Source organism: Gymnoscopelus microlampas, assembly GCF_963454915.1.
Source record: "Gymnoscopelus microlampas genome assembly, chromosome: 22".
Classification (NCBI taxonomy): Eukaryota; Metazoa; Chordata; class Actinopteri; order Myctophiformes; family Myctophidae; genus Gymnoscopelus; species Gymnoscopelus microlampas.
The window spans coordinates 10,426,139-10,570,317 of NC_139959.1; the positions used below are offsets into that span (position 1 = coordinate 10,426,139).

The 144,179-nt window shown below is 42.4% G+C and overlaps 3 protein-coding genes across 8 annotated transcripts in view; 1 reads left to right on the forward strand and 2 right to left on the reverse strand.

Moving 5' to 3' along the window:
- Positions 1 to 50,421: 50,421 nt before the first annotated feature.
- On the reverse strand, positions 50,422 to 112,001 carry fam49bb (family with sequence similarity 49 member Bb). Of its 2 annotated transcripts, none has more exons than XM_084048834.1 (12): positions 111,883 to 112,001; positions 99,045 to 99,134; positions 83,398 to 83,480; positions 82,229 to 82,350; positions 79,449 to 79,554; positions 66,897 to 67,036; positions 61,836 to 61,913; positions 58,380 to 58,496; positions 58,165 to 58,244; positions 57,025 to 57,151; positions 54,933 to 55,003; positions 50,422 to 51,314 (listed from the first exon to the last, which is right to left on the reverse strand). In XM_084048834.1, exons 3-12 carry the CDS (start codon positions 83,468 to 83,470, stop codon positions 51,251 to 51,253), a joined length of 978 nt encoding a protein of 325 aa, XP_083904960.1. In that variant the 5' UTR covers positions 83,471 to 83,480; positions 99,045 to 99,134; positions 111,883 to 112,001; the 3' UTR covers positions 50,422 to 51,250. The 2 variants fall into 2 exon arrangements, with proteins under 2 accessions (XP_083904960.1, XP_083904961.1); XM_084048835.1 differs by lacking the exon at positions 111,883 to 112,001 and adding an exon at positions 109,791 to 109,947.
- Positions 112,002 to 115,019: 3,018 nt separating this feature from the next.
- eef1a1l3 (eukaryotic translation elongation factor 1 alpha 1, like 3) lies at positions 115,020 to 118,012 on the forward strand (the record flags this gene model as incomplete). Its single annotated transcript, XM_084048833.1, has 7 exons — positions 115,020 to 115,163; positions 115,525 to 115,704; positions 116,218 to 116,514; positions 116,611 to 116,764; positions 116,947 to 117,203; positions 117,474 to 117,708; positions 117,909 to 118,012. 7 exons carry the CDS (start codon positions 115,020 to 115,022, stop codon positions 118,010 to 118,012), a joined length of 1,371 nt encoding a protein of 456 aa, XP_083904959.1.
- A 1,283-nt stretch (positions 118,013 to 119,295) lies between these two features.
- The window catches only part of asap1b (ArfGAP with SH3 domain, ankyrin repeat and PH domain 1b), an 82,726-nt gene continuing 57,842 nt past the window's right edge, over positions 119,296 to 144,179 (reverse strand). For 2 of the 5 annotated variants that reach the window (XM_084048817.1, XM_084048815.1), the window contains exons 14-29: positions 141,878 to 142,044; positions 136,692 to 136,825; positions 135,669 to 135,754; positions 135,364 to 135,550; positions 131,811 to 131,896; positions 129,153 to 129,268; positions 128,806 to 128,873; positions 127,083 to 127,190; positions 126,747 to 126,975; positions 124,938 to 125,006; positions 123,258 to 123,407; positions 122,654 to 122,732; positions 122,346 to 122,410; positions 121,653 to 122,197; positions 121,321 to 121,443; positions 119,296 to 120,757 (exon numbers count right to left, since the gene is read on the reverse strand). In XM_084048817.1, coding sequence (XP_083904943.1) covers positions 120,683 to 120,757; positions 121,321 to 121,443; positions 121,653 to 122,197; positions 122,346 to 122,410; positions 122,654 to 122,732; positions 123,258 to 123,407; positions 124,938 to 125,006; positions 126,747 to 126,975; positions 127,083 to 127,190; positions 128,806 to 128,873; positions 129,153 to 129,268; positions 131,811 to 131,896; positions 135,364 to 135,550; positions 135,669 to 135,754; positions 136,692 to 136,825; positions 141,878 to 142,044 — 2,287 coding nt within the window. In that variant the 3' untranslated portion in view covers positions 119,296 to 120,682. The remainder of the gene's footprint in view (positions 120,758 to 121,320; positions 121,444 to 121,652; positions 122,198 to 122,345; positions 122,411 to 122,653; positions 122,733 to 123,257; positions 123,408 to 124,937; positions 125,007 to 126,746; positions 126,976 to 127,082; positions 127,191 to 128,805; positions 128,874 to 129,152; positions 129,269 to 131,810; positions 131,897 to 135,363; positions 135,551 to 135,668; positions 135,755 to 136,691; positions 136,826 to 141,877; positions 142,045 to 144,179) is intronic. The other 3 variants (XM_084048819.1, XM_084048816.1, XM_084048818.1) reach the window with 2 other exon arrangements.

Sequence of the window (144,179 nt, forward strand, 5' to 3'; positions counted from 1 at the left end):
GAGGTGCTGGCAGGTCAACTTCACTTAGGGGAACTTTCAAACCACAACTGAAATTTTGGGTGAAATTTCAATTGGGAGATTGTCTTTGGAGGGAAAAGTGCTTTCATCCCCCCGAACAAGAAGAGGAGTTCAAATCATCAGTGACGGTCCGTGACAGTAGCGTTCAATAGCTGCAGTCACCAGAATTCCTCCCTGCACATCCAGGCATGGTCATGGACGCTGCCTGTTCATGTATGGGAATGGTGAGTTTAGTTTGAACAGCGGTGCTGTGGGAGTCCTGTGTGTGTGTGTGTGTGTGTGTGTGTGTGTGTGTGTGTGTGTGTGTGTGTGTGTGTGTGTGTGTGTGTGTGTGTGTGTGTGTGTGTGTGTGTGTGTGTGTCGGTGTGTGTGTGTGTGTGTGTGTGTGTGTGTGTGTGTGTGTGTGTGTGTGTGTGTGTGTGTGTGTGTGTGTGTGTGTGTGTGTGTGTGTGCGCACGCGTGCATGCGTGCGTATGTGTGCGCAGTGATGGAAAGTAACTAAGTACAAGGCAACTATGTACTATGTACTTTTACTCAACTACAATTATTTGCAAACTTGCGGACAAAGTAACTAGTAAGTAGTTGCAGATTTGTATTATTATTACAAAACATACATTAACCACTTCAGCCTTACATGTACTTTGACTATTTGAAAATAGACGATCTACAAGCTCACACTTATAGATCTACTATTTTCAAAGGATTTTCATCCATAAAAAAACAAAACTGCATAATGAGTACTTTTACTTTTGGTACTTTAACTGTATTTTGATGCCAATACGTTAGTACTTTCACTCACTTTTACTTGTAACAGAGTATTTCTACATGACGGTATTGATACTTTTACTTAAGTAAAAACGCGTGTGTGTGTGTGTGTGTGTGTGTGTGTGTGTGTGTGTGTGTGTGTGTGTGTGTGTGTGTGTGTGTGTGCGCGCGAGCGAGCGAGCGAGCGCGTGCGTGCGTGCGTGCGTATGTGTATTGACAGCTGATTTCCCTATGGTTTAATCTTGTTAGGGATTTTCAAAAGTGCTGCGTCCACTCAGATTTGGAGATAGAGGGCCACATGACCTTTTGTGTGCAAAATTCCAATGCTCCCAAAAAGGGGAGACAAAGGCCCCCCCGCCTCCCGGTGATGTCATTCCCCTGTCAGCAAGCGAGCAGGACAGGACACACTGTGACCGTCCCCTGCTGTACACAGCCCCTTCTGGCCCCCCGCCCCGGTATTACACTCTGAGAATCCATGACAATTTAAACATTTTACCATTTTGTGTGAAGCGCAAGCTGGTCTATATTCAGTCGCTGTGCTAGTCATCACTTTCTCATCACTTTCTCCTCATTGGCTGTCCTCTAAGCCAATGGGGAGTCCACAATGCCTTCCCATACTCTGAACGGGTGTAAGAGCTACAGAATTCGATGCATAATCACCTAACATTATGACCGAATCAGTCAGCACCATAGATATAGAAACCTAGATACCTCATTGGCCTCTGCAGTACATTGGAGCAACCTGTATCGCAATACTTGTATCACTTCTGCCCTTGGTCCACTCATAGTGACTACTGGCCAATCACAGCGCTCACAGCGCTTTGACTACTGGCCAATCACAGTGCGTCTTTTCCGGGACTTGTCAGTGCAATGGTTCTCTGCCTCTGATTGGCCTACCGAACGTCCCCTTCTGTGACGCACGAGACTAAGGCAAGGAAGTTTTTGAAAGGAAAGGACAGAGTCCGTCCGTTCTCTAGATATATGACGTGACACTCACGGGTGGCAAAATCGCACCGGAAGTTCGATGAATAACATTGCAGTGGATGGAGCCGGCTGGAGCAGCTCATGAACAAACATTATTTGTGAATGATTGAGACCATTGTGAAATAATCGCTTCAGGAAAATAAAAGAAAACATATCACACATTTCTTCCTGCTGTCTTGTTTTTCCATTTACACTCTACATCATTTTATGTAGGTATCCAAAGAGCAGAGAGAGAGTAATCTCTCATAGAACAAACAGCAGAGGTCGCTGTTTTTCATTTTCAGTTGGGTCTGGCTACGCGAGACTACAGAGAGAGTAAAATTCTCACTGGGCAGCTCCCAACACAATTACCAATAGGACAACTTACTTTGTTGCTTGTGAAACTCCTACTCTCCTACTGAAATTACATAAACTCCTACTGAAAATGTATTAGCTGTGATTAGGTGTTGACTGATTGATTGGCAGACAGCTGTCAATCAATGCCTGTCAATCAATCTATGAACACCTGGGAGTTGGGAGCTGCCCAGTGAGAATTTTACTCTCTCAGTCTGTAGTCTCGCGTAGCCAGACCCAACTGAAAATGAAAAACAGCGACCTCTGCTGTTTGTTCTATGAGAGATTACTCTCTCTCTGCTCTTTGGATACCTACATAAAATGATGTAGAGTGTAAATGGAAAAACAAGACAGCAGGAAGAAATGTGTGATATGTTTTCTTTTATTTTCCTGAAGCGATTATTTCACAATGGTCTCAATCATTCACAAATAATGTTTGTTCATGAGCTGCTCCAGCCGGCTCCATCCACTGCAATGTTATTCATCGAACTTCCGGTGCGATTTTGCCACCCGTGAGTGTCACGTCATATATCTAGAGAACGGACGGACTCTGTCCTTTCCTTTCAAAAACTTCCTTGGACTAAGGGCGGAAGCTGGTGCGCGCCCGAGATACAGACGCCTCAGAGCCCAAGCCCCCAGAACCCAGTGTTTGCATTGAAGCGAAATGGACATGCTGGCCATTCGTAGGTACTGCAGCTTAAAACGGATGGGGCCACTGCAAATGTACGAGCAAAAACGGTTTCGACCAATGGGCTTGACTCACGAGCTTGCGCACAAGCTTGCGCACAGGGACGCGCATCTCTGTGACGTAAAACGCGTCACTTCTGTGACGCAGAACGGATCACAGTGGCCCCAAATAGGCTACGCCCATCACACTTTACAACCCGGAAGAAGGGGTGAATTCGCTTCATGCGCTCGGTGAGCAACTCAATGCAAGTGGACGGGAGGCGATATCCGGTGCCCTCTCTATTATTTTTAACTCTATGCTCAGAGCCGAAGGAGGCGTCTACCTTTATATGTCTATGGTCAGCACAACACGTTCACCCGAACGTCCTCTCAGGCTGTGGCATCACAACTGCCGGCGCTACATGAAGAGGGAAATGTGCATCAGTTGGTTTAATAATATAAACATGTTTTATTTGATCGATGAATGGCCCAAATAACACAGTTTAAAGAGAGCACCCCTCCCCCATTTGACAACGTTGTCAGCGGTGTGTCTGATACAATAGCCTATAAATGATTAGATCATTAGTAACTGTGCAGCTGCAATGATCGGCGTCAGGATCGGCGTCATTTACTATATATATATATTTATTTATTTTTTGGTAATGTTTAGTATATAAGATGCAAGAGTTAAGAGTCCCACTTTTCAAGGGTTTTAGCTTGCTACAAGCTGGTGTCATTTCTTGGTTTTTTTTTTAGGACAAACAGCAGATCTACAAGCCCAGCGACTATACAGTGGTTTGTTGTGAGCTTGTAAATCGTCTATTTTCGCTATTTGTATGATGACGTAGCCTATAGGGCTTTAAGTGTTGAAGATCAAGGCTGAAAGTTGAGTTGGAGTGGCATAAACCTAAACTGTTTTCAAGGCAAGCATATAGAATCAGAATCAAAATCAGAATCAACTTTATTGTCACAGTTTTACAGGTGTAAAATAGTGGGTGAAATTGTTTTTTTGTTATTTCCATAAGAGAAAAAGAAGAATAAGAAGGGGGGGCAAGGGGGAAGAGAGATCAATACAAACAAATTATCCACATATTTACACATAATACCGGATATCTATATATGGTGCTAAAATTTGTCAATTATATGCAGCACAAAAGGATGCAACAAATGTCATGTTTTCCATACTGTAGTGAGTGTGACACTCCGGCATAACTTCCAATCCTATTGAATTACCATCAGTGCAATGAAAGAGCAGCTGCCCATGTGGACATATGACTGGAAGTCCTATATTTATCAGAGAGAGCAGCACTGTGTATTCAAGTGACTGTACCATCCACATCTTCCACATTCCTACGGGGACCTAGCATAGCACATAGTGTAAAGTAACTACAGTAAGTACATTTACTCAAGTACTGTACTTAAGTAGGCTACAAAATGTGAGTATTTTTTCCACCACTGCATAGCAGCACAACACGTCAGCGTACCGACAGCCAATTGAAGTGCTTGACCTTCTGACCCCACGTACACACCACCAGTCATGTAGCACACATTATGGTAATATGAAACGTTTTTTCCAAATTTGGTATTCTGATCATCAATAGCAAATGTCGGGTCTAACAGAGAGTAAAAATATATGCTTATGTTAAATGTATATTTTGATTTGTGAGGCTGTCTAATTTTTTCATTTTTATTTCACAGAATATCCTTGATGAAATATATTAGGTAGATTCTGATTGATTGATTGAATACTTTATAAACAGTTTGCAAAAAGTACAGAGGTACAGTTATACAATAATGCTAAAAGGATAACACTAAAAGCCCTGAGAGCTTGTTTCCATTGTGGTCCTGTGTACTCAATTCATCAAGACATATAAAAGACATGCAATACTATACAAGAAATCATCAATATAGGAGCAGTAAAAATATATTTACAGAAAAAACGGAGGGGGGTAATTTATTTTGGCAAGCTAGAAGACTTGTCTAGGTCCAGTTGTAAATCGCAGACAGGTTCTGTTTTATGACAGTTTTGAAGGCGGGTAGGGAGTCACACTTTTTGATGTCTGTTGGTACAGTAGAATTAATTCATCCCCATGTTTGTGCCGAATCTGGGGGGAATGAGATCAGCGGAGCTCCCTCTGGTGTTGTACAACTCACTTTCTGCGCTGCTCTGCGCTCATGTTCACATGCCGTTCTGTTTACTTTTCCCAAACCTCTTAAACCTACTGACCCACTGTTCAAGATATGACACAAAATATGTTTTGGAACTCTTGATATTTTTGGGATGTTATGTAAGATGCAACATGAGAGTTGTGTACGTAAAATTATTGAGACAGCTTCACATTCCACAAAAACAGCTACATAAATCTCTACTACTACTGTGTGTGTGTGTGTGTGTGTGTGTGTGTGTGTGTGTGTGTGTGTGTGTGTGTGTGTGTGTGTGTGTGTGTGTGTGTGTGTGCGTGCGTGCGTGCGTGCGTGCGTGCGTGCGTGCGTGCGTGCGTGCGTGCGTGCGTGCGTGTGTGTGCGTGCGCGCACGCACAGTGGAGGAAAGTAACTGAGTACATGTACTCAAGTACTGTACTTACAGTAGTACAAGTATCAGTATTGATACTTAAGTACAAAGTTTTAGTACTTTTTCCACCACTGTGTATGTGCACACGTGTGCGCACACACACAAGTGCACGTGCACGCATGTGCGTGTGTGTGTGTGTGTGTGTGTGTGTGTGTGTGTGTGTGTGTGTGTGTGTGTGTGTGTGTGAGAACACGGACAGATGTGTCCTAACTTAGCAAACTACGTACGCCACACGGCAACGGGTGTTTCCAAGAAACCCCCATTTTTAGGGAGTGAACCTGGTAACCTGCCCTTGGCTAGGGTTACGGTACATATTACTTTCAACACACACATACACACACACACACACACACACACACACACACACACACACACACACACACACACACACACACACACACACACACACAGTGACAAACATAGATTCACTCTGGGCACATGATAGATATATCAGAACCCCATGGACATTCATGGGACATACCTACAGTACCTACCTACCTTATATGTTCAGAACATGTTTTATATATATTTGGGGGTTCTAAGTACATTTACTCAAGTACTGTACTTTAAGTTCAATTTTGAGGCATTTTTACTTTACTGGAGTATTTACAATTTTCAGTACTTTTACATCTACTCCACTACATCTCAGAGGCATATATTATACTTTTACTCCACTACAATTACTTCAAAGCTTTAGTTACTAGTTACTTTGTAGATTTTGATTATTATCACAAAACATACATCCACTTCAGCCCTATACACATTTCGGCCATTTGAAAATAGTTGCGATGCGTCGAAAATAGTCGCGAATGCGTCGCATTGTAAGCTGGTAGTTTCAAGCATGTACTGTAGATCTTTTCAAAAGTTTTTACTACATTTTATACATTTGAAAAGTTGTGAAATGGGATATTCTGCATAATGAGTATTTTCTAATTTTGGTACTTTTTTGAGTGGTGCCAACCACTCCTACATTTGACTTTGTCCGTGTGTCCGTATGTCCGTCCGTCCGTCCGTCCGTATGTCCGTCCGTATGATTGGTCAAGCTTCACGTGACAACATATTGTTGCTGATTGCAACACAAGGATGCAACCAGTTAAACTTTCAAAGGCACCACTCTCTTCACACTGGGTGTGATTTTTTATTTTAGTACATTTTGATACCAATACTTTTGTACTTTTATTCAAGTCAATTTTGAATTCCGGACTTTCTATCTATATTTCTATCTATCTATCTATCTATCTATCTATCTATCTATCTATCTATCTAACTATCTCTATCTTTCTATCTATCTATCTATCTATCTATCTCCCACTCTAGTCTCTCCCTCACACACAACACACCCTGACGGCCACACATATTGCTCTTCCCTCACGTGTCAACCCCTGTGGTGTCCTGCTTATAGGCAGAGCACTTCCTGACTAACTGTAAATCATTAGCACGTCCTCTGCCATTAAGGGGATCCCACCCAGTGCCTGACTACAACCACCAGCAACAGGGAGCCTCACTGAGCAGACACTTATTATGGCTGATGTATACTTTGTCTGTGGGACAAAAATGGAAAACCTTTTGGTAAGACTTTATATATTAACCACTTTAACCAGTCAGCATCCGTATTGAGGGGAAGGCTTTCGCTGAAAATAGCAGATCGACAAGCTTGTGTTGTGATGCCTTATAAGCGGATTACAATGCATTATTTTAATTATAATGCATTATAGACACGCCCTTAAAGTCAAAACTTTTTTTTGTTTTGAGAATACAGAGTTTTTTGTCATACAGTTGTTCGACAAAGTATGAATTGGCCTTTAGACCAGGGGTCTTCAACAGGTCCTCAGAGTTACTACAGGGGGTCCACCAAATATTTGTGTGATATGATTTCTTTTTTTACATTAACCACTTGAACTCTAGCTTCCCTTTTTCTGAGGAGCACTTTAGACAAAAATAGCAGATCTACAAGCTCACAACGCCTCGCGCTGCGAGGCGTTGTGAGCTTGTAGATCTGCTATTTTTGGCAAAGAGGTATAGGTGTAGAGGGAAAAAAGAGCAGACCAAGTAAACCAAAAAAAAGTTTAATCTAAAACACAATTTTATACACTATAGAGGGGGTCCCTGCTTCATCTCTCTCTCAGCTAGGGGGTCCTTGGCCTGAAAAGGTTGAAGACCCCTGCTTTAGACAATTGGTTCTCAAAGTGGGGTCCGGGGACTCCCAGGGGTCCTTGGGGGGTACCAGGGGGTCCCCGGTAAAATGTGTTAATACAGCATCAGAATCATTTCAACCACTTTATCCATGCTTTACACGTTGGCTATTCATCTGCTATTTTTGTTCTTCTTTTCTGGGGGTCCCTGGCTTAAAACATTTCTGATGGGGGGTCCACGACCAAATTCATCTCATTTTGGGTGGTCCTTGGCATGAAAACGTTTGAGAACTACTGATTTAGACATGACAAAAACAAGTAGCCGCTGTCAGCGCTGTGAAGATATGAGTTCTGACGGATGAAAGACAAACATCCCCTTGGGGGCCGCTGGGGGGCTCGGGCTGTGAACAGTGTTGCCAAATTCTGTGAGAGAAATAAGCAACCAGGTCTATGAAAACAAGCCCAAAAGAAGCGACTATACGGTAAGCCATAAGCACTGTAAACCTATATGCATCGGCTATTTAAAAATGAGCAGATCTAAAAGTTCACAACTGTCGCATAGTGCCTCGTTGTGAGCTTGTAGATCTGCTATTTTCAAAATATTCTTGGAATATAGTCTTGAAAAAAAAAGTTAAACATTTTTGAATATTTTTTTATAATATTTTAACAACACAAATCTGGTACGGGGGGTCACAACATACGTTTAGATGGAGGGGGGGGGGGGGGGTCCGGACAAACACATATTCATTCGGGGGTCCTTGACAAAATGTTTGAGAACCACAAACAACATGTAGGAAACAAGCCCAAATAAGCAACTACTGTACACTTTCGAAACAAGCCCAAAAAAACGCAAACCCACTACAATATTTACAAGCAACACAGAAAAACAAGCCTGCAAAGTTGCTTATAATAAGCAGACATGGCAACACTGGCTGTGAATGACTATGGCATGTACAACAGGAGGCCTCTTCCTGGACAGATGACCCCCCACTGACCCCCCCAGCTTGGGCGCTGTTACACAGGTTTCTGTTTCTGCAGTATAGCGTGTCCAAATACAACACATTTTACCACTCAATTGCTGTAATGATTTATGCCTGAGCGTCTAATTGCAGTGCATTAGGGCATTTTTCACTACCTAAGGAGATTATGATTGATTGATTGAATAATGACCCATGTTGTTTATTATCATTCAGATCAATTACTGTCATATTACAGGTGTTCAAAGGAGCATATTTACTCATGCAATCAAAATTCATGGCATATCTTGTAAGCTGTGCCAAAAGCTCTGAAAAGGTTTTTCTCCAAATCCACCAACAGCTCCCAAGTGGGACGAGAACTCCATGTTGCATGGTGTGAAGTGATAAACTGTTAAACCCCTGCTTTTTAAATTTGACATATTTAAGACTTTAAAAACATTTTCACTATACCTCATCTTTTCAAGTATAAGTAGCTGAAGACAAACTGCTGGTGTGTGGGCACAAGTAGGTGACTTGACAGCTACAGGAAGTGTAAATGCGCTTCATAAGGACCCCCAGGGGGTCCCCAGAGGATTTGCTTAATGTGTTCTCACTCAACAGTAAACAAACCAACATACAGTGTAAGTGTATACAGGGTATCTGCACATTTCTAAAGTGATCATTTAAGGACTTTTAAGAACGTTTTAATACTGCAAAAAAATATATATCATTACGATCTATTCTCTAATCTAATCTAATCTATTACCGCAACAAACTATACTATAAAATGAGTCAAATATTAACTGAGAAAGAGGCAAACATTTTGAAAATAGCCAATCTACAAGCTCACTACACTACAACTACACTACGCCTCACAGCTTGTGAGCTTATCGGCTATTTTTGCAATATTTATCAGTGCAACCGAGTCAAACTAAATGTGCCTCAACTCCTATACAGTTCCAAGTGCTTGTCAGGGTTGGGGGTCCCAAGTTCAAATATGATTATTTTGGGGGGTTGCAGCCTGAAAAGGTTGAGAGACCAGTGAGCTATTGCCTGTCACCTGGCCCTGACCCAGGCCAGGTCGGCTGGAAATCTGTCTGAATGTAGCAGAGGCGTCTGCTGCTTGAGCAAATAAAACATGAACTCCCAGAATTGTCTGGTTCCCAGACTGTAGGACATTAAAGCTACACAAACAAACAAATAGCCCCACACCACGGCTGCTGCCGCTGCCAAGCGACGCTCTGACCACCTGTAACAGGGTGTTGACAGAAGACTCCTCAGAGGAGAGACCATGTGAAATCCATTGACGGCAAAACCACAGAAATGCTGCTCTGGCTACAAATGAAAGCTTGCTCACATCCTGAGACCAAGGTTGTAAAAATGGAGTGATGTGTCAGAGAGAGCCTCTCATTCAGATCATTATTTAGCCAGCAGAGAGGAGAAGCATCTTCCCAGGGATAAAATACCAGGGAAGTGATGACGATGTGTGCGTGCGTGCGTGCGTGCATGTTATGTGTGTGTGTTGTGTGTGTGGGCTCTTAGATTTGGGTCACCGGTGAATCTTTGTTACTAATAAATTAATAATATAACGTGGTTGATATACGGTGTGATAATATGTTCCCCCATATGTTCATCTTATCCACTTGCATTGTGGTGGGCAGATGAGATAGAGAGTATATCGTCTCTGTCGGGTGGAAAACTCATGTCCAAAACTGTTACTTTTCAGGATTCAAATAAAAAAAGAAAAACAGCAAAAGTAGCAAATCTACAAGTGCCGTATTTCGAGCTTGCGGATCTGCTACTTTTTATGCTTTTGTGTGAGCATGAGCATGAGCAAGGCGTTAATTAAGGCGTTAATTTACAGAAAAAAACAAAAAGTTAGAATATGGAGATACAGTAAGAGGTTTCTGTCGGACAGCGATGATATTCAGACGTGAATATGATTGTTTATAGCTCAATCCAGACTGCATGGGGTGTGCAAAATACCCTCGTCTATTACAGTAATACAGCCAATGTAGCAGCACCCCTGATTCAGCTTTACAAATGTTTGTGTAAAATAATACTGCAATTCTATATTTCATTCATGCAACAGCCAGAAAACATTTTTTCCATTGCAATGTCCACTTTTCAGAGTTTTCCTTTTCTTTTTTTAAATGAAAAGTTCTGATATCCTCAAGCATCTGGATTGAATGATGACATACCAGTTCAAGTTAAGTCCTTTATTGACTGCAATGTGACAGATGTATTGAGACAACCATAATGCAGAGACTTCTGTTTGCAATAATGGCCCCGACTTTCTCATTTATACGGGCACCAGTGGCTTTGAAGTGGAAGGAGCACCACCTCCACAATGCCTTCATAAAAACGGAAGGTTATTATGCTTGTTTCAGCTGAAAGTTCATCATCCGGGTGGATTGAGTCAGAGCAAACCTTAAGCAGAACCCCTGCATTGCACATTCAAGCCTTCAACAAAGCACCGCCATCCTTCTAAATGGGGGCAAAACGCATGCGTTTCCTCATAAACAGCTGAATTTGGCCAGTTAATGATGCCTGTTCAAATGGCCCCCAACCAAAGTAAATAGCCTCGATTGCCGGCTAATTTATTGGAGACAAGCGCCGTGCTGAGTTCAAACGGCGCTGTGCTACGCTCATAGCACCTTCAGTGCAATGAATTTGCTGACCCCACAGCCCTCTGCATATTTCTATAAGGGGCATGAGAGGCCGGAAACAGAGTAGCCTGCAGGAGAAAAGAAGGGGGTTAACTCACATGAGGTTTGGGTTTGTATGATGCTCATAAAGGACAATAAATCACAACGCTGGGAAACCTGCATGCATGCTAGCACACGGTGGCTGAGAACAGGACAGCCACAAAGCCACGGATTCGGCATTCGTCGTATGACGGTGTTGTGCACCGAAAAAGTAGCCAACCTATACGAGCTATACCACCACGATGCAGTGCAAGCGCACCGCTGGCTGCTGTACAACAGAGCATGACTTGGCAAAACAGATACCATAGAGCAGTGGTTCTTTGTGTTTTTCGTGTCAAAGACCCCCAAATTGATATGTATTTGGCCGTGGAACCCCCATCTGAAAATGTTTAGTGCCAGGGACCCCCAGAAGAGATTTCTTTGTATTATTCAAAATCTTCCAAACATTTTTGATATTTTTCAAAAATGTCCAAAAATAGCAGAAGTACAAGCTCACGCTGTATTTACTTTAATTAATCAAATATTGGAATAATCGATCAGGATGGCGACAAAATCAAAAAGGTCTCCATGAATTCAAGGCTTCATGGGGTAAGTACAGTAAATGATAGAAAAAGGTAATTTTGGTGGTGAACTACCCCTTTATCCGTCCTTCCTTGCATTGTATGAATGTATTCATGCAATATGTGTGTATAATCTAGAAATCAAGACATTTATGCAGGTATACAGTGCATGTACGCACGTGCACACACACACACACACACACACACACTCAAGACTAAGAGCATGGCACTTCCTAACGCAGGCCTGTGTGTCTTTTAGTAGGACTACCTGACCGGGGAGGTTGAGAGGTTTGGGTTTCATTACGGGAACAACTTTAATGGCCAGGTTATGGGCTTTGGAATTCCCACCACAACGTGAACGCATAAGGAGGATTTAGCTCGGCTCTTTTGTTCCTGACATGAAACAGCAGATTGTTAACCACAGCCTCGGGGTGGTAGACTGCAGCAGGTTAGGATCAGGGGGGATACTATTTGTTCTGCTTATTTGACATAGCGGGCAGAGCATTCAATTTAGGTGAGACTTCATTGAAACCCCATTCACATGCTAACCCACTCTATATGAGTCCGATGGCATTTTGAGTCCAGTCCACTCCAGTCCAATATTACAAAAAGAAAAGAAACAAGAAATGATTTTGAATAAATCATATGCCACAGGCTTCTCTGCCTTTTCTATACAGTATGTGAACACATGTAGAGGAAATTCCGCCGAATGGAACAAATCAGCCTGTAGCCTATTCCAGGTGTGCGTGTTGCTTTCCCCATTCTTTACCACGACGAATTCAAGAAAACCAGTTGATGCTACATTATTTGATCAGCAAACTAGAGTAAGATATTGTATCTAAGACCAGTAAACGTTCATCTGATATCTTTTACTAAGCATATTCCGGTTCAAATAAATATCCGTTCCTCCATGGAGTACTCTGAAGCTGGAGTAGAGTGTTTACAAGACGCCATTGTACAACTGAGGAAGGGGAAAGAAGGCTGAACGAACACTCCGAGAGACAGAAAATAGTGGGAGAGAATGAGCATTTAGTCAAATATCTCCCCACCTCCTCCAGTGACTTTATGGCAATGAAGTGATTTTCCCTAGAAATGCTCTGAACGGCCTGTTCGAGCGAGTGTCAGGTTCTTGATCCGACCAGAGCTTTTTAGAGGACTTGTGAAAGGCATGCGAGTGTTGTGCCGAATGTGGTGACCTATCGGTTTCTGTTCCGCCCGCTGGCTGCAGCCGTGTTCCAGCGGACGAGTTTTCTAGCAGTCGAGGTCACGTGCTGTCAATCGGCCAATCATCAAAAGTTCGCGCAAACGTCACTTTTCCTTCCCGTCTATGTATTAGGCCTCGGCTGTTACACAGCCTGTGGCAAAAGAGGATTCTTGTCTTCAACAACGCTCTCTTTGGTCTCAGCGTTGCAGTGCATGTTGGTATCTAATGTATTCTTTGGACGGCAGAGGATCTGTTAGATGCTGGTACTGTACAGTGTGTTGTAAATTATCCTCCTCTATGAAGCTTTCATTCAATAAAAATTCTTCCCCGGCAGATGCTGTGATGTGGACATTAATCTGAGTTCGCCATATGTGGAGAATCTGGTGAATCATATGTAGACAGACAAACACACTCCACAGAGCACAAATAACTATTGTTTGATGATGCTCTTGTGTTTATTGCATATTTTGTAAACTATGCCAAAGGTTTCTATAACTCGCATCACATCAGTTTTGTAAAAACAAAGAATTACAGTGTCTAGCTTAATTTCAATAAATGCCCATACTGTAGTAGCGTGGACATGACGTGGACCCACATCAAATGCTGTGTGCATCGCTCAGCCTCTCTGCTGTCTCAATAAAGAGCTAATGACACAGTTGATTTGTCATCTTTAGAATAAACAAGAAACACAAGTCTTCTTTCTGTATAAACAAAGGCAACATCTGTACGAAGAAAGGGAGTCTACTGGCAAGCCTGAGCCAAACATAGGCAAGCCTGCTGCATGACAGGAGCAGGACAACCCAGCAGAATGTAGAGAAGACACTGGAGCAATTGAAAACTCTTATATTAAAGGAGTAGTTCACCCAAAACAATAACTTATTTTCTATCAATTACACACCCCATGAAGCCTTGAATTCATAGAGATTTATTTGTATTTTTGTTGCATCCCTAAGGCAATAATTGATGATCGGTGGAGACTCAAAGAGTCTCCTACTGAGTCTCCTGTTGACCAATGACCCGGTCATCAAATTATTTGCTCAGGAATGGGACAAAAACAAACACATCTCCATGAATTCAAGGCTTACATGGGGTGTGTAATTGATAGAAAATAAGTAATCATTTGGGTGAACTACTCCTTTAAGGTGCTAAGTACAAAGAGAAGGCTGGCGTTTCGATGCTACTGCATCTTCCTCAGAGTCATGAATGGCAGGGGCTTGGAAGGCATTCCTGTATACAGAGGTAGCAAGGGCAGTGCTCTCAATATGACAATGGTACTCTATAGTTAGCTCTCTGTAATAAGGTAAGTACTCTGTTCTGCACGTGGCAGTCTCTGGAATGTATCAATCAATCAACTGACATAGAGTAGGATCTAGTACGTACATGGACATGTGAGCAATTACAAACAGTTAGAAATCAAGGTAGACTTTGGTCTGTGAACAAATTTAGTCCTCCATATACATACTGTACCATACAAAAGAGACACGTGTATGTTTGTTGGTGGTATTTGTCTGCAGTATTTTTCCTGTGGGTGAGTGTGCCATCAGGGGCATCAGTCAGGAGGTCTGCACCCTGCTGACTTCAGACCCTAACCTCCTATAATTTGACAAACCTCTGTAGTGCGTTGTGTAGTGCATGGTGTACTGGTGTAGTGGTTAGGCCAAAATTGGTTCTACCCGTTTCTCCTCAGTGGCTGGAGCAATTGATCTGAATTTGCACACAGCCATTGACCATTACTATGTGCACCTAACAGCGAAGCCCGTTTTCCGATTACACAAAATCTCAGCTGTTTATTAGCATTTTTGTGTTCGCTGGCTCCCGGGTTGCCAGATCATGTGCGAATATCCCCCCACGGGTATGGTTTAGTATTGTTAACAGAGGACATGCCATACCATGGTGGTCCAAATACTGAACCTTAACCTACAGTAACATTTGCAAAGCAAAAGTAGCAACAATGCAATTAGATGTGGGATGAGACTAATTCAGTCATTTGACCAAATAACTGTAGAGCTCTATTGCCAGATCGTGACATTCAGATTTTACTCAAGTTAAGTTTTTTTTTTGATTGATTGATTGATTGATTGATTGAATCATTTATTAACAGTTTGCAAAAAGTACAGTGGTACGATTATACTGTACAATGATGATAAACGGATAACATAAAAGGCCATTATGGTCCTACTGTATGTATTCAATTCATCAAGACATTTAAAGACATACAATAACATACAATAAATCATCAACACTGGTAGCAATAAAAGTATATGCACAGAAAGCATGAGGGGGGGAAATTTCTGGTGTCAAGCATAGAAGACTTGTCTAGGACGAGTTGCAAACAGGTGCCCTTTTATGGCGGTTTTGAAGGAGGGTAAGGAGTCACACTTTGGATGGCTGGCAGGGCATTCCACAGTTTGGTGGCATAACAGTAGAACAAATTTAACCCCATGTTTGTGCTGGGTTGAACAAGTTCAGCTTCAAGTACAGTAGGCACTCAGGTGTTACAGGAAAGTAAAGGTATTAAGTGAAAGCCAAAGCCCAGCAAACTTCACAGTTCTGCCTGAAAATAAATTAACACAACCATGGGACTTATTTAAAAGGCTCTATATTTAACTAGCAGCATGCATGTCTCTATCAACAAAGCTAAACTCAGTTTTCCTGCCTTCCTCCATGCTATGTCGGGTAAGACTCAGTGTTGCCATGTCTGCTTAATATAAGTGACTTTTGATTTGAGTTTTTCTGTAAAGTTGCTTGTAAATATTAGTAGCTTCAGGTTGGGTTTGTTTTGGGCTTGTTTCTAAAGGTTCTAAAATGTTCATGTCAAGGACCCCCAAATATACTGTATTTGTCCACGGACCCGCATCTCATCACAAATATCTTGTGCCAGGGAACCCCCCCCCCCAAACACGGGCCAATTGTGTTTGTGTAGACACTCAACAAAGCCGGATGCACCACTGTGGATTCGAACCCACAACCTCGATGCGATGGAGGGCAGGCACTTTACCACTGCGCCACCTGAGCGCCTTGCTTTCCTATAATGCAGTGCAGAGCAACAGGAACAACGGAGGAAAGAGGGCGACGTGCGGCGATACATTACAGGTCATACTCAGTGCCAGGTGCAAATCCACCACGATGGCTGCCCCCCAAAACACACACACACACACACACACACACACACACACACTGTACATACTGTACATAAATTATCCGTATCCCTATCCTCATCACCATCATTTATTTAGTGAACCAAGAGCACCACTAGATCCTTGGAGTGACCTCTGTGGCACCCATGGAATGTGGACATGCGTGCCAGGTAAGGCGAAAGGAGAAGGGGGGATATATGAATCCTACATATCGTCTTTGCCGGGTGGAAACCTCATATGTCCAAAACGTACTTTATTTTCAGGATTCAAATTCAAAAGTAGCAAAAGTAGAAGATCGACAAGCTCGAAACGCGTCGCGGAGCTTGTGGGTCTGCTACCTTCGATGCTTTTGTGTGATGCTGTAGTATGATCAAGTAGGGCATTAATTTACAAAAAAAAACACAAAAAGTTAGAATATGGAGATAGGAGGTTTCTGCCCGACAGCAACGATATACAATATAGTATGGTATATAGGGCGATGACTGCTGCCAGTGGCTGTGCCAGCTAGCACTTGGTATAAAGCCAGAAAATTCCAAAGCAGTGATATTATTAAAGGGTACAAATGTGCAGCCATTATATGTAAGCTGAAACAGGCCCCTTATAGATCGCTGCAATCAACAACCGTACTTTTGCTGCACTAGGCTGTTGATAATGTCCCTGATGATCAGACCCAGACTGGAAAGCAAAGAATGGATGAAAGGGTTTTAAACTATTTGACAGCGTTTGGTTGGTTATATCTGCACCAGATGGATATTGTTTCAGGACAATTCAGATTCTCACAATTGTTTGGCACTGGTTCCCAAACTTTTTAGCTCAAGACATAAAAGAATTAAACGTTTGCCCGGGACCCAAACTAGTGAAAATAGCAGATCAACATGCTCACAACGTGTAGCTTCACGCTGTGTTGTGAGCTAGTGGTTTATTTTTTTGTGGGAATTTATTTTTATTTTTGAGTTTTTTATTTTATTTATGAAAGACTTTTGAAAAAATGCTGGAATTGTTTTTAACTGATTATCTGTTGATGATCTTTTGAAATAAAAATTGGTCCGCGACCCAAAGATGGGTCCCGACTCCCGAACACTGGTAATTATTTTCAAATACTACATGACCAGTGATGGGATTCAAGGTACTGTATTGCGTTTGATTGCTACATGCTAAGCTAACAGAGGGTCCCTGCTGACCGCCAAAGTGAGATTGATTGTGACATCAGTGCGAAGCCACCAGGGTATACAGTATGCTCTCTAACTCTAATGGAAATGCAGTTTAGTATGGTACAAGTCAAGGTTAAAAGGCTTGTGCAGATCAGGGATGGGGGTTGGTCCTTGACAGTCAGTCTCCTCAGACAACAGACGCCATGTTTGACATTGCTGATCTGTCATTCACATTTACATATTACCCCAGAGGCTCAAACCATAAATGGAATATCAGCCAGATTTTGGAGGGCACCATCTGAAGCTCTAATACATACCTGTGCTTTATTAAATCTACAATCCATAACTTTTCTTTAGTGAAAACAAATATTTATTTTTAACAAATCTGGATGGAAGAGTATGATAATACAATAGGCTATAACTATTGGTAATAACACTGTGGTCAGTGGTGGCTTATCCAACGGGCTTGAGGTGCTGAAGCACAGGGCACCAACCTTGGGGGGGCACCAAACGGCGTGAAAAAAAAAAAAAAAATTAGAAGCAGGGCGGGCTCCTGGGAGTTCACATCACTGAGAAGCTCACCTGCACTTGCCCAAGCCTTGACGACATTGCTTATTTCGGTTCATTTAGACCTGGCATTCTATAGTTTGTATAGTTTCAATTTACATATTATTTATTTTTGGATATTATACTGTTTAGACTGATGATGGTTCCTGGTTTACTTATGATCCTAGATTACAATTTTTATGCATTTTATGTATTACCTTGTGTTTTCCTTGCTGACTGTAAATCGCTCTGGATTAAGAGCGTCTGCTAAATGCCTAAATTGTAAATTGTATGTACACAACACTGAACGGGCGCTGAAGAAATCCCAACAACACCTCTACTTTCTCAGGTGATTGAAGAAGAGCCCTAATGGTCCCACGGACCTTCTAAGCTTCTACAGAGGTACCTCCTGACTGGCTGCATCACTGTCTGGTATATGGAAACTGACCTAAAACCGCAAGGCAATGCAAAGGGTAGTGCAAAGAGCAGAACGCAATGCATCAGCTGATGTGATCCTCCCGCCGTCCCAAGCCTTTCATGCTGCACGATGAATGCTGTGTCAGCAAAGCTCACAGAATCATCAGCAGTCACCCCCCCCCCAACCATGGACTGTTTCAGATGATGATGCCACACATGTAAAGTGGCTCCGCAGACATAAGGTCACTGGCAGTAGATTGTTAAAGAGCTTCTCCCCTCCGGGACAATGAGACACATGAACGAGCTATAGCCAATTAAAGGACAATAAGCTCGGGAAACATTTACAGCCCCAGCCTATATCACTCGCTGCTGCTGAGACGCTCGTTCATGCCTTCATCACATCCAGACTTGACTACTGCAATAGGCTCCTACAGTGGCGTGCACAGACATTTTGAGGGGCAGGTGCTCAAGTAAATTATGCTTTTTTTGTTGACTTGGTCTGCTCTTTTTTCCCTCTACACCTATACCTCTTTGTACCACCTATACCTCTACAAGCCCACCTTGTAGATCGGCTATTTTTGGCTAAAGTTCTCCTCAGAAAAGGGATGCTAGGTTTCGAGTGGTTATGGTAAAAAGAAAAATCATATCACATAAAGAATTGGTGGACCCCCTGTAGTAACTCTGAGGACCCCCTGTTGAAGACCCCTGCTGTAAACTAAAAAAATCACACCCTGTGTGAAGGTAGCGGCGCCTTTGAATACATTTTGTCATCGATATGTGTTTATAATGTGTTTATAGCCATGTGTCATGTGAAGCTTGACCAATCACTTTGTTGACGGGTCTGACCAATCAGAGCGTCGACGACAGATAAAGTTAAATTAAGGATCTAACTTTAAATAACTTACCTAGAAGGAGACTTTAGCCAAATAAAAATATATACAAAAAAAAACATGAGGAAATAAAAAATAAACCTTGACATCATAGTGATGTCATGAATAGTCCCCTTGCCTGACAAATCACAACCTTGACGGGCCTGACCAATCAGAACCTTGACGGGCCTGACCAATCAGAACCTTGACGGGCCTGACCAATCAGAACCTTAACGGACTCTTGGATTCTCGATCGTCTCTATCAAACCATTCTGTCATAACGGATGACTGGGTCCCGAACTCAGACTTTCTATACATTCACCCTTCATCTGTTCTTGTATCTCTCTCTTTCTATTCGTCATATTAACTTTAAATAACTTACCTAGACGGAGACTTTAGCCAAATGAATAATAAGATGAAGTCATTGTCATCGTTTATATAGACATCGAATTCTATATTCATGACATCATAGTGATGTCATGAATAGTGACCAATCACAACTTTGGCGCACCTGACCAATCAGAACGTTGACGCACCTGACCAATCAGAACGTTGACGCACCTGACCAATCAGAACGTTGGCGCACCTGACCAATCAGAACGTTGACGCAAAAGCCAGGCATAGAGGGCTAATATCCGCTCTATACCTAAAGGTATAGAGCGGCTAGCGCCGCTAAAAAAGAAGAGAAAAAAACGTTTTCAAAAGGGCACTTCTGGTCAAGAGGGCAAAGGGCAGGTGCTGTAGCACCACCTCGAGTCTATCTGTGCACGTCCCTGTCCAGACTCGACTACTGCAATAGCCTCCTATACGGTGTCACCACCACTGTTCTCAAGAAACCACAGTACTGTATGTACAAAACTCTGCCGCCCAACAGCTCAACAGAACCCGATCCAGGGACCACATCACACCGGTCCTCTGTGACCTTCACTGGCTCCCAGTCAAGCAAAGAATAGATTTCAAGATACTGATCACCACCTACAGTACAAGACCCTCAACAACCAGGCCCCCGCTACCTCTGAACTCCTCCAACAGAGAGCCCCCTCCCGCTCCCTCAGGTCCGGTGATGCCAACCTCCTGGACATCCCCAGGACAAAGTAACAAACCTGGGACCGGTGACAGGGCTTTCTCAGTTGCCGCCCCCACCCTATGGAACTCACTCCCAGCTCATATCAAAGCTGCCCCCACCCTTGCTACGTTCATGACCACACACACATCTTTTATTTCTATAACATTTTCTTTTCTGTTATTAGTTTTTAAACCTTTTAACTCGTTTTTTCCTAATAAAGTTGTTTTTATTTTGTTTCTGTAAAGCAACTTTGAGTATCTAGAAAAGCACTATTGTGCATACTAATTGTATGTATTATTATTACATCAAATATGTGATTGTGATAACTTGTGAGAAATACCTGTATGAATTAATGCTTGGTTTGTCTCTTACGATGATCACATCTTGGGGTTATAATCAGCAGTGATATCATTGCAGGGCTCATGCTCAAAGACACACTGCTCTACTCAGCACCCCACCCCCACCCCAACCTCCAGACCATTATAGTGCAAGGCCCCAGAGAGGAGAGGCATACATATTGAATGAAAGCAGACTGAGACATCATGTTCATGTCCTTCGTGCTCCATACCTTCCTCTACCAACCTTTCCACTCTCCATCACCACTGCCCCCCCCTCCTCTCACCCCTATTGTGCATCATAACAACCAAAAAAGAAATTATAATAGGGGCTCTGTTACCCCCCACACACACACAGACACACACACACACAAAACGATGACGTTAGGGATACAAATTGGCAGCAGCATCTACGCCACAAGTCAAAGGCAGCATACACCTACTGCACTCACTATATCCTAATTATCCTGTGCCATGCCCCAGGCGTACACATCAAACGGATAGAGCGAGTGATTTCTGCATTCCCAGCAGTCTCTCACTGTACTTTCTCCCCATCTGACTGACTAGCCTCTTAAACGGAGCTGCCCATTGACCCGAGTAGGTTTGTAAATCAATGTGATGATGGCTTCCACACAGGAGTCTCTGTAAGGTAAACGGCGAGCAAACAGTTTTTTCGTTTTGTTTTTGTTCTGGTTATTGATTGCAGATCACAGCCTAAAAAAAAGGAATGCTCACGGATCTTGCCAGCATCTGCGACTGGATGAAAAAGAAGGCCCGGGTAGTAAATCAAATTACAGGCTTTTGGGTTAACAGCCTGACGTGTTCTTAAGTGTTTGACAACGCCGTTCAATTACTCGGAACTTGTAAAGGAAATTATACCACACTCTTATGGAGGATAGCGCTGAATTACAGTGAAGAGAAAAGATAACTTTGAAAATTGCTATAAAAACTAAATGATTTACTGGCACCAACTGGTAGCACGCGTATACTATAGTTAAGGGTGTTTTATCTGTTATCACCAGCTCCATTGCCACATGTTCATGTACACACGGTTGTCATTGCGTTCATACAGATCATTTACAAAGGTAACAATTGGATCCTTTAAAAACATTATAGTCATGTATACAGTAAGCTTAACATGCTGGTACAACCCTCTCTTTCAAACAAAGACTACACAGTATATTACACAAGACAACAAAATATAAAAGGAATTGAAATAATTGCACATTAACAAATAAATATTGGTGAGATAAAAACGTATCACCCGTAAACAGACGTTCCTTCAACCAGACGTACATAAAATATCACCCAAACTGTTTCAACCAACGCACCTGGTGACCAGTACCTGCAAAAATATACGCGACAGCTTGAGTGAAACGAAAGCATGACTTATCAGCACACTAATAATACATGCAATTTATACAGCGCTTTTCTAAATACTCAAAGTAGCAGTCCATCTGGTTGCATCCTCCTGGCAACGTGACCCTTAACAAGCCAGAAGGAGATCATTTTAGAGCATCTACTCCATGCCATCAGTTACAACACCAGTGCCCATAATATACCCACGGTGGCTGGCAGCAGCAGCAGCAATACTTCATGGGGTCACGACCTCTTGAAGAGGCCATGCGTGTAAAAAAAGAAGGGGAAAAAAACGCCTGTACTGAGAGCCTAACAACCCACACGGCACAATTAACACTCTGCAGCTCTGCAGGGCATTGCAGGGACGTGGTGGGGGTGTTTATTGGCTGTGGCTCTCTCTCTCTCTCTCTCTCTCTCTCTCTCTCTCTCTCTTTTTTCTTTGGCAGACAGGCCATGCCGTGGTGTCCAGCTGACCGTCTTCTAGCCCGGAGCCTCCTGGGGGAGGTCCAGTCAGTCTAGCACGTGCACCGACCACAACATAGTGGATGCAGCCCAAGCAGACACAGACGGAGCCTCACACACGTAGCCTGTAGCACAGCCATTACCAACCAGTGGGCCGCCATGGCACTCAAAGCATAGACTGTAAAAGAAATATGGCCGAAGGCAGACCCATCGGTTTACATGCTGTGCATGCTGTTTACATTTCTGACTAATAAAGCATTCAATAAATCAATCAATCAAACAAACACAAATCACCTTTGATGTACCCTGATGTGGCAGTGATTTTGTGACAAAATTCTACACTGCACAATCCTTAGTGTTATTTTAACACTGAGACAGTACAAAATCAAACCAAATGGACACATATAGGACCCGCTACTAATGTCATACAAAAATTCTTGCACATGTGCTGCACTTGTGCCAGTGTCAAGTTATAGTTTCCTTTCATAATCGTAAGTGCAGTATAAATTCCTTTAACGCTTCTAGGGTCAAAGCAGGCAGCAGCTGGGGCCCCGACACACTGCCAGACATCAAGGCAAGCAGAGATTCTCCTAATACCTTATAAACCCTGGGGTTGTAATCACATATACAGTACTTTGCATTTATCCTGTCACATCTCAGCCCACATGCCTCTATGGTAGCCATCTTTAAAGACGCCCCTCATTGCACTCATTCAGAATGGATCCTGCACTGCAGTGGTCTCTAGGGGGCATATTATTATCATGTTATCATCATTTTATTGTCCAAAATGTTTTCTTGTCACATTTGATGGGCACAATGTAGAACAATACTCATCTCAAAGCGACACGATTTGAGCTTGTTGATCTACTGCTTTTGCTGTTTTTGAATTTGAATCCTGAAAAGTAACTGTTTTAGACATAAAAGATGAGGTTTCCACTCGACAGAGACGATATAAAAGACAATGGAAGTGTATTTTGTGCTTTGGAACAACAGGCTGAAATGGTCTCTGGTACTCTTTGGAACAACAGGCTGAAATGGTCTCTGGTACTCTTTGGAACAACAGGCTGAAACGGTCTCTGGTACTCTTTGGAACAACAGGCTGAAACGGTCTCTGGTACTCTTTGGAACAACAGGTGGAACAGTCTCTGGTACTCTTTGGAACAACAGGTGGAACAGTCTCTGGTACTCTTTGGAACAACAAGCTGAAATGGTCTCTGGTACTCTTTGGAACAACAAGCTGAAATGGTCTCTGGTACTCTTTGGAACAACGGTCGCTGGTAATGTTGCAGACAAGATGCAGTCTAATAACGACGTGGTTTCATGTGGATCTCGGACTTCATGTTTTTTTTATGTTTTGAAACATTTTTAACAACACCAATCTTGTATGAGGGTACCTCCCTGGCATAACATTATTTTCAGATGGGGGTACGCAGACAAATAATAATTTGAGGGTCCTTACATGAAAATGTTAGAGGACCACTGGTTTGAACAGCATTAGGAGCAAGCCCAAATAAGCAACTACACTACAGAAACAAGCCCAAACAAAAGCCACTATGAATATTTACAAGCGACTTTACAGGAAAACAAGCCCAAAGTCGCTTATAATGCGCACAACAATGTGCCGTCGGCCGACAAATTGCAATAATACTTTTTGACACCTGAATAGCCGACATTATCCGACGCCGGACCCGACTGCCAGTCTGTAGTAGTCTGAAGTAGTTTGTTTGGTGGAGAGCCACCTTTACATATAGTCTCTGTCGGGTGGAAATGTCCAAAACTGTTACTTTTAAGGATTCAAATTCAAATGTAGCAAAAGTATCAGATCTACAATCTCAAATTGAGCTTGCAGATCTGCTACTTTTGATGCTTTTGTGTGACACTGTAGTATGATCAAGTTGGGCGATAATTTCCCCCAAAAATATGGAGATAAGAGGTTTCTGCCCGACAGAGATATATTTCAAAATATATAAAACATTACGAGAAAAACTAAAATGTGTGGAGGTACTTCCTTGACCTACTTCTTTGCAGCACCGATCTGTACAGTAGCCCCAGACACACGCACGCACACGCACACACACACACACACACACACACACACACACACACACACACACACACACACACACACACACACACACACACACACACACACACACACACACAGACACACACAGACAGACCCTCTTCTAGATGGCTCAGCCTCCTACGATTATCATTATTCAATCAGGAGACAAAGAGTGCTAATAAGAGTCGAAATGATTTATCCAAAAATATCTTCAGAGCAATTTCTTTCCCTCTAATGTTGTCATCTAGTTCACCAAAGCCCTGTGACGCAGGTGCACCAAGCCAGATTTTTAGACCCACACACTGTCTCCTAGCAACAGCAGCACCAGTAGAGATGTAGTCCCACCAGTTAGAAGGGCCGCTGGTATTTACCAGTCTCCTCCTCTGGCTCTGTTTGGCTGCTGAGTGGAAAGTAGGACACCAGTTAGGCCTATACTGTACTGTACTCTACTGAACTGGCTGAGAGACAGAGAGAGAGAGAGGGGGGGGGACTGAGACAGGAAGAGAGTGTGTGTGAGAGAGCAAGAGAGAGAGAGACAGTAAGTCAGACTGGCAGATTGATAAGCAGACAGTCAGACTGACAGAGACAGACAGACAGACAGACAGACAGACAGACAGACAGATAGACAGACAGACAGTCGTGGTCAGATGGGTGGGCTGCAAAGTTTGCTTTCAAGATTTCCGAGCGGGCCCTGATCCAGAGAAGGTGGGGGGGGACGCGCTGATGTAGCTCATTATGCAGCATCACACATGCTACTGCGGTGAGGTCACCATACAGTAGCATTTGTTTTTCTCACTTCTCTGGCTGTTTTGATCCCCTTTCATGCTATTTTTGGAACTCTAGTGCAGACGGTAGTAAACACAAAAAACTAAAACCATTAAAGCAGTGGTTCTCAAACTTTTTCATGTTAAGGACCCCCAAATGTATTTGGCTGAGGACCTCCATCTGAAAAGATTTTGTACGAAGAGAAAAAAAAATCCAACATTTTCGATATTTTCCAGAAACTTTCAAGGAATTTCAGATATTATCCATCCAGTCTTATATTGTGCCAATCAGAGCAATGGTCACCGAATTATGGCCATTTGAAATGGTGTACCTGTGGCCCCCAGGGGCCCTAACGTGGCCCCTGGTGAGACTACTGTCATGGCAGACCCCGGACCAGTGTTTGTGTCAAGTTTGATGTGGATTGGAGCAACGGTGAGCCTCGCAAGTCTGCATGTTACGTTTGTGATGTCCACCGTCGACCCATCCTCTAAGCATTTTGATATAGGATGTTCAAAAATAGCAGATGTACAAGATCGTAACGCAGCACAAAGTGACGTGCTGTGAGCTTGTAGATCCGCGATTTTAGAATAGCCAACGTATAAAATATGAATAAAGTGATTAAAATGAGTGCGATGCTTTTCCTGGGGACGCATAGAACCCCCCCCATGGACCCCACTTTGTGAACAACTGCATTACCAAAATGCTTCAATGGCACGCAATTACTTATGCATAATGTACATACTGTACGTACAGTACTATCTGTACTAGTCATCATTTTAGGTCGAAGAATGTGTGATCTTTTATTTTATTTCTATTTTCATCAAAGAATATCCTCAGATAAAAGTACTATACAAATTAAAGTTGAGACCCCAGTATTGTCAATATAAAATAACGACGGTAACCAAATCATACGCAATGCTTAGAAAATGCTTTGAATGTAGCCGCACATTTCTATCTGGCATATATACCATGGAACCCCTCTGTTAAAACCATGAAATGGTAAGCCATTGTCATTGTACTATTATCATTGTAGATGCTGGTGCTTGATAGTAAAAGTGTTGGCCTCCCTTTCTCATTGGGGGGCTGGTGGTACACAGGCAGAGATTAGGGGCCTTGGGGCTGGTGAATGAGAGGCAGTCCTCTTTTTCTTTTCTCTTTTTTTTTCTCGGCCTCTAGACGCTTTCACTCGTTCATGAATGAAGCGTAATTCTGGGAAATGTAGCCCCCGTGAACAGCCAGAGGAAGCCCCCTAAATCCAGCAGCAGAGCTCCTGGGGCGGGGGTCTTTGACAAACGACTTCCCCCCCAACCAGGGGGAAAGGAGCCTGCTGGATCAGTGAGAGAGAGAACGGGGCTGTAATAAAGGGTGGTGAAGGCGTTCTCTTATCCACTGGCATCAGGAAGCTTTCACATACTGGCCCTTTGGCTCCTGCCTGCTTCTTTGCTTGCTTTCCATCTGAAAAGGCTCTGGCTCTGTGAGAACGCTGGGGCTGCACTGCAATTTTATTATACGTATGCTGGAATGTAACGGCTACATAAATGTAAAAAAAAAAGAGAGAAATGTCCAAAAATAACAAAGAGAAATACTGTATGATACTGTATGAAATACCTACCCTCCTTCAAAACCGCCATAAAAGAGCACCTGTCTGCAATTTGCAACTGGACCTAGACAAGTCTTCTAGTTTGCCAAAAGAAATTACCCCCCCGCTGTTTTTCTGTAAATATACTTTTACTGCTCCTAGTATTGATGATGTCTTGTATAGTATTGCATGCCTTTATACGTCTTGGTGAATTGAATACACAGGACCACAATGGAAACAAGCCCTCAGGGCTTTTTGTGTTATCCTTTTAGCATCATTGTGTAACTGTACCTCTGTACTTTTTGCAAACTGTTAGTATTCAATCAATCAATGATGATGTTCAAGTCTTATTTTTGGAGACCCTTGATTGGTCAAGTCGTTAGACAGACAGCTTGTCAGCCAGTGTACCTGCGATCCTTGATACATAGTAGCACCTCCTTATTGGTTGACTGAAGGCTGATTCATTCTTCGTCACATGATGGTGCTGTGCGTAAAAAAATACTGCCGACCTACAAGCTCACAGTGTGTGGTGGATGTGACGCGCTGTGAGGTTATAGGTCTGCTATTTTCGACGCGCAACACTGTTGTGCGATGAAGCATACATGATAGGCTTAAAGGTCAAAGGTCATTCTGCTTACTCCGATCTTGCATCTTATCAAACCTTTTCATGTCAAGGACCCCCAAATTGATATGTATTTGGCCACGGCGGACCCCCATCTGAAAATGAGTTTGTGCCAGGGACCCCCCAGAAGAGAAGATCTGTGAAAAATTATTCAAAATGTTGATATTTTTTTAAATAAATCTAAAATGGCAGATGAACAAGCTCGCTTGTAGATGTGCTATTTTTAATGCCAACATGGATAAAATGATTGTGATGCTATATTAACTACTTTTTCTGGGGAAAAGTAGTTAACCACACTTTGAGAACCACTGTTCGATGTAATCTTATAAGTTGCCCTGGATAGCATCTGGTTAAATGCCTGAATTGTCACTGTGGATAACAACAATTGTCACTAAAGAAGAATCAGTATCGGTTGACACAGCAAGTCATACTCATAATAGTGACAAACCCATAAGCTATTTAACGACCATGTCAAAATGTTTGCACAGCAGCTAATAACGTCCGAAACAAACCCTGTTTACAGTCCAAGCAAAAGCCTGATGATGCCTGACCCTGACCCCTCTCGAAAGGTCAAAACATCAAAAGCCAAGGGAACAGAGTGACAGTGGCAGATGCTGCACATGCTAGCGGAGAGAGGGCTTACAATGCCATTTAGTGAGTGGGGTTGTGGACAGTGTTGCCAGATGAGAGAAATAAGCAACTAGGTCTATGAAAACAAGGCCAAAAGAAGCAACTACGCTACATGAGCACTTTAAACCTACAGAGTATACGTTGGATATTTGAAAATAGCAGTTCCACCCGCTCACAACACGTCGCATTGAGCTTGTAGATCGGCTATTTTCAAAAGAAATCTTGGGGGAAAAAGTGAAATATTTTGAATATTTCTTGGAAACATTTTAACAACACCAATCTGCTACGGGAGTCCCTGGCACAAAATATTTTTAGATGGGGGGGGGGCCCAATTAAATACATTAATTGGGGTCCTTGACGTGAAAATGTTTGAGAACCACTGGTTTAAACAACATTAGGAAACAAGCCCAATTAAGCAACTACATTTTACAAACACGCCCAAAAACCTGCAACCCGTAACTACCAAAAATGTACAAGCAACTTTACAGAAAAACAAGCCGTAAGTCGCTTATAATAAGCAGACATGGCAATGCTGCTTACCATGCCATTTAGTGAGTGGGGTTGTGGAGAGAGAGAGAGGCGCTCAGGACATGTACAGACAGCTGAGCGGCCTGATGTTCTCCTGGGGTCTAAAAAACAGCTGAGAAGCAGGCTCCCGGGGCTGGGGAGCACCGCTGGCCGGGAGCAGGGCTTTGATGGGGAGAGGATGCAGTCTGACTCGGAGCAGTTCCTTAACCCGCTCAAACCGGGAAAGCATCTGTGTCATTTTAGATTTTAGCTTTATATCGTTGTTGTTGTTGCTGTCAGGCAGAGTTTTTTTCGTAAATTAACGCCCTACTTGATTATACTACAGCGTCGCACAAAAGTAGCAGATCCGCAAGCTCGAAACGCGTCGCTTGCGGATCTGCCACTTTTGATGCCTTCGAATTTGAATCCTGAAAAGTAACCGTTTTGGAGATATGAGGTTTACACCCGACATAGACGATATATAGCAACGTACGTTTTTCAGAAAACTGTTAGGATTTAGACGGCATTTGTAGAATCGGCCTCGGGTGTTATTGGGTTAAGCCAAGCGGAAGCCATTACCTAAATCTCTGCAGAATTAACATAGCACTCAGAGCGAAATAAATTGGCTTGCAGTCTTGAATAATATGTGTCCAACAGGTTGTAGAGCCAGCCACTGGCACTCGATTAATCATGTTCCAAGACAGCTGTCGCTAGAATAGAAGTAGCACAGTGATACTTTTACACAGAGGGAGCGTGTATCTGAAGGAACACAATGCAAAACAGCTGCCTGGAATTGACACAGTTGAGCTCTTTGCCATGTTTTCTTTTCTTTTTTTTTTGCAGTACCCTGGAAATACACAGGAAGTAGAGGAGGGTGGTGATTGGGGGATGAAATGTATCCCAGGTGATGAGCCATGTGCCTACATAGTTGAGGTGATGAGCCATATGCCTACATACTGTAGTGGATCTGAGTCCCCCAAGGCGCTATGCTAGATCCTGTAGTATTTCCCTCTACATCAAATCTCTTCGGTGAAAATAGCCGATTTACATTATATAAGCTCACAGCGCATCGCAACCATAGACTGTACAAAATATGGACGTGACCCATTGGTTTCTACAGACCCGTTTTGAAGCCACTTTTTCGCCGATTTTAAATCCACTATCTTGGAACTTCCGTCGTGAAAAGCAACCGGAAATGGTTGCTATTGGCTGTAACTGCAGTGAGGGTGGGTCTTCACTCGGTAGAAGCTAGAAACATACCCTACTTTATCATTAATTTTAATTGAAAAAATACTTGAGGCCAAAACCTCATTCACTTCAATGGAGTAGAAATGCTTCTGCAGCCAGCACGAGGGGAAATAGCAACATCTGCTGGGCTATTATTTAGAACTGCATGCTGATAATGACGTCCTATTTCGCCTCAAATCCAAAACGGAGCTTTCTTGCCTCCTAATCGCAGCGTGATGCGTTGTGAGCTTATATATCTGCTATTTTGGCCGAATGGTTGTCAACATGGTGCACTTTGCCACCTAATTCATCACGACTGACAACTGTTTGCAGAACTGCCCAACGTGTCCAGGGTGACCACTGATCTTCACAGCAATAAGTGTGGCGAGATCAAAACAGGGCTTTGCCGTGCTGCGGGTACCTGACTGTGCTTTCTGGTTCAGCAGTCTAACAACATACATCCAATTGAGAAAAAGCGTCCACCGTGAGGACCTCATGCACTCCTGTGTTTGTCGGTCGAAAGAAAAGAAAAGAGAAAAGAAATAGAAAACCTTTTTGACTCAATTCCAGAGTCAGGAATTCGCTAAAAGCACTAGGACATACTTCATGGTTGAGCTTCAAAGGGTCGCCGGGGGTACTTGAATGGTCAATGCTTTCATCTCCAGTCTGCTAGTTAAGTCAGCCTTGAGTGAATGATGGGGAACGCTTCACACAGGGAAAAGAGTTTAATGTACAGCAGATCCATATGTTATGACAGTGGTTCTCAGACTTTCTCATGTCAAAGACCCCCAAATTAATATGTGTTTGGCCCCTGTCTGAAAATATTTTTCCTAGAAAGACACAGGAAGTAGAGGGTGGTGATTGAGGATGAAATGTAACCCAGGTGAGGAGACATATTTGAACCCATTTGAACCACTTAAACCCTACTTAGTTGACCTGAGTGCCCCACTGCACTATACTAAATCCTGTAGTATTTACCTCTACATCAAATCTCTTCGGTGAAAATAGCCAATATATATCTATAATTGGCTATAGATCATACATACGTCTGAAAATATTTTCAGACGGGGGAAGATTTGTGTTGTTAAAATGTTTTTTTTTTTTAATCAAGATTGTTTGAAAATAGCAAATCTGAAAATCTGTTGCATCTGGACATGTTGTGAGCTTGCAGATCAGCTATTTACAAATAGCCTACGTATATAGGGTTAATGTGGTTAAACAGATTTTTATGCTACTAGAAGATCGGGCCTCACACCTATGTCGCATGCACCACCGATCTGACCAATATGTCTGAGTTATAGTGATGGGAGCTTTGTCAGAGTACCCGTTGTAGAAACAAAAACGAGCACACTCAGTCTATATAAATGCAATTTGCCGGGTGCACGGCTCACGAAGACTCAATATACAATACACAATATAAGAAATGAATATGCGGCGGCGGGCACCACACTCCCGTGAGTCCTTCCTTGCCGATGCTCGCGCCAAGTTTTAAGTTGGTCGGTCCCATATATGCTCATGACCATATATACATATGTATGTATACATACTGTATACATATGTGACGGGTCCTACAGTATATACAGTATGGCCGTATCGGGTTTGTTTATGGTTATGAGTCATAATGACGAGGCGGTGGTCCGCCGGCCGGTCCTCCCATTAGCCAATTTTAAACTCATTTGGCTGAGGACCCCCTGCAACAACCTGAAGGACCCCTGGGGGTCCCTGGACTCCACTCTGAGAACCACTGTGTTATGATATTGTCAAGGGAAGGGGGCGAGGGGGGATCATAAGAAATTTTAAAATTATAATTCTCTAACGCTTCTCCTGGATAATGTTGTCCCTTAGTTGGATACAGTGTTTCAATGTTCAGTGACTCTATCCAGTGTTACAGGGGAATGTAATGGTGCTGTCCATCCAGTACTGTGGCTGGGGTGACAGGTAGAGGTGAGAGGACTTGGCCAACTAGCTGTAGACAAAGATCATTTAACTCAGTGGTTCACAACTTTTCTTCCTTTGGAGAGAAGGGGGGCCTCTTGCTACATCTGAGATGATCTGACACGCACACGCGCGCGCACGCACGCACACGCACACGCACACACACACACGCACACACACACACACACACACACACACACACACACACACACACACACACACACACACACACACACACACACACACACACACACACACACACACACACGGGTCCAGCTGAGCAGTGGATGTGTTCACTTCACACATTCTCCCGTCACAGGACAACATGAAGCCAGATTTTACCCATCACGCCCTCTGCCCTTCCTCTTGATTGCTATCTGAGCAGCAGCATGAATCGGCTTTCAGTCTGTATTTACTAAACTCCCGCCCCCCCCCCCCCCCCACCCCCCAACTGTCTATTACACAGACAGCTGCTGAAACTCCCCAGAGCCTCTTTGTCCGGGTCACAGGGGCACCTCAACACCCACATGCCATAAAGTGAAGCGTTTTGGATGTAAAAGAACGGAAATGTTCGGACGGAAATGAGTATGTTAGGCGTTTCATGGTATATCTACATACACTATGTGTAGTTTTGAATCACCTAAAGGAAACAGACATGGCTGACCTTTAAGGTATACAGGTATACAAACAAACACAGCTATCAGAAACCATACGTCAATGATGTAAGCACATCACGTCTGACAAATTTCTTGTTATCAGCAACAACCCATCTTTAGAAAACTTACTCCAGCGTAGGCCAACATGCCTGGAAGCCTTTGTTGCAATACAAAACAAAGAATTACCTGTATGTGGGCCACAGATGCCTCCTTTGTATCCGGGACAGATTTAAAATAAGAGAAAATATGAACGGAAATATTCCAGTAAGCCCAATGACACTCACTTTGGCCATCAGTGAGCTGTAAACATGTTAAACAGGTAAATTCAATAAAAGGAAACAAGTTTTATGTAGAATCCATCAAAGCGCTTTTTGTCCTTAAACTGAACCAAACATAGAAACTAAACAAGAAATGTCTCTTGGGGTAAAAGGCATGATAGCTCTTGATTTTGATGAAACAAGTCCCCAGGACTTTTTTGTGTTGTCCTTTTAGCCTTAATGTCTGACGGTACCATGTGCTGTTTACATTTCTGACTGATAGTATTTATTCAATCAATCAATCAATCAATCAATCAATATGTTTTTTCAAATAAGGCAGTACAGAAAAAAAGAACTGATTTTAACATATAGCTACACTAAGATATACTAGCGTAGGATGAAAATCAGTTCTAGTCATTGTGAAGTTAACACACAACTGCATTTGTTGAATGCATGGTGTGAATACTAAATCAAGTGAGTCCAGGGCGGGTGGTGGTGGCGGGAGAACATTTTACGTTTCAGCGAAGGAAACAAAATGTATCAACAAAGTGTTGTCATCACCAATGACGTGTCTTCTACAGAGGGACAGTAGGGCATGACCAAGGCCCCTCGCCTCGCTGACAGGCCCATAGGATAATGAGTGGTGCTGTTTGGGAGGCCAGATAAGAGAGAGTGCACAACAAGTCTGATATGGCAACACAAGTCGGTTAGAGGAAGGGAAGCGTGTTATTTTCAAAACAGAAGCGTAGGTTCTGGTGTTCGGTTATACACGCGCGTTCAAATGATACACAAAACAGATGGGTTTGAGGCGCGCCGGCCGACCTTCCTGATTCCCCCAGCTGACATACGCTAAGCATACATCATCACATCGCTGCTGCTGCTGCTTGTTCACGTCTAATTTGTGGGGCTACAGGCAGAGTTGCCATGTTTGCTTATTATAAGCGACTTTGGGCTTGTTCTTCTTCTGTAAAGTCGCTTGAAAATATTGGTAGTTGCGGGTTGTGGTTTTTTGGTGCTTCTTTCTAAAGTGTAGTTGCTTATTTGGGCTTGCTTCCTAATGTTGTTTAAACCCAGTGGTTCTCAAACATTTTCATGTCAAGGACCCCCACATTAATATGTATTGATATATAAAATATTTTGTAGCAGATTTCAAGATTTGTTTAGAATTTGAAAATATCTGATCTATAGCAGATCTGCTATTTTCAAATAGCCAATATAGATAGGTTTAATTGCTGATGTGGCCCTATAGTCGCTTCTTTTGGGCTTGTTTTCATAAACCTGGTTGCTTATTTCTCTAGCAGAATCTGGCAACACTGGCAACAGGCCCGCCAAAAAAAAGAATAACGCTGTTCACCTTGAAAGTGTCAAGGAAACGACAACGGTGGTTTAAATGGAATGGAAAAATGCAGAAGTGAATCCAGAGCGTTTATATTTTTTTACCGTGGGACTTTGACAGTGGCTCCACGGCGGAATGCAAATATTTACTTTCAATTCCTTCGCTCCCGGTGAAAGTAAAGAATCTTTCCTTGTTCTCCTCTAATACATATATAATAGGGATGGGCAGGTCAAGAGGGAACCACGGATCAGCGTTGCCAGATTTTGTGAGAGAAACAAAGCAACCAGGTCTATGAAAACAATCCCAAAAGAAGCGACTATGGCTACAAAAGCCCTTTAAACCTATATACATCGGCTATTTGAAAATAGCCGATCTGCAAGGCGTTGTGAGCTTGTAGATCCCTGGCATAAAATATTTCCAGATGGGGGTCTGCAGACATATTCATTTGACAAGAAAATGTTTGAGAATCACTGGTTTAAGCAACATTACACAGCAAGACCAAAATAAGAAAAAAACTGCAACCCGCAACTACCAAGCGACTTTACAGAAACACAAGCCCAAAGTTGATTATAATAAGTGGACATGGCAACACTGACCAGGACCCGGTATAATGAAGCTGAGCCAGTGTTGCTGGATTTTGCGAGAGAAAACAAAGCAGCCGGGTCTATGAAAACAAACCCAAAAGACTATAATAGGTCACATGAGCACACACAGCATCGATATCAGTTTAACCACTTTAGTTAAACCTATTTACATCGGCTAATTAGCTGATAATTAGACGATTCTTTTTAAAATAGCAGATCTACAAGCTCACAACACGTCGCAACGCGACGTGTTGTGAGATTGTAGATCTGCTATTTTCCCTCCAAAAAATGTTAACATTTTAGCAACACATCTTGTTCCAGGCACAACATATTTTTTATTTTGAACCCGCAACCACCAATAACTTAAAGCGACTTAACAGGAAAACAAGCCAAAAAGTCGCTTAGAAATAAGCAGACATGGCAACACTGGGAACCAACATGACCGGTAGATTGGTGCCTTTGAGGGCCGGCCGGCAGTGCCGGTGGCTCACAGACAGACAGACAGAGGGTGGGAGATCGGTGCACGTCTGACTCCCCCCGGCGTGAATAAAACATGCCGTGGCATGTCGGTGTGGTGACGACCGAGGAGTGGACGCCTGCTACATTATTCATGTGGAGTAGCGGGCGAGGAGGTGGGGATGGTGGGTGGGGTGGAGGAGTGGAGTGGTGGGGGGCAATGCGGCGGGATGTGGAGGCGCAAGGGTGTGGTCACAGGGTCGTAAAAGAGCAGAGGAAGGGCCACCTCCCAGCAACAGTGGATGAGACTGACCAGTCGTCACGCTCCTCGGTTGGAGGCAACGCTAACAACGTGTGGCATCCGCTTAAGGATGAGTCATTCTCTGGGAATGGTGCGGTCAGAGACAATTACATATCGTTGCTGTCGGGCAGAACCCTCTTATCTCTCCATGTTTAAACTTTTTGTGTTTTTTCATAAATTAATGCCCCTACTTGATCATCAGCGTCACACAAAAGCATCAAAAGTAGCAGATCCACAAGCTCGAAACTCAACGCAAACTCGACACATTATATCGCCAGAGACGATATAATACATTCGATGAACTGCGACGGTCAAAGTGAAGATCCTCGACAAGAGGGAAATTATTGCAAATATATAATAAAAGCACAAGTCACATAAAATCTTAACTTTCAGTCTGAATATATAGGTTTTTTTTGGCTTGCTTGAGAAGCTGCAGAAGAAAAAGAATCCTCCCCATTTCCATCAGCAGCTGCCTTTAAAGATTGTGTACGACAGATTAATAGGTCTAGCCTTGTTTAACAGAAAATCAATGCCTTTAATGGATTAAAATCCTCCGCCTTTTAAATTCTTATGTTGGCCCACGGTGCAGTAGTGTGTTACGGAGAGTGATGAGGAGGACCAGGACTGGGGTGTGCGCTGCTGTCTCTCTCTCTGTGTGTGTGTGTGTGTGTGTGTGTGTGTGTGTGTGTGTGTGTGTGTGTGTGTGTGTGTGTGTGTGTGTGTGTGTGTGTGTGTGTGTGTGTGTGTGTGTGTGTGTGTGTGTGTGTGTGTGTGTGTGTGTGTGTGTGTGTGTGTGTGTGTGTGCGTGTGTGTCTTCAGCAGTGGTAGTAGTGGTGTTCGGTTGGCCTCGGTAACCCCCCAGAGAGGAGGGGGGGGGGGGCTCTCCCATAAGAGCTGAATCAGGGTTTTCTCCAGCGTGCAGCGGAGAGGAGAGGAGATGGGAGGAGATGAGAGGAGGAGAAGAGAGAGGAGGAGATGAGAGGAAAGGAGTAGAGGAAGAGAGGAAGAGCAGTAGTAGAGGAGAGGTGAGAGGAGAGAACAGGAGAGGAAAGGAGAGGAAGAGAGCAGAGGAGAGGAGAGGAGAGGAGAGGAGAGGAGAGGAGAGGAGAGGAGAGGAGAGGAGAGGAGAGGAGAGGAGAAGCAGTGAGGAGAGGAGAGCAGAGTAGAGGTGTGCAGAGGGGGGGAGGAGAGGAGCAGTGAGGAGAGGAGAGGTGAGAGGAGAGAACAGGAGAGGAGAGGAGAGGAGAGGAGAGGAGAGGAGAGGAGAGGAGAGGAGAGGAGAGGAGAGGAGAGGAGAGGAACAGCAGCCAGCAGGGAAATATGTTCCAGTCAGCAGCAACTCCCTCTTCTCTCCTCTTCCAGTCAGGGACTATAGGGAGAGGCCAGCAGACAGACACACAGAGGCTGCAGAACATACACTGCAGCCATAGTTGATGCTACTGCTCCACCTGCAGGGCCCGTGCCAAGATCGTGTGTGTGTGTGTGTGTGTGTGTGTGTGTGTGTGTGTGTGTGTGTGTGTGTGTGTGTGTGTGTGTGTGTGTGTGTGTGTGTGTGCGTGCGCGAACATGTGCAAACATGTGTGTACTACTGTGAGTGTTCCGCTGTAGGTACTGTATAAATGACTGAAAAGCATCTGGTTATTGGAATGCTCTGTTATACCGGGCAAATGTAATCATCAATCAAACGGATGTTACCCATGAGTGTCAATAAAATTAACATACAAAAGCGCAGCGGAATATAACCTTGTAGGAGGTGACTGTTTGCGTCAGGGAGGATACTGCCCAGCGGGTGCAGAAGACGTATATATACCATACTGTATACACACTTATAGGACCACAATGGAAACAAGTCCCCAGGACCTTTTCTCTGTTATCCTTTTAGCCTAAATGTCTGACTGTACCTCGCACATTTCGGACTAATAAAGTAGTCAATAAATCAATCAAAACCATCATACATGTATCCCATTAACCACTTAAACCCCATATACTGTACTGTATGGTTGAGCGGAGTCCCTCAGGGCTCTGTGCTAGTGCCTTTTCTGTTATTGTGGGGAAAGCTTTTGCTTTATAGCGAAATTATATATTATACTATACTTTATAGCTTTCCCCACAATATACGGATGCTGGGGTTCAAGTGGTTAAAGGGCATCTGTGATGATGGCTTATCTTTACAACATGCCAACTGAAAATATTCATGTATTTGCACATAATGACAGTAGATTGCAAACAGTGATGGGGAAGGGGGACAAAAAAAGCAAACAGTAGCTGGTACAATGCAGTAAACTCGTTTCCTCGACAGCGTAAAAGCGAATGGTGTATTGAGTGACACGCCCTGCAGAGGAGATCAGGAGGGATTCGCAGTCCAGGGGAAAGCTAGCTTCCCCTCCTCCTCCTCCGTTCTTTCTCACTGTGTGTGTAAGATGAGTCTAAAAGGCAGAGAACCATGGCATTAAGGCTGGATGTGGAGAGGCACCGCATCGATGGTGCTAGATTACAACTGCCAGGGGCTTGATTACAGTAATGTGAACGCTCAGTGAGCAGCTGGGGTGCCCAGCTCAGCTAAACTCAGCGCCACCACGGCCCTGGATGACTGGCACACAAGACAGAGAGAGAGAGAGACCACCTCCCCTGCCCCTCCCCTCCGCCACGGCGGGCTACACATGCTGCATGCGCTCAGATTCTATGCTGAGATAACTGCGCTGTTATAGCTGCCCTTGAGGGGGGAACGAATGCTAATGTAGAATTGATGGTTTAAAAGCAAAATAGAATCTCATGACTGAAAACTTTTGTTTAGGCCCAAATGAGTCCCAAATCTGTGCTTTGTGAGTGTTTCCTAAACAGTTGATGAAGCCCTGCATGGGCGAAACGTTGTTGTTTGGTTAAAATGATAAAGAAAAGACGGGAGAGCAACATATCGTGTGCGGACATTTTCTTTTTCTTCATTTGTTTCGTAAAAAGTTAGCACAATATGTAGAATTATGGTGTTTTGTTCATATTTTTCTAAACCTATATGTTTTACATTCCAGGTGAAGAAATCGCAGATTGAGGCTTTAACCTTTGCTTTTATGAAATATCCGAGACCATCAGGGTTTTGTGGAAGATGCTTCTGCATGCATTCTATAGCTAGTTTGACCAATCCAAATGCTATTTAAAATAATCGATTCGCACAAATACTGTTCAGGGGTCTGCCATCACAATAGCCAGACCAGGGGGCTCATGTGGCCCCACCAGGGGCCAAGCTAGGGGCCCCCGGGTGCCACACACGCACCGTTGCTCCGATCAGCACCAAACTTGGCACAAATACTGTTCAGGGGCCTGCCATCAGAATAGTCATACAAGGGAACCCATGTGGCCCCTGGGCGCACCGTTGCTCCGATCAGCACCAAACTTGGCACATACACTGCTCAGGGGTCTGCCATCAGAATAGCCATACCAGGGGCTCCATGTGGCCCCCAGGGGCCCCAGGGGCCCCAGGCGCACTTCCGCACTAAACTTGGCACAAACACTGTTCAGGGGTCTGACATCAAAATTGCACTTCAGTGTTTAACACTTCAAATGGCCATAACTCGTGACCATTGCTCTGATCAGCGCAATATAGGGCATACAGTTTTTTTTCAAATGGGGTTCCGCGGCCAAATACATTTCAATTTGGGGGTCCTTGGCACGAAAAGGTTTGAGAACTATTGATTTATAGAAGGATTTAACGCTTTGCATACACTTTTTTTTTGGCACAGGTGGTTTCAGTAGGAATTGAGACTTTATATTGAATTGAACTGAACCACCACAAAGTTCACAAAGTACACTTGTCCTTAAGCCGAGCGCCATAATGGTCTTCAGCACTTCCACTTTGTGGTATTCACGACTTCTCTATTTCTTGTTTCCAAAAAAAAAGAAAAGAAACTGTTGCTGTTTCGCCACCTTTTGTTAACAGGGGCGACCGCTGAAACGGAAAAACCTTCTGAAAAATAATCATATCGAGCCGGCCGCAGAGGCAGTGTTGCCATGTGTGCTTCTTATAAGCGACTTTGGGCTTGTTTTTTCTGTAATGTTGCTTGTAAATTATTGGTAGTTACGGGTTATTGCAGGTTTTTGGGCTTGTTTGTAAAATGTAGTTGCTTATTTGGGCTTGTTTAAACTTTTTTTCAAATAGCCAATGCATAGGGTTAAAGGTAAGTGTAAGTGATATTTCTTTGTTAAAATAAGTGTTAAATTGTTTAATATTCTGATAGTACTCATAGAGTGTTTGTTCAGTAACAGGGGTCCCCCCATCCGTCCAGCTCTTGATTAAACAGAAAATGCATTTTCAGGTCGGGATACTAATATTATTTTCAAATATACGATGCACGTACTGCAGGTCTAAAGTGCTCATGTGGCCTATAATAGTTGCTTCTTTTGGGCTTTTTTTTCATAGACCTGGTTGCTTATTTCTCTCGCAAAATCTGGCAACACTGCCGCGGAGGCCACACCAACACCAGCACATTTCATACATGGTTGGTGACAGACTTCTCATAAGGGATGTTCCTCTGTTCTGTCGGACATGACTCAGTAATAGGGGCCGCTAAAGAAGAGAAACCCCCCCCCCCCCTCAGCTCTGGAAGCTATAACCTATAAGTCATCAGCACTCAGGCCCCCATGATTTATGGTTCCTTCAGACAGACAGAAAACGGCTGTCTCCTGTTCCGAGGAAGGAGCCCTCAGAGGAAATTGCAATAGACAGGGTCTGTCAAAACTGCAAGTTGAAGGGTTATGTGGGCACGATAGTTTATTAGAGTTTAATATGTAATCGGGAAAAATTCCGGTTGTATTGTATAGCGTAGAGACTTGCGCTTTCCTGTCAAATGAACAAATACAAGAACGCTCGCCCCAAAACACGCTCGCCCGGGTCAAATCCGGCGACCTTGGAACGGTCGACACCAGGTATTCCTAAACGTAACCACAGTAAAACTGTGCCTAAACCTAACCTTATTCCTAACCTTAACCTCAGTAAAACTATGCCTAAACCTAACCTTATTCCTTAACGTATTCTCAGTAAAACTATGCCTAAACCTAACCTTATTCCTAACCTTAACCTAGGTCAAATACAAGAACCGCTGGAGGCGAGCGGTCAGCGGAAAAAATGGGGGCAAGTGTGTTTTGGGGCGAGCGTTACGGTTTCCAAATGACATCCACTTAAACAATGATTTAGTCTTGCTGGACCCCAGCACAGCATTTGACACTGTGGATCATAGTATTTTGTTTGATTGGCTTAGGGGAACTATGTATGTTGGAATAAATGGCATAGCTCTTGGGTGCATTTGGGTAATTCAATTTTCTCCTCTACTAAACTGATGTGTTGTATGTGTACACCGAGGCTCAGTTTCTGGGTCACATTCTATTCCCAGTATACTGTACATGTTCCCTATGGCCAAATCTGAAGCATGGAGGTCCCGACCTCCAGTTTGGGAAACAGTACAGAAGTGTACAGTAGTGTACTCTACTCCTACAGTTTAGGAGTAGAGTTTCTGCGTCTACATTATGAACTACCGCAGTGTGCAAGCCTGTGAGTCGAGCCTATTGGTCGAAACCCTTTTCAATAGGTGACAAAATCGATGTTTAAAACAGCTCTATTTACATTGAATGCAATTGTATACACAAGACTAGAATTCAAAACACACACACACACACACACACACACACACACACACACACACACACACACACACACACACACACACACACACAGCTACTTGATATTGAGTGAAAAAGCTAATTAATAGTTTGACGTACAGTACGATGCGATACGTGCTTCAGGGGAAAAACGTATTTTCGACATGTGCCTGTCATACGACTGTCACACATTATAAGTATACATTAGGCTTATACGTGTCTTTCTCAAGGACACTTCAACGGCACAGAGGCACAGAAGGACACTTTAGAATAGATGATGTGAGGATTGAATCTGTGCCTTTCATGATCCAGCATGATCTCTCTGCCAACTAGCTACTGCTACCGACAGCTTTGGTCATTAATAAAAAATCAAGCCTGTCAAAACACATTTTCCTACGGTCGCTCGCTGGGCATTACTGTTGAACGTTTTGTGGCATATGGTTGTTTTTTTATCTGATTATGCAAAGGTCAAATAATTCACAGAATATCAATATGTCTGTCTAGATTTACAACTCTCTCTGGACTCAAAAGTGAGATGTTCAGAAAGGGTCATGTGCAAAGAGCACTTTTAAAAGAAGATACTGGATCCAGATTTCTATTTACATGTTATAAAAGGTATTTTTTTGGTCAAGAAACACCAAAAGAAAATAAGCCAGGCTGTCTGTCCGTCCTTCCTTCCGTTTGTCTGTGAACAGCTAATCTCCGGCACCACTGAACCGATCGACTTTGCACACAGTAGACCAAGGAAGAACCTCTTTTCAAATCGGCCTTATGGTGGCGCTGCAACAGGCCACACACGTTTTGGCCTATAACTCTTGAACCATACGGGTGTTTATTTTACTGGATTACTTGGATCCTGATGCAACTCCCCATATAGGCCACGCCCATTTCTGCCTGTCAAGATTTTCCTGCATTCTGCCTTTTTAGCAAAACACACTTTTTTGTTTTACCCTAAAAGATTTTGTAAAAAAAAAACGCAAATCGGTACATATTATCGCTGGACTCTGGACTCATGTGATCAAGATGTATCTGTCACATTTTTCAGATTCCATTTGGCTACGATTGGCTTCCAAAATTCGCGGAAGGCGCCCATTTTGCACAGTGTGCCACAAATCCTGAAACACAGCGTCCGATTGCCGTGAAACTTTGCACGCACACTAGTAGGCAAAGGAAGAACCACCACCCCACATTTTTTAAATTGGCCTCATGATGGCGCTATCAAAGGTCGCTTCATGTTTTGGCTTTTAACTCTTGAATCTAACTTTTCCCCCCTGGATTCCTTGGATCATGACGCAACTCCTCATATAGGTCCCACCCATTTGTGTCAGACCATTTGTGTGGGCCCCGGGTAGCCAACCCGGCCTGGTGGAGACCTGCGCACATTTTCTAGTCGTCATTGTATTTCAGAGGAACATTTGGCACTTTCTCTCTGCAGTGTGGTAATAATTTCACTCCGCTTCTTTGAGTTCCAGATAAGGCACTGATGCCTTTTTACAGCCAGAAAGTGCTTTCCAACTGTCCAACGGACCAAGATTACAGCACCCATGGTTCAGTTTCTTCTGCCATGAAATGCGATATCCTCAATGAGCCGTTAATGTTTTGACACAACTGATTAACTAAGACTCCCCGATTAAAGCAACGTGCAGGAGGAAGTGGGATTTAGGGGAGAGGCCATTGGGGGGGCGGCGGGGGGGTTTCTGTGCGAATGTGCATGAATGAGAGAAGGGGTGGTGGTGGTGTGAAGAGGGTGTTTGGTGGGTCTCAGAGGATAGCCGTTTGTCTTTCTTAGAAAAGTGAAATCGTGTCAACCCCCCAAGAGGCAGATGAGCAATGTGTTAGGGTCTTGTGGTTGTCAAGGACAGAGTTCTCAGGCTGCTGGGGTGGTTTTGACAAATGAGAAGAAAAAAGGCCTGTTTTCTTGGAACTGACAGTTGTGCCAGTTCAGTTTAAATATTACAGTGTCAAGCGACACGTATAAGACAATATTTTCAGCAGTGGTGTAAAAAGTACTCAAAGTTTTTTACTTAAGTAAAAGTATCAATACCAGGTAAAACTTTGGTATTTACTTGAGTAAAAGTACAACAGTATTGGCATAAAAAAAAAGTACTCATTGTGCAGAATGTCCCATTTCACTAGTTTTCAAAATGCATTAAAAGTTTCGAAAATAGCAGATCTACAAGCACACAACGTGTCGCGATGTGGCGAATTGTGGGCTTGTAGATCGGCTATTTTCAAATACTGTAGCTGAAGTATAGCCTATATTAAGGCTGAAGTGGTTAATGTGTGTTTTGTAATAAGAATACAAGTATTGTAGCATGTACAATCAAATGTAATAGAGTAGAAGTAAAAGTATTTAAATTGTAAATACTCCAGTAAAGTAAAACTGCCTCAAAAGTGTACTTAAGTACAGTACTTGTACTTAGTTACTTTCCACCACTGGTTTTTGAGCAAAACCAAGATAACACCAAGACACGTTTGAAGTTTTGAAAGTCGAAGTTCAAGATCAATATTACTTTGGGGATATTTTGATACAGTGCAGCTGCACTGGCATTAAACACACATAAATCTATATTCCACTCAAAGTGAAGTCATAATGGCAGAATATAAGTCATGAGAGAAATATTATCTGGAGTATAGTTATCTTTATATAGGGATTTTCTTTTTAGCTAAACAACATAATTGATCACTTCTTGCCAGGTTAAGATTTCTTACTGACTAATTATTTCCCAAACAACAATAGTAACTTCAAACCAGGATGTGTAGACCATAACCAACATGTGGTCTGCCACCTGACGTGAAATAGAGACAAGACAAGACAAGACAAATATGGTCCAAGATCGACGTACAACCTCAGTGAGGGGACATGCATCCCGTTCAGGGGTTATCACCAGGCTGGCTTGTGGTGGTCATTTTTGTCAAAATTAAATTTTTGCCTTGGACATACAAAATGAGCTGGCAATAATATTACTGGAAACACATAAAGAGCCTTAAATGTATTAGTGCAGTCGTTCTCAAAGTGGGTCGAGGCACCTTCCTTGAGGGGTTTCCAAATGGACCCTTACAGGTCTGTAACTCTTGAGAGTGTACACATGGAACCAAACACATGGAACCAAACTACTTTGATAACCACTGCACTAGTGGACTCCTAATGTGCCATAGTGTCATAGTAAATCAGTGTTGATCCCGTTCCAAAACAAGGCCCTGCATAGCCTCCAAAACCCATGCCTTTCTGACTCTGAATGTTGAAACCAACAGCACAGATCACACAGTGAACGCTTCCTTGTGCATTGCGTGAACCTTCATGTTCATGTTGACCTCAGTTTGTCCCTGTCAACATGTTCTTGTGTGTGTGTCTGTGTTTTTATCACACTGAAATATGGTCCACGGCAGCTGGATCAGATCCCCTCTCTCCCAGGCTGTGACAATGCATGCCGCCAGGTGACAGCCTCCCAAGGCCCCTGTGAGCGATCGGGGGTCATGAGAAAAAGAGATGTTCTGAGGCTACCAAGTGTGACCAACGGCATAATTTACTTCCTCTCAGAAACCTTCGACCACTGGGAAGGACTGTGAGTACAGTGTGTGTGTGTGTGTGTGTGCGTGCATGTGCGTGTGTGTGTGTGTGTGTGTGTGTGTGTGTGTGTGTGAGAGAGCAGATCCTGGACTGGGCTGTGATGCCTACGCTCCCCAGGCCCAATCCCCTATAGGTAAGGAGAGTCCCAAGAACTAAAGGTTAAACCCGGCTTGTTAACCATTTTAGTAGGCCTATACAGTTTGCTGAACTCGCATTGTCTTCTTTAATAGCACCCTGGTTTCCCATTTTTACAGTTAGCTATACGCTCACACCTGGGAGCAGAACGATGCGACCACAGACACGTGCTGCTGAGCAACTCCACAGGAGCGGTATGGCATGCTTTGCTCAAGGACACAAGGTCATGTTTGATTGATTCATTCATTGAATACCTTATTAATCAGAAATGTAAACAGCACAAGGAACAGTCAGACATTAAGGCTAAAAGGATAACTGGGGAATGGTTTCCTTTTAATGTACATTGTTTATTCTGTTGATAATGTGTCGTTCTATTGCTTGGTTGTTTGCCGTTTGTAACATGTCTGTAAAGCACTTTGTAACTTTGTTTAGAAAAGCGCTATACAAATAAATTCATTATCATTGTCATTGTGGTCCAATGTATTCAATTCATCAACATACTGTAGCAAGATGTAGCAAGAGAGGTAAAAGTGTAAAGCAGAATAAGTCCAGTTGTTGGAGAAACAATCCCATAATAACCAAAAGGTTGTATTAAAGTTTTAGATTGATTCCAGCAACAATATCCTTCCTTCCTTTACATGCTCTTGCGGGGTGTCTTTGAACAAAAAAGATCCCTGCCTGCTCACTCATTGCAAATCATCTTCAGTGTCAGTCCCTCCCAAGTGCTTAAAAACGTAAATGACAGCTTTCCTCGTTCACTTGCCTTGCTCAGACCCCCCAACCCCCCTCCCCCCCCCATTTCCTTTGTGGATTCAAACCCGTACTTCACCTACTGTTACAGTGAGTGGTGGAAAAAGTATCACCACAATGTAGAAATTCTGTTACAAGTAAAAGTCTGGTGTTCAAAATTTACCTGAGTAAGAGTACAAATGTTTTGGCATCAAAATATACTTAAAGTACCAAAAGAAAAAGTACTCATTATGTAATATGTCCCATTTCACAAGTTCGTCATGTGTAAAAATCTTTTGAAAATAGCAGATCTACAAGCTCAAAGCGACGCGTTGTGAGCCTGCAGATCTGCTATTTTCAAATAGCAAATATATAGAGTAGTAGTGGTTAATGTATGTTTTGTAATACTATTAAAATCTTCAAAATAACTAGTAACTAAAGTCATCAAATAATTGTAGTGGGGTAAAAAGTACAATATTTGTCTCTGAGATGCAGTGGAGTAGAAGTAAAAAATACAGAAAATTGGATATACTCCAGCAAAGTAAAAAAAATATCTCAAAATTGTACTTAAGAACAGTACTTGAGTAAATGTACTTTCCACCACTGCCTACTGTTACAGTGGGGTCGAGAACTGCGAGGCGGTTAATGTGGCATTAGCTTTAATGTGATCTCCCTCGAAAAAGAGGACGTGTTCATGCAGATATAATTCCCCTTCTATCTTCCCCCGGCCGCCAAAGCAAGCTGTGAGTAAAAGATGAGTTGAGCGAGAGAGCCCCTGCGTCGAGGGTCACAGCAGGGGGGCAGTGCCAGCCTGCCCCTGCCCACAGAGAAGGTTGTTAGGGTTACGGACCGCTATTCTATCATCACAGTGTTGCCAGCAGTCATACATTTTGCAGCTGAACCGACCGCACTCTCTTTCAGAAGAAAGGATTTGGCTACACAGTCAAAAATCTGGAGTGTTAACCCATTCAATACGGGAAAGCATCTGACTGAGTCATTTTAGATTTTACTTGTGTATATCGTTGCTGTCGGGCAGAAACCTTGTGTCTTTATGTTTCAACTTTGTAATGTTTTTTTTCGTAAATTAAATGCCCCACTTCAAACAAGAGTGTCGCACAAAAGTAGTGAAAATAGCAGATCTACAAGCTCACAAATGTTTAAAAAAAGGTAATAAAAAAGGGAATGGTTTTGGACATACAAGGTTTCCTCTCGACAACAAAGATATACTGTATTGCAACTTAAGTTTTTCCGAAAACTGTTTCTAGAATGGGCCTCAGGTCTAAATGGGTTAAAAGCCAACAACGAAAGTGTAAAAACCGACCCTTTACAGGTTCAGAGTAAAATCAACACTCCAGATTTTACAGTACAGGGGGCTGCAAAATCCATTTTTCAACACACACACCCCTCTTCTCCTTCCTTTCTCCCCTTCAAGCACTTAAGAAACCCACCCAAGACCAGTGTTGCCAGATTTTACGAGAAAATTAAGCAACCAGGTCTATGAAAACAAGCCCAAAAGACGCGACTAATACATGAGCACTTCAAACCTACAGTATACTGTATACATCGGCTATTTGAAAGTACACGATCTAAAAGCTCACGTGTCGCATCTGCTATTTTCAATCTTGGGAAAAAAACTGAAGAAACTGAAACATTTTTTGAAATATTTTTAACACAAATCTGGTACGGGGCTCCTGGCACAACATGCTTTCAGATGGGGAAACGCGGGCAATTAGGCTACATATAAATTTGGGGGTCCTTGACATGAAAATGTTTGAGAACCATTGGTTTAAACAACATTTAGGAAGCAAGCCCAAATGAACAACTCCACCGTAGAATCAAGCCCAAATAAACAACTACGCTTTAGAAACAAGCCCAAAAAAAACGCGCAACTATTTACAAGCAACTTTACAGAAAAAGAAGCCCAAAGTCGCTTTTAATAAGCAGACATGGCAACACTGCCCAAGACGAGCCCCCACTGCTTCTTCAGCAACCCCTCTCTCCCTCTTCATCCCATCCCTCCTCTCTCCATGCGTCTTTTAGTGCAGAGATGCTGCAGAGAGGAGCGGCATGGGACACACCCTTCTCCTCTCTCTCTCTCTCTCTGACCCTGGAAGTTCTCTCAACACACTGCAGATAGTGCTGCAGTGCCCACCCACCCATAGCCCATGTCTCACTCGTTTCCCATTTCTGTGAAGCAGTGGTTCTAAAACATTTTCACATCAAGGACCCCAAAAATGATATGCGGACCCCTATCTGATTTTTTTTGTGCCAGGGACCCCCAGTAGAGGCGATTTGTGTAAAAAAAAAAACATTTTCCAAACACTTTCAAGATTTTTCAAAAATGTTCCGTGCTGTGAGCTTATATAGAGCGTGCCAACGACTCGTCACCACGGGGGGTGTGGCATAGTAGCCGCAGACATACTTGAGGGGGGCAATGTTAAGTCAACCTGGTTTTTACCCCTCAAAGATGTCCGCCGCTACCAAAAGACACTTGTTGACGCCCCCTTCAGGATTTTTGGCACGCTCTATATCTTCTATTTTTTAATAGCCAGTGTGTTAAATTATGGATAAAGTGGTTAAAATGAGCGTGATGCTGTATTAACCAATTTCGCTGCAGACCCCCAGGAACACTATGTAACTTTGTCCAATCTGTATGGTAGAGTATGTTAATACAATAGAACTTATACAATTGGGGTGGTTGTATTTTGTCTCCCTGCTCTTCTATTGAGACATTTTGATAGTGTTACAGGTCATGTCTCACGTAGACACAGGATCTGACACAAATGTATTAGCTCAATGGTAAACATTTCAGCACTTAGGTCACGGTCACACCAAAATATGGTTGCCCACTGTTAAACTCAGGTTGTGCGCGGCCAAATTTTTTTTGCAGCCAGCGCATTCTAAAAAAAGAGTAGCTTGCAGAGCGTTCTGTCCCAATAAACACTGACGCATCCGACACTCACTTTCAGGACCCTCCCATGCAACAGCTACAACCAGTTGTCGCTACCATAGAGTTAAAAATAATAGAGAGGGCACCGGATATCCCCTCCCATCCACTTGCATTGAGTTGCTCACCCAGCGCATGAGGTGAATTCACCCCTTCTTCCGGGTTGGAAACGTATTGGAAAATGTGATGGGCGAGGCCTATTTGGGGTTTCTGTGCGTCACAGAGGCCCCAAATAGGCCTCGCCCATCACGGTGGGCTCGTTCATATACAGTGGCCCCACCTGCAATATCTCAAATGGCCAGCATGTCCATTCCGCTTCAATGCAACCACTGGGTTCTGGGGGCTTGGTCGCTACAACCACCATGTCGCTTCCTGAGTCTTGGGACGGTCCGCCTTCGACTCACCCGATTGGACAGAGGGGCAAAAGCAGCATAGAGCGCATAAACGCAAGCTGTGCGCGACACGCGGAAAGATGCGCAAGACCATCAAACCACGCGATTCTCATTGTAAAGGCATTGGCAGATTCCACCACATACTGTAGGTAGAACAAAAGTGCGGTGTGACCGTGCCCTTAAGCAGAAAACCAGGTTCAAATCCGGGGTAGAAGAGGAAAGTTACATAGTGCTGCTTTAATAAAAGACACTTTTAGAGCATATCCATGGTCATCATAAGGGCATACTTAACAATAGATACCCTAGCATTTAAAAAAAACCTATTTGTGTATTTTTATATCAAAAGTCCCTAAAAAGCCAATCTTAATTACTTCCTGTAAACGAAAACGTACTGCGTGATGACATAGATGACTTACATGAATATAAATGAATCTTGATTTTGTTCACCTGTGTTATTCCCATACTGTAGCTGCACGTTCCTCCAAACACAGCTGATTAATTGGCATAACGACAAAATTGGGGAGAAGAATGTATTGACAACTCTAAATTCTAAAACATATCTACAATATCAAAGCGCAGCGCATCGTGACCCGCTGTGAGCTTGTAGATCGGCTATTTTCATTTATATTATGTTGTACGTCAAAGTATGCAGGGCCTCTAAGTGGTTAATGTCAAGGGAGGTTCCCGAGAAAAGAGTAATGGATATTGAAAAGGCTCTTAACAAGGAGACAAGACAATGTTTGTGATTTTAATAATGCCCTAATGATTCCTAATGATCCATTAACAAGAATAGGCCGCTAAAAAAACTAAAGAGGGAGTGATTCGAAGGCGCCTGCGCTTTCTATCTATAAAAACTTCCAGGGGGTCCCCAGCCACTTTAATCCATGTATACGTTGGCTATTGAAAAATAGCAGATGTACAAGCTCACAGCGCGAGCTTGTACGTCTATTTTTTATTTTTTTATTTCTCTTCTGGGGGTCCCTGGCAGTGCACAAAACATTTTCAGACAGGGGTCGAATCAAAAGTTGATTGATATTGTTGTTGTGGTTTATTTTACTCATATTTAAGAGGAAAAGGGAAATAAAATAAAAAATCATTGCGAGAAAGCTTGCTGATGCATGCTTAGTTCTCGTCAGTGCTTCTGTATTTAGATGTAGTACTCTGAAGAAGCACACAGATCCTAAGTAAACATTTTGGTATCATAAATGAGAAAATGTTACCCCCATCATTGCATTTTCATAACAAGAACTCCTGCCAGTGAAGAAGCTGAGCTGCCTTTATTGAATCAAGTCGCAGAGACTAAAGAAAGGGTGACCTCTTCTGGCCCTCGCTGCTGCCAGCCTGAATGCTGCTGCATGAGAGGGTGTGTCTATCACATCCTCATTGATCAAAGCAAAAATGTAATCTAACCACTGAAAATGTGGTTAGAATCTAATGTGCGATTTGTGAAACATTATGAAAGGAGGCCCCCACCCCACACTAGTGCTGATTCCTAAACAATTAACACAATATGTAAAATTATGTTTTAGTAACATTGTTCCTGCTGTTCTACATACTTTCTACTGCTTTTATATGAAATATCCTAGACTTTTAAGATTTCAAGGAAGAGGTTTCTGAAAATTCAGTTTGACCACTTCAAATGCTCTACTCTTAAAATAATAAACCGAAAATAGCCTATCTACAAGATAGGCTGTATATAGGCTATTTTCACAGCGCAACATGCTTCGATAGATGACATGCTGGCTTCTGTGGAATCCGGCGACTGAGAACTTTAATCCATGCATCCTGCACAGCAACTCAAAAACACTCTGCCGAGGACACTGAAACCAATTCAACTTGAAAACAGTTGTAGAAAACAAGAGTTCTCTCTTTTTTATTGTTTCCAGCCACATCATATTGTCCATTTACTGTACAGACTCCCAACTTTATAGTTTGATTTGCACACATCACAGTTTTTAAAATTTCTTTGAAATGAAAAATTACAACACAACTATGGAAAAGAACATTATGCACAAAATCAGAACCTATAAAAAATATAAAACAAACAGTACTCTTCTAATCTCAAATTTGACAAAGTACCATTTCAATAACAAAAAAAAACATTTAATGCACAAATTGAGCAGACAAATGAAACTTAACCAATAAGGTTTTTTCTTTTTTTTTCTTTTAAATAGGAGGAAAATACATTTTTTATCATGCAGATGTGTAGTATTAAATAATGAATCAAACAAAAATAATATATATTTCTCTCTATATATCTTTTTAAAACTTTTCAAGTCAAAGCACTCTGATCCCTTATACAGAAAAATAAAAAAACAAAAACGTAAAAAAAAAAACACCAGAGAAGAATCCACAATGCTTTCATAGCTGCCATTGTCGTATGGCCTTGTATGGAAAACATATACATCTCAGCAACATCTTTTTGGCACAGAAAAATACATTTATAACGGCAGTAGCATTTTGCATTTAATATATATATATATATATATATATATATATATATATATATATATATATATATATATATATATATATATATATGAGGTGAGCTGCCGCTCTTATTCCAAAGAAAGATCATAATAATAATAGAAAGGAAAACATTCTGTGCACTGACATCATTCAAGAGGATTGGCGTTCTGCCCATCAGGGGCATGAGTGAGGCGAGCAGCCCTACTGCAGCATGCTTTTGATAGTCTTGTTGGTCGACTCGTCATTCAGATGTTTGGTTGTGTACCTGCCCCGTGGGGAAGAGAAGACATCATTCTCTACCCGTACCCAAAATACAATCATTTGCAATCAATTGTCTGAGCCAAGCAATGCTATTTTGTGCCGTTGTGTGTGTTGTTGTTTTTTTTTCTCTTTCTGTCTTTTTGTGTTTTTTTTTCGTAAATTAACTCCCTACTTGATCATACTACAGCATCACACAAAAACATCAAGTGTAGCAGATCTACAAGCAACGCGTTTCGAGCTTGTAGATCTGCTACTTTTGCCATATTTGAATTTGAATCCTGAAAAGTAACAGTTTTGGACATACAAGGTTTCCACCCAGACAGAGACGATATGCAGTTTAAGAGAGAAGATTAGGAGGTGTGAGAGCATTTGAAATGCGAGTGAGCCTCACGCAATTGGGAGTATTAAGATTGCAATTAACACAGGATTTAAAATATGAAGTTGCTCTTTCTCCATTTTTCATCTGCCAGCACAGTATGTATCATACCCCTGGTATCACACTCCCAAAGTGTGATACCGATGCGAGGTTGCCATGGGAATGGCCATGTCAGATTGATTAGCTCTATGAGTAAAAAGCCACTTAAATTTGGGAGATGGTAGTTGGGGGCGGGGGTCACGCGTCGGATGTAATCACCGATTTCATAAGACAAAGGATTTCAATGTTTTTCAGGTCAAGGATCCCTTAGCTGAGAGAGAGATGAAGGAGGGACCCCCCACTACATATTGCATAAAATTGTGTTGCAGATTCAACTTTTTCATAGATGGCTTTATAGACTTGTTTGACAGCACTGTCATCAATGTTGTGTTGGATTCATATTAATGTGTATTTTCAGACATTTAACCAGTTATAAACCTTCAATACTGAAGTAAATATGACCTGTCACTTTATACTTGGTCTGCTCTTTTTCCCCCTCTACCCCCAAGGGATCCCTGTTGAAGACCCCCGTTCTAAGAAAAGGTTTCAGCAGCAACCTAGATTAGAGATGGAGGGCTAAACATAAAACACACACTAAAATAGTTACCTACTGTATTTGTGTTAATACTAAGGAGTCGGTGTGAGGAATTAGCAGGGATATTGGTTGCAAATGAACCAAGAGAAATGCTCCAAACCCAGCTTTACTCCACTACAGCTAACATTTTGACCTTTGACCCCGATGAACACTTGAACAGTCAAAAAGTTAAAGCTGCACTATGTAACCTTCCTCTTCTACCCCGGATTTGAACCCGGTTTCCTGCGCAAGTTCTGACATTTTTACCACTGAGCTAATAGAGCCGACCTGCTTGCTTAAGGGACGCATTTTATCTGCAACATTCGTGTCAGATCCTGTGTACTGTATATAGGTGAGACATGACCTTTGACATGATTTAAATGTCTCAATAGAAGAGCAGGGAGACTAAATACAACCACCCCACTGGTATAAGTTATATTGTATTAACACACTATACCATACAGATTGGACAAAATAAAATTGTATTCATGCCGCTTGAACTGTGTGCTAGAATACAAATGAGCTTGGAGCAAGTTTGCGAGTCTTGTTTTCCCATTTACAATAGGCTTGTCATTTTTGTCTCTGCATGTTAAAAAGCTTTTATTTGGTGTGTGCCAGTGTCTTGGACACCACATTCACAACTGCTACCATAAACCAACTAACTCCTAACGCCTCTGAAGTTAGAATCAATAAGTGAAAGCGGGATTATTCAGCCCAATAACCTCCCCTTTCTATAAGAGGATCAGTCTGTGTGGCTGCGTGTGTGTCTGTCTGTGTGTTCGCAGATGGCTAGCCTTCTATTAAGGGGTCTGTGTGTCCAGAGCTAGCAAACCACTGGACCAATCAGTGTCAAATTCCACAGATGTTTTATACTTTTTAAAATATTGAACTTTCATTTTATGTGTACATCAAAGGGCTATGATCAGCTGATCATCCGTAATCTGGAGTCATACGTAACGTCATAGACATGTCATAGACAGCTGACGTCACAGATGATTGACGTCACAGGCTAGAGACACATGCAGTCCGAGATCCACATTAGAGCTACTCCGTTATAGAGCATCACAGTTCCGCCACTTCCTGGTGCCGGAAGTAAATACTCGATGCATTTTTCCCATTGACTTTTCCAAAAATATTTATATCAATCAATTTAAGCCTAGAATCAAGCTATCCAGGATAGCGGTGAATCATGACCATAAAACCTTTTTTTCTGTGATTTTTTTTTATTTTATATTTAATGATATGATATACTAAACTGCTCAAAAAAAGTTCGGAAACTTAACTTCGGTCAATTATATCTCCACTTTAATAAAACCAATTGGTATTGTGTTTTATATCATTTTTATCGTTGATTAGTCACCTTTACAAGGAGGTACAGCTTGTAAGGATCGGGCATTCGTGGAATGAGCAACACAGCTAAACGTGTGGGTAGCGCCTCCAAAAAATGTGCCAAAATCACCCAATATGCTTCTGTTGGTAATCGCTCTTGTTTTGAGCAACCTGCCAGCACACGCCTGCTGAGAGGTGTGTGCCAGTAGTCACAGGTGTGTGACTGCCTCACAGGTGAGTGACTGGCACCTGAACATGGGTTTTGCAACTTTGTTAAGTTGGAGTGTGTATGCTCCAAGCAGCCACACTGCCCCCATGGAAAGATGCCACGTTTGTACCTTCAGGATGAGGCCTGTGCAATAGGGCAAGTGAATCAGAGTGACAGCATTATTTGGTGTCAGCCCTGGTACCATTTGCAAACTTAGGACCAAGTTCTGTGAGACTGGTGAAGTCAACAAGGAAGACAACAACCCAAGACCCCTTGCTTAACTGAGGAACCATAGATTTACAGGCCAGATTTGCACAACGGAACCAAAGACAGACGTCAAAGTTGCATGACCCATGCTCAGGTGCCAGTCACACCTGTGACTGGCACACACCTGCCTGCAAATGGTACCAGGGCTGACATCAAATAATGCGTAATCTGCGTAACAGAACAGGCCTTATCCTGAAGGGACAAACGTGGCATCTTTCCATGGGGGCAGTGTTGCTGCTTGGAGCATACACACTCCAACTCAACAAAGTTGCAGAACCCATGTTCAGGTGCCAGTCACTCACCTGTGAGGCAGTCACACACCTGTGACTACTGGCACACACCTCTCAGCAGGTGTGTGCTTGCAGGTTGCTCAAAACAAGAGCGATTACCAACAGAAGCATATTGGGTGATTTTGGCACATTTTTTGGAGGCGCTACCCTCACGTTTAGCTGTGTTGCTCATTCCACGAATGCCCGATCCTTACAAGCTGTACCTCCTTGTAAAGGTGACTAATCAACGATAAAAATGATATAAAACACAATACCAATTGGTATTATTAAAGGGGAGATATAATTGGCCGAAGTTAAGTTTCCGAACTTTTTTTGAGCAGTTTATATTTAATAAATACCCTTTGTTTTGCCGTTTTCAAAAAAGTTTTTTCACAGAATCAAACGTTTTATGGTCATGATTCACCGCTAATTTATATAAATATTTTTGTAAAAGTCGATGGGAAAAATGCATTGAGTATTTACTTCCGGCACCAGGAAGTGGGCGGGAACTGCAACGCTCTATACTTGTGTATATTAGAATTCTTTACATAAAGTCTTACCTGAGAGCATTGAGAAGGCCTTCTACAGTGTTAGGAGGCTGGTCTTTTAGGACTTTGATACAGCCTTTCATCTGCAGAACAGAGAGCTGCCGTTAGTCCCCATGTGAACAGCCTGTGATCCGGGGCAGGGCATGTACTGTATGTGTGCGTGTGGCTGTACTGTGTGTGTGTGTGTGTGTGTGTGTGTGTGTGTGTGTGTGTGTGTGTGTGTGTGTGTGTGTGTGTGTGTGTGTGTGTGTGTGTGTGTGTGTGTGTGTGTGTGTGGCTGTACTACTCACGTCTATTTGTACTGTATGTGTGTGTGCGGCTGTAGTACTGAGTCACGTCTATTTGTACTGTATGCGCGTGTGTGTGTGTGTGTGTGTGTGTGTGTGTGTGTGTGTGTGTGTGTGTGTGTGTGTGTGTGTGTGTGTGTGTGTCTGTACTCCTCATGTTTATGTGTACTGTATGTGTTTTAGAATCCCTTGTTAGTTCCCAACTACGTGCATTTCTGAGTGTGCACAACTGTCTACAACCTCAACAATCTGGGTTTAGACCTGGCCATAGCACAGTGACAGCTACAACGCTGGTCACAAACAACATTTTAAATGGTCTGGATAATTACCAGCATTGTGCGGCCATTTTTATTGATCTTTCCAAAGCCTTTGACACCGTGGACCACCATATTTTATTGGAGAAATTATCTTCCATCGGCTTGGATGTCCCTTCCATCCGGTGGTTCTCTAATTTTTTGACGGGGAGAACACAATCTGTCACTGCAGATGGTTTTAAGTCCAGCTCTCTTTTAATTGATAAAGGTGTTCCTCAAGGATCGATTTTAGGTCCTCTTTTATTTACACTCTATATAAATAATATCGTACTTCCCTCCCCGCTCTGTGACGTCCATTTTTATGCGGACGACACAATCTTATGTAGCACTGGCCCAACTGTTGAAGTTGCCACTGCAAATTTGCAGTCTGCCTTTAATAGGTTCCAACTGGCCCTAATCAAGTTAAAGCTGGTCTTAAACTCGGATAAAACAAAGTGCATGATCTTCACAAGGTCCCCAAACACAAATGCCACTACAGGCATCTGTACTCTTAAAGGTGAACTCATTGAACAGGTTAAATATTACAAATATCTGGGCATCTGGCTAGATGAGAAGCTCTCCTTTAAGGTTCATGTAGAGCAATTAACCAAAAAACTAAGAGGACAAATTGGGTTCCTTTACAGTTATTACAGATTGTTCAATCTGTAATAATGTCTGTGTTTGATTATGGGGATGTGATATATATGCATGCTTCAGGGGCCACACTGAAACCTCTTGACGCTGTATACCACAGTGCCTTGCGATTCATTACTGGTGATGGTTATCTCACACATCACTGCCTGCTATATGTGAAAGTGGGTTGGACATCTCTCACAGTTCGTAGAGAGCAACACTGTATTTTATTTATTTATAAGGCCTTATGTGGTAAACTTCCTTTATACTTATCTTCGTTGTTAGATCTGAAAGTCACTGGTCATGCAACACGTGCACAGGCACACATCAGATATACCTGTCCAACTATGAATAGTGAGCAAGGTAAGACTGCATTCGTGCATTATGCTCCACATAAATGGAGAAATTTAAAGTCCTTATTGAGGACACACTACATAGTGACTGTACCTGCTTCGTGTAATGGCTAGTCTTGCATTTATGATCTTCACCGTACTGAGATTCTGTTGCGTGTTGCTGTTGTATTATCTGTATTGTTGTATTATTTATCATTGCTGTATTGTATGTGTTGTGATCAGGGTGTCCTTGAAAAAGAGAGCTTGCTCTCAACGGGCTCCCCTGAATAAATAAAGGAAAAAGAAGAAAGAAAGTGTGTGTGACTGTACAACTCAAGTCTATTTGTACTGTATGTGTGTGTGGCTGTACTACTCACGTCCATGTGTACTGTGTGTGTGTGTGTGTGTGTGTGTGTGTGTGTGTGTGTGTGTGTGTGTGTGTGTGTGTGTGTGTGTGTGTGTGTGTGTGTGTGTGTGTGTGTGTGTGTGTGTGTGTGTGTCTGTCTGTCTGTACTCCTCATGTTTATGTGTACTGTGTGTGTGTGGCTGTACTACTCACGTCTATTTTGGATGACTTGGCGAAAGCTCCTACAGGATGAACGTAGTCATACAGGATGATGACCCCTACCATGACCCGGAGACAGAAGGACACCGTCTCCTCGCTGGCGAAGCGACTGCGGTACTCTCTGGCGAGCAGGGGGAGAACAGTGTTACACATGGGACAGCATTTACCTCTTCAGAGTACAGGACAGTGTTACACTCGTTAGGGTACGGGACAGTGTTACACTCGTTAGGGTACGGGACAGTGTTACACTCGTTAGGGTACGGGACAGTGTTACACTCGTTAGAGCAGTGGTTCCCAAACCTTTTTAGCTCGAGAACCAAAAGAGAAATGTGATGTCTCCCCGGGACCCAAACTAGTGAAAATAGCTGATCTACAAGCTCACAACGCGTCGCAATGTGACACGTTGTGAGCTTGCAGATCTGCTATTTTCATTTTTGATTTTTTTATAGATTTTTTTTTTTTTTATGATTTTATTGAGTTTTAAAATATAAAAGGCATATTTACTTGTGACCCATAAAAATGTATTTGGGAATCACTGCGTTAGAGTTAGGATAAGGGACAGCGTTTCACACTCATTATTGAGTACGGGATAGAATTAATGCCATGGTTGACTCGCTTCTTTCAGTCCTTTCAGGAAACATGTTGCCAGCCATGTGGAGTAAAACATATTGTGTACAAATAATAGAAACGGAAGGCATGGCATAATAGAGCACTCTGCACACACCCACACAAAAGTCAAAAGGTACATTCTTAGCACTCCTCTGCTAACAATGTACCCAGAGACTACAATGTAACACATACTGACCCACATCTGGGCCATATATTAAATACACTAACAATAAGATACAAAATGTCATAAAATATTACACTGTGAAAACTGAAAACACACTTTCAGGAGGTAAAATTATCACTCAGACTTCACTGATCATCTCTGTCGGGTGGAAACCTCCAAAACTGTTCAAATTCAAAAATAGCTAAAGTCACAGATCTACAAGCTCAGTTTCGAGATTGTGGATCTGCTACTTTTGATGCTTTTGTGTGACGCTGTAGTATGATCAAGTAGAGCATTAATTTAAAAAGACAGCAATAGATTACATGTAAAACACATGCTAGATAACATTATACGCAACTTACGGCGTTTCCAGCATGACTTTACACACACTCGCCATTGTGCTTAAGCAGTCCGTCGTGTTCTCAATAGGCAAGTTCTTGTTCTGAAAGCATACAAGCATTCTTTTAACAAAGAGTTTCAAAATAGCCAACACAATGGCAAATATTACTGTGTATATCTACGGTAGATTTTGACAGCAAGTAAGACCAAGGCACCGCCCCCCCCGCACACAATTCACCTCTGATACAAACTTCGTTGTGCCGTCACTCATCGCCTTCAGCATGGGCGTGGCATCGGCGTAGAACAGCGATATCCGATTGGCCAGCTCGTTGTTGACCTCGTTCTCACCTTCTGCCTGGAGGTGATTATAATAATAACAATACATCCAATTTATATAGTGCTCTGCTTGGCACTCAAAGTCGCTTTACAAGAACAAACAAAAATAAATAAATGAATACAAATGTGATTTATTAAGAGAATAACTAGTTAAAATGCTAAAAACTAGGCAAAGAAAACATGAAACAATTCAAGGCAAAGATGGCGATTGGAATTAGGTGGGGAATGAGAGTCTGAAAAGTTGGGTTTTGATGTAGGTTTTGAACAGGGCAAGGGTGTGGGGCGGCTTCATGAGCTGGGAGTGAGTTCCAAAGGGAGGGAGGCGGCAACTGAGAAAGCCCTGTCAGCCCAGGTGCGTTTCTTTGTCTTGGGGATGTCCAGGAGGTTGACATCACCAGACCTGAGGGAACGGGAGAGGACGTGGCGCTGAAGGAGGTCAGAGAGGTAGCGGGGAGCCTGGTTGCTGAGGGCCTTGTCGGAGGTGAGCGGTATTTTGAAATCTATACTGTGTTTAACTGGGAGCCAGGACTGGTGTGATATGGTCCCTGGATCGGGTTCTGGTGAGCAGGCGGGCAGCAGAGTTTTGCACATACTGTAGTTTCTTGAGAACTTTGGAGGTTGCCCCGTATAGGAGGCTATTGCAGTAGTCGAGTCTGGATGTGATAAAGATTGACGATTCAAAGCAAAAGGGTTCAGTGGGAGGATTATAAAGCCAGGGAGGAATTTTGTCTCCTGAACAGCATGTTCTAAAAGCTCATATGCATATTTGCATAATAGAAAGGAAGGGACACTTCTTGCCTCGAGTCTGCTTTTATTTTACGAGGGGAACATCAGGCGAGCGATACGAATAATCGCCCACCAGCGTGTCAAGTCAAATCACACTTGAAGAGGAAGGATCACACATGAACCGAGCGACCATTCGCCACCGCAGAGAGGACACACGTGTTCAACAGAGATCTTCTCAATGATTCAATTGTCTGAGCTGTGACTTCCTTAAAGCACTCCGCTACGAGGAGGAAGGACAGCTGGCTGAGAATCCTTTAATGGTGACAGGTCTAGCTAGATGTCTGGCTCCATTTACCTAATGGCATATTCTGGTGCGGTGTCTGTGTCAAAAACAAGAGGAGTGCATCTTGAGAGCATCAGACATTCTGCAGTTCACCATTTTGACTAAAAAGGCGTATTGAAACATTAAATATTCTCCTACATTGAGTATCACATAAGATACTTATGTGATGTCCCCTCCAGTGACATCAAGAATATACTGTATATCTGGTGAAATGTGCTGCATGGGTTATAGGACAATAACAATGGGGTCCTTGAACTTTTATTCAATATATTTCCAATGAGGATTGTTAAGCAATCTCATTGGAGTGACTTGTAAAGTAGGGGTGACACTAATGATTACATTGATAAATGAGCAATCAGTTGATTATTCTGACAATTAATCTGGTTATTGATTCTTGAATCTGGTGCCTGTTAATGGAAGGTGCATCTTTAAAAGTTACAGCATGAACATGGTGCTGTTGTGTCCTTTTGTGGTGCCCGATAGCCGAGTAGTTAGGGGGCATAACACGTAGGCTCTGATGCCTGACAGTGAGCCCCGGTTCAACTCCCAGTCTGGCCCGGACCATTTGCTGCACGTCACTCCACAACACTCTCTGCTTCTTCCCATCTCTCTCTCTCTACTGTACAATCAATAAAACCAGAAAAGGCCAGAAAAAAATAAATCCATATTTTTTGGCAAAGCGTGTTGGCAAACCTACAGCTTTTCACACAATTCCTCTGCAAAGGTTGTGTGTAAAACAGAATGATGACCTGGGGTGACATCAACCACAGGGGAGCTGCTTGCAGAGAGTGGGGAGTGTAGGGTTTTTTCCTTTTACCGTTACTGTATCCCAGGGGTTGTACTCTGCTGCGGTCCCCAAGATTGACTCCACCTCCCCACCCCACTCCCACTCACCCCCCCCCCCCAAGATCAGATGTCTTTCCAAAGGCGGTTGATATAGAAAGATAGACCATCCCAACTGGAGCCACTAGAGGCAAAATGGTACACAAAGCCTACAAAAGGTCTCCTAAGTGGGCAACGGCAGATCTCGCAAGCGTCCTACGTTTACTGGTGCTACATCCCAAGAGAGTTTGTTGCTGGGACAGAGAAAGGTTGAGTTTTCAGTGAGTCACTCACTGAAAAAAGCTATTTTAGTATGAAAATATTGGGAAGATTGTGCGGCTTGTGACGATCAGGTCCAATATTTAGTTCAGTGACCATGGGGCTATAGAATCGTTCAGAAGCCGTGTTCACATTCACTCTTCCATTGGAAATAATAGACCTGCTTCCGGTCTCCTAAAAAGGCGTCCGCTTACTTCACGCAGATACAGGAAGTAAACCGGAGATGGTATGTCTTTCTTTTTTTGTCTCGAGTCTTCCCCACAGAGACTTACGTCTCTAGAGGAACCGGCGGCCACACGCTACTGATCTGGGCTCACGTCCTGCTGCATGCCGCCATGCACGGCTGCGCTCCACTGAGCAGCGCAGACTCCCTGACACTCCCTGTGGGGGTACGGTGCACAGAGCCTCAGACTTCCTGATGCACGTGTGTCTGCCAGACAAGCACCTCTCTCATGGGGCGTTGCTGGGACACTGTGAAAACTCCATCCATCATCCTTCTTGCCATGCACTGAGGTGCGGGGTGAGGTAATCGGAGGCCAACGCATGGCTTTAATCAACATCAGATTTGGACCGGGTTCGTAATGACGCATTCTGGCAGACGTCTTTGAGGAACGCAGCAATAGTTCTTTGGCAAGTCGGCATTTTTTTCTCCCCCATTAAAACAGGGTCTTCCCCCAACAAGACTGGCAGCACTTGCAAAAGGACACCACGGAAAAAGGGGGGGAAAACAAAAGAAATGTATTTATATGGGACGTGAAGAATGATTGAACACTGCACTTTCCAAATAAATAAAGAAATGTAAAAAAAAATTAAACAGGGGTCTTCAACGGAACCCTTAGCTGAGAGAGAGATGAAGCAGGAACCCCCCCCCCACTACATATTGTATAACATTGTGTTGCAGATTAAACTTTTTCATAGATTTCACAGCTTCATAGACTTGTTTGACAGCACTATCATAATTAATGTTTTGTTTTTAATATGTTGGATTCATGTTAATGTGCATTTTCAGACATTTAACCACTTAAACCATCAATACTTATATCTCCTATCACACTAAGATTTGGTACCCCCCTGTAGTGACTCTGAGGACCCCCTAGGGGTCCCGGACTCCCTGTTGAAGACCCCTGCATTAAAAAAAACCCCCGCCCTATCCTCCCAGAGCCTACACAGTGTGTAGTGTGGACTCACCGGTACGTTATTGATGCGCATGCGGCTCAGAGTTCTCCTGTAGTAGCTGAAGTCATTCTGAATGGCAGGATTTGTCATCTGCAAAGAAAAGCATGTACATCTTAACACATCACCCACCAAGGTATTAAACATCGTTTGTTATCCCCTTGCCAGCGTACTTACCTTCAGCCGATGATCTTTGAAATGCCGTGGAAGCGATTGTGTACAAAAAAAACTAAGAAAATAGTCCCCGCGGGTAGGCGGAGGGATCTGTGTATTCAGAGGAACAACAACATTCCAACCGCGATCTGCCATTTTGGGGCTTTGGCCCGCTGAAAACGGTGGTTTTCAATGCAAAAAACAGCAACTGAGTTAGAGGTGTTTTTCTGAAAATCCCATAGTCAGGGCGGATGGATGTGACGTTTTTTGGAATGATGTCACATCCACATACTTCTTCTCTGAGGGACGATGGATCATCTCAAAGCTGTGTTACGGTGCCTAAAACAGTGTGTCTATTTTTTTTAATAGAACGACTTTATGCGTGTTGGCGGGAAAGTGGACTATTTAATAGAACGACTTTATGCGTGTATGGCATGAAATTAGTTAACAGAATGTCTCGGGGCATGAAAGGCTGGTATGTGTGTGAACACACCACACAACATAAACACAACATGTGTATGTGTGGGTGGTGTGGGAGATGTATGCGAGAGACAGAAAAACAGAAAAGAGCGAGAAGGAGATTCTTTCTCCGTGGTGTTTGTAGGTGGAACAGCCTGGAGCAAGACTTTAAGTTCATGGATCAATTGTACCACCTCCCTCCCTGACGGGATGTTTTAGCAAACGGGGCAGAGCCATAGCTTTGGATGGTGGGAGGGAGCTGACATGAAATGAACACTGATGATACGATTCATTATCTTTATTTTGACAAACATGGTTTTGGAATCCAATGATATTTACGCCCCTTTTTACATCCACCCTGAACCCTCATATAAAATCAGGTCTTTCCAGGAGATGGGAGCAGGCACACGTTTAACCGTGTGCACGGAAATAAATCACTATCAGTTAAAATGGATATTTCACATTCAAACATGTTTGGGGTCATTTTAACGTCTACTATGGCTTTTGTGAGCACACCAGACAGTTTTTAAGTTACTTGATTCAGTATTTAGTTATGTGTTGTTCATTTAATCAGACACGCGCGTTTCCTATACAAACCCATTGTAACTTCAAACTCAATTTGAACCATGTTAGATTCATTGAAAACACCGGTCCTTGGTTCTTCTGGTGACTGATATTATCCTTCTAATGCGTGAGGGGCCGTGTTTTTTAAATTACTTTTTTCATTTATTTTTTATAATTGTTTTGGGAAATGAATAAAATAAAATACAATGAATGTGTTGCGAGGTGTTGTGAGCATGTAGATCCACTATTTTTAAATTCCTTAAAGTCATTAAATTGTCCCTTTAGAAACATGCAGATACCCTGTACACACTAATACTATGTTGGTTTGTTCAAACAATGTTGCACAATTAAGCGAATCATCTGGGGGACACCCCCCCCCCCCCCCATCTCAAAAACAATTATTTGCGGAACCTCAACCTGGGGGTCCGGACCCACAGGCTGAGAACCATTGCAAAACAGAAACTTGCCCATCGTACCCACTCACCCACCCACACCCACCCACTCCCACTTTGCTTATCAACAACAGGGCTCCACCAATCAGTGCCGTTTGTCTGGCTAATTATCCACATTCTTACATGAGCTCATTAAAAGGCCGGGAGAGAGAGAGAGCCATGCTGGCAGCCAGGCAGTGTAATCCTGCCACAATAGACTGGTACTCATTCTGTGTCCACTTAATGCCAACAGGCGAAGACAGGCTGCCCTCGACGAGGGGGGGGGCTGCGAGCCCGCACTGATGCTTTTAACTGGGTCAGTAGACTGTGGAAGTGGCGGTTAAAGATTGATGAATAGGGCCTGGCTGGCATGTCACCTTGTGCCCCCCTACCTTACTGCTTTTATCTTGCCAGCCTGGGTAGTACGGCGGGCATTAATTGGGGGACGCTGCCGAATAAAAACACCTCGGGGCATTAGGGTGCTCTCTTGAGTGTGTGTGTGTGTGTGTGTGTGTGTGTGTGTGTGTGTGTGTGTGTGTGTGTGTGTGTCTACGAAACGGGGAAGGCATTTTGCAGGGATTTAGGGGGGGGAACCGGCTCACCCCCGCTGTCTAACGAGATGAAAGCTCATACAATTGTGGACGTTGACATACAATGCACAGTCGACTGAAATAATCCACATACAGCATTAAGTCCCATGGCCTGTGCGAGATATCGTCTCCGTCGGCTGGAAACCTCAAATGTCCCAAAACTGTTACTTTTCGGGATTCAAATTCAAAAAGTAAAAAGTAGCAGGTCTACAAGCTCAAAACGCGTCGCTTCGCTTCATGGTGATTTCTTTTTTTGTCGCATTCCTAAGACAATAATTTGATGTCTTTGGTAGGAGACTCAATGGACAACAACACAAAAAGTTTGAATATGGAGATAAGAGGTTTCTGCCCGACAGCGACGATACGCAACATTTCACTGCACATACAGTACATGTACGAGCTGATGATTATTTATTTACCCTGCAAAAAAACACTTAACCTATTCTCCTGCGGGCTGCTGTATTAGTAAAATAAGGCTGCCACACAGAACAGGGTCTGGTAGTAAGGTACCAATTAAAAAACAATTATCTGCTCATTGGCTCAAGCTTAAAGAGTTAACGTCTAATTAAAGGGCATCAGCTGCTTGTTAGGCTAGTAAGAGCTTTGCTCGGATCACAAACAAAAGGTACACGGTGTACTACTAAAGACATGGAGTTATGGTAGAAGAGAGGCAGAGTATGTCAGAAAAATAGAGTAGGAATCGGATTCTATTCACGTTTTGGCCATTTAGCTTAGCTCAGTAGTTCTCAAACTGTGGGTCGGGGGGTCCCCAGATGACAATAAAGTGACAATGTAAAAAAAAAAGTAGTAAAGAAAAGAAATGAAATGAAAAAAGACCATTACTGCATCAAAAGTAATCAAAAAACTATTATCAAAACTGGACCAACTACTATCAAAACTGGTCAAACGTTGACCAAATTGTCAAATAATATAAGCAAAAAATAAATAATAGGTGATCTACAAGCTCACAACGCCTCGCAACGTGAGGCGTTGTGAGCTTGAATTAGCCAACGCCCCTTATCCACAGTGATCCACAGTGATCCACTGAATTAGCCGACGCCCCTTATCCACAGTGACCAATGTACCGATCAAGACTCTAGCATCATGGACAGATAGTTTGTATAGTTTCAATGTACATATTATTAATATTTTGATATTATAATGTTTAGACTGATAATAGGTTCTTGGTTTACCTACAGTAGGATCCTAGATTACTGAGGCACTACACTGTCTCTATGCATTTGATGTATTACCTCGTGTTTACCTTGCTTACTGTAAATCGCTCTGGATTAAGAGCATCTGCTAAATGCCTAAATTGTAAATCATGCTTTATAGTGTCTTAATTTAATGCAATCAGACTTCTGATTATCACTGCTTAAAAGGGAATCAATAGGGATATAGAGAGATAAGTCTAATTAATTACTACCTCAATCAGATTATAATTGATTACTACCTTAATCAAGTATTAGTGCCTAGGCCACTGAAGAATTGCTGCTTAAGTGTTTTTTTAATTTCTTATTATTGTGCAATTTTCGGACAGCGGCTCTGCTCTTTTTAATCATTTCAGTTGGTGATATATTTTAATTTGTTGTGCGCAGTGGAAGTACTTCACTGTGTAATGACAATACAATACACTTCTTGTATCTTGTAATTATTTCACCATGCATTGTTGAAATACAATGCAAATGAATATACTGTATCATTCACTGAAATATATTATCCATCATATTGGAGAATTAAGATACATGGATTAAAACAATATAAAATCTCACAACTCACTCATTTATGGCCAAGTCCTAATGTGCGATTTGTGAAACATGATGAAAGGAGCCCTCCCAACACTAGCGCTGATTCCTAAACAACTAAAACAATATGTAAAATGATGATGTTTTAGTAATACTAGTCCATACCTGGTGAAGTGCGCAGGCGAAAGTAGTTGCAAACGTGGGGTTATAGCGCGTCCTGTCGCGGGTCCCGTTGCGCCTCCCCCCCGCGCGTCCCCCCCCCACCGTAAGCATGGCAACATTGTTTGACACAAAAACACTAATAAACAGCTGAGATTAGGTGAAATGGAAAAAAAAACGGGCTTCGCAGTTGCGTTCAGATGGTAAATGTGTGCAAATTCAGATCAATTGCTCCAGCCACTGAGGAGAACCGGGCACACAGTTTTGCTCTCACCACCGTCGGTCGACCGTCGGTGGTGGGTGACCACCCACCACAGAGGTTTGTCAAATTATAGGAGGATTGTTCCTGCTGTTCTACATACTGCCAATCAGGTGAATAAATCACAGATTGAGGATTTCACTTTTGCTTTTATGTCTTTTGACCACTTCAAATGCAATAATCTCAAAATAATAACCGTAAATAGCCTATCTACAAGCTCTCAATGCGTCTGCGATGCATTGCGAGCTTTTAGATAGGCTATTTTAGCTGCGCAACATGCTTCCATAAAAGACACGCTGACTTATAAGGAATCCAAATGACTGAAATCAGTCGTGGCGACTGAAAACTGTAATCCATGTATGATGCTCACGTGTGTGAACTATAATTAATGTATGATGCTCAAGCACCTTTTATATCTTATCTCAGGTACAACTGTATGTGTAAATATGTAGATCATTTGTTAGTTTTCTTTGATTGATCTATTTTACCCCTTGCCCCCCCCCCCCCCTCTTCTTCCCTTTCTTTTTTTCTATGGGAATAATGTGATGGAACTATGCACGAAAACTAACTTCACCCACTTTTTTTACTTCTGAAAACCTGTTATGTGACAATAAAGCCGATTTTGATTCTGATGTCATTGCCCAGCCACCCCAAAAAAGCTAACAATATCAAGGTTTTACAAGAAGGCACCCAAGCCAGAAAGCGCATTATCTTACTTTTAGCTCGTCGAAGCGCAATGTGAAGTGCAGGATCTCTGCAAACTGCTTGGCCAGGGCCTGCTCCCTCTCCAGGTGCTGAGTGGGGTCGTTGTACTTCTCACTGGTTAGAGCTCCCAGGAGGCTGTGCAGTGCTGCCTCTGTCAGAGATACACAGACACACACGCACACACACACACACACACACACACACACACACACACACACACACGCGCGCGCGTAAGAGCGGAGAAAGGCTAATAATGTAAAGCAGGAGTCTTCAACAGGGGGTCCTCAGAGTTACTACTGGGGGGGCCGCCAAATCTTTGTGCGATAGGAACTTTTCTTTTCTTCACATTAACCACTTGAACCCTAGCATCCCTATTGTGGTTGGAACATTCACCGAAAATAGCAGATCTACAAGCTCACAACGCGTTGCAGCACAACGCGTTGTGAGCTTGTAGATCGGCTATTTACGGTTTGTAGATCGGCTATTTACGGCAAAGAGGTTTGGTGCATTGGGGGGAAAAGAGCAGACCAAGTACAGAGCCTATCATTTATTAAGTATTGAGGGTTTATCTCTTGAGTTATGTGTGTCAAGGTAGGGAGCCGGACCTGTGCCATCATGTCAAGAGGAAAAGATGCCTCTAAAAATGAAAAGCATCTCCTAGCATTTTTATCCAAGCTGGCATGTGCTTAAATAACTGCTGTCACAGTCAAACCTAGTATTCAGCCTTCACGTATTTGCAAAGTCGCCTGGACTGATATGGGAAACAACTCTCATCCAAAATGTTTTGAAAACGCTGTCACTCCGTGTCTGCGGTGCAGTCATTCAGAGTACAGGAGCCCATGCTGCTAAAGTCTGTACAGCTCAAATGTCAGTGTTGCCATGTCTGCTTATTAGAAGCGACTTTGGGCTTGTTTTTAGTAACCCGATTAGCGGGGGGGGGGGGGGGTGGGGGGGGTTGCAGTGGACGGACAACGTGGTGGGCGGTGGTGGGCGGTGGCAGATCTACAAGCTCTGCTACTTTCGAATATCCGACGCAGATAGGTTTAAAGTGCTCATGTGGCCTATAATAATAGTCGCTTCTTTTGGGCTTGTTTTCATTGCTCGTTTCTTTCACCAACTCTGGCGACACAGCTCAAACGTGCGGAGCGCTGCACTTCCCACTTCCTCAAAATGTCACCCAGCTGAAGTAGTAGTAACCCGATTAGCGGGGGGGGGGGGGGGGGGGGGCAGTGGACAGACAACATGGTGGTAGTGGTGGGCGGTGGCAGCAGCGTCTTAACTGCCAAGGGCCCAGTGCCAGTCTGGGGGGGGGCTGAGGGAGGAGGAGGGGGGTGGGAAGGGGAGCTGAGAGGGGCTTTCCTACTCAGATGAAGAAGAGACATGAGAGTAATTATTGGCACGAGATAGGGGGGATAGGAGGGCAGTGGGGGTTTCATTCACCCCAGATTATGCTCATTGCTTTGACACTAAGTAAATACAAAGCCTACTGAGTGGCTTGACATGGTATACCTAGTATCATAATTAGCTAAGCGCGGAGGAGATCAGAGATGGGTGATATGATGGGCTGCGTTTCATTTCATACGGCTTTCTCTGAGCATTGTCATTTAATAGCGGCTTCTCTGTAGGAAATCAAGAAAATGTCGTTAACCCCTTAAAACCGGGAAAGCCATTTTAAGATTTTAGCGTTGGCTATTCAATAAATAGCAGATATACAAGCTCACAGCACGTCACTTTGTGCCGCACATTTTAGAAAAATCTTGGAAAGTGTTGGAAAAATGTCGACATTTTTAACACAAATCTTCTCTTTTATGGGGGTTCCTAACACAAAACATTTTCAGATGGGGGGGTCTACGGCGAAAGACATATCATTTTCGGGATTCGTGGCACAAAAACGTTTGAGTACTACCGATTTAGAAGGACTTTGTATTATCTGCCTCAGGTCTTAATGGGTTAATGGCAAATAAAAGGGTTTTTGCACACATGCCACGCAGCAGATCCAAAGTGAACTGTAAGCTGCATTAGATACTGTTGACCTCTAAATCCCAGAGGGGCGGGGTGGAATGTTTTGTTTCAATACACGCTGGCTAGTATTTAGATTTTTGTCTCGACTTGGACGGCAGATTTTAATAATGACATAACCATTTCCAGGGAAGTGTTGAAATGAGCGCCACTGAAGTTAAATTCCAATATGTCAAACCAATTTCAAAGGATTCCTACCGCATTACAGGCGAGGGGGGTGAACAGGGCAATACAAACTGCTGGTCAAAATGGGAAAATTTAAATAAATGACGAAATTCAGAGGACGTTTATTGTTGTTTGGAAGGCGGGCAGAGGGCTGGCAGTGTGGCCGGCACGGTAAATTGAGCACGTTTGCCATTCAGTAATGACCCCCATCTGCTTGGGCATCAGCCTTGGCAGTGAAGCGCCCGATTAAAAATGGGCTTGGTGATGGGGTCGGTCGAAGCACACCCACCCCTCCCCCCCATCAAAACAGAAGTAAAGATAGAGCTGCTTTCGGGACCCTCGGAAACGAGCCACTCTCGTGTTGTTAGTGTGTCTGGGGGGGTCTGCAGGGGAACAGGAGGGCGAGGTGGGGGAGGGGAGGGGGTTGAGAAGGGGGGGTGGGGCGGAGGAGGGGGATGTCTGATCTCATCAAGTCACGGCAGAGCTGGCTGTCGGAATGTGTGGGCACGTAGTGGGCTCCTCTCACAGGGAGGGGAGGTGAGGGGAGTGGTCGGAGCCGTGGCGGGAATCTACTCTCTATGCCAGGGGTCTTCTACAAGGGGGTCCGGGACCCCCTAGGGGGGCCTCCAAATCTTTGTGTCATAGGGACTTTGTTTTTTTTATTTTCACATTAACCACTTGAACCCTAGCATCCCTATTCTGGGGGTAACATTAGCCGAAAATAGCAGACCTACAAGCTTGTAGATCGGCTATTTACGGCGAAGAGGTTTGGTGTACAGAGATAAAAGAGCAGAGTAGTACAGAGACAAAGATCAAGTTTACACAGTATTGAGGGTTTTAAGTCGTTAAATGTCTGAAAATACACATCAACATTAGGGCTGTCACGATTACAAATTTAAGTTGATGATTAATTGTCACACAAATAATTGCGATTAACGATTTAATTGTGTTTTTTTGGCATTGAACATTGGAACATAATACAATTGAAATTTCTGCTTGTTTTTTAATTTGCTTCATAATCACAAATTGCAAAAGGTGTGGCAAATAACTTAAATATACAAAGAAATTACTGACACGTTTAATACAATTTTATACTTTCAATTTTATTTATTTTTTAAATAGCAGAAATAGCTGATCTACAAGCATACAACACATCACGAATGTGACGTGTTGTATGCTAGTGGTACTAGCATGCTATTTCTGCTATTTTGGGAAAATGTTTGAAAATGTATGAACATTTTTCAACATGAAAAAGATTATGCAAAATAGTCGATTAGACACTTATGTAATAATTGTGACAGGCATAGTCAACATGAATCCAATATGTAGTGGGGGGTCCCTGCTTTATCTCTCTCCCCTTGGCCTGAAAAACGTTGAAGGCCCCTGCTCTAGGACCTGCCAACAATGAAGCACAGACTGGACTGACACAGATTTACATTTCTCTCATTGAAGCGTAACAATAATACAAAACACCTTGCGTTCGTACAGTAGCGTCAACTAAAGATGTAAACAATGAGAAGCTCTGGAAGGATAATATGGGTGTATAATCTAGAGAATGGTTCGATAAGTCTCTCAGTGAATCAATAATGACATGAAAACTAATACCCGCTGAGGGGTAAACGACAGATGTTCCATTTCATTCCATATGCTCCATAATACTCCATAAAACTCCAATTACATGAGCTAGCCTCAGCGACATCTCTAATCTTTTATCTAGAGGAAGGTAGTCATGTGCTTTTCAGACAGCTCAAACAGCCTTCAACCTAGGGATGGGACGATAATCGCCATTATCGTTTATCTTGACAAAAAAAAACGTATCGCTGTGATTTTAATTAATCGTGAAATTGTCCTCCGTCATACGCTAGGATTTATTAGCTTTTGTTGAGCTGCAAAATCAGTACCACTTAAACCCTCTATGCTTGATAAAACAGACCTGTAAAGAGCGCACTTGGTACTCTTATTTCACTCTAGACAAATCGAGTCGGCAAAAATAGCAGATCTAGAAGCTCACCACGGCTGTGAGCTTGTAGATTTGGCGAACGTTCCCCCCAGAATAGGGATGCTGGGTGTTCAAGTGGTTAACAAAAGTGGCATTTTAAGTTTTAAGCATATTTTGATAATCCCGATAATGTTGTTAATCGCAAAAAGATTTGCCACAATAATTGTGACATGTTATTTTTATATTGTCCCAGGCCTACTTCAGGCCCTTGCTTATATTGTAGCAGTGCGGGGAGGGTCTTCTGACGCAAACCCTGAAGGAAGCCTCCAGTGAGGGCAGGGCAGCGAAGCGGAGCAGGCGGCTGAGGTTGGCGACGTGACCTACTTCATTACATAACAATCCGTATAGTTGCTAGGCTGGCGCCCGGCGCCATTGACTACCTTCTAACTCCCGCCGCCAAGAGGGATTACAAGGTTAAGGTCGTCGGGTCGGGCGTGTCGAGGCCTCCTCCAGCCTTCCTGGACGCACCGCGGTCACCAGATTATAGGCAACCGCTAAGCTAACACCAAAACCTCGTCCCATCTCCATACTAATGAAGCCTGTTCCACACAGAGGTCAGCGTCGAGTGCAAGGCAAGCAGCAAGGCTGTCTGGGGAGGGTTAAATGTATGGTTGTATAAGGATAAGGGGGGGGTGGGGGCAGTGTTGCCATGTCTGCTTATTATAAGCAACCTTGGGCTTGTTTTTCAGTTAAGTTGCTTGGGGACCCCTTTTGGGATTGTTTGTAAAATGTAGTTGCTTATTTGGGCTTGTTTCCTAATGTTGTTTAAACCCAGTGGTTCTCAAACATTTTCATGTCAAGGACCCCAAAATGAATATGTATTTGTCCACGGACCACAGACCCCCCCCCCCCCCCCCATCTAAAAATATTTTGTGCCAGGGACCCCTGTACCAGATTTGTGTTGTCAAAATGTTTCAAATGTTTTCAAGATTTGTTTGAAAATAGCAGATCTACAAGCTCACAAGATGTGTTGTGAGCTGGTAGATCTGCTATTTTCAAATATCCAATGCATTTCGGTTTAAAGTGCCCATGTGGCCTATAATAGTCGCTTCGTTTGGGCTTGTTTTCATGGTTGCTTATTTCTCTCGCAAAATCTGGCAACACTGGATGGGGGGGGGCATGTGTGTACACGTGTGTGTGTGTGTGTGTGTGTGTGTGTGTGTGTGTGTGTGTGTGTGTGTGTGTGTGTGTGTGTGTGTGTGTGTGTGTGTGTGTGTGTGTGTGTGTGTGTGTGTGTGTATATGGGCATGTGTGTGCTAATTTTTGCAGTTCAGCAGCCAATGTTGCACATGTGCATTCTGATATAATTAAGGTCATGAAAGGAGGGGTTGTGTCTATATGAATCCTCAAGAGGGAAGGGGGCTCTGCTGCCATATGTATACATTAACCTTACACGTGTAGGACGATGGTTCGCAACCTTTGTGGATATATACATTCATTGGCACAAAAAATGCAAAGGCACACACCATGTTGCCAACAGCTGAAAATAAGGTCGTCAGGTTTAGTGACGGTTCGGTGGTTCCGAGGTGCATAATATCACCTACATGCAGCCATCGCCGACTCTTAACCCATTAAGAACTGAGGCAGATTCTACAAAATGTCTTCTAAATGCTAACCTTTTTCTGAAAAACGTATGTTGCTATATCAGTGGTTCTCAAACTTTTTGATGTCAAGGCGGGCCCACTAAAATTCTAGCCCCCATCTCAAAATATTTTGTCCCCCGCCTCAAGAAGCAAAGTTTTGACAAAAAAAAAATCACTTTAAAAAAAAATACTAAATAAATATTCATATAACACAGCGCTACTCAACCCGCAGGCCGCATGCGGCCCCAACGCAGCGTCTCTGCGTCCCCTCATGGTCAACAAAAAAATTAATAAAAAAATGTAAGCACAGGATAAAAATATACATTTCCGTTCAAATATATGGGTTGCTACATTTTTTTTCAAAAACAAACAGACAGACATACATACAGGTGCGTCAATTGTTACAGGTATAATGCATAGTTTTCTATGCATTTCGGGTTTTTTGGGGGGTTTGACCCCCAATTGGATATAGGTGTCCCTTATTTCAATCTCTGGGAGTTGGCAACCCTAACCTTGCATACCTTAGCTTTTGCTGAACTGATGCCACTGGACATACACACAAAATAAACAGGTACAGTGAAAAGAATATGATGTCAAAATGTACATTTTCTTATATCAATAACAATGTGTAGTGTGTGTTACAAAATCGAAAAATCCAAAATAGGACCGTCATTTTTGGATTTTTTTTTTTTTTTTTTTTGCTGAGTGGCCCCTGAGCCATCTTAAGTTGAGTAGCCCTGATATAACAGATCTACAAGCTCGCAGTTCGGCACAAAGTGACGTGCTTTGAACTTGTATATCTGCTATTTGTGAATATCCAACGCTAAAATCTAAAATGACAGATGCTTTTCCGGTTAGAACGGGTTAATCCACTTTGCAAACCTTTGTTGCATATAAACAAACAAATCCCCCCATACAGTACGTACAGTACTTCCCTTTCACAACCTATGTTATGCTGCTGGGTGGAGGACACGCATTACTGTAGAGCCAAAACCAGCATTGATTTCACAGAACTGCTGTGTACGCCAGTACCTCCGTTTGATCGCTTCCAAAAGGCAGGGTAAGCAGCAGTGTTGCCATGTCTGCTTATTATAAGCTACTGTGTTGTTGCAGTTTTGGGCTTGTTTTCTTAATTGTGGTTGCTTATTTGGGCTTGTTTCCTAGGGTCAACAGCTGTCACTGATTCCCCTAGGGAAACTGAATTCCAGTCTTTGTGAGATGTGTTACTATACACCTTTTACAAACACATTGGTGAAGAAATGTCTTGGTAAGGAATTTATTCCCAGTTATTTTTTCTGATTATATTCCCTGACTAATAGACTCCCACGGTCATCAAATTATTGGCTCAGAAATGCACAAAATCAAAAAAATCTCCATGAATTCAAGGCTTAATTGATAGAAAATGTGTAATTTTTTGTGTTAACTACTCTTTAACAACACATTCCCTGCCAGAGTTTTTTTTTTAATTCCCAGCAAGTGCCAGCATTTTAAAAGATTTTTTAACCCTTTTTAACCATTTTTTAAGTAGTCACAAAATATTTTCCGTGATCACCGTCCTCATGGTGATTCCCTCATGTTTCAAATATTTTTATTGTGAAGCACAGGTTGTGTTAGTCATCCTGGGGGTATCAGAAGGGATGAAGAAACTACAACTACCTCAACAACGCCTTCTTTCATATGGCCTCATTACACATACACACGAGTCTCGTAGAATCGTGGGGTTTCTCTTGGTTCTGTGTGGGGGAAAAATATATATTTTTTTTTTTCAAAAAACGGACATGTCCGTCTTTGGCGGTAAATAGGTGCATTTTAAAAGACGGACATATCCGTTTTTGCAATGTGTTAACCTTATGCGGGAAAGAAAATCTAAATTTAATTCTGCTTTAAGTAGCATGTGAGGGGTCAAACTAGGGGTTTTTCATGATTCTGAATCCATTGCAAGTATTTGTTTTGCACCAAAACCACTCCTTGGCAGAACATTGTCCAAGCTCAGCTTTCCGGCTCCAGTTCTCTTTTTTTTTTTCATTTTTCGAGATGGCCACCAAATCAATAAGTGATATATATATTTATTTTTTTGAGCGGTGTAGCCGCTCCTATAAGTGGGTTTGGGACCGTCGTGAAAATGTGTCTTTCGCTGTACTGTGACTGGCTGACTCTATTCACACCCTTTGCTCAGTGCTGTGATTGGCTAGCGAGATGCATGATGAAATTAATAACCTATAAATATCACCACGCACTTCAAAAAAAATACTTTTTTTTAAAGTGAGCTTCCATCACTGTGATGACCACTGTTGTTGCTAAATAACACCGCTCACTTCACACTGGGTGTGATTTTTTTTTTTAAATGTTATGAGTTTTGGAGGGGTTTTGAAACAGTTCTACCATGGGGTGGACAAGAGGATAAATGGGGTAGGTATAATCCTAGGAAGAGTATATCAACAGGTTGAGTTGAAGAGAAGGTCAGACAGAGTGATGAGCATGAGCATATGTCTCCGGGTAGCTCAGTTGGTAGAGCTCTCGCCTGTAGACCATTAAAAAAGGTCATAGGTTCGATCCCGTGCACCGTCAACTCAGCGTATGAGTAGCACGGCTTGAGTCCTGTGTTAAGTACTGAGAGCTGATGTTAGGTGTGAAGATAGAGAAAAAGATGGTGGAAAATGAAGAATGAACAATGCTGTGTGGAGCTCAGGGAGGAGATAAGAAAGGCAGCCAGAGAGATGAAGAAAGTAGGCAGGAGTACAAGGAGATGAGAAGTGCGGTGAAGAGAGGCATGGCAAAGGCTAGGTAAAGAAGATAAGAGGTTGGACAAAATGATCTGCATCGATTATCCAGACGAAGATAATGGGATGGGAAGGATGTGCAACGGGTTAAGGTGATAAAAAAATAGAGATGGAAATGTTCTAGCGAGCGGAGACAGCGTGTTGAGAACATTGAAAGAGTACTTTGCGGGAATGGATGGAGGAAAGTGTCAGGAGTTATTTGTGACAGAAGGGTACCAGTGAGAGGGAAGATGGTAGTGAGACCAGCCATGACGATGTTTAATACCTTGGCGGTTATTGTGTTAAACTCATTGAGTGCCATTAACGTGTTTCACGTGTTTTTACCGCTATGGCGCTGGGTGCCAATGACGTGTTTGACGTGTTTTTGAAAAAATAGTAAAAAAGCAAATAAATGTACAGAACCCAAGATATCATCATCTGAAGATTTGCAGCTCCATCCACTTCTTGTTTAACTTATAACTGAAAAAGGCTGTATCTTGCTTCCTAAGCACTTTTTTTTTACTTTGAAAAAAACTCTGGCACTGGGACAATATATTCCTGTCCCTGAAGGAAATAGAAGAGGGTCTATAATCCAGCAGTGATGAAGATGATGATAACGTGGAAGCAGAAGAGATGTACAGTATGACAGTGACAATGAATACAGACTACCACCAGACAAATTGCCACCCAAGGACCTGTTCCCTCTGTGTCTACTGCCCTATTCTATGTCCATCCTACTTCCCATGCCACACATCCTGCTGCCCCTGGTACACCTCATTCTGGTCGCAGGGGGAGAAGACGGAGAGATGTTCTCTTTTTTTTGCCCTCTCTTTTTAAAATCTTTTTACGGTTTTATTATTATTATTGTTATTATCATTACCTAGGCTGCTGCATTGTCTGAAGGAAGCAAAACAAAAATATGTTTTACTCTTATGAACTGTACACAAGATGTAACAATAAAGCACAACCGTGAATCTTGAACCTTCTTTTGAGAGATTCAATCCCTCTGTCTCCCCGAACCCATGTAGCCTGTTTTGTTTTGTTCTGTTAGTTCATTTGTCCTTCAGTGACCTTTGATTCATTCAGTTAGTTTGTTTGTCCTTCAGTTACTTTGTTTGTCCTTTAAATACTTTGTTTGATCTTCAGTTATCCTTATAGTTAAACCTGTTGCTTTTTTACCCGTATTATTATTATTGAGTTAAGAGTTATTCTGTATATATTTTCCCATTTCATTAATTATTGTATTTATCTGTTCACTCACCTTGTAGGGGTGTTTGGTCTTTTTATTTGGTTTAACCATTTCTTTGTTTGTTTCTGTTTATTCTTTAGTTAGGTAAGTAAGTCTTTCTTTGGTTAGGTTTGGGTTAGGGGGTAATTTTCTGAACGAATGAATGAAAAAAAAGACAAAAAGAGTTTGAAATGTCTGCATAAAAAAAGGAAAATAAAATCAATTCATTTTTGAAAGCGACTTTGTCCTCCATTATTATGTCACCTCCCCTACCCTAGACAGGGGGTCGCAACATAATTTGGGGGCTCTTCCGTTCCAAATTATAGCATAATATCGATCCAAATTATAACATAATTTGGGGACTCGTATCGGTCTAAAGGTTTTACCCCTGAAACGTATTCCTTTTTTGAAAGTAACTTTTTGAGTATTCGTACGATTCGGCTTAATTTGTTTGTTTTAACAGGTTCGTTTGGGTTTCGTTTATTCTGGTGAGTAGTCAAACTTTGTTCCACTTTTTTGTTTTGGTTGGCAGGTTAGGTAGAGTATTTGTGGTTCGTTGTGATGTCCTTGGTAGACATAGATGAGGTTGCATATTCTTTCCCGACTTCTCCCACATTAGATAAGTGCACTAAAACTGAGTTAAATTTGATTGCAAAAGTCTTCAAAATTTCTGTCCCATCGGGTGCCAATAAGGCCGATGTAAGGGCTCATATAGAGGAAAAACGTACTGAAAAAGGGCTCATAGAGCGTATATCCACCGGGTTGGCAGAGAGTACGACTGGGCGACCGGGTGAGGGTGTGGAGGCGGCTGCCAACACAAACTCCCCAGCGCTCACTGAGCATGAGGAAGGAGAGGCCGAGGGATTACTTCATGTCTCAGGTACAGAGCCGCTTATAGCTCGCATCACTGCTGGGGGGGACTCACATAGTCTAGAGCTGGCCCTCCGCCTCTGAGAGGTGGAACTCGAAACAAAAACCAAAGAGGTGGAGCTGATGCAACTCCGCATCAGGGCTGCAGAGCTCGACAGGTCACCTGCCCCTCAGCCCAGAACAAGTGGTTCTGGAACTTCGGGATGCCCTCCAGACTTCAATATCAGTAAGCATATTCCTCTGGTACCACACTTTAAAGAGACAGAACTTGATTCTTACTTTGACACTTTTGAGCGCATTGCAACCACGGTGAAATGGCCTAAGAATATGTGGAGTCTATTACTGCAATGCAAATTAGTAGGAAAAGCTCGGGATGTTTGCGCAGCCTTAACTATTGAAGAGAGCCTCAAGTATGAAGTTGTAAAAGAAACCATACTACGGGCATATGTATGAGTTAGTGCCGGAGGCGTACAGCCAAAGGTTTAGGTCCTGTGAAAAGACTGCCAACCAAACTTATGTGGAATTTGGCAGGGAGAAAAGTGTTTTGTTTGACAAATGGTGCACAGCGACCAAAGTATTGACTATTCACCAGCTTTGTGAATTGGTGTTATTGGAGGAATTTAAATCTTGTCTACCTGAGCGTATTGTTGTCTACTTAAACGAGCAGAAAGTAGATAATGTGGCTAAAGCTGCGGTGTGGCTAAAGCTGCGGTGTGCGCCGATGAGTTTATTTTGACACACCGATCTGCGTTTTCTGCTCCCTCTGCACACCGCAGATGCCCTTTCTCGTGTTTATGCCCCAGCTTAAGAAACTTCTATTTTGGGGGGAGGTTTTCTTTAAGGGGGGGGGGGGGGGTGTTACGGCCCTAGCCGTATGGTTATTTTGTGTGTGGTTATATTCCTGTGCTATGTGTGGCTCGTATTATATTGTTGTTTTTCTGTATTCCATATAAGGTCATGAGTGCTGGTGGAAGCTGTGAGTCTGAGTCTGAGTGTGGTGCTGGTGTGAGTGAGTGGTTGATTGACATCAAGCTGTCCAGATTGACAGGTCCAGCCTCTGGCCCCGTTCCCCTGCTCCCATTCGTCGTCCCTTTGTCTCCGCCCCAGCCAGGGTTGGCTGTTCTCTGGAGCTCACCTACAAAAGCTCATTCTGCCCTGACTATCATAGGGACTGGTCGCTCTCATTTGAACAAGCACGCAGAGATTCAATCCCTCTGTCTCCCCGGACCTGTGTAGCCTGTTTTGTTTTGTTTTTTCATTTGTCCTTCAGTGACCTTTGATTCATTCAGTTACTTTGTTTGTCCTTCAGCTGCTTTGTTTGACCTTTAATTACTTTGTTTGATCTTCAGTTATCCTTATAGTTAAACCTGTTGCTTTTTTACCCTTATTATTATTGAGTTAAGAGTTATTCTGTACATATTTGCCCATTTAATTAATTATTGTATTTATCTGTTCACTCGCCTTGTAGGGGTGTTTGGTCTTTTTATTTGGTTTAACCATTTCTTTGTTTCTGTTTATTCTTTAGTTAGGTAAGTAAGTTTAGCAATTGTATATTTTTCTTTGGTTAGGTTTGGGTTAGGGGGTAATTTTCTTTATTAGTTAGCCTTTTTACAAATGTAAACCGGCACCCTGAAGTTTTTGGCACTTATGAAAAAAAATACAAAAAGAGTTTGAAATCTCTGCATAAAAAAAGGAAAATAAAACCAATTCATTTTTGAAAGCGACTTTGTCCTCCATTATTATGTCACCTCCCCTACCCTAGACAGCGGGTCGTAACAGCGGGTCGTAACATACTGGTTGCTTATTTCTCTGGCAACACTGGAAAGCGCCACAGTCAGCTGCAGTGTGGGGGGGGGGAAATGTAAACTGCATAGAGTGTTAAGCCGCGAGGCATGATGATGAACCAGGGACTCTTCATTTTAAACATATAAGACCCATACCTAATCTCTGGGAGAACTGGTAGAACTTCTTCAGCCTCCCCACCAGGGGGCCTACGGCGGCCCACGCCTGTTCCTGCAGCGCCTCGTCGTTTGGATTCTGGATCGCCTGGAAAAGTCCAGATACAATTCACAATTAAAGGCATTTAGCAGATGCTCATTATGCAGAGCGGCTTACAATAATAAGCGAGGTAAACACAGACATCAAATATAGAGAGCATGGCTTAAAGCAAAATAAAATCTCACGACTGAAAATGTTTGTTTGGCCACTGGCCAAGTCCTAATGTGCGATTTGTGAAACGGTGTGAAAGGAGCCCCCCACCCACACCGTTTCCTTGAGGCTTTAACCTTTGCTTTTATATGAAATATCTATTAAGATTTTATGGAAGATGCTTCTGAACATTTTACCACTTCAAATGCTCTATCTTGGGTAATAACCGAAATAGCCGATTTACTGAGAGCTTGTAGATAGGCTATTTTCCATAGAAGACATGCATGGCTTCTGTGGAATCCAAAAGACTGAAATCGTCGTCGCGACTGAGGACTTTAATCATTGAGAGAGACAGTGTAGCGCTCTCAGTAAACTAGGATCACAGGTAAACCAAGACCCTAGCATCAGTCTAAACAATATAATGTAAAAAAAAATACCCTGTACATTGAAACTCTAGAAACTATAAGATACCTGGTAAACATTGACCCCGATTCACTAAGAAATGTACGACCATATTTTGATCTTACCGGCATTTAAGACAACATTTTGCATTAAGAAAATTGTCTTAAATGCCGGTAAGATCAAAATATGGTCGTAAATTGCTTAGTGAATCGGGGCCAATGAACCTAGCAACTGTCTAAAGAACATAAAATTACATTTTAACCTTTAAGTCTGCAAGGTCGTCAAGGCTAGGTCAAGTGCTACGGGCTAAATAAATAATAAATCATTAAATCAGAGGCCAATAATAATAATATGGTATACATATTTTAAAGACTATCAATGCACAGCATTGATATTACTGTAGGTTGTTTGGAACATCATTCCCTTTGCTGCAAATTGAAAATTGCAGCAGCTAACATCGTACTTTCAATATTTGTATATACTGTGAAGCCACGACACTTCCTACGGTGAAAATGGAAACCGGGTTATATCTGTACACTGGCCAAAGACACTACAGTATATTCACTAGCACAGCGGTCCCGGAGGACCTCAGAGTTACACAAAATCCTTGTGTGATAGGATATTTCTTTTACATTAACCACTTGAACCCTCGCGCTGCTAGGCGTTGTGAGCTTGTAGATCGGCAATTTTTGGCAAAGACGTTTAGTGTAGAGGTAAAAACAAGAAAGAAAATGACTTGAAGTCATATTCTACCAGGTGCTCTGTGTGTGTGTGTGTGTGTGTGTGTGTGTGTGTGTGTGTGTGTGTGTGTGTGTGTGTGTGTGTGTGTGTGTGTGTGTGTGTGTGTGTGTGTTTGTTTTCATAGACCTGATTACTTGTTTTTCGGATTGCTTGTTTCTCTCGCCAAACCTGGCAACAGAATTTGCGACGCTAAACGCTAATAATGTTTTTTATATAAGTGATGGCAACATTTTTAGACACCACACAGGTCTTCCCAACAATAGCGAAGATGGAAGTCAGTGTGAACATGGCCAAATAATAACTTAATAGCCAAACTAGGTCTAATGAAGCACGCTAGCATTTAGGCTAACTGTTCTGCCTGAGGCTGCAATACAACTTGCACTGTCTGCAAACTGCAGTGTGAATGAGGGGAGCGGAAAGCGGAGCGCTGTTAATGTGGGGGGCGGGCCGTCTCCCCATTCGTGTGGCCATTGGCTTAAAGGAGTGAAGGACAGCCAGGACAGCCAATGACGCAAATGTGTCGAAAATGTGTCGAATGCAAATCTGTAATATGTCGACTTCTACTCTGCCTCTTCATAGACTCAGGCGCTCTTCGAGCACCTGGTAAAAAGAGCAGACCAAGTAGTAGTAGTAGTGTGAAAAGTCAAGTTTAAGTATTGACGTTTATGATTAAATATCTGAAAATACACATTGACATGAATCCAACAAATATGAAATCTATGAAAAAGTTTAATTTACAACACAATTTTATTCTAAATGTAGTGCCTGTTTCATCACTCTCAGCTAAGGGGCCCTTTGGCTGGAAAATTCTTGACTGTGACTGCACTAGCACCTTGCGCTATTCGGAAAAGGCCTGACAAGACCCCTTGAGTTATGGCTGTTTACCTGCCAAAGTCGCAGCTAGTGTGAACAAACTTACCAGCTGCAGTTAGCGGATAGTTTTAAGAAGTGGTGTAAAGTAACTAAATACATTTACTCAAGTACTGTAGTTAAGTACAATGTTGTGTACTTACCACTACAATTATTTGAAAACTTTAGTTACTAGTTACTTTGTAGATTTGTATTATTATTCCAAAACATACATTAACCACTCCAGCCCTACAGTATATATACATAGGCTACTTGAAAATATACAAGCTCACAACTCAATTGTGAGCTTGTAGATCGGCTATTTTCAAAAGAGTTTCATACATTTTGAAAACTTGTGAAATGGGACATTCTGCGTAAATGAGTACTTTTATTTTTGGTACTGTAAGTATATTTTGACGCCAGTACTTTTGTACTTTTACTCAAGTACATTTTGAATACAGGACTTTTACACGTAACAGAGTATATTTCTACATCGTTGTATTGCTACTTTTACTCAAGTAAGAAATGTGAGTACTTCTTCCATCACTGGTTTTAAGTTCCCCCTTTCCTTGAACGTTACCTCTCGGATTTCCTTGCCGGCTCCTTTGTAGGCCTGCAGTTCGTCCAGGATCCCCTTGGCATCCTTCAGCACCACGTCCACCTGTTCCCACACCTCACGCTCTGCGTCCGTGGGCTGGGCATCTGGTAGTGGACACAAGGTCATGGAGGTCAGTGGGGTCACATCCGCTGGGATGTCACGTCTCATCCATATTCAGTTGCATAACGCAAAGCAGAGCACTATTCTTACTAAGGAGGTACAATCGACCATCTTGTGTTGATTGGTGTGTAGAAAACTATTGTATTTAAAGGGATATTTCACTTTCAAACATGTTTGGGGTCATTTTAACAACGTCTACTCAGGCTTAATATTCAATTTGATATTCATTTTATCAGACACGCCCCTTTCCTATACAAACCGATTGTAACTTCAAACTTTAACCCCAATAGATTCATTGCAAACATCCGTCCTTGGTTCTGGTGACTGATATTGTATTTTAAATGTACCGTATTTTAAATGTTTCAATTATTTTTTTCATTTATGTTTTATTTATTCTTTTGGAAAATGAAAAAAAAAATGAAGTAATTGAAAAAACACAAGGGGTTATGTTTTCAATGAATCTAACATGGTTAAAATAGAGTTTGAAGTTACAATGGGTTTGCATTGAAAGGGGGCGTGTCAGATAAAATGATTATCAACTATCTAAATACTGAATGAAGCAAATTAAAAAATGTCTGGGGTGCTCACAAAAGCCTGAGTAGACGCAAAAATGACCCCAAACATGTTTTGCAAGTGAAAAATCCATTTAACTCCGAAATCCACTCTGAATATGAGCATCAGCACAATGCTTAATTATAAATGATGCAGTTACTACAGCATGGGTGGGGTCCAGCAGCCCCAGACTGCACCTCTTGGGTGCTCAAATATTTGAGGAGTGGGCGCTGGTGGTGCAACTCTTGTCATGATTGATATTCTGCACATGCATGCACAAGATCAATGGAAAGAACAGAGCAAAGGAGGGCTCTGCTGGTGAATGAGGTTCCTTGGCCTCTGGGAGGAACAGTTGTAAAAAGATGAGTTAGGGTGAGCAGACTTCAAGAGGGAGAGGGAGGCGTAATATTATGGTAAGATATTCGTGTGATCGATATTAACGAGGGGGGGAAGGGGGGGGGGTATTTAAATTAACTCACTTTCAAAATCGAGGAAGAAATTGGGCTCCTGTTCCAGATCTGTGCAAGTCAAAACTTTCAGGAGGTTCCCCATGTTATAATACCTGCAGAGAGAGACAGACAGACAGAGAAGACATGGATCAGAGCAAAATAAAATCTCACGACTGAAAATATTGTATGGCCAAGTCCTAATGTGTGATTAGGAAACGTGTGTGAAAAGGAGCCTCCCCCCTCCACACACACACACTATATGTAAAATGATGATGTTTTAGTAATGTTGTTCCTGCTGTTCTACATACTGCCAACCAGGTGAAAAATCACAGGTAGAGGCTTTAACCTTTGCATTGATGAAATATCCCAGACCATTATCTTCTAAACATATTGCTAGTTTGACCACTTCAAATGCTCTAATCTTCTAAATCTAAAGCACTATCTACAACGCATTGAGAGCTTGTAGATCAGTTACATGCTTCCATAGAAGACATGCTGGCTTCTATGGAATCCAAATGACTGAACTCAGTCGTGGCGCCTGAGAACTTTAATCCATGAGTTCATTGGAGGACAAACACCCCCGACACGGAGCACAGAGAACATATCAAGACTATACTTAGAATCCCAGTGCTGTTCTGCATCATTGCTCGGCTGCCAGTAAGGACCCCAGTGTGGTGGCCCGGTGGCACATGTCTGCCTGATGCCCACAGTGTCTCCAGTGGGCACCGGCCTGAGTTTCCTGTGCCACGCTGTGCTGTTTGCCAGCCAGATGTCAATCCAAAAACAAACTCACCCGCTACTATAAATACATACTGATTTACACCCCTCACTGGAATCCCATAAAATCAGTTTCTACAGTGTGGCTCTGCATGAATCTAGTCTTCTATAAGAGTGTGTGTGTCCGCCTGTCCGGAGATGATCTTGCAAATAACTCAAATTTTATAATGGATGTAAGTCAATGGGGCTGAAACCTTGCCCAAGTCCTTTTACTGTACATCACTGCAGTGTTGACAATTTTCCAAAGCATACCAGAGTTTACATGATGCTTTATTGATCGGACCAAATATTACCTTAAAGCACTCAAATACCCTAGTTTAGTAGCTTGGGCCCCCTTCTCTCTTACGCTCTTTATTAATTTTAGCTGCTGCAATTTGGAAACTGGCAGTTAATAATATTGTGATTTCAATTGATTTTTGATTAATTGTTCAGCCCCCAAAAAAAGAAAAAAGAATCAAGTGGATCTCAGGATCCACATGGGAAAAGCGTGGTTCCAATGTGGATCTTGGATGACGTCTGCCATCTGTGACCTGATATAAGGGTCCCCAAACTTTTCCGGCTGCGAACCCCCCAAAATAATCATATTTGAACTGGGGACCCCACCTGCATCCGGCTTTGTCGAGTTTCTACACTAACACAATTGGCCTGTGTTCGGGGGCGGGAAGACGGGCGGGGAGTGGGACAGAGGCTCTACGTCCGCCCGGTGGGGGCTCCTCACTGGCAGGTGATACAACATAGAAATGTGCGGGGAGGAATCAAATAGCAAAGTTGGGGAGCAAAAAAAACAGTGAACATGACGTGAATCAAATTGAAATGGAATCGCAATATTGGACTGAACATTTTAATTGCAATTAGATTTTGTTCCGAAATCATCTTGAAAGAAAGGGTTGGTGTGCCCCGGTTGTACACATTTTCTTTCTAATCAGCATCTGGCTGTTAAACGTAGCTATACAGTATGCAAACCAATCACTTTTACAAGCTTCCGTAGGGAAATCAGCTGACAATTAATCCATGTTCAACCAATTAGATGGGCCAGTTACTCCCTGCAAAACAGCAGGCCACATCCAATTAATCCTGCATAAAAGAAGTTCCTGGAGACTAGTAGAGTAAGATGGACTGCTTTAGGGAATTATATTCATATTACATAATGTGTGTATTTGCATCAGACATGGGAAGGAAAAATAAAAATAAATAACTCATAAACACAAATCTCTCAGGATCAACATATTCGGTGAGTAGGCGAGTACAATAAATGTGTACACACATGCACGTTGTGCACACACACACACACACACACACACAGACACACACACACACAGTCAGCATCAAGGTTTTTTTAAATCAATTTCCTTTCTACTATTCTATGCATTTTTTGTCATTACTTTGAGTCTGCATGTTGTCAGCTGTCTGTGCTGTGTTCTTGTTTGCTTTGTTGTACGTTTCTTTTGAGGCAAGATGTTTTTTATAACCCCCTTGAGACTTTCTTTTCTTTTTAATCTCACCAGCACAAAGTTGTTTTCTTCTTATCATTTGTACCACTGTATTTATGTTTTAATCTGTGTGCAAATAAACAAGTCTGTCTTATAAGATATAAATAACATAGTAAGATAAGGAGATTTGGTGTAGCAACAAGATCTCACATTCGATGCAGGGGGGCCCAGCATCTTGCTGTGTAGACAACAGACTATTCAGTATCTAAATTAAATAGGCTACATGCCTCAGGTTAAGGAACAGTTAATTCTAGGAAGCCGAGATAAGCCACCTCGCCTCAGAAACCACTGTGAGAACTACACCTGTTCCACTTACACAACACCTTGTTGGTACTGTCACTGTGTGAAGCCCCAGGGACCCACGATGCCACGGAAACACTCACCAGTTAGCAAACCACCACCCCCAGTACAGAGGGTGGGTGTGGGTGTGGGTGTGTGTGTGTGTGTGTGTGTGTGTGTGTGTGTGTGTGTGTGTGTGTGTGTGTGTGTGTGTGTGTGTGTGTGTGTGTGTGTGGGGACCTATTCCTTTTAAATGTGCATACCGGTACATCATCTTTTTTTTTATACCATGCACCTTTCCTCTGCTCTGAAGCAACTCGCTGGTGTACAGCTCAACTTTTTCCTCCCTTTTTTCTTGCTGGTGATAATCTGATGACACACACTAACACAAACAGTCAAACACCCAAACAGAGTCAATACTCTTTGGGTCTAATTACAACCTAAAGAACTCTCCTGGGCTCAGAGTGGTGGTAGGCAACTATGAAGTCACAGCCAGGGAGGCAGTCACATATTTAGGTTGCATTTTAGAAAATAAATTATCGGGAGAGAACATGGCATTGAAGGTCGTGGCAAAAGTAACATTTCTTGCTAGAGTCTCGACTCAGGTACTGTAGATCAAAGAGCCCTGAAAATACTAGCATCAGCACTAGTACAATGTCATTTTGACTATGCCTGCACTTCCTGGTATTCTAGTACCCCTAATATCCTCAAAACAAGACCTCTCAAAACCAAACGATTAGATTAAACCTTAAACCACATCTCAGAACTCATACCATTTTCTTCACCTAGAGTATCTCACATGAAAATGTGTATGGTTCACAGGATTGCGAACAGTGGAATAATGTGGAATGGGCTTCCTAAAAGTCTTAAATCCATGGTCTCAATTAAAGTACAATTTTAAATCTTCACATAAAAGATGATAGCAGGACCTATTCATAACAACGCCCTAATTGCAACATCATCTAGGTATATCACGTTTATATATATTATTGTTCCATCTTTGAAAGGACCACAATGTAAATAAGCCTTCAAGCTTTTCCGTGTTTATCCTTTTGACTAATGTATGCACACACGAATATGTCAATAAAGAAGTCAATCAATCAATATTTAGCTTGGAATTTATGCAACAGCAAGTGACTGTCTATCTGAAGAACACTTTGCTTCAGTGGCCCTCAGACTCCTAGAGAGCATTAAGAGCACGCACTCCTGCTGCAAGAGGCCGAGTTCACCATGAGAGGCCAGAGAGACAGAGAGAGAGAGAGAGAGAGAGCTAGATATATGGATGAGTGGAGAGAGAACTGTGACAGAATCCGTCAGTGGGGACAGGTTGGTTTAACCTTAATGACAGAGTGCAGACAGTGCAGGAAGTATCTTGAAAAGCGGGGAGGGCTGGGGCCGACGGACGGGGCGACACATGAGTGAGAGAGGTGGTGGCATTGGTAAACGTTGGCAGGCAGATGTCTCGCCGGGAGGATGACAGGTGTGGAGTCAGAGAGAGTGGCTTGGTGAGGGAGGGGTTGGTGGCAGCGATGCACCCCTGTAACACGGGTACAGACAGACTGCGGAGTGGCAAGGAGAGGTGCTGCGATGGAGCACAAATGTGCACGTCAATTCAGAAGCTTGATATCGTTTCATCTAGAAGGGTGACACCCAGCAGTGGTCCTGTGTAGCTCCCCAACATGGCCAGGGTTCTGTGTTTTCCTTGGAAAAATAGATGTGCTCGAGAAACCGTAAAGCAAAGGGTTCCCAAACCTTTCCGTGCCAAGGACCCCAAAATAGCCATAGCCTCTAGTTGAGACCTTGAGATCTACAAGTTCATGCGATGAGGCGTATTGCGAGCTAAAATATTTTCAAGTCCCACACTAATGACATGACCCAAAATACTACACACGCCAGGTTGAAAGGGGCAAAATTGGAACAATAATTTATTAATTGAAATATTTTTATATATATATATATGTTTTTTTGTGAAAACAAAAGCAAAAATGAAAACAAACATTTTCCCTACTTTGAGAACCTGTGCCATAAGGCACTCTGGTTAACTCAGAGAGTACAGTGCTGTGTGGTATACTCCATGTCACTGAAAAGCGGCCCCGCCATACATCCATTGGCACGACAACTGCATTTACCACCTGGGCAGCCCCCGCCTGCCTCGCCCCAGCCTCGTCTTATTACATCTTCACTAATGCGACCTGAATGTTGGGCAGTGCCCACCGACGCTGGCACCTCACAGGCTGTCAAAGCATGGCACCTGGGTCCGGCTCAGAGGACGGGGACGGGCGCCAGAGCGACGGGAGCTGTCAGTAACCTCACCCCTTCTCTTCCCCCGGTGGTCCTCTACCGCCGTGGTTCTCAACCTGCGGGTCGGGACCCCCAGGGGGGTCCCAAAAAGATTTTGTGGGGGTCCCCAGATGATTAGCTTAATGTGCAACAATGTGTATACAGGGTGTAATACAAGGTATCTGCACATTTCTAAAGTGACAATTTAAGGACATTTAATACCTTTTTAATACATCCAAGAATATTACTGTAGCAAAAGGTAATGAAAAAAAAGGTGAAAGTTGGCCAAATAGTCAAATATTACTAAAGAAAGAGGCAACATTTTTGAAAATAGCCGATCTACAAGCTGCGAGAAGTTGCTATTTTCACTATTTATCTGTGGAGTCAAACTAAATGTAATTCCTCAACTCCTACTATTCCAAGTGCTTGTCAGGGTTGGGGGGTCCCCTGAAAAGGTTCAGAACCACTGCTCTACTCGGTCACGAGCGCTTGTTGTTTTTTCTTCTCTCTTTTTTTCTCTTTAAGTAGAAACTGTCGTCAGCCCAGAGGTCCCAGCGCTGTTGCCTTGTAGTGTCTGGAAACGAGGTCATTTTAAGGACGTTGGGATGTGTGAGGCAGGCTGCTCATAGTGCGATGCAGTATCCTCCAGCCTTGCCAGGGAAAGAAAAAGGGATGGGCACGGCAGCGGAAAAAAAAAAACAGGTTTCAAAAATAGTTCGATTACACCCCGAGGGTCTTTTATTTTAATTGAAAATGTGGACCCATTAACCCATTAAAGACCTGAGGTCGATTCTACTAGTGCCTTCGAAATCAGTACGGTACTTCACATCACTTTCAAGATTTTTCAAAAATGTTCAAAAATATCAGATGTACAAGCTCGCAGCACGGCACGAAGTGACGTGCTGCGAGCTTGTAGATCTGATATTTTTAAATAGCCAATGCAAAAACAAATCTAAAATGACACAGATGCTTTGCCGGTTTTAATTGGGTTAATGGGTTAAGTGAAAGCTACTTTTAACCCATATGAAGTACATGATAGTAGCATGATTAATACGCATGTTTATTTCTTTGTTTATTGAGGGTCATTTATTTCCTGAAGTGGGGAATAAAAGTGGGTTGTGTAAAAGAAGAGAGAGGCAGTCTGTCTGTGTCTGAAATCAAAAACAGAGGAACAAACCCAAGCACATCTCCCTCTGTGTCTGTCTGTCTGTCTCTCTCTCTGCAGTGCCCAATGGTGCTGGCTGGGTGGGGTGCCAGGGCTAGCATGGGCACCGTGGAGGGGGGTGCGGGCAGCAGCAACACGCATGCATGTTGTTGTTTTGGATGATCCCCCCCACTGAGCAATCGCGTGCTCGCAGTGAGGAGAGGGAGGGGCTGCTTCTAAAAGGGGCTGGGGGGCAGAACTCGACAACTAGGGAACCCGCGCAGCTCTCCCATTGGCTAATCTGCTTTAACCAACCGCACGCTGTATCCATGGAGTCGGAAAAGATTTTTTGGAGCCATTGAAAACAATTCCGACAGCCAATCGGGGCCCGGCATCGGGGAAGAAGAGGAGAGTACAGTAGTAGTAGGGACTTGAAAGCACATGAATATATTAATACTGATGAGGTAATGCGCCAAAACCGGCGGATTAGGAGGAGGAGAGCAAAGGCAATCGGAGACCATGAGGGAATATTTAATTTCACCACTGAAGTACTACTACTATTCACTGATCACTGGAGCCAGTTTCCATATAAGTAAACTAATCTGGCTGTATCAATCAGATTTTTTTATGAAATGAATCAAAAGAAGATCAAACGTAAACCCTGCCTAAAATATCAACAAAATTAAGTATGTTTCAAATAAATTAAATAAATGCTTATGATGAATTTTGGGTCGTCAGCTCCATTTTTGCAACTGGATGAATGCATTAATTTAGCATGCATAAACACACACACACACACACACACACACACACACACACACACATATGTACATACATTCTTTTTTAAAGCAATAGCATAATAATTAAATTTAATAATTTAAATAAATGCTGACAGATAACAACACTGACATCCTCCACAGACGTCTAGAGCATTGGTTCTCAAAGTGGGGTCCGGGGACCCCCAGGGGTCCTTGTAGGGGTTCCAGGGGGTCCCCAGCAAAAGTAGTTAACATAGCATCACAATCATTTTAACCACTTTATATACCATTTACAGTATATGTTGGCTATTCAAAAATAGCAGACCTACAAGCTGGCAGTGTGGCACGAATCTTGAAAGTTTGAACATTTTTTAATTATGTTCAAATCGTCTCTACTGGGGGGTCCCTGGCAAAGATATTTTCAGAAGGGGGTCCTTGACATGAAAAAGTTGGGTGAACCAGATGTACAGCTGAGACAGTGAGGACGAGAGCCACGCCCGCCCATGCAGTGGCATGACCCCTGGATGGCACTGCCCTCTGGTGTCACACACGGAACACTCCCCAACCGCCCCCCTCACCCCTCACCCCCGTGGGGCGCCTTTAGAAGCTTCACTGACTTTAAATGATACAAAACCATTTTAAATAAATGTAATAAAAAATGTAATAAAAAAGAAAACGAGTGCAAGGCAGAATCTGAGCATTGCGGCATCATTCTATAAAAACAGCTTGGGGTGATGTCTGGCTAATGGAGACAGAGCGAGAGAGAGAGAGAGACAGTGTGAGAGACAGAGAGAGAGAGGAAGGATAATGCTGACATTCCACTACTGAGCTGCAGCGTGAGGTTCCACGTGTCCTTGCAGTCTTACTACGAAGAGGGAAAACAAGGCCCCTCCCTTCCTCCTCCTCCTGGCAGACGAGACGCCGACCCGGCATGCGTTGTCACGTGGGCACTGCTGTGGAGAGGCTGAGGCTGGCGCGTTTTGCCTGAGGGCGTGGAGGAGAGGGGAGGGGGGGTGGGGCACAGAAATGTCCGCGGATGTGTGTGTGTGTCTGAGATTTCTTTTTGCAGGATCTCTGGAAAAAAAGCGGCAGGCTCAGGCTCACACTGAGCAATATTTCATATTTAATACATATTAATAAATTGAATTCCTGAAAGCAGTGCTGCGTAAGTGAGTGTGTGTACGTGCGCACTGGGCTTGCGTGCGCCGTGCGCTGAGGTGGCAGATAGATAGTGAAGCAAGCGTCAGACTGCGGCAGGCACAGCTTCACAGCCTGCTTAAAACTTGACCTAGATTCCCCGGGTGACATGCCACATCGCATTAGCCCCACTCGGCCAGCTCCCTGGACCCCACTGGAGCCCGCTGACACTGGCCCGAGTCGACAGGCAGACATTTTTGGGGGGGGTGTTCCCCAAATGGCATGCGCTGCCCCCCCCACCCCCCCACCCCCCTTCCAACCTCTCCACCTTACCCCATTTCCTAGCTTTCCAATCCCTGCACAGCTGATTGAATTGGCTTGGGGTGTAGGTAGGGTGGGGGTTGGGGTGGCTGACTGACTGACTGACGGGAGTGGGAGGGGCTGTGTGTGTGTGTGTTTGTTTGTTTGTTTGTTGGTTGGTGAGGTGAACTTGATTACCCGCTGTGGCCACGCCTCTGTGGAGCAGCGCCACGTAGTAAACATCCCCAACTAATGCCTCCCTCACCCAGATTCCTGCAAATCAAAACAAACCCCTCTAGTCTCCACTGCCCGCACAGGGAAGAAGGGAGTGAGAGAATCATAACAACTGACAGTAATGCTAAAGCTGTGAGACTATCAGCTGTCTTGCTCTAGTCATGTGTCACTGCAGGGGTTACCACAACATCTGTAAATACTGGCAGGATGTCATGCCACTATTTAAAAATGTTGACTTGTACGCGGCGAGAGAGACGTCAACACCAAAATCGTTTCAGTCACGAGGAATCAAAATGATGGAGATGAAACCAAACATTTTCAGTCCACTTAGGAGAAAAGCGTACAGCTAGATAAGAGACTGAGCCTCATCCTCAGTTAAGCTCCCCTCCCTACCGGCCTCCAGGCTGTACCTGATGAAAGCCAGAAACCATGGCAACAGGCACATACACAAGAGTCGGCTAAAACGCAGGCTCCATTGAAAACATCAGCGGCGCTGCGAGGGAGAGACAGACAGTCTCCACTTTCCATCCGTCGCATCAATGACGGCCCATCATCAGAACCCGCCGACCGACGGATACTGATGGCTCGGATATCGAATTCAGCATCGCTGAACTAGGTCAATAACATGCTGCCATTAGGCTACTGGCCATTTTAGATCAACAACACCCAGGACAATTTAATCAAATCAAGCCAAGGGGGCTACTCAGCATGTGAATGAGACAATATAAATATATACTATAGTGTATGTTTATATGTATAAGCAGAGGCAAATTGGGATCTACATTTTCTCCTACTAAATAATTCATTATCTTATAAAAACATGAAGATAAATACTTGATTTAATTAATCGCAAATTTTCACCCCCAATATCAGCTTTCATTATATGCGTGCATACACACATACAGTATATATAGAGATATAGATCTATATCTATATCGAGACACACACACACACACACACACACACACACACACACACACACACACACACACACACACAGTCTTTACATCCATCACAATTCACATCACAAGTGCAGTATTCAGCAAAAACAGCTGCAATCTAATTTATTTGTCAATATCATGCATCCCTGCTCTGCCCTTGAGAATCTACTGACTCTTGACTTTGGGGGTGTCGGGAGGGAAGGGATGAAGGGAGAGTGGAGGGGTGCATGTTTTTGAATTACTGTCACGGGGTCTATTCTATTCGGTATGTCCCTGGGGGGGCAGCTGGATCCCCCATCCCATTCACAGACCCCTGTCCCCCCAATTCCCGACTGTAAAAACACCCCCAAACCATCATTACACGACTAGTGACCTTCTGGCTGAGCATGACTCACCGCCAGCACAGCATCCTTTAGGTCCCCACACTACATCACCAATACATGGAATATAAAGCTAAATAAAATATCAATTCAATGCTGATGTTTATGTATTATCATTGTAAACATGTTGCTGCTGTTCTACATACGGCCGACCAGTTGAAGAAATCACAGATTTGAGGCTTTAACCTTTGCTTTTAGGACATTTCTGAGACTATTTGTGTTTACGGAAGATGCTTCTAAACACGTGTTCTATTGCTAGTTTGACCGCTTCAAATACCCTTTAATCTTAAAACAACGAACTGAAAATAACAGATCTACAAACTCACAACACGTCACAGGGTTGGTGAGCTTGTAGATCTGCTATTTTCGGTGCGCAACATGCTTTCATAGAGGACATGATGGCTTCTATGGAATCCAAATGACTGAAATCAGTCGTGGCGACTGAGAACTTTAATCCATGCGAATACACCACCATATCATTTTTTGTGGTAGTTATTAAGAAACGTCAAAATCTTTTCTTTTTAAGATCACACCGTTACATGGAAAATATAGTGGATTTAAAGCTGATTTTATTATTTCCCTGCTCACTCAGATGCTGTCCTTGCAGGATTTTTTGGGTGGGGCACGATGGAGTGAGTGTTTTTTTGGGGAGGAGGGGATGATGGTGGGTTTTGGTTGAAGAGTAGCAGGTGTTATGTAAACAGAAAGGGAAGAGCGCCATCTGGAGGGAGAAAGACAGAAAGTCATGCCGCTGACAGGGACCACTCCCAAACCCCCCCTCACCACCACATACCATCTTCAGCTATGAAACCAAATTCATATCACACGTGTGACATTTGCACAAAAATAATATTGACCGACTGCTGGAACCAATGGTAATCTCAGAACCATTTTCAATGCTGAATGCTAGTCCAAAGTCATGTCTACAAGTGCAAACAGATGGCTGTATTATTATAATGTTATTTCATTATTTATCCTTAATAATAACAGGGCCGCATGAACACAAATTATCATGTCGCTATTATATTGCAAAAGCCTGCATGTGGCCACACCGTTTACAATTTGTTTTTTTGGTCGAACATAAGAATAAAATGTATTGGTTAAGTATCAATGTCAATGTATACCTGCCTTTTTAAGCCAGGGGTTCTGCACAGAATTGAGGTAATCTGAAACACTAAGTGGTCCATATAGCAAAAGTATTGTGCAGCCAAAAACGTAAAAACATTTTCCTGCTTGCAATTATAATTATTGAGAGCTGGGGCCGTAGGTTAGTGGTGAGAGCCGACTCCCAAAAGCAACCAATACATCACACTTATCTCAACAGATATAAAAGTATTGCACCAAATGAAAACTGACAGAGAAAAGACTACCAATATGTCACAACAACAACAACTCTGCAGAAATTATCTCTCCAACTAATTTTGTTAACACAGCAAGGGGAACTGAGGTCAAACACTGAACTCGTAGTACCACCTAGTGTCCATTTAGCGTCATTTCAAGGGAAGGGAACAGACATTTTTGTAAATAAACTTGCCAATTCAAAATTCAATTAAATGTCCTTGAAATTAAAACATTTGAAAACCAGCGGAATTATAATTATATAGCAGACCGTGAAGCCCACATACCAGCTCTGACAGTGTGATAAACCCTGTTCTGGAAACGCTTCCTAATGTAAAACGGAACCGATTCCGTTTCCGGTCCTCAATGCTGGTTCCGGTTCCGGAATCCCAACCATAAGTCTCTGTGCACTAAAACGATAATTTAGTGTTTGATAAACATCAGGACGCCATTAAGGACGTCTGGTATGTGTGCGTACAACTCGTAAACACAACAGTGACGAGACATCTGGTGATGGGGTACTCAGGGGAAGCCAGGCAGGAAGGTGTACATCATGTCAGCCCTCCAGTGGCATCAATAATACATAGCCAAGGAAAAGGATGGGGGGTGGGGGGAGCTTTTAGCTGACATAACAAACCACTCAGCATATTGCCTCCACTCAGACGTATCATCTCTCATTACCTATTTATAGGGTGTGCCAGGGTCACAGGGTGGGTGCTGCCCACACCGTACATCTGCCACATGCTGAGTCAACCGGAAAGTAGTGGTAGTGGTAGTAAAAGTTGTCAAGTGTTAGTGTTGAATGGTCACCAAGTATCTTAGTACAGTGGTTTGTGTCAAGGACGCCCCAAATTAATATATATGGCCGCGGAACCCCATCTGAAAATGTTTTGTGCCAGGCAGGGAACTCCAGAAGCAAAGATTAAGATTTGAGTTAAAATGTTCGCTAAAAAAAAACATATGTATATATATAAAAATGTCAAGATTAAAAAAAAATAGCAGATCTACAAGATCATAGAGCGTGCCCCGCTATGAGCTTGTATATCTGCTATTTTTGAATAGCCAAAGTAAAATATGGTTAGAGTGGATAAAAGGATTGTGACGCTATATTAACATATTTTGCAGGAGACCCACAGGTAACTTTTTTAATTTCAAGAACCCCCATAACTCTCCAGGCTAATAACTCCATTTGGTACCATTTGCACAGACACTCTCAGAGTTACAGACCTGTAAGGGTCCATTTGGAACCCCTTATAGCGGTGGTTTTCAACCTTTTTCATGCCAGGGACCCCTAAATTGATATACATTTGGCCGCGGACCACAATCTGAAAATGTTTTGTGCCAGGGACCCCCAGAAGCAAAGATTTGAGTTAATGTTCTCTTTGAAAAATTAATATATATATAAAGATTTGCACACATTTTAAAGATTAAAAAAAAAAAAAAAAAAAAAGCGGCACTCGGTGCCACGCTATGAGCTTGTATATCTGCTATTTTTGAATAGCCAAAGCTAAGTGGTTAAAATGACTGAGGCTTTGTTAACTAATTTAGCTGGGGACCCCCTGGTAGCCCCGCCCCCAAGGACCACTGCCTTATAGAAATCGTTAAAGGGAACCGCTAAGGAATCGGATCGTTAAGAGGGAATCGTTTAAGGAACCGGAATCGTCAAAAATCCTAAAGGATCCCCAACCCTACATATAAATGGTTTCTAAATTCACCAAGCCGCCACAAAAAAAAAAGAATTACAGAGTAAAAAGGTACAAAAGAAACACTCAACATCCTCCTCACACAGTCAGCAAAATATGACCCTCCATTCATCAAGTGACAGTGCAATATACATTGAGGTTGTATGGCCAGGTGAGGGCAGCATCGACTCACCCTTCACCACGCTGACAGGAGAGAGGCTGCCTTGCTCAACCTCCTCCCGGCTTTTTACAGACCTTCACACAACTAAAACCCAGCCTCTCGTATAACTCCACAGCGTTCTCCTTTTTAATAATACAATGCTCACACTGTCTTGGGCAAGAGGCTTGCTTGGGTGTTGCTGGAAGCTAAAGCATGCTAAAAAGAGTCTGGCATGCAGGCTAAGCTGTTTGGATTTGAGTCATTAACAGGACGCTATACGGCGGGTTGGCATTAGCCCGTTAGCACGCCACCACCACACCACAGATATATCCTACTACGGAGAGACTTAGCGATTCTATATGTGAAACTTGACTTGAGGCTTATTATGGGTCAGGAGAGCGACGGGCAAACGCTGCGAATTCCAACAGCACGGCTTAGGCCTGGGGATTGATGGCTGCGTTACCATGGTAACAATCTCCAAGGAGACTGAGGAAAATACACAAACAGGGATGGGCAGATATGTCAGCAGAGGACGGATGATGTGTTTTCATATGTCTATAGATGCAGACAGTCTTGTACTAATACAATTATAGTTGCTTTTTTTCACATACAGTAGTGAGGGGTGGTCAAATACATTTGCCTGCTGTGACAAAGGCATTCTTTTTGTTGAAGCATTTTTCTTGTTCCATGTTTTTCTATGGTCCAGGGCTCTAGGCCTACTAGTCCAGGGCCGACACCTCAACAATCCAGGAGAGCCTAATTCCCTTACAACAGTAAACCAGAGTAAAACCCCATTCTGGATAAATCTAGCCTGTACAGGCCGGCCACCCCCACCCACACACACACACACAAAATGAGGAACACTTCAGTCGTGAGAAAAACAAACCAAATCAGCCTACCAACTATGTGAACGATTAATGTAGTCTCAATAAAGGAGATAGATTGCTCAGAGTAAAACTGTGACTCAAAATGAAAAATACAGTATATTCAAAACCAGTGTTGCCAGATTTTGCGAGAGAAATAAGCAACCAGGTCTATGAAAACAAGCCCAAAAGAAGCGACTGTAGGCTGCTACATGAGCACTTTAAACCTAAATTCATATTTTGGCTATTAGAAAAAAGCCGATCTACAAACGGGTCACAATGCGATGCCGTGTGAGCTTGTAGATCTGCTTTTCTTTTGCTCCCTGGCACAAAACATTTTCAGATGGGGGTTAGGACAAATACATAATTCATTTGGGGGAGTCCATGACATGAACTATTTGATAACCACTGGTTTAAATAACAATTAAACTACTCCACTTTAGAAACGAGCCCAAAAAAACACAACCCGCAACTACCAATATTTACAAGCAACTTTACAGAAAAAACAACCCCAAAGTCACTTAGAATAAGCGGACATGGCAACACTGATCAAAACTAATAAAAGCCTGTGTGTTTGCTTTTGTATTCTTGTAAGTTGTGACGTTCCAACCCCCCTGGTGTTGTGAGTTGTGACGTTCCAACCCCCCTGGTGTTGAGACATCGGGCGGTGACCCGGCGCCCGCTCAGCTCATTACATAAACACACTGGCCTTGGGGAACAGGAAGTGGGAGCACCTACATTAGTCAACTGCTTTTTATGGCCCACAATGCACTTCATTTCCTGAGCCGGCCGGCATTACACATGCTGCACACCCACATCAGCAGTGTTGCCATGTCTGCTTATTATAAGCGACTTTCGGCTTGTTTTTCTGTAAAGTTGCTTGTAAATTATTGATAGTTTCGGGTTGCAGGGTTTTTGGGCTTGTCTGTAAAATGTAGTTGCTTATTTGGGCCGTTTCCTGATGCTGTTTAAACCCAGTGGCTCTCACATTTTCATGTCAAATTATTGTATTTGTCCACCGACCCCTCCATCTAAAAATATTTTGTGCCAGGGACCCCCATACCAGATTTTTGTTCCGTTGTTAAAATGTTTAGAAAAATATTCAAAATTCACTTTTTTTCTCCAAGATTTGTTTGAAAATAGCAGATCAACAAGCTTGAAGATTGGCTATTTTGAAATAGCCAATACACATAGGTTTAAAGTGCTCATGTGTCCTATAATAGTCGCTTCTTTTGGGCTTGTTTTCATAGACCCGGTTGCTTATTTCTCTCGCAAAATCTGGCAACAGTGCAGCACAGCATGAGCAAGACAATAATAGTCTCAAAGGTGCACCGCACACAGACACGATTCCAAACTGAAACCATAATTGTAGACCTGCGTCAGTTTGTACCATGGCAACCGCATTGAAATTCAACAGTTGGATGGTTCTAACACCAAGTCATTTAGTGAATACATTTGTAAATGTAACACTCCATTGAATAAATACAACATGTTTTTTTGGCTAATATGCCAACAAGTCTCAACAACTGTAGTCTTCACGATCACTGCAGGTTGTTTTTTCTTTTAGTCAGACCAAGGTCATTCAGAGAATAAAGGAAAGAAAGAGCTCCACACAAAAAGCTTAATGCTCCGTATCTTTGTTACTGTGCAAAGCAGCAAACACGTTTTTCAACCACTGGTCTTACATCATGATAAATAAACAAAAGTACAAATATTTCTGCTCCCAAATGCAATTTACTTAGTAACGTTTCGAAACGTTGCTAAGTAAATTGCATTTGGGAGCAGAAATACTGGTGTGCAGATCTTTATTCTTATACAGCGTTTAACTTTTTTTGATCCAGCACCCAGCCTAGTAGGTCTGCGTGTCTAGTCTTTTAGCCGTTTCTCAAATAAACAAAAAACAACATTTCTTACAAGCAGCGGAGCTGTGCGCCGGTCAGTCAGGAGCAGGGAGACCCGGCCTGGCAGGTGACCCCCGGGCACAATCCTCCAGTGAAGGTCAGCCTGCGAATGAAAACACACATCCACATTAAATCACTGCACGCATGACGGACTCTGTCTTTTCCCGGTGTTTCGCCCAGGTCGACGTGGTTTTGAGGTTAGGTTTAGACATAGTTTCTGTGAGGTTAGGGTTAAGCATAGTGTTTGTGAGGTTAGGGTTAGGGTTAAGGTTAGGTTTAGGCGTAGTTTTTGTGAAGTAAAAAGGTTAGGATGTATGCGACATACCAAAGGAAGAGGGAGTCCCGATGCCTGGAGAGGGCTTAGTTAAGACTTGCTGTAACCTTGCTTGACACAAATCCAACCCCAACAACCCGTATTATCTCTAGAGACTCCTACGATTTCAAGAAATGAGGGGGGAAAAACACTACCACTACCACTACTACTACTACTACTAGGTAGGCTTAGTTCAGTCATCAGGATTTCCTTTCTCAGTTATTTTTACATTTTCATAGTCACTACTGACCTGCTGACAGTGAATTATCTCTCATATACCACATCTACAGTAAATAGTAAAGTCCAAGGTTCAATGGTGTTTTATTGTCTCTGCTAGTACATATTATAAATAATAGTGCATAACAGCATTACAGGCAGTAAAACTCAAAATTATAAAATGTTAGATTAAAGAAAATACTTTAATTCTTTCAATCATTGACAGGTGATTGAGGTGTCGCCAATGAGGTGTCGCCAATTACAAACCAGTAACCACTGATGTTTTTTGGCTGGGAATAAATTCTACAAGTCACAATGTTGACTGCCGGAAAATCAGAATGGCATATTTACCCTATGTGGTTTGTTATTTTTGTTGGTGCCATCATGTTATAAATATAAAAATTAAGCACAAGCCGCATAACAATCTGAAGCCTGAACCTTTTGGGTCTGATACCATAACACAACCACCATCAATTGGGAGCACAAAATGAACAGTATGTCCGATGTATAGACTAACCTACTGTAGGCCTAATAGCCTAATAGCTGATAGGAATGATTTATTTGGAATTCCTGTTACTTGTCAGTCTTCAGCCTGTAATTCACAGCCACAATTCCAACGTTTATTAGTTCTGAGATTTTATTTAGAAGATCTTGTGTGTTCTCACCAACATTGTGTACAGTAAAAATGACAAATCCTACAGTGATTTATCTATTGTACTTGGGCTATATTGGCGAGATGTCATGCTGAACTCATTGGTCGTTCATCATCAGCAGAACAAATGCTGTTGCATGTGTCTGAAAGGCCAGTAATATAATATAATATATCATCTCTGTCGGGTGGAAACCTCATATGTCCAAAATCGTTACTTTTCAGGATTCAAATTCAAAAGCATCAAAAGTAGCAGATGGACAAGCTCAAAATGTGTGGCTTTGCGCCGCTTTTCAAAAATGGAGATAAGAGGTTTCTGACTGACGGCAACGATATAATATAAGCCAGTTAATCAATAGACGAATATAAACCAGGCCATCGAACGGTCTTCAAACATCTTCTTTCATTACCCGTCACCATGTAGTTCTATTTTTTCTCCATAAAAATTATAAAAAATTATAGGATCATAAAGGAAAATCGAGATTATACATTTTAATATAAATTAAAATAAATAACAGTGTAACAGGAGCAGACAGGCTACAGGGCATGATGCCATGCTGGGAAAGAAAAGCAAGAACATGGTTAGCTAAGTGCTTCCCATCATTACAGAGACCTGGGTTTGTTGCAGGACTTTTGATAGTGGAACAAACACACACACACACACACACACATATAAAAACACGCCACTTCCTATTGTGCAACACTTCCTCTGATTCAGCGTGAACTTCGGCTTTTCTGCGGACTTTCCTGCTTCCTTGTGCAGAATGTGCACATGGTTACGACATTGCCTGTTTTGATCGTTCAACTTTCTCCAACAAAAGATTCAGTATAAGCATTCAGCAAACATCTAAGCATGATTTGAATTGAAAGAGGAAAATGAAAACCACTGTTTATGTGATATTGAATTGTTCTTCAATATTGACAATCAAAAGAAAAAAATATAAAATGAAATTCAGGGACCTGAAATTAGCTTTAAATCAAGACGGGCAGAACACAAATCAAACCCTGTGTGTGTGCAAGGTCCGACATATATACTGGCTTCAGGAAGTTGTGTGGCACTTTATTTCAGTGCAGGCTCAACAGAGTGAGACCATTAACACTAAGGAGGTACTTCTCAATTTGCCAGCCTGCATACAAATGTACCGCTATAATGGGCTGGCGGTGCTTAATGCCTGAATGTGATCGGACTTCGAACCCTGAATTGCTTTGAACCCACAGCCGGATCAGTGAACAGATCGGCTAAGGAGAAAAACTCCCAACAATACATGACCGGGAGAAAGATTGCTTAAGTATCAAGAGACTTTCTTTTGTAACCACTCACCACTCATTCTCCAACACGTATTTTCCACCACTCATTCTCATAGGGTCATATATGTCCAACTCCATGAAAGGGGACTGTACCTTTGCATCTAATCAAATAGAGCAGACATATCACAGGGGATATTCTGAGTGACATCTGTGGCAGAGCATCATGAAGACTGACTACAACTGTCGGGCAAAATGCAACATTAAGAGTGCTGTATGCTTATAGATCTATTTATCCACACATATACACATACATTAGAATAGATACAGAGACAGATATACAAAATTGCTACTGTATTGGTCACATTGTGCCCCTTCCCTTACAACTTATCTGTGAGAACTACAACAGCGACAAGACATCAAGACAAATCAGAGAATTTCACAACGGATAAATCAAGTTGAGAAAAGAGATGAGTCGATTGCGGAGACAAGCACTGTGAATGAGAGGGGGTGCTGTGTGTGTGCGTGTGTAGTAGATTTGTGAGTATTAAACACATGGGCTATCAAAGTGCACAAATAAGAAAGTGTTTAATAAAGAAATGAGGAAGCGCTGCGTGGGTCCGTAATTATCAGAAACTAAAAACAGGTGCTCTATGGAGAGGGTTCAATTGTAGGTCAAGTTCAACACATTTAAGTTCCTTCCTTCCCTTGTAGTAGGCTGACATCCAAGTGTGAAAAACAGGTGAACTTTAAGGGCAAGACCACTTTGGTAGAGGTTTGGGTTGTGTAGTACTAGTTACCTTGCCATGATGTAACTCCAAAGGTGGGCAAGAAATCTAAAATAATTTCTCCATTGACTAGAATTTACAATTTGAAGATCCGGATCAAGTCTGGGTTTTCTTCCTAATAAAAATAGCTAAAAGGAAGTTGACATTTGTATTTAAAAAAAAACAGTACTGGGTTTGGTGATGTTCTATCTATATTGTCAGAATCAGCTTTGTTTGAGTTAGTTTACAGGCTAAAAGTACACTGTACAATGTAAGTCAATGAGGAGCATTACAGTACACACACACACACACACAATATATATACGGTATATATAGAGAGAGAGGGAGAGAGACAAATTATACCTATACATCTTTTTTGTCTTTTCCCATGTTATTCTCTTGTCTCTTTCTTTTCTCTTACTGCAGACTGCGCCCGGGGCCTATGTGATAACTGGATAGGGGGCGCACTATAAATCCTGAGCCTATGAACCTATACATACACACAAACATTGATGAATTTATGTAGTTAATTAATAGACAGTGGGTGGCCCACAGACTTCAATGGTTTTCTTTGATACTTACAAGTGGGAAAGAGAAGGATGCAGAAGGTTTTGATGTTAAGCCAGGCATGGCCAACATATGAGACCTAATGCGATTCTCCACAACATGGGTCTTCAACAGCGGGTCCGAGACCCCTAGGGGGTCCTCAGAGTTACTACAGGGGGGCCTGCCAAGTCTTATTGTAATAGGAACTTTTTTTGGTTTACATTAACCACTGGAACACTAGCATCCCTACTCTGAGAACATTAGCCGAAAATAGCAGATCTACTAGCTCACAACGCCTCACGCTGCGAGCCGTTGTGAGCTTGTAGATCTGCTATTTTCGGCGAAGAGGTTTGGTGTAGAGGGAAAAGACGTACAGAGCCATGGTGAAGTTTACAATGTCTTGAGGGTAGGGTACGTGGTGAAATAAATAAAGTCTATGAAGCCATCTATGAAATCTATAAAAAGGTTTAATCTGCAACATAACTGTATACAATGTAGAGGGGGTCCATCCAGGCTTCATCTCTCTCTCAGCTAAGGTGTCCTTGGCCTGAAAAACTTTGAAGAACCCTGATTCAACCCTATCATTTCTGGCCTGGGCACTAATGAGGTCGGACAAGACTCAGTGGTCATGATGACCTAATGTTATTGTGCCAGGAAATATCCTGGTTCTAATTCTAATAGAAATAATGGAAACATTAGCACAAAGATGTTGGACAGGCTCTGTTATTATGGAAGTGCTTTTTCCTACTTCTGTATGGCTTCATTCCAGGTTATCTTTAAAAGGAGGGTATAGGTAAATGTGTCGGACTTCAAACACCATTGTCTCCTAGGTAGAGATATACCAATGCCATTTTTTCCTTTCCGATACCGATAACTTGCATATCGGTCGATACTGAATACCAATCCGATACCAGTGCGTAATTTAAATAAATCTAGGACAGTGGTTCTAAAAGTTGGGTCCAGGGACTCTCTGGGTTCCTTGAGGTTCCAAATAGACCCTTACAGTTCTGTAACTCAGGAGTGTACAAATGGAACCAAATGGACCACCCTTACGGGTCCATTTGGTTCCATTTGTACACTGTCAGAGTTATGGGGGTCCTTAAAATAAAAAACATATATATAAAACAGTAGAGCAACTGAAGCATTCAAAATAATTGATTACTGTAAATGATATATCATGTGATAAATGATGTGGTATGGGAATGGCATAGACTGGCATACTTACCGATACCAACATTTTAGGCAGTATCGAACATCAATTTGTAATGTACGATGGTCAGGCAAAATACTGTCTCATACTCCACTAAACAACTAAACATCTTTCTCTATTGGTTACATAGCAGAAAGTGTACAAGACAAACAATGGCACAAGAACCACTCATGTCATGTCCTTCAGCTGATTATTGTGCTGAGAGAGGTATTCAGGTATTGTCATTCATAAATGACAATGAATGATACCTGAGCAATTATGTGGTATTGCTCAGGTATTAAAGGGATAGTTCACCCAAAAAAAGACTTATTTTCTATCAATTACACACCCCATGAAGCCTTGAATTTATTGAGATTTTTTTTTTTGTCGTATTCCTAACCCAATAATTTGATGACCGGGTCGTCAGTCAGTAGGAGACTCAGTAGGGGACTCAATTGAGACTACGCCGGTCATCAAATTATGGCCTCAGGAATGCAACAAAAAAAAACAATCTCCATGAATTCAAGGCTTCATGGGGCGTGTAATTTTTTGGGTGAACTGCGCCTTTAAAAATATGTTCTGTTAGATAAAAACACCCCATTAACGACTGCAGCTCAGAACCCCCAACCGGGCCCCCTGTGGTGTCCACTACCTTTGATATTATGAAATCCTATAACATGGCGTCGTAAATGAAGAACTGAAGAAAACATAGGCTAACATAGGCTCAGTGATTCTCAAACTTTTCTTTCAAGAACCCCCCATAACTCTGAGTGTACAAAAAAAACTACTAATGTATTTGTACACACTCAGCGTTACAGACCTGTAAGGGTCCATTTGGAGGCCCCTCAAGGAACTACGAAGGTCCCTGGACCAAAATAACTGATGGATACCTGGATTAAAGCAAAATAAAATCTCATGACTGAAACATTTTCAGTCCTAACATGCGATTTGTGAAACATTATTAAAGGAGCCCCCCCCCACACACTAGCGCTGTTTCCTAAACAATTAATGTACAATTATGATGTAATATTGTTCCTGCTGTTCTACATACTGCCAACCAGGCTTTAACGTTTGCTTTTATCCGAGACCATTAGGGTTTTATTGGCAGATGCTTCTGAACATAATCACTTTAAATGCACTAATCTTAAAATATTAACCGAAAATAGCCTATCTACAAGCTCTCAATGCGTGACGAATTGAGAGCTTGTAGATAGGCTATTTTCATGCTGGCTTGATGATGGAATCCAAATGACTGAAATCAGTTGTGGTGACTGAGAACTTGACTCAAAACAGACATTTTCTTTGCTAGTACCTGCGGCCTCTGCTAATAAATTGTTTTTGTGTGATACACGACAACAAGCAGTTTTATCCCGTGTGAACTGGTCCGTAACAAAACCACGCCAATAATAACCCAGGAGGCTTCATACACACAGTACGACACCCTTATTGATTCAGAGGAGGGACACCAACCACATCACAGCCAGTATGCCATTACATTACAGTGCAGAAATGGCTTTGGATGAGGAAAGATAAAACATACCACTACCGCCTATCAACAATCTGTAAGATCAATCGGCCAACATGAAACAAGTGCAAAAAACAATTTGTTTTTAATTTACTCAACCGCATGGAGAGGTCAATAAGTGGGGAACATGTGTATGCCTGCTGGAGCCTGTGTGTTCTGGAAACTGCAAAACATATGTTCAGTATGCAACAGACCAATGAGGTAATCAATATAATCTATGTGTGGGGAGTCTGGGGACCTTCTTCAGTCAGTGTCAAGCACCCCATGTTGTCAACCACATGGATAACAAACACATATTGATGCAGAACTTTACTTCAATGCCTTTCCCCATACCAAAACCATAATTGCAAAGTAAAACTATTTGGTTTTCTTTCTTTAATAACTTAAGAGGTTCGGCATCTAGAGTTCGGGCCGCCCTCATACCTATGAGCTCGGGCCATAGAGCTCCATATATTGAGCTAACTGATTTGGTTGCGCCTGATAACGACATATTGAGGTTAGACAACACACTCCATATTTGGGCGTAGCTGCAATGGTAGGGGACTTATATTATAAGGAGTTACAAATCAGACAGCTCCATGTATGGAGCTCAGTAACATAGATGGCCATAACCATATATGGCTTATATGGTTATGGCCGAGTCATAGTGACATGAGTGTGACGACGAGGTCCGTCCGTCCACCGGCCGGTCGGTCGGTCGGTCCTCCCATAAGACCATTTTAATATAGGATAACAATAATAATAATTATAATAAATAGAAAAGTGTACACCTCAGAGTTCCAGTTCAGTCAAATAAAGTCTTCTATGTAAATCTTCCCCTCAGGACAGCTTTAACATAAGGCTAGATGGCGTGGGTAGTAAGGACAGCAGAGTCGTGTGAAAGCTGAATTTCTAGCCTGCTGACTCGCCATCTGTAGCAGAATCCCTGCACGTATGGTGTCCACTAACTAACACGTAGGCGGTCGACATAATGCCTGCATTAGTGCATTACAGTCCCATGATATAATTAATTAATAAATAAATCATCCCCAGGATACAACTTTAAGCATTTTTTTTGCACACAGGTCATAACACAGTGGCTGATGCATTGCCAAATTCCCTGTGAGGCAACTATATTTTTAGAGAATAGGACATCCAAATGAAGGCTGGTTGCCTCCTGCCAAAGTGGGGTAGAAAGCCATAGCTAAACACTGAAGATAATGATTTCCTATCCTGTTCATGAATGCAAGTACATTTTATTAAAGCACCTTTCAAAACAAGAATTACACGTTTATAATACAGACTCTTATACTGTAGATCAGGGGTCTTCAACAGGGGGTCCTGGACCCCAAGGGGTCCTTAGAGTTACTACAGGGGGGGCCGCCAAATCTTTGTGTGATGGGATAATGTTTTTACATTAACCACTCGAATCCTTGCATTCCTAGAACTTTAGCCCAAAATAGCAGATATACAAGCTCGCAGCACGAGGAGTTGTGACTCATGAGCTTGTAGATCTACTATTTTCGCCAAAGAGTGTAGAAGGAAAAAAGAGCAGACTAAGTGCAGAGTGAAAGGTCAAGTTTACAAGTATTGACGGTTTCAGTGGTTAAATGTCTGAAAATACACATTAACATGATTCCAACGAATATGAAATATTTGGAAAAAGTTCCATCTGCAACATAATTTCATACAATATGTAGATATGCTTTATCTCTCTCTCTCAGCTAAGGGGTCCTTGGCCTGAATAACGTTGAAGACCCCTGCTGTAGATTTAGACTTATGCTTGTGTGCATCTGTGCAAAAATGCAAATGTTACAGCTTAATTTTTCAGAAAAAGCCACGCTATTTATAACCTTGTGTTCCTACGCAAAGTCTTTTGCACATACAGTACACAACAACACATACAGAAATGTGTCATGCTGTTTGAAGGCAGACCCACAGGGAAAAAAATGTTTGATATTTTTGTTCCCTCTTCTTCTCATGGCTAATAGGCTGCATCACAACTTAAGGGAAGTGAGAAAGTTGAGAGGGGGATGCTCAATGTTATCAGTCTAGCCACGTGCACGTTGTGCACATTCTAAGGCAGGCAGGCACACACACCCCCCCCCCCCCACACACACACACACACACACACACACACACACACACACACACACATCAAAACACCCCCATCAAAAGCAACACAGCTTAAGAGCCTCACTCCTTTGCTCATTTTATAGTAGGCTGCTACAGCACTATTTCACAAACAGTGGGTCAGGTCTTGTTTGGGTTGCGGACACATTTTTATGGGTCAGGAGTTAATATCCCTTTGTTTTTTGTTTCCTACTGTACATTTTGATTTGAATTATGATTTCAAAACATTCATGAATTAAAAACAAATTCAATGATTTTTCAAAAGAATTATGAATAAAGAAAAAAAAATCTAATAAATTCCATAAATTAGAAAACAAATGTTTAAGAAGTAGTGAAAATAGAAGATCTACAAGCTCACAACGTGTGAGCTTGTAGATCTGCTATTTTCACTAGCTTGGGTCCTGGGGAGACCCAAGCTAGCCAAATTTCTCTTTTGGGTCTCGAGCTAAAAAGGTTTGGGAACCAGTGGGCTATAGCCTTCAGCCTGGGTTAAAAGTAAAACAACAAATCCTTCCCTAATAAGTCTCTTTGCATTCTGCACAGCAGAGTGTCAAACTCTCAGTCTACTCTGCACAGGAAAGTGGCAAACTCCCACTATCATTTTTTTTTTTAATGCCAAAAAAAGCAGGCTTATCCATCTCACCCTTCAAGATAAACAAAGAGAGCTAATTAAAATCCCATAATACACAAGAAAACAAATTAGCCAAGCTATTAAGAAAGAAGAAGGAACCCATGGCCTTGCAAATTGAAATGTAGAAATGAGATGATGCATGTCATTACGATGATACCGAGTGTAGTAAGAATCAGTCCTAGTTTGGAGTGGAACCAGAAAACTTTCTGACTGGGTGAATCAAGTGTGTCGTTTCAACACGGCAGCAGCTTGAGGACAAGCACAGACATGCAATGGAGAATGAGTAGAGAGAGAGAGCATGCTGTAACCAGGAGCACTGGAACATTTCTTTATACAAAATGACTCAAGTCCCCAACAACACGCTCCTACTACTGTATTCCTTGACTGATGTAAGCATGGATTAAAGCAATCTCACAACTGCAAAAGTTGTTTCTTAATGTGCGATTTGTGAAACAGTGATTTTGAAACAGTGGGAAGCAGTGGGAAAGGAGCCCTTGGTCCCCACTCTAGCGCTGTTTCCTAAACAATTAACACAATATGTGAAATGATGATGATGTTTTAGTAATATTGTTCCTGCTGTTCTACATACTGCCGACCAGGTGAAGAAATCACTGATTGAGGCTTTAACCGTTGCTTTTATGAAATATCCCAGACCATTAGGATTTTACGGAAGATGCTTCTGCACATATTGCTACTTTGACCACTTCAAATGCTCTAATCTTAAAATAATAACCCATAGAAGACATGCTGGCTTCTATGGAATCCAAATGACTGAAATCAGTCGTGGCGAATGAGAACTTTAAAATATGAACAAGGTTCTGGATATCTAACAAACTAAACAAGGAATATAAAACACAAAGAAGACCCCATAACAGATTTTTAAAAATAAATAAGGCCCAGACCATTTAATTGTGGGTAATTTGGGTTCAGCTTAGTCAGTCAAAAAAAGTGTTGCAGCAGATTTCCAAACAAGCTCATGAGAAATCTTTTAACTAGCACTCCATTTGCAACACTCCAGTGTGTTAAAAGGCTATATGGGGTCAACATTTCTCCATCCGTTCCGTAAAGCTACATCAACAGAGACTCACCGATTAAAGTTACTGACGTTTGCAGGCTTGCCACAGTCAGTGATTGATGATGACAGTGGAAGTATGTGTAAATATTACAAGAGAGAGACACACTGCCATTTCAAAGGAGACCCAGCATTGCGGCACTGCGTGACACGCCTGCATGACAGTCAATTAGCGGTCCTAATCAGATAGGCAACCTCTAGATTACATCTCTAGTGTACAAACTCATTTTGAGGGTTCTGAGATTCATCAATTTATGCATGCAAACCTTCACTGTCCTTCAGTGAGTGCATTATTTTAAGACCATTCAGCCACACGTTATCATTAGATCGATCGGTTGAATTAAACTGTAACCAATAAAATAACTGGGCTAGTAGTTAATACATTGTACAGTTATGTACAGTGGACTTCTGCCATACCAACACGCCTCCCTCCGTGCGCTTTGAAACAGGCATTAAAATGTGTTGCTATGACACAGATATACGGATGTACTTACAGAATTAAAGTTGAGCGTGAGTGAGCGCAAATCCTCGAGTCACATCGTGATGGTAATGCTGTCCAATAGCAAATCTACCGTCGTCACGTCAGTGGTAGAATAAATCCACAATCACCCCGTGTCTGTTCGCACAATAAATTAAAAGGTAAGAGAATGAGAGATAGGCTGAGACTGAGAGCCAGCTATGTTCTGTTGCGCTGCCTCTCAACACTGGGCGTGATCAAGAGAGTGTAGGCTACACTTTATTCAACCTCAGTCAAAAGCTGTATGACTATGTACTATATACAGGATAGAGGATATGACATCTTCATAAAAAACGACATTATCCAAACTGATCAAAATGTATGACAAAACTGTATAACAGCAAACCCCCTCTCTTAATAAAGAGCATATGTATCTTAATATACTGCATAGTTATACAGTACCTCATTTGTTCACTGTACAACAAAAAGGCTGAGTCAGTGGCACAATAATAGTGTGATTTATTATTCATATTATGAATAACAAATCATCATAAGGTTCATTTGCCACGGATGTAAACTCACCTTTTCCATATTTCTCAGCAAAGTAATTATCTTTCCAAAACCCAATTATACCCATACATTGGGTATAAGCGAAACTGTGTTCTGATGAGGCAATTGTCTCCATTGATCGGCTGGAGAAAACTCCAAAACATAAACAGGCTATATTTCCTACTTTCAGAAATAGTATAGCTCTGAAGCCTCAGGGAAAAGGCTTAATGCGGACAAGTTAAATAAAAAAGAATCAAGCTGTACAAATGTGTCAATCACCACTTGGCAACAAAGTGATGCTGTCATTTCTATCAGTACTGTGCTCTGTGCTCAAGGATGGACTGAGGCCATTTTCCACTGACTTGCAACAGATCTTGGCTGATTGACACTAGTCAGCTCTGCAGAACTTTCATTTCCAGTTCCTATTTTATTTCAGCATGTTTGCACCATATCACTTTGTGCCAGTCTATGAACTATTGGCTGCAAGTGCTGGTCAAAAGTCATTGATATACTGTAGTGTAGGCCAATGGTTCTAAAGCTATTCAAAATGTTTCATAGGGTTTTGATTTTTTTTTTTAAATAGCCGATCTATAAGCTCAACATGTCGTGTAGCAACGCATTAAAGTGGCTTAACTGATTTGATGCAATATTAACTAATTTAGCCGAGGACCCACTGGAACCTCATCAATGACCCCTGGGGGGCCCCAGACCCCACTTTGAGAACTAGTGATATAGGCTATACTAGCCTACCTCTGCACAGTGGTCACAGTATGTATGTATGTATGTATGTATTGGATTAAAGATATGAGCCAAAAGACATTCATTCATTGTTGTTGAGTGAAATTACTAACCAAGATTCTTTAAAAAGAACTCTTGTAACCCATGAAATTATACCACTAACCAGCCTATACTGTTTGCTTCCTGGAGATCTGACTTCCACTTTCAGCTCCCACTTAGAGAAGGCACTTGGTGTGATGGAAATTACCCCATCTTTCTAGTTGATGGTATAGCTAAAGTAAACTGTAAAGGTGAAACATAATGATCTAAAAAAAAAACATGAATAGCAGTGATGTGTCATGCATGGATTTATCATTTATGGACCGTTATTATCAGCTTGTGGAAGGACAAACTATTAGAACCAGGTCAGCCAAGCAATCAGCTGTGAAATGTGCATGATTTATATAGCCTGAAAGATCATCTACAATGAATCTACCATCCAAAGTGTAATCATAATGTACACCATATATAGCCCTATAGTTTGAGTCACAGCCTGGTGATAACCTGATATGGGTCATCATGTATAACTATAACGTACCATTTTGTGCCATCTGATTCTGAATGTGAAGTGTTGTTCTGTAAACAGAACACACAATCAAAGATCTGGCCTAACAGATCACCCTAAACGTGTTTATTTATCATTTGTCAACTTAAATGTAATTTAATGTCGACCCGACACGTTGTCTCTACTCAAAAAAAAAACAAGTGCGATTGAATGGCAACTGGTGGAAAGTGGAGGAATTGTGTCGCGAAACACGTTTGACGTGAATAAAGTACAGATATAAGAGCATCTTAGGTCTTACCTTGGCGCTGATCGTAGAGAAACGGTGGACTATGTGGTCCCAACGCCACCACGCTAGTGTACAACACTGTGCTACAGCAGCTCAGAGAAAAGACATCGGCGTCGCTGTCCCTATTTCCGGGTTAGTTATTGAGCGTCATTGTGGCCTGGAGCTAGTGGTTCTCAACCTGTGGGTCGCGACCCTCAGGGGGGCCCCACATGATTTTTTTTTCTTTTTTGGGGGAGGGGTCCCCAGATGACAGTAAAGTGACAATTTAAGGACTTGTAAGACATTATTAATACTAAAAAAAAAAAAAACATGATCAAAGGTCATCAAACTACTGCTACTGCATGTCACTCCCCATTTCCTGTCAACCTAATTGTCCTATCAATAATAAAGGCATAACCCCCCCCCATCTAAAAAACAAACAAACAAAAAACTGTAAAAAAATAATAATAATAATAATAAAATATATATATTTTAAAACATTTTTGATATTTTTCAAATATTAAAAAAATAAATAGCAGATCTACAAGCTAGCAGTGCAGGCCTACTGTGAACTTGTAGATCTGCTATTTTTGAATAGCCAAGGTATAAAATATGGTTAAAGTGGTTAAAACGATTGTGATGGTGTAGCTATTAAAACCAAAAGTGCACTTATCATACATTTTGCTCGGGACCCCCTGGAACCCTCCCAAGCCAAGGACCCCTGGGGGTCCCCGGACCCCACTTATGCGCACGCAGGTCGGCAGCAAAAGAACCCCACCGCTCATAAGATGCAATGTAAAAGTGGTCACAGTCTCACGTGTAAAAATGCATCCCATCAAACTTTCAGATGCTGTTTTTCTCCCAGTGTGGAGGAAGAATGCTTAGGATTTTTGCTGTGATCTCTCGCTCTTGAAATATATAATCCTTGGTTTCTGTTGTGTGTAAACAATAATAACTATTCAAAGCAGTTGTCCTCAAAACTCCACCTCCAGTGGCTGTCATAGGAACGGAGGGAGCGCTCTATGATCATGGCATCAGAACCTGCTTGGCTCGCGCAGCTGCAGCCCGTCAAGACTAATTTATGCTCCGTCCCGCGAAGGTGTCGCGCGCAGAGAACGGCCGAGAATAGCAGATCTCCAAGCTCACAGCGGTCGCATCCGTGACGCGGTTGTGAGCTTGTATGTCATCTGTTCTCGGTGCGCTATACCGTTGCGCGATGAAGTATATATATGTGTCGCCAGGGCGCACCCCGCTAGCCTACACACAGAGGAGGTTGAATGAACTGAAACAAGCTCACCCCAAAACAGCAGGTTTGGGGATCTGTTGGGAATTGATTACATGAAGCAGTCACCTGTGCGTCCAGTCTCAATGTTTGTAAACAAATAATTGGTCTATACGTCCTATTCATGCGAGAGCAGTGAGCACAGATATGAGATATTAATATGTTTGTATGTATTTTATTGTTATTCATTAGCCTATTTGTTTTTTTGCATGTTTCTATTTGTGTTAAAATAATTGTTAAATAGCTTCTGTGATAAAAAATAATAATTGCTGAGTGTTTGTTCAGTAGGCTCAATAGACCAATTATTTGTTTACTAACATTGAGACTGGACGCACAGGTGATTTTTTCACGCAATCAATTCCCAACCTGTTATTTCGGGGTGCGCTGGTTTCAGCACACCCCAACCCCCTCTTGTGTGTTGGCTAGTGAGGCGCGTCCTAGCGAGACCTGATAGAATGGGTTTCATTGCACGCATACTGGTTGCACGCATACTGGTTCTTATCAGTGTGACGTCGTCTGTTAAGGGGTCTGTGCATAGCAGCCATGTTGTAAAGACATTCACAGGTGTTGCCAATGATACTAATGAAGGCTCTGTTTCATTCTGGTCAAACAGAGTCAGGGTGCTGATATTGTTGCAAGCTGGCTGACTGGAAACACTCTGCTACACCAGTGGGTCTCAAATTGCGGTCCAGGGACCCTCATGGTTCCTTAAGGGGGTTCCAAATGGTCCCTTACGGGTGTGTAACTCTGAGAGTGTACAGTACAAATGGAACCAAATCATTAGTATCATTGGTAACACCTGTGAAGGAAGTGATACTAGGCTGCTGTGCATAGAGCCCATAGGCCAGGGGTAATTTTTGTTTACTATAGACCTATGGGAACACCCCTATGATTAAGCTACTATCAGAATATTAATATAGAGCTTGCATTTCTTACTTTCTTTCTTTCTTTCTTTCTTTCTTTCTTTCTTTCTTTCCAAAAAATATCAGATACACCACATTCATTGCCTAAGTATACATAGGGCTGAAGTGGTTATTGTATGTTTTGTAATAATAATCAAAATCTACAAAGTAACTAACTAAAGTTTTAAAATAATTGTAGTGGAGTAAAAAGTACGATATTTGCCTCTGAGAGAGAGGTAGTGGAGTAGAAGTAAAAGTAATGAAAACTGGAAATACTCCAGTAAAGTAAAAAAAATAGCTCAAAAGTGCACTTATAAGTACAGTATTTTATAGGCCTACTCAGTTACTTTACACCGTTGGTTCTCAAAGTGGGGTCCGGGGACCCCCAGGAGTCCTTGGGGGAGTTCCAGGGGGTCCCCAGCTAAATGATAGATAGTTAGGAACCAAATTGACCCTTATATGGGTCTGTAACTCAGAGAGTGTACAAATGGAACCAAATGGACCCTGACGGGTCCATTTGGTTCCATTTGTACACTCTCAGAGTGACATTAACATTGACTTTACAATATAAATTGGGGTCCCAGAGATAGAAATGCCATTAAATGGGGGTCCTTGAAATTAAAATGGTTGAAAATCACTGCTAGAGCCGTAAAACAATCTTCTCTTGTGGGGGTCCTTGGCATATCTTTTCAAATGGGGGCCCGCGGGCTAATAAGTGTCAATTTGAGGGTTCTTGACATGAAAAGGTTTGAGAATCACTGCTTTACACCACTGATTAGGTTCAACTGAGCACACCTGTCATCCACTGATCGATCGTCATCATTCATAAATTAAGCCAGCAGGTGTTCAATCACACCAGCTGCCCTATAAAGCTTTTCTGATACCCGATAATCACAACCATTTCGTGAAAGAAGCTGAAGGTTGAGCGTTGCTGTTACATCGAATATAGAATATCTACAACTCATTTGCCTGAGTTAAACATTAAAATGGGTAAAGAGAAGACTCACATCAACGTGGTGATCATCGGCCACGTGGACAGTGGTAAATCCACTACCACCGGTCACCTCGTCTACAAGTGTGGAGGCTTCGACCAGAGGAAACTGGAGAAGTTTGAGAAAGCTGCAGCTACGGTAAGGATGACTTATTTAAATCTATTACATTGCTTTTTTTTTTTTTCGATTAATTGATTACATGTATTAAATGTTAGATTGATTGCCAGTGTTGTAAATTAAGTACATTTACTCAAGTAGGCCTACTGTATTTAAAGTACACTTTTGATGTGTTTTTACTTTACTGGAGTATTCAGTAGGCTACTTTACTTGTACAGCTACACTCTACTACATCTATCTCGGCAAATGTTGAATTCCAGACTTTTACTTGTAACCGAATATTTCTACATTGCCGTATTACTAGTGATACTGATACTTTTACTTGAGTAAAACTACTTTTTCCACCACCGTGTGACATCGATGTTCCCCTTCTCCTTTGCAGATGGGGAAGAGCTCCTTCAAGTACGCCTGGGTGCTGGACAAGCTGAAGGCTGAGAGGGAGCGAGGGATCACCATCGACATCTCTCTGCTCAAGTTCAACACGCAGAAGTACAGCATCACCATCATAGATGCCCCCGGACACCGGGACTTCATCAAGAACATGATCACTGGAACATCACAGGTGAGTGGAGACACCAGTGGTGGAAAAAGTAGCTATACTGCATTGTGAGCTTGTAGATCTACTTTTTTTTAAAACTTGCCAATACTTTTGATATTTTTACCCCATTAGGCTACATTTAATTGAATGCACTTTATTTAGATTTAGATTTGTCATTACAACATCTTATAATGTAGGCCTATATAAAGTCAAACTACCCAGAAGCACATGGTTAGCTAATTGACACCAGCCCAGTCTTAGCAGCTGCTGTAAAGTGAACTCATTAAGCATGACTAATTATGGCTACAATTTATAATGAAATTGCAGTAATTCTGCCGAGTACTTTTACATTTGGTAGCCTGCCACTATGGAATGAGTTTCTACTGTAATTATAATTTGCACTTAAATACATATTTTGGATGTCAATACTTTTGTACTTAAACAACTTTTAATGCAGAACTAGTATTGCTACAGAACTAGAAACTCCTTCATACTTCCACCACTGCTAATTAACTTCATAATTGATGTCATTTACAGGCCGATGTCGCTCTGCTGGTGGTCTCCGCAGCAAAGGGAGAGTTTGAGTCTGGCATCTCCAGAAATGGCCAAACCAGAGAGCACGCTTTGCTGGCGTACACTCTTGGCGTCAAGCAAATCATTGTTTGTGTGAACAAGATGGACCTGACAGAGCCGCCTTACAGCCAGAAACGTTACGACGAAGTGGTGAAAAGTGTCAACGTCTTCCTCAAGAAGATCGGCTACGACCCAAACGCCGTGCCTTTCGTTCCCATCTCTGGGTGGACCGGGGAGAACATGATCACTGCAACTCAGAAGGTAAAACAAAACTTTGTACCTGCATGCTTGACCCCAGTACAATTTCCATGCTTGACCCCTCAGTTACAATTTCCTTAACGCATGATGCGTCTACAGATGTCCTGGTTCCAAGGGTGGAAAGTCAAGCGCAAGGAGGGGGGGAATGCAAGTGGGAGAACTCTCTTAGAAGTGTTGGACTCCATCCACCCTCCAGTACGCACCATCAACAAGCCCCTGAGGTTGCCATTGCAGGATGTCTACAAGATTGGAGGTCAGCAACATGGCTCACAAACCCAATCGCACCACTTTTTGTTTTTGAAGGGTACCATTTCTCATAGCCAGCCTATTTGCTCCATTGTAAGGTTAAATTGTGCAGTGAATCTTACTGCTTATGTATACTTGCAATTAGGTAAAAGTTTCGGGAGATTAATAAATCCTGTCTTTCCAATACAGGTGTCGGAACAGTGCCAGTGGGCAAGATTGAAACTGGCATCCTCAAGCCTGGTATGACTCTGATGTTCTCGCCTGCCAAGCTCACCGCTGAGGTCAAATCTATCGAGATGCACCACCAGGGTCTGCAGACGGCACTCCCAGGACACAACGTTGGCTTCAACATCAAGAACGTTTCTGTGAAGAACCTACGCCGCGGGGATGTGGCTGGCAATGCCCAACAAGACCCGCCCTCTGATGTCAGCAGTTTTATGGCTCAGGTTGGTACACTGTACAATGCAGGCCTTCTATAACGGTGGTTCTCAAACTTTTTAATTTCAAGGACCCCAGAACTCTGAGAGTGTATACATGGACCCTTACGTTCCATGTGTATAAGAGTTTCATACCTGTAAGGTCCATTTGAACCCCCTCAAGGACCTTGGATAGTCCCTAGACCCCACTTTAAGAACTACTGTTCTAGGACACATTTCTAAAATGTTCTTGCTAGTTCCTGCCTGGTTTTTAAGTGACCTGTTTGTTTCTCTCCAAAGGTCATAATTCTGAATCACCCAGGGAGGATCAAGGCTGGGTACTCCCCTGTCCTGGACTGCCACACTACCCATGTGACCTGTCGCTTTGCTGAGCTGAAGGAGAAGCTGGACCGGCGCTCTGGGAAGAAACTGGAGGACCAGCCACAGACACTGGTGTCTGGAGACGCTGCTACTGTCAAACTGGTCCCCAACAGGCCCCTGTGTGTGGAGAGCTTCTTCACATACCCTCCCTTAGGTACAGCGTCGTCATGATTCAATTGGGTGTATTTTTGATTAGAACTTACGGCCCACTTTCGTGACAAGTCACATGTGAGCTTGTAGATCGGCTATTTGAACCATTTAAAAATGTTCTTAAAGTTAGGGATAAGGCAGTGTGCAAGATGTTACCTGCATTTAATTATTAAATTGACTTGTGTGTATCTGCTTGCTCCACAGGTCGATTTGCAGCGAGGGACTTGAAACAGACCGTTGCTGTCGGCGTCATTAAGTCGGTGGAGAAAGACCAAGCATCAAAATTGAAAGTCCAAGTGTGTAAATAAGTTGGTTGTTTTACCACTAATTGTGGTATGAACATTTTGGTTAAGCACTGCAGTGTATATACTTTTAGTAGTTGTATATTTGATTTTGTGTTGTAACACAAACATTTGTTGCCTTTAAAGATGGAATTGTTTTATTTTACTGCTATATCCTAAGGATTATGGAAATGGATGGCTTAAGTTGAAAAAAATGTGAAACCTTCTAAAATAAAGCACACAATGGAATGGCACTTCATTTTCATCTGGTTCTTAATGCCGTTTTGAATGACATCAGGGTTTATTTGCAAACGGTCCTGGAATTTCATCATTGGGAATGGAACTTCATTTTCATCTGGTTCTTAATGCTGTTTTGAAATGAGGATTTATTTGCAACCAGGCCTTGAACATAGTCATTTTAGGGGCAAGACCGTTTGGCCTTTGGTGTTTTTTTTTTTTTTTTAGGGCAGGAAGGCCATCAAATGAAAAAGATCTTAGTCCATTGAAATTGCTATGTATATCTGCAGTGACATTATGGTATTTACAATCTGATCCATGCTCAGCCCTGCATGTCACTGGATTGGTTTAAAGCTGGAGACTCAGGAATTCAGAATCTCAAAAGACACTGGTCTACACATTGAAATTGGTACAGTCAGCTGGGGCATGCCTTTTTTTTGAGGGGCACAAGGCCAAACCGAGGGACGCCAATGGCCTTGAGTACATAAGGATCCCATTTTGAAACAAGCCATTGGGCTTTTTAATACAGTTGACCTTGTAATGTGCTTCTCTGCAAACTTCTTAAAGTATTCAACCAAAAGCCTTTGTGGCAACAACCTGGAAAGCATCTGTCATTTTAGGTTTTAACCCTTGGCTATATTAAAAAATGGATACAAGCACTGAGCTTGTAGATCTATTTTTGAAAAATCGTGAAGATGTGCAACCTCAATGTAAGCAAACATTTAGCTTCTGGAGGTCCCTGGAACAAAATGACTTGACACAAGTTTGAGCAACACTAAAGCAAGTTTGTCAGAATCAGCCTCGGGTCTCAATGGGTTAATGCCGTTTTGAATTACGACAGGGTTTATTTGCAACAACCTAAACTGCATAATGCTCTAAGCCCAACAAATGGTTGCTGGACCTGACCAATGCTAATCTTGTCTGGTTTGTTTTGACTTGTCAAATGACAAAACAATGTTATCTGGATGATGCAGTGAGGGGAAACTGGCTAAGATTGGCCCACACTAGCCTTATCAGGGGAAACTGACTAGAATTGGCTCACACTTCGTTGGTTGCCACAAAAAAGGACAAGATTCACATAGTACAGCACTTTTAATGATACAATGGAATGATAGGTTTGTTTCTTACATTGGAACTGCAGTTGGTGAGGAGTGAAACTATGGGTGTTGCATCACCAAGTTCACCTAAATCCTATAACAGACAAGTTTGATGCGCAGTTGTACCTGTGGATGGAGTGTTTACTGAAACTAACATACTGACATTTACAAGGATTGTGGCTGTTTCATGACATTAACCCTCATCTACAAATCAAATTTCAACAGTTCATGAGTGGTATAAACCCATTAGTATGTGAAACAAGACAGAAGGGGGGGGGGGGTTGTGAGCACAGGTCGATCAAGTTTCATAAAATGTCTTAAAGTTAGGGCATCATCTGAGAATCATTTCCTCAATTTATTGCTAAGATGACATTTGTTGGAGCTTCCAACAATAATAGTGGCAATAGCAGCAGGCATGTAAGTCCTGCATGACAGTGGCTCTTCAAACCCTGAGGCGAGTGTCAAAATATGCAGCACTCCTCGCTCAATTTATTCCAGTCATTTTTAAACCATGCACAGATGGGTCTTAAGGACTGTGGAGATGACTTGACGTTCACACGCAGAGCATACCTAAGGTGAACAGTGTAACAAGTAAAATTAGTGACCTATGGTGAGTGACCCCACAGGTTGATATTCCACCACACAGTAGCAGCAGGTTTCTATACTGTAAAACAATCATAATACGTGTACACACACAAAAGCAAGCAAGAACAAGGAATACATTGAATGAAGGTTTTTCTTTTCTTAATATTTTGGGACGATCAGAGGGAGATTGTTTCTGCCTCTTTAGTCAAGTTACGGTGGTTGGTTAACAGGGATGCAAGACACAGAGTGACATGACGTATTTCACATTCTGTTTCCCCATTTTGTCCTCTTGTAAGCTGATAATTACTTAATGGCCAGTAAAATTAATACAGATAAAATTCAAACTCCACTGCCCTGATGCTTAATCCAACAGGTAGAGAGCAATGTTATACTTGTACATGTTTTGTACAATAAAACATGTATATACACTCACACACAAATATATATATTTACATACATATATACACAGTGACAGCATAAACATATATTTTTAGGTAAGTGCTAAGGGTTTTGAGAGTGGCTTCATCATAGCCATGCTATGGGGGTTAAGATAATACTGGTAAGAGGAAGAATACACACATAGTTTGTACAACGTGGATGTTGTGGCATCCATGGCCAGATGAGCCTACTTGGGTTTCTTCATTGTTTTCCTTCTAGAATGCTTGTCTCGGGACGGGGTGGGGGGGGGGGGGATGGAGGAGGGGGCAGGGTGTTACGGCAGCTATTTACAAGACCCCTCGTATGAGGGTGGAGGCTTAGTGCAAGTCTTTTCTGGCTGTCAGTCACTCAGGATGTGCACAAAAGACATGGGGAACACCCCTTTTCGCTCCGGGTGCCCCTCGACGTGCCCAATCTAAAAAGGAGAGAGAGAGAGAGAGAGAGAGAGAGAGAGAGAGAGAGAGAGGCAGCACAGAAAGCACATGAGAAACAAAAAAAGAGAACCATTTAGCATTCAACGTTCAACATTTGTCCTTCTATCTGTGATGTTCAGAATGATTGCTATGCAGTCCACTGTGCAAGGAAAGTTGGGCCAAGGACTGCATAATTCTGCATTGATAAACCTAGCTATCGTCTCTGTCGGGTGGAAACCTTGTATGTCCAATACTGTTACTTTTCACGATTCAAATTCTAAAATAGAAAAAGTAACAGATCGACAAGCTTGAAACGCGTCGCTTCCACCGCTTTTCGAGCTTGTAGATCTGTTACTTTTGATGCTTTCGTGGGACGCTGTAGTATGATCACATAAGGCATTCATTTACGAATAAATACAAAAAGTTAGAAAATGGAGATAGGAGGTTTCTGGCCGATAGCAACACTATGCAGAATCCATAATAGTCTGACTAGCAATAATGCATGTATCTACAGTATAGTATCACTGTAATATTTGAGGATGGAAGTCATGAAGCATGTCCTCACCCACCACTCTTGGTCCTCTTCTCCAGTCACTATGATTACCTCTCCTTCAACAAATGTCAGCTCGTCATCGTTGTCAGCCTGGCAGTCATAGATGGTCTTCACCCTCCGAGTTTTGCTCTTGCCCTGGACACAAATTCTTTAGTGAATATTATTGTAAAATATTGTCCCTGTGCATTATTCCACAAAGATTTGTTTAACCCATTAAAAGCGGGAAAGCATGCGTGTCATTTTAGATTTTTTGGCACAAAACATTTTCACATGGGGCTCCGCGGCCAAATACACATCATGTTGGGGGTCCTTGACACGAAAAAGTTTGAGAACCACTAGTGTACCGTGTTTATCTTTCTCGGGAGGGGCACAGGCGTCTCCGTGGTTCCCGGCGGGCTCCCATTGGTGTCCTCGCTGGCCTGCTGCGGAGACGAGGCCGTCACGTCAGCTTGCTGCTGATTGGGCGACGGCGAGTCCGGCGGCTGCGGCTGAGGCTGAGCTTGGGTTTGAGCCGGAGGCTGAGGCTTCGGGGCGGGCTCTCCGGGAGGCGGCCGGGGACTCGGCGGCTCGGCCGTTCCGGGTTTAGGGGGAATGTCTGACAGGTGAGGTTTGGGGGGCAGGTCTTTGAGCTGGGGCTTAGGCGGGAGGTCCCCCAGCTGAGGCTTCGGAGGGAGGTCAGAGAGCTGAGGCTTGGGGGGCAGCTCGCCGGGTTTGGGGGGAAGCTCAGAGGGCTGAGGCTTGGGAGGCAGGTCCCCCGGTTGAGGCCGTTCGGCCAGAGGAGCAGCCTTCTGCGGGGTTTCAGATCCTGGCGGGGACTTCTGGAAAACCTCTGGGGGAAGGCTGGGTTTGTCCATAGACGGGTGTATGGTATCGATTTTCCGCAGCGCCACTTGGGGGGAAAAGCAGCAATATATGGTCAATTCAGCATCAAATTAGTTAAGACTGTGAATTTACCAATAGAAATAACGTGTTAACACATTATAATGTGAACTAGTCGTAGACACTAGACAGCAGCAACATTTCAGTAATGTCTATACCTTTTTGAGGTAGTTTGGGAAGAACCCTTGGACCAAGTGTAGACTTTGTGTTGCTTGCTGTAGTGCTGGAAACAAATGTGCATCACGTTGAATGAGAAACCACAGCAAGAATGGGGCATGACCCTCATCATCGATTGCAATCACTTAAGAGTTATCTAACAGAATAGTTGCAAAACAGACATTCATTTTGGCTGACATTATTGTTGACATTAGACCTTTCCAGAGAGATCTGAAAAGCTTTCAGAAAGATCTATCGAGAAAAGTTCACCAGCAAAGCCAGGGATTCATCCACCGTGTATGTAATATACCTTTGCTGCTGCGGAATGCCTTCAAACTTGTTAGAAACAGGAGACATCTTGTTGATGGGTGGAGGAGTGGAATCACTTCCTGAAATATTGACATCGACATTGGTAAATATACTATTATTTACCATAGCAGCATAAAAATGGTAAATAAAAATGGTCCAAATAAAATAAAGAGGGGAAGTTGTCTGGCTGAGCTTTCCATGAGCTAGCATGGCTAAATCCACTGAGTGTAAGCTATTTATTTGGTGTGTTGTGTGTGTGACAGAAATAGCACTTAACATCACAAAAGACAAATGATAACAACATCTATATCATTAAACACAATGGGCAAAGTGGGCTCCAAGTCAGTTCCAGCTGAAGTGTAGGATAAACAACCCCAATAAAAGATGATTTTCCAACGCACCTCTCCTCTGAAGCAAGGCAATTCTAATTCCAATTTAAACTTCATTGTACGACCGCATCGCTCAACTAACACGCTCAACATTCTTTTTTATAATTTATTAAAATTAGTCGAGCAAAGGCCGTACAACAAAGTATAAATTTGATCTTAGTAGCCTTTAGCCTTAGTCCCACCAGGTTCTGCTGTATGTGTGTTCATGAGTCTCACCCCCTCTACTTTGTGGACTGTGGGAGAGCGGGCTGGGTGGGTCAGATAGGGTGCGTTTGTGTCCGGGGGGAGGGGGTGGAGGCCTCTTCTTGGACAGCGTGGAGCTGCCTCCGGGTGTGAGTGCAGAGGGAGGGCCAGATGAGGGCGGAGCTAGAGGAGTGACAACACATATAAAAACACACATGAGAGGGTCGGTCGGAAAGGTGGATGACAGGTGCCATTCATTCCGTTTAACACCCGGATACCCACACAGCAAGAGTAGGAGAGGTTTGAGGAGGAGGAAGACAGAGGAGTAGAAACAGATAGGGTGGGAAGGATGGGAGAGTCATGTGTCTTGGACTGGGAGTAAGAGATGTGCTGGACAAAATGGGGGAAGACATGTTAGGACAAAGATCAATGCATGTCAGAACAACATATTGTACTGGAGAGGGTGAGAGTATTACACAAGAAGAGCACCTTATGAGTGTGAGTGTGCGTGCGTACACATTTTCGGGATGTGTCAGTTTGTTTATGAGTAGGATACATGGTTTCTACAGTGTCAGGTCGGCTGCTGTTCCAAATCACCTATCGCTAAGTCCTAATGTAATCTACTGGAAGTTAAGTTAGAGTGAAAGGTAGCTAACAGAAAGCTCAGCCAGAAAAGGATCAGCAATGATAAAAACAACTAACTTTACAGCTCAGTGGATGGTGGGACATGATTCCAATTGCAATAAAACTGCATGCGGGTAAAGTTTGGTTTAGCTAGCCAACAAGGCTGCATTCTTGAGTTAAATAAAACACCACCCACCACCCTAGCATACTGAGCAAGAAAATGAATTAAGAACTGAGGAAAAGGGGTGAGGGTTTAATTCCAAAATGTTATATACGCATTTGAGCAAACAATAGTAACTGTAATTGTCTGAACATTAAATCTTTTCTGTGACATTTAATTTCACATCAGTCATCTAATGCAGTGGTTCCCAAACGTTTTAGCTCGAGACCCAAAATAGAAATTTGATCATATCTCCCCGGGATCCAAACTAGTGAAAATAGCCAACCTACAAGCTCACAACACGTGACGTGTAAATGTGACGTGTTGTGAGCTTGTAGACCTGCTATTCTCAGGACTTCTTAAAAGTATTTTTTTCCCTCTAATTAATGATTTAAAAATAAATAAATATTGAATTATTTTGAAAAAACGTCTACTTTCTTTTTTAAATGTTTAATTTTTTTGTACTTGTTCATTTTGGGGGAATTCTTCTTGAAATAATAATAAAATAAAATAAATGTAGGAAACGAAAAATAAAGGGATATTTAACTCGCGACCCATAAAAATGTGTCCGCGACCCACAAATGGATCCCGATAATACAGTGGTTCTCAAAGTGGATTCAGGGGACATTCTGGGTTCCATGGAGGCGGGTTTAAATGGACCCTTACAGGTCTGTAACTCTAAGACTGTACAAATGGAAGCAAATGGACCCCCTTATGGATCCATTTGGTTCCATTTGTACACTCCGAGTCATGGGGGCTCCTTGAAATAAAAAAGGTTGAGAACCACTGATCTAATAGCTGACACTTTGTAGTGGATAATATCCCATTTTGGAATCAAGCTCTTCAGCCGCATATGAGGTGGGAGGAGGTGGAGTCAAAAGAGGGGAAGGGAGGGAGGGGGGAGGGGAACGTAAAAACAGGATATTCACTGATGTATGGTCGAGTGCCAGCCAGAGTGGCGTAGTGCGAGTGAGACCCAAGGTATGCCAAGTGTGGAGCTGGAAGGATAAAAAGAGAAAAAAAAGAGAAAGAAAGAGAGCAGGAGATGAGAGAGTGTGGGAGAGATTCTGTGTCGGTCGTCAAAGAGCTGCTCCCACACACTATAAAAGCAACAAGATGAAATCTTATCAGTGACAAGCAAAAGGAAAAAAAAGAGGAGAAAAAGCACAAACGTGCCTGAGGGCAACTTAAGGCTCTCTAGGCAGCAGCATCCAGTTAAGAGCACTGCTCTGATCATTGCTAGCGATGCCTAGGTCAGAGCACCTGTTATTCTAATGGTGCGTTCACACTGGCAGATACAAACATACATTCTTTTTCAATATAAGACAGCAGCATGAAGATACAAAGATACATCCAACGTTTGCGTAGCTGCTACAAAAGCTACAACAGTTACAAAGCTACAAAAGAGTCGAGCTGGTTTCAACTTAAGCTACAAAGATACAAAGCTACAATATTCTGTGTAGCGTTACTGTATATCTTTGCATCTTTTGTATCTGCCAGTGTGAACGCAGCATAAAGCTTCTACAGTGGCGCTTTTTAAGAGCAGCAGCACACTATCCGCTTTGACTGTCATGGTGTTTAAGCTGCCCAACTTAAAGGAGGGAGGGAGTAAATGTTATTTTTAATTAAAATTCTGCAGAGACAAGCAAGGCCCCCAACAGGCTGTTTGTATAATGTGTTGAGGCTAATGATGGAGAAGTGCGACAGGGGGCTATTTTTTTTTAACCTAATGAAGCACCTTAAATGTCAGGCTTCAACAAACCCAACACCCCCCTGGCCGGCAGTGTGCCATGTCGGCTTATTATAAGTGACATACGGTAGGTATACATAGGTTCAAAGTGCTCATGTGGCCTATAGTCGCTTCTTTTGTGCTTGTTTTCATTGACCTGGCTGCTTATTTCTCTCACAATATCTGGCAACACTGCCGGCCGGCCTTGTCTCTGCACTCTGCTGCAGACATCGTTTTCCTGAAGGTTCTTTGTGATATTTACTTAATGACACCTACTTCCTGCCCTCTGATCTGTACACAGAGTAACTGCATTCTGCCGCAGGACAGTTTGAGCATTAATTTTGTGTATGTTTGTGTTTTTATCATGTGTATACTGTATAGGCAACGTGCGTGCTGGAGTAAAATATAAGAGTTTGAGCAATGAACAAAAGCTTTCCAGTAAATGGGATTTCATTTCATGATTAAAATGCTGATCCTGTCCTGTGTGTTTTAAGCAAACATCAGCACCGGCATCTGATAAGGAACGACAACATTTGTTGGTTTTTAACTTCAATACGTAAAAACCAACCACACGCACCTTACGTCTATATTTGCAACACAGGCTAACATTAGCATGAGTAGGGATGGGCTATTAACAATAATTATCACAATAACTCAAATATGTTTAAAACTTAAAATGCTACTTTGTTGTGTAGAGGGAAATAAGAGCATACAAAATTAGCTCTTTACAGGTCTTTTATCAAGTATAGAGGGTTTAAGTGGTACTGAAATTGCAGCTCAACAAAAGCTAATTCATCTTTGTGTATGACGGAGGACAATTTCACTATAAATTAAAATATCTGTGATACGATTATTGTGATTTTATCCCGATAAACAATAAGAACGATTATCGTCCCCATCCCTAAGCATGAGCATGGCAAGCTAAAACGTGTTTTAGCTTACCAGAACAAAGTTCTACGCTACGTTACAGTACTATGCCTAAAAAGCGCCAGCCCGGTAGTCTTCTGACCTTTTCCTTGGTTCCTGGGTGGCAGCGGGGGACCGTCGGCCACCGGGGAGGAGGTGAGGTCAGTGGAGGCGCTGTACATCTGGTTGGTGAAGGCGCTGTAGGACATGCGCTGCTGCTTGTCCCGGTGGCTGATGAAGCCGGGCAGGGACAGCTTGTCATGGGGGGACAGACTGGAAGAGTGGCAGAAACTCTGGGGCCTTGGTGAGCGGTCCTTCTTTATGGGACTAGGCTAGAGATGGACATGGAAGAGGAGAGATTAGAGCAGTGCTTCTCAAACGTTTTCAGGCCAAGGACCCCTAAATTGATATGTATTGTTTTTGTTTGTTTGTTCCAGACCTTGTCATCCAGGTCATCATCGCTCTCATCCATCTCCTCCAGTCTCAGGCTCCATTCATACTCCACATGGATGTGAGGGTTAAACTTCCCCTCTGCAGCCTGCACAAGCTGGAAGACACAAAGACAAAGACAATAAGTGCACGTACATCCACAAATAGGCTATTTCCACGGGTGCTGGATCAAAATAGGCAACACTGTAGAAAGGAGAACACCGTCTTAATGCTCCAAAATATATTTTATTAAGCAGTGTCTTTTACCGCTTAATAGAATATATTTGGGAGCATTAAGATGGTGTGCAGATCTTCTCCTTTCTACAGACAAAGACACACACACACACACACACACACACACACACACACACACACACACACACACACACACACACACACACACACACACACACACGCATGCAAATCAAGCACATACTATTAAAAAAACAAACTAGCCACAATGCCACTACTGTTTGCCATGATGTGTGTACCCTTGTACAATTTGCATAACCATAATTTTGCATTACATGCATAAGTGCCTTTGTGTACAGTGCTCTATGCACATGATGCTGCATTCAAAGCAGCACTAATGGTTAAATATGCCTCCACATATTATTTCCACTCTGTTGTCACTGGTGCCCGAGGCCAGTTCTAGACCTTTGACTGCCATCTAGTGTTAAAGACTACTACATGTTAACAAGATGCAAGGTTTATGTATGTATGTATGTATGTATGTATATGTATGTGTGTGCAATTAAATATCGGTGTGGTACACTCTGCATACTGATAACCATTTTCATCATGTACAGTATGGACATTTTTCTTTTAAAAAACAACTAAAGGCCTTTCCGTTTACCACTGCCTTTGATTGAGTTACTTTTCTTTTTTCTTTCTCTTCTGCACTGTAACTGTATCTGTTATCTTTTACTTTTTGTTTAATGCATCTTAATGTCATTGTATAATTGCGTTTCCTTTGCTTGATGTTCTGTGTAAAGCACATTGAATTGTCTTGTTGTTGAAATGTGCTATACAAATAAAACTGCCTTGTCACCAATATATATATATATATATACACACACATATATATATATATATACACACACACACACACACACACACATAATAAGTAATACAGTGTAAAGTGTGTCAGTGTGTACAACAGTGTGTGTAAAGAGTAGAAAGGTTTAAATGACCAACCGAGGTGGGAGGAGGTGGCACACTCCCAATCTGTCACCTCCTACACTACACTTATTTTACATTGTATTTTATGCACTGTTATTGCATTTAACATTTACAATTTAGGTATTTAGTCCAAAGCCACTTAGAGCAAGCAAGGTAAACACAAGGTAATACATCAAATGCATAGAAATAGTAAAATAGGATCATAGGTAAACCAAGAACCTATCATCAGTCTAAACTTTAGAATATCCAAAAGTGTGTCTGTACATTTAAACTCCACAAACTATAGGATGCTAGGTCAACAAATGAACCTGGCATCTGTCTACATAACATGCTATCTAAATTACACTTTGTTAACTTTAGATTTTGCTATATTAATAAATGTATTATTATTATTAATATTATCATCATTACTTTGGTTGTATTATGTTTTTGATATAACCAGTGTTTGGGGGGTTAAATCAGGGCATTTTTAATGGTCCAATAGCATCTAGTGAGATCACTCCTGGGTCTATTGTTGAACACTAGTGTTTCTGACATGGAGCTGTACTCACTGCCTCCTCACACTGGCTGTTCCTCAGTCGCCTGGCAACATCCAGTGCGGTCTCTCCATTCTGATTGGCTGTGGGGGAAGCGAGGTTGATTGCACGTTAAGATTGTGATCTAGCTATGTATGTGATGCACATGTATACAGTATATCGTCTCTGTCTGGTGGAAACCTCATTATGTCCAAAACTGTTACTTTTCAGGATTAAAATTCTAAAACTTTTTTTGCGACGCTGTAGTATGATCAAGTAGGGTGCTAATTTACTCAAAAGATTAGAATATGGAGATAAGAGGTTTCTTCCCCGACAGCGACGATATGTATCATGTGTCATGTTAATTAATGTATACGACTCACTGATGTCGGTGGCCGGCTTGCCCCTCAGTAGCAGCTTGAGGCATTCGTGCTTCTCATACATGCAGCAGTAATGCAGGGCAGTGTTCCCCCACTCTGTCTGCTTATCCAGGTTACCACTGTACCACACACACACACACACACACACACACACACACACACATACACACAGAGGACATGGGTCATCACCTGGGGGCATTTTGTACACAGTCCCGTGGCCTCAGGTTAATGTAATGCTTCATTATCCATTCCAGACGACCTTCATTTTGCACGGCTGACTAGCAAAGACAGGGCTGTTGACAAGATCTTCTTCACAAAACAGATCTTCTATTATTTACTGGCCTCAAATGAGCTACCATATCAACACTGAATCTACCATATCAACACTGAAGTAGCCTGGGATCAAGTCCCTTTTCACTTTTCTGATGCGGTCTAGAGCGGATATACACATACACAAGCACTGGTGCACCTCCAAAATGATTCCCCTTAAAATGTGCTTAGTTTGGTGTAATCGTTTTGTTTCATTTGGTATAATAATCGTTTGGTATATTATTTTTAGACTGGTGACACAAGGTTAACACTGAAGCAGAATAGGCTAAAACTGTGGTTTTGATGTATGTTTTCAAATTATGCAGGTAGAAATAAGTAATTAAATCTGACTAAATGATTAATTAAATTAAAGCAATGAGCACAAAATAAGGTAATACAATTTGCTTAAGATATTTACCCAGCAGTAAAAAACTGTCATTATATAACAATGGAATGGAACAAAGACAAGCATTCACATTTACATAGATGAACTTGTAAATAACATCCAAAATAAGACATGATACATCACTAAACTGATTGTTTGAAGATTAAAAAAAAAATATATATATCAATTGACTACTGGTAATTGATTATTCAATATATTTTTTACACAAACACACAAACTGTGAATTGAGAAAATCCTGTTTAACAAACAAGCTGATCTCTTAACAGCCATCTTTGATTAAGGCCCACAAAACACTTCATGCTCTAACGTTAATGCCAGGTAAATGTAATGCTCTCTATCGACCCTTCCTCTTCTGAGAAACAAACTGATTACGAAAAAAACAACACAAGGCCAAACATAAAATCACGTCAATAGAGCTATTAGTAAATGAGAAGGAGCTTTATGCAGCTGAGGCAGTCAGTGGGGAGGAAACAAATCGAGAGGAGCAGGAATAAATTAAGGCTTCATGGAACAAGTGGCTTGACCCAGTTCTTTTTGCCTTGTGGGAATCGCAGCGTTGCCATGTCTGCTTGTTGTAAGCCACTTTGGGCTTCTTTTTCTGTGAGGTTGCTTGTAAATACTGAGTAGTTGCAGGTTGCGTTTTTTTGGGGGGGGGCTTGTTTTTTTAAGTGTAGTTGCTTGCTTCTCCTTGCTTCCAACTTTTTTTTAATTATATTTTTTTTCAACCAGTGGTTCTCAAAACATTTTAATGTCAAGAACCCCTCATCTGAAATGTTGGGTGCCGTGCCATACAAGATTTGCGTATTTAAAATGTTTCAAAAAACGTTACACATTTTTCACTTTTCGTGTTTTTTAAAAAGCAGATCTACAAGCTCACAGCGTGTCTATTTTCAAATGACCGTATATATATATATATATATATACGGTAGGTTTAAAGTGCTCTTGGCCTAGGTCGCTTCTTTTTGGGCTTGTATAGGCTACATAATCTAGGTTGCTCATTTCTCTCGCAAAATCTGGCAACACTGAATCTAAGCTCAGCTGTGCTGTGCGGCGCTCTGCTTCAGCTTGTCTCCTTGTTTTACTCCACAGACAGCGGCACAACAATACAAACTGTAGCAGGCAATTACAGTACATCAATGTAATAAATGTAAAAAAGAAAAAGAAAAAGAAAGGGGTCTTTGATAATAGGTTTTCACAGCTTTTCCATGATTTACATACTGTAATAAGCCAGTAGTGGTCCAGAATGGCATAGCACAATAGTGTTATAGTTAAAGGTAGTGTTGTTGTATAATATAAATAAGTGTTTGCTTTATATTCTGATAGTACTCATTGCTGTATAGAGTGTTTGTTCAGTAACAGGGTTCGCTCCCCGTCCCTCCAGCTCTTGATTAAAAAAGAAGATACATTTTCAGGTCGGGATACCAAATTTTAATCCAATCAGGAGAGAGAACTCACACACAGGGCACAGGATAAACAAGACATTGGAAGTGGTGATTACTATTAGAATATAGTGCTTAAACCTTTTAACAAAAAAACGTTTTGTTTTAACCCATTAAAACCGGGAAAGAAGTTTGTGTGGTTTTAGATTTCAGTTATATATTTGTCTGTCGGATGGAAACCTGTCCAAAACTGTTACTTTTCAGGATTTAAAAAAAAAATGGCAAAAGTAGCAGATCTACAAGCTCGCGGAGCTGCTACTTGTGATGCTTTTGTGTGACGCTGTAGTATGATCAACTAGGGCGTTAATGTACGAAAAAGAAACACAAAAAGGTTAAAATATGGAGATAAGAGGTTTCTGCCCGACAACAATAGTTTTTCAGAAAACTTGTTAGGATTTAGGGGGAATTTGCAGAAATCTGCCTCAGGCCTAAAATTGGTTAACCAAAATATATCACTTACCCTACCTAATATTAATATACCTAATATATATATATATGTTTGTGTACCTGTTCTGTACCAGGAAGTCCACTAGGTGCAGAGAGGTCTGGTCAGCCGTACGTACAGAGTAGTGCAGCGCCGTCTCGCCACATTCCTGCAGGGGGCGATAAAACACAGCAAAGACACCGTGAGATGGTGGAGGGAGCAGCATCCATTCTGCTCTCTCTCTCTCTCTCTCTCTCTCTCTCTCTCTCTCTCTCTCTCTCTCTCTCTCTCTCTCTCTCTCTCTCTCTCTCTCTCTCTCTCTCTCTCTCTCTCTCTCTCTCTCTCTCTCTCTCTCTCTCTCTCTCTCTCTCTCTCTCTCTCTCTCTCTCTCTCTCTCTCCTCTCTCTCTCTCTCTCTCTCTCTCTCTCTCTCTCTCTCTCTCTCTCTCTCTCTCTCTCTCTTCTCTCTCTCTCTCTCTCTCTCTCTCTCTCTCCCTCTCTCTCTCTCTCTCTCTCTCTCTCTCCCCCTCTCCCCCTCTCCCCCTCCTCTCTATCTTCTAGCATTTAAACAAGCTGCAGTAAACAAAATGGCTCCTAAAAATGTTATTTTCACACGTACAATGCAAACATTTCACCTTACTGGAGAGATTCATCTACTGTCTTCATCTGAAACGATGTTTTTCCCCCCAAAAAAATCTATGCAGCTGTTTCCTTCCTTTACACGGAAATAATATGATTAAAGACAGAGGCGTTCAGTGGATGAATGGAAATTGCATTTGGAAAGCATTTGAAAAGAAAGCCATAATAACCATGTGAACAAAGGCACTTTGGCGTGGTATAACAGAGACATTACTAGGCGAGCATGATAAACAAATTGTGACACACTAGAGAGCAGCGGTGTCCTTTATGGAGGCTGGGCTCCATTATTTAGTCATGCATTCCTGTCACGTTGTATGAGTCTGAGAGGGGCGGGACGTGTGTGTGTGTGTGTGTGTGTGTGTGTGTGTGTGTGTGTGTGTGTGAGTGCGCAGTGAGTGATGCAGGGCAATGTTTCCCACTCTCTGCCTGCTAATGTATTGTGGTACACACGCACACACACACACACACACACACACACACACACACACACACACACACACACACACACACACACACACACACACACACACACACACACACACACACACACACACACACACACACACACACACACACACACACACACGTCACAATTATTACATAATCACCTAATCGCAATTATTTGAGATATTTGCATAATCGTTTCCATGTTGATTTTTTCAATTTTCTAACATTTTCGAAATAGTGGAAATATCAGATCTAGAAGCTCACAACGTGTCGCAATGCGACGCGTTGTGAGCATGTAGATCGGCTATTTCCACTATAAAGTTATTAAATATGTCAGTTAGTTATGTAGTTTACTGTAGGTTATTTGTCATATCCTAAACCTAAAAGCCGAAACAGAAATGTAATTTTTATTCATAATGTTCCAGTGTTCAATGACAACGCAATTACATCGTTATAATATTTGTGTGACAAGAATGAATCGTCATGTAAAATGACAATAATCATGACACAGCCCTAACACACACACACACACACACACACACACACACACACACACACACACACACACACACACACACACACACAGGGGCAGAGTGAGGACCTACTGTAGCCCTGTCTCATCCAGCTGCAGAAGGCAGCCATTCATCCACTGACAGTGGCAGATCAGATATCGGTGAGTCAGACATCACAGAGAGCGCTAGCTCTAGCTCGCTGCGTCTGCAGCTTATGTCATCTCTTCCCAACAATGTCCTGAATGTTTCATTATGTCTGATGATCACATGCAGTGTTGTTTACAGCAGTGGTTCTCAAAATGTTTAGCCTCAGGGCACTGCAGAAGAATTATACATGATACTATATCGTTATCATGGTTGTTTATAGCTAACCTTTATACTGTACCATCACTTATAGCACTTGTGTAATACATTATGATATGACATGATATTTGGTAGCCTGTAGGGGCCACAATGTCCCTGCTAGGCCTGATAGCTATTGTTTTTGTTACAGCGCGTCTGTTATGGTTCAGCTTGTCCTTGTAGCAGCTAGTGTAACTATGGTCTGAGCCCTGTGCTCGCTGGCAGAACTAACAATCTGTATCAGACTGTGTGTAGGGATGCAAATTATCGATCAATTCATTAATTGATAATTGATAACCTTATCAACCGATTAACCGGTTAACTGATAAGCGGCGTTTTTTTTAATCTGAGAATCTTAATTTCAGATTTGAAAAAAAATCCTAAAAAAAAAGTGCTTAGGAGCCGAGATACAGCCTTTTTCAGTAAGTTAAACAAGAAGTGAATGGAGCAGAAAATCTTCAAATCATCATATGGGTTCTGAACATTAAAAAAAATATATATATATATCGATTAATTTGATTAATCGATTAATTGTCAACATCCCTAACTGTGTGTCTAACGTACTTCTCCCCATGATATCATGTACAAAAGCATAACCATCACCACCTACAATATTGTCTCCGACTCCTATTGCCTCATTAATTACTGATTGATCCAGAATTCCGCGACATTACCCCTATTCATAATGCTTTTCATTCATGGCACCCCAAATTGCATTGCTTCTTTTCACTCCAACACCATATATTTATATTATAGTATATCCATATAGAATATCCATATTGTACTACTTTAACATGACATTTAACACAACAGAACTACTATAACTATGTTGTATAATTCTAATGATTGATTATTATGAATTTTCTTATTATGAGATATATGAGATGATGATTGGAGACCACAACATTCAAATGAACGCACTCAGTTGAAAGCACTACGTTCGCTCTCTTTTTGTGATTCAATCTCTTAAAATATTCAGCGTCCATGGAATTGTATATCCTGGATGCTTTGTTTCAGAACACCTTGCTAATTTGCTTGGTACCATCGCTGCAGTTCCCCTGCAGATCAGGCATGCTGGTGGCATGGGTCAGGTAGCAGCACCATTTCCAGCTGAAACCATACTGGAGCAATTGTTATAAAGCCGCACTTGTGGCTGTTTTGCCACTCCTGGCTCAGACACGGCCTCCAATGTCAGTTGCTGAATGGGGGCAATGTTATTTGTTCTAAGAAACCTATCCATATCTCCCTTTAATCTAGCCTCAGACTTCTGTTGACAGGTAATGTTCGGACGTAGGAAGAGAGCATTTGCAGCGAGTCTACGCATGTAAATACGTAAACCTTTTCCCCCTGAGATATGTCATGAGGAACACTTGAGAGAATATCCGGTCGGTTAGAACTGATTGAAAATAATTTTGTACCAATAAACTAATTTATTTTATGGATGACATTGCTAAATTCCAAATATTATCAAAATATTCTGTGGCACTCATGGACTGGCGTTACGGCACTCACATTGAGAAACCCTGGTTTACAGTGCAGTACTTAAAAAGAAAAGAGAGAAAAAACATGATATGGGATGTTGGTATGAGATGGATATAGTCAAGGTACTGTACACAGGGTCTACTCAATCTAAAATGATTATCTAATCTATGAGGCAAAAGTATGTTGGAGGCAAAAGGCCAAAAGGTTAGACTCACCGGCCCCGCCTCTGGGAGGGGCTCCATAAGCTCCACCCCCTCCGCATACACCTGGATGAGCGCCAGCAGGTCTCGGTTCTGGACCGCCTCAAACAGTTCGATCATCTTAGCCGCCCCAGACGGACACGTCTTCCTGGCGAACTTGTGGTCCACATACTTGGCGTTAATGAACTCTTTCCTCGCTGTCCTGTATGGTAATAGGAACATATGGAATGAGGTTTAATCAAGATAGAATTAAGCTATTTTCCAACGACGTGTGAACAAGATAAAAACCCAGGATTTATGGTTTGTGAGAGACAGCTTACATGTCACTGGAGGGAGTGGGCTTTGCTGAAGGGAGGTTCCCCTCCATGATCTCATTGAAACTACTGTTGCCTACATTCTTGGCCAGCTGGGAAGGAAAAAAAGGAGCATCATCAAGTCAGCATCTGCATCGCATCACAGTAGAATGTTAACAGTAGAATGATATTCATAAGAGCCCAGAGACTGAGATGAGACTGTTTGTGGGAGCACGTGTGTCTCCACTGCTGAAGGCTGATCAAATCCTATATCAGCTTATCTATCTACTCCTAAATGATATAGATGATTATCAAAATCAAATATATTTGATTCTGTGTCATTGTTTGATGTTGTCCAGGCACTTTCTAACCACTTTGTGCCATGGAGTACAAATTTGGATTCAGTCAAGGACAGTTATACCTACTGCAAAAATAATACATTCTGCTATTTACAAAAGGGGTCTTCAACAGTGGGTCCGGGAGCCCTAGGGAGTCCTCAGAGTTACTACAAGGGGGCCGGCAAATCTTTGTATGATAGGAACTTTTTTGTTACATTAACCACTTGAATGTTAGAATCCCGATTCTGAGTGGAACATTAGCCGAAAATAGCAGATCTACAAGCTCACAACGGCTCACGCTGCAAGGCGTTGTGAGCTTGTAAATCTGTTATTTTCGGCAAAGAGGTTTGGTGTAAAGGTAAAAAAGAGCAGACCAAGTACATAGTCAAAGGTCAAGTTTATCAAGTATTGAGGGTTTAAGTAGTTAAATATCTGAAAATACACATTAACATGAATCCAACAAATTACGGTAAAAGAAAAGATAATGTGTAAACAAACATACAGACCAAAACATGAACAGTGACGACAGTGCTGTCAAACAAGTCTATGAAATCTATAAAAAAGTTTAATCTGCAACACAATTTCAAACAATATGTAGTGGGGGGGGGGGGGTCCCTGCCTCATCTCTCACTCAGCTAAGGGGACGGGGTCCTTGGCCTGAAATAACATTGAAGACCCCTGATTTACAGTGTATTTGATGTGTTTGACTCACCAAGAGTTCAGAGGTTCCTAGTTTGTCGAGCTCCATGGACTGGATGCGGGAGATGTGGACGCCCATCTCCCTGTGGATCCCAGAGCACTCGATACAGGTCAGGATGCCCAGGTTGGTGGACAGCCACTTAGGGTCTGTTACAAACAAATAGAGTGACATCCATATGAGTGTCATACGTACGTAACCGATCCTAAAGAGAGCTAACAGTCCATGACGTTATTGTGAAGAATAAAGATTAAGGTTTTTATGACCAATGAACATAATCGTCTCTGTCGGGTGGAAACCGCATATGTCCAAAACTGTTTTTAGGATTCAAATAAAAAAAATGGCAAAACTAGCAGATCCACAAGCTCAAAACGCGTCGCTCCGCACCACGTTTCGAGCTTGTGGATCTGCTACCTTTGATGCTTTTGATGATCAAGTCGGGCGTTAAATTACGAAAAAACACAAACGGTCAAAATATGGAGATAGGAGGTTTGTGCCCGACAGCAACGATAGTACTGAATGTTTAATGATATCAAAATATGTTTGCTTCAAGTTAACATCAAGCTTGTTCATCAAATTAAATAAAAAACTATTATAATAAAATAAAATAAAAGCTTATTTATCAGAAAGGCCACTGCCATGACAACTTTGTGTTTCCATTGCAATGTCTAGTCTAGCATGTTCTGGCTAAAATAATAAGACTCTCGGCAGCACAGCGCACACCACCACCAGAGGACCTTAGCCAGCACAGGACTGAGTGTGACCACAGCCACATCACACTGCAGGAGATAGAGAGGCTGTTGCCTAACACCCACTGCCAAGCAAAACACATGAGTGTATGGTGCTCTGATTTAGCAAGAGCCATGTGGCAATCTGGCAACCACTTTCCTGCGGTGACTGACAGACAGACACCACAGTGCAAGGCGGTGATTAGCCGCCGTGCAACGACACCCGACAGAATCATCATCACACTGGAATTCCCTTCGCCGTTTTGATAGGAACTGTGATGTCAGTGCATTTTGTTTCTATATCATTTCGTTGAGGGTAAAATAACTTGAAGATGGGAAATTCAATACTAAGGTCTTGTTTGTCCCGACATTCAACCTTCAAAGTTCATTTGAGATTCTGCGAAACACCCAGAAAATATAACGTCTTCGTTGGGTGTAAACCTCATATTACATGTTACTTTTCAGGATTCAAATTCAAAAGTAGCTCAAGCTCAAAAGCTCAAAATGCGTCGCTTCGCACCGCGTTTTGAGCTTGTGGATCTGCTACTTTTGTGCGAGCTTTAGTATGATCAAGTAAAAAAAATAGTAAAAATATGGAGATAGGAGTTTTTTCCCCAACCGCAACAATAATTTAGGTGGCTGTCTGCCTGAATACCCTTCGGTTGATTCTCTTGCAGCAGTCAAGTATTGCAGTTGCACACCACAAGTTGTGACATAATCTTGGAGCTTATATCAAGGCTTATAAGCCAGCGGTGGCATTGGTGATGTGATTGTGCTGTAATGAGAACACGGTGGCTTTAAGAGAGCAGAGAAGGGCAGAGCTGTATCTGACAGGACAGCACCTGCCACCGGAGGCTGGGAACATCATCAGACGCAGCCCGAAACCAATGAGTCATCCTCACACACACACACACACACACACACACACACACACACACACATGCGCGCGCGCGCGCACGCACACGCACACGCACACGCACACGCACACGCACAAGCAGACGCACACGCACAGGCGCACCCAACCCATGCGCATGTACATGAATGTGCATACATAAACATATAGGTGTATGCACACACGTACACAAACGTGTCCAAAGTCCATTGACATGCGTACGTGTATACAATTGGTGAGTAATGTGTATACATTCATAGATACAGCACGTACTGTACACACATAGAGTATATACAAACATGCACACACACTTACAACAGATGCTAGCTAGATGACAATGGGTCACAAAGTGTAACACAGTAAAATCCTGACTTTTTACGGGTAAATCTTTTGACCATGTCATAATAGGTGAACGTTTGGCTCAACATAGGAGCTCATTTGCTGAAAACAGCAGATCTATAAGCTCACAACGTGTCCTCCCAATATGGTGCATTGTGAGCTTGTAGATCAGCTGTTTTGGCTATGTGACACAACAATAACCCCTCCAGATTTGACTGTGCGCGCTGAGCTTGATCATCAAGCTCAGCGCGCACAGTCAAATCTGGAGGGGTCAAGCCTTGATGAGATGATGATGATGCACAGTGACCTCTATAGGTGCTGCTGCTAATACCCCCTTGAGCTGCCTCTTATAGGGAAAAAAACAGGCCATGAGCACCCTTTGACCTTGAAGACCATCATCACCATGTTAGATCAAGGCAGGGAGAGGGGGGGGCAAGATAAAAAATAGATGACAACTCATTCACTAAAGCCATGCAGCTAACATTTGTCAGGAACAGGACCCCATCCATCCACCGACCACCAATGTACACAGAAATGGAAGTGTCTGGTTTGGGGGCGTATCGTATGCACCTTTTACTGCGAGTTAACCCATTCAAACCGAGAACGCATCTGTGTAAGCACTTTATCCATATTTTATACTTTGGCTATTCAAAAATAGCAGATCTACGGGCTTGTAGATCTACGAGCTTGTAGATCTGCAATTTGTTGTGAAAATCGTGAACATATTTGCAAATCTTTGAGCATATATATATTTTTAAAGCGAACATTTGCAACTCAAATCTTTGTTTCTGGGGGGTCCATGGCCAAATACTTATCATTTTGGGGGTCCTTGACATCAGGTTTGAGCACCACTGATATAGCAACAATAGTATTTCAGAAAACTGTTGGGATTTAGAAAACATTAATTTTGTAGAATCGTATATCTCAGGTCTAAATGGGTTAACACTCTGGAAACGTACACAGCGGACACACAGCTGGATGGTCGGACAAATTAACCCCCTTGCCCTGCCACCCCACCCCACCCCCTCCCCCCTCCGGCTGCATGGTCATCAGGGTCGGTGCGGAGCTTGTGCGGAGAGTTATGTAACGATGTGTGATGTAATAATGATGTTATTCCTCTCTTGAGCGTGAGGCTGTTGTTTTTCTCTTCCTGCTTTTCCTTTTTTTTTCCTTTCAGAGCAAAGTCATCCCCTTCTTGGGGGCTGCTTCTGTGTGATAGTGCTGACAAAGAGCAGGCTGGGTATTAATCAAGTCTGTGTGTGTGTGTGTGTGTGTGTGTGTGTGTGTGTGTGTGTGGGGTTCGGTGTCAGAGGGCCTGAATGTTTGCATGGTGGACTGCTGAGTCGTTGCTTCTACACGTGGAGGGAGGATCAGGGAACAGACTGTGTCCAGAATGCTAACAATGCTGCTGTCACACACGCACGCACGCACACACGCACACACGCACACACGCACACACAGGGCTTTGCTTGTTGCTGACGACAGCTGGACAATTTTTTTTGGCCAGGTAGCTATAGCTCAGTGGTTCTCAAACTTTTTCATGTCAAGGACCCCCAAATTGACACTTATTAGCCCGCGGACCCCCATTTGAAAAGATATGCCAGGGACCCCCATAAGAGAAGGTTTTTACGGCTCTAGCAGTGATTCTCAGCCATTTTAATTTCAAGGACCCCCAGTTTGACATGCATTAGGCTACGGACCCCCATTTAATGGCATTTATATCTCTGGGATCCCAATTCATATCATAAAATCAATGTTAATTTAACTCTGAGAGTGTACAAATGGAACCAAATGGACCCTAACGGGTCCATTTGGTTCCATTTGTACACTGTCAGAGTTACAGACCCATAAGGGTCCATTTGGTTCCTGTCCATCATTTAGCTGGGGACCCCCTGGAACCCCCTGTGACGCTGTAGCATGATCAAGTAGGGGGCGTTAAAGGAGGAGTTCACCCAAAAAATGACTTATTTTCTATCAATTACACACCCCATGAAGCCTTGATTTCATGGATTTATTTTTGTTTTTGTGGCATTCCTAAGACAATAATTTGATGACCGTGTGTATTTCCGGTAGGAGACACAAATAATCTACTTTGTGTCTCCTACCGGATACATTAGCCGGTAGGAGACGGGAATCAAATTATTAGCTTAGGAATGCGACAAAAACAAAAAAGAATCCATGGATTCAAGGCTTCATAGGGTGTGGAATTGATAGAAAATAAGTCATTTTTTGGGTGAACTCCTCCTTTAATTTACAGGAAAAAAAAGTTAGAATCTGGAGATAAGAGGTTTCTGCCCGACAACAACGATGACATACAGTACAGATATTGGATGTATAGCATAGAGGCGTGACAATGACAAACGGGAAATAAGACGAGCACACACAGGTTTTTGATACACCCTTGAAGACGGAGCGTGCCACCGTGCACTGTGCCGTGCACAGGGTGAGGTTCTGAGACTCAGCAGGGACAGAGGACGCTGAAACTAAAAGGTGTCATCTTTTCCCTTTACCACAAGGTGAACGGTGAGTAAGCACAAAGCAGGACAACGAGGAATGTGGAATGTGAGAACCACACACACACACACACACACACACACACACACACACACACACACACACACACACACACACACACACACACACACACACACACACACACACACACACACACACACACACACAATGGAATAAAGCAGAATAAAATCGGACTGAAAAAAATGTCCAAGTCCTTCCAAGTGTGATTTGTGAAACAGTGTGAAAGGAGCCCTCCACAATAGCGCTGTTTCCTAAAGAATTAACACAACATGTAAAATGATGATGTTTTAGTAATATTGTTCCTGCTGTTCTACATACTGCCAACCAGGTGAATGAATCACAGATTGAGGCTTTAACCGTTGCTTCTATGAAATATCCCAGATCATTAGGGTTTTATAGAAGATGCTTTTAATTGCACAAATTGACCACTTCAAATGCTCTAATCTTTGAGAGATTGGCGATTGGCTATTTTCACTGCGCAACATGGTTCCATAAAAGACATGCTGGCTTCTATGGAATCCAAATGACTGTCGTGGCGACTGAGAACACACACACACACACACACACACACACACACACACACACACACACACACACACACACACACACACACACACACACACACACACACACACACACACACACACACACACACACACACACACACACACACACACACACAACGCATGCGCGCTACAGACACACACCTGCAGCTCCGCAGTCGCAGCAGACTTCGTTGCCAGGCATGCGGAACGTGTCCTCTATGATGGCCTTGGTCAGGTCGTCCATGCCATCCTCACTTCCTGTGCTCTGTTCCCCTCGAAACGCCATGTTCAACGCCTCCTCCTTGCTGTTGGTCAGCACCGAGATCCAGCTGCACACACACAAAACAAAAGAAAGCAGGTCAGAGGGGGTTGCCAATACATAATTTTAATAACAATAATCGTAAATGCACAAAAACGAATTTCACCCACTGTTTTACACCTGTAAACCTGTGATGTGACAATAAAGATGATTCTGATTCTAAAGATAATACACTTAAAATATATATAATAAAGTATGGAAAAGTCAGTGGAAAATTTGAATAATAATCCACAATCTTATTTTCTGAGGGTCCCTGGAAAAATGTGTTCAGATGGGGGGTCCAGTGGTCCACGGTCAAATATATATATAAATGTGGGGGTCCTTGGCACAAAAAAGGTTTGAGAACCACTGTTCTATAGCATCCTAAATATTCCATCAATGAACCCTCAGCAGAGAGACCATGGGTTTGCCTCACCTTACAAAAGTTTGAGAACCACTGTGCTATGATGTATGGATGGATGTACTTTCTTTACCTGTATTTCGCTGTAGTATGTTGCTGTGTTTATATCTGTGTGCTTCTGTGTTGTACGGGCTGTAAAAAAAATCCCCTCCTCCTGGGACAATAAAGTCTAATCTAATCTAAACTCAGGCCTGGCATGCCCATACCGTCTACATCCACCCAATTCATATTTAACCCATTGAGACCTGAAGCCGATTCTACATGTCTCCTAAATCTCAACAGTATTCTGAAAAACGTATGTTTCTATATCAGTGGTGCTCAATCTTTTTCACGTCAAGGACCCCCAACGATATGTATTTGGCCGCAGACCCCCATCAAAATATGTTGTTCCAGGGACCACCAGAAGCAAAGATTTATGTTAAAAATGTTCGCTTTAAATATATATATATTCAAAGATTTTCACACATTTTCACGATTTTTCAAAAATAGCAGATCTACAAGCTCGTAGCGCGGCACTCGGTGCCGCGCTATGAGCTTGTATATCTGCTATTTTTGAATAGCCCAAAGTGTAAAATAATGCTTTTTAGCTCAAATCTAAAAATGACACAGTTCCAGGTCTTAATGGGTTAACAAGGTCACCATTTTTGCAGTAAACAAAGTGGACAAGGACAAAGTCACAGCCGCCACTGTTTTCAGCCACTGCAGTCAGTGAGACATGTAGTTTTCACATTCACAGATTCATGAAGTAAGATAAGAAAATGTAATCTCATGGCAGATTTTTCAAGTCCTAATATGAGATTTGTGAAACGGCGTGAAAGGAACCCCCACACACCAGCGTTGTGTTTCATAAACAATCAGCACAATATGTAGAATTATGATGTTTTGGTTGCCATACAACGAACCAGTTGAAGAAATAGCAGACTGATGCTAAAGTCAGCCATACCAGCCCCAATAAAAAAAGTTTTCTATTTTAAAAGAAGATGCCAGACGCCAGAGAGTTAACCTTTGCTTCTATGAAATATCTGAGATAATTAGGATTTTCTGGAAGATTCTATTGCTAGTTTGACCACTTCAAACACTCTTTAATCTTAAAATAATGAATAACGGAAAATAAGTTATCTACAAGCTTTCAACATGTCTCACTCAGCGCGACGTGTTGTAAGCTTGTAGATAAGCCTATTGTAGATAGTCTACCATCATAGTGTCCCTTTAAAACGAAGGTTAACATAATCCTAATTGCAAACCCATAAACCCTAAAATGGTTCCTTTTCAGACTTGAGGTTTAACAAAATGCAGTCATTCACTTCCTCATCATTCTGTCTCAAGTGGACATTTGCGTCTGTCACAAGTATGTAATTAGGAGGGAGCACACACACACACACACACACACACACACACACACACACACACACACACACACACACACACACACACACACAGCACTGTGCTCATTAAGACTCGGGCAGACAGGAAGTAGCTGCCATTCAAACATGGCCTCCTGCAGCTCAGAGCGGTGCGGTCTGCTCCTACACATAGCTCATTAAACTGGCCCCTCTCACACTCACACAATGGACTGCGTTAGCATGACGTCAGCCACCAGCCTATCACTGTCACTCAGTGTCACCTCTCCTATGCTTGGATGTTGGGAGTGCTTTTATGCTGCTCGTCATGCATCTTGTGAATGTTTATGTTTTCATTTTACTTCTTTATTTACCCAGGGTAGTAGCTGAGCACAAGTGCTCATT

Bases quoted from the DNA above. Each gene is read 5' to 3' on its own strand.
- fam49bb (XM_084048834.1), bottom strand. From the start codon at position 83,470: ATGGGGAACCTCCTGAAAGTTTTGACTTGCACAGATCTGGAACAGGAG. The intron at 61,914-66,896 runs GTAAGATAATGC...TTTTCTTTGCAG, and splicing joins TGCGCTTCGACGAGCTAAAA to ATGACAAATCCTGCCATTCA. The intron at 58,245-58,379 runs GTGAATTGTGTG...GTATGCTTTCAG, and splicing joins CAACGAAGTTTGTATCAGAG to AACAAGAACTTGCCTATTGA.